Source organism: Lacerta agilis, chromosome 1 (genome assembly GCF_009819535.1).
Source record: "Lacerta agilis isolate rLacAgi1 chromosome 1, rLacAgi1.pri, whole genome shotgun sequence".
Taxonomy (NCBI): domain Eukaryota; kingdom Metazoa; phylum Chordata; class Lepidosauria; order Squamata; family Lacertidae; genus Lacerta; species Lacerta agilis.
The window spans coordinates 13,486,308-13,611,048 of record NC_046312.1 but is presented as its reverse complement, the minus strand read 5'-3'; the positions used below and the strand labels follow the sequence as shown (position 1 = coordinate 13,611,048).

Here is a 124,741-nt window from a genome sequence, read left to right as displayed (position 1 = left end):
CAAACACTCTGTGAGGTGAGTGGGGCTGAGAGACTTCAAAGAAGTGTGACTAGCCCAAGGTCACCCAGCAGCCGCATGTGGAGGAGCGGAGACGCGAACCCGGTTCACCAGATTACGAGTCCACCGCTCTTAACCACTACACCACATTGGCTCAATAAAACATTAAATATTTTTTTAAAAAACTTCCCTGTACAGGGCTGCCTTCAAATGTATTCCAAAGACTGTACAGTTACTTATCTCCTTGGCTCAGGGGTTGCACAACTCCATACCCTCCAATATTTCTCTGATGAAAATAGAGATGTCCTAAGGAAAAGCAGGACACCCCGGGATCAAATCAGAAATCAAGATATCTTCTGTAAATCTGGGACCGTCCCTGGAAATTAGAGACACTTGGGGGGGGGAGCAATGGTTGCCAAAAGCAGCACCCAAGGGCTCAAGTATGCCAGCCAGTACCTTCTATGGCACCCATGAAAGTTCTCAATAAATATCCCCTCTAAAATCCTCAAGCCATGAGAATCTGTTTGCTCTTCCTGCTCAGATCCTGTTTGCACTGACTCTGCCTTTCCTGCACTGAGAACCCACCTCCTTTAATAATAGTAGCAGTAGTAATAGGATTTTTATTAGGAGTGCATTTGCTCCTCCTTTCCAACCTCCTGTACCTGCAAGGGCAATTTTTGTTTTTATTAATACAGCTGTTTTGTGCAAGAGCAGATCTGCTCAAAAGAGCTTTAAAAAAAAACCCCTTCAGAAATAACCAGTGGGAAAAGGGCAGCCTGAGTCCTTTCCTTTGGGCTGATGTTGGAAACAAAATGGAAGAAGGGTGTGTGTGACAATAGATGCCATCCAGTGACGTGTCACCACAGATATCAAAGAAAAAGCCACCCACACAGTGCATTTCAGAGCATCCAGGACTGGGTAACATGCAATTTTATATTGGGTTTTCTTCCATTGTCAGATCAGTAAAAACTGGATTTAGTTGCAGTGGGCGGTGGGGTGGGGGTGGGGGAGAGAGAGAGAATGCGTAGATTGCCATTTGGATAAGGATATGTGGGCACCCTGAAAACAAACAAATACAATACACACCAGCAGCATCAAACCCACATTATGCTCCAGTGCAGACAAGCCCTGAGGGTTTGAGGTCTCTCTACCCACATGTGAGATTTAGCCTCTGGGCAGCCAGTTGCCTAACTGTTTATAAGCTAAATCCCATCTTAAGTAGTAAAAGCCAAGTGACACATTTAGATAGGAGTGCTGTGCCTGGGGGTGCAAGGCTTCAGTTCAAAGCTTGCTCTGAAACTTTGGCCAGGATGCTTTCTGGGAAACAACCGTGTGAGGAGAAAAAATGTATGTTGCAACATGTCCTCCAGTCCCTGGGATTATTATTTTCTTGGTCTTCTTCAAATGGACTCGTTCTCAGCCTGAGTCAGTAGCCTCAAGAATTCCATTGGTATAATGGAATGATTGTGAAATGGGAAATGAGATCCCTTCCCCATAGAGTGTGAGTGATTAAGCCATGGGTAGGCAAACTAAGGCCCGGGGGCCGGATCCGGCCCAATCGCCTTCTAAATCCAGCCTGTGGATGGTCCGGGAATCAGCGTGTTTTTACATGAGTAGAATGTGTTCTTTTATTTAAAATGCATCTCTGGGTTATTTGTGGGGCATAGGAATTTGTTCATTTTTTATTTTATTTTTTTCATAATATAGTCCAGCCCCCCACAAGGGCTGAGGGACAGTGGACCGGCACAATGCTGAAAAAGTTTGCTGACCCCTGGATTAAGCAAAGGGGAAGAAGAGTCAACCCGCATATTTCACTGCAGGCAGTGTGGCATAGTGGTTAGACTTAGGACCAGTTTACCTACAAGATCGCTTTATCCTACTTTGATCGGCCGAATTGACAATACCACAGGTGCCACATAACACCCGTTCCACATTTGTAAGAACTTGATTTGTGACAGCTTTGGAAGTTCCTACATATTGATGATGATTATAAACCCATCTGGCTGGGCTGCCCTGGCCACTCTGGGCTTCTTCTAACACACATAAAAACATAATAAAAGACCAAACATTTAAACTTCCCTATAAAGGGCTGCCTTCAGATGTCTTCCAAAAGTCTTGTAGTTCTTGATCTTCTTGATATCTGACGCAAGGGATTTCCACGGGTGGGCACCACCACCAAGAGGTTCCTCTGCCTGGTTCCCTGATTTCACTTCTCACCTTGAGGGAACTGCCAGAAAACACTCAGCGGAGGACCTCAAGCAGGGGCCTTCACTACCCTCTTTTCAGCACCTGCTGAAAACATTCTTGCTTAGACAAACCTACCCAGGTGCTTAGAAAGTGGAGGAAATTCTAATTTGTTTTAGTATTGTAACATGTGTATGCAGGGCCGGATTTAGGTTTGTTGAGGCCCTAAGCTACTGAAGGTAATGGGGCCCTTTATATGCCCAGCTGCCCTTTGTCAACAACAAATTGTTGCTGTTTTTTGTGTTGAATATATATGATAATTTATGGTTATATAAAGCCATTTGCACATAACAAAATATGTATTTTATCAAAGTAATTTTTGAAACGAAATACAGTTAAGAAGTACTGGTATATTAATACAGTAGTGAAATACAATTAAGAAGTATATTAATAGTGAAATAATTATTAAGCTCTAACTTAATTGAAATTAATTAATCTAAATTAATTGGAAGACAGCAAAATTGCAGCTGACGTTCAGGGTTGGAGGTTGTACAACAGCACATAGAGTGTAAGGACTAGGGGAGGGGGGCTCGTTTATTCTCACTGTAAACATGTGGTACAGTGTCAATAAATATTTCTATTTCTATAACTTAAAATGGTTTTTTTTATTCATAACAAATATTTTGGAAATGTACACCCGGCTTTTTTCCCTTTAATTTTTTTTTTGCGCCCCCCCCCCCGAGAGTGGGGCCCTAAGCTATAGCTTGTTTAAACCCGGCACTGTGTGTATGCTATAAAGCCTTGCACGCGCGCCTTCGCTTCGTCTCATTCTGCTTCAAACAAACTGCAATGGAAATTTTAAAAAAAACAATAATGCTGAGGAGCAAGCGAAGCCGCTCGCTGCATTCAAACCGGGGACTTAGGCAAGCTTTTCCCTGGCAGGGTGCCATCGAGGGCGGGGAAAGCTGAGGAGCGTCAGCAGCCTGCGACAGCCCGAGAGAAGGGAGAAGAAAGCGGAAAGAGCGACAATGAAAGAAAGGAGGGGGAGGGGAAAAACAACAACCCACGTGCGCGAATGAGTGAGGTTGTTTATCTGCTCTGATCCTATGCACCCTCCCCGCTTCCTTCTTCCTGTGCGCCCACGTGGGAAGCCGGCAAAGGTAAGGATCTATAAATACTCCTGCTGCTGAGATCCTAAATGGAGCTGGTCGCTGGAGCAAAGGAAAAGCGCTTCCCACCCTCCCGCGAAGTCGAACTGCGGAACTCGCTTCCGCAGGAGAAGGCGATGGCCGTCCACTTCTTAGATGGCACATGGCGATGGCCGTCCACTTCAAAGGGGACCGGGCACATTTTCATGGAGGATGAGGCTTGCTTGCTTCGTGGCATGATGGCCATTCTGCCCTGCGCCTCTGCAGTTGGAGGAAGCAATACTTCAGAATACCAGTCGCTGGAAACCAGAGGGTTGCTCCTGTCACTGGGGTCCTGCTCGGTGGGGTTTTCCCTCCTGGTCGGCCTTTTGAGAACAGGGTGCTGAGCCAGATGGGCTAGTACAAGCCTGTTTTCTTGTGGTGTTAGTGGAGGGGAAACAAACAAAAGTTCTGAGTTAAGGGATTGCAAGCTCTTTGCACCCTTAGCCTGGGAGGTGATCCCCATTTGAAGGAAATCTGTGGTGGGGGGAGGCTTCCTCCTGTGCTCTGGGTTGGCTATTTGCACCGTTCATTTAAAGTGTGATGATAGCGCTCTAGACAGGCCTGACTGCCCCAAAGAATTATGGGAGCTGTAGTTTGCATACCCTCCCACCATTTGTCCGATGAAAACAGGGACGTCCTATTCCATCATCAGCATCAGCATCATCATCGTAACTTTACTATTTATACCCCGCCCATCTGACTGGGACTCTCCACTAAAGCATTACTCCATACCCTCCAACATTTCTCCATTGAAATTAGGGACGTCCTAAGGAAAAACGGGACATTCCAGGATCAAATTAGAAACTGGGATGGCTTCTGTAAATCCAGGACTGTCCCTGGAAAATAGGGATACTTGGAGGGTCTGAGTTTGTTGTAGGCCCATGAGGAGGAGGGAACAGCCTGGTACAATTGCCCTGGGCCTCAAGAGGCCTAAGCTAGTCAGGGACCCTGCCAGAATTCGGCACCTTAAAGATTTTTGCTTTTCCACCCTCTTTAATGCAGTGCAGAGCTGTTACCTTTGGAAGAAAACAAATGAAAAAACCCCCAGCCCTGCACCCATTTCTTTTACAGCAGCCCCCAAAATCTAGTAGGCAAAGTGTTTTCTGCCACCTGTTTCCATGCATGGAAAAGCTTCACCTATATCTCTGTGATTGTGCTTCTCTTAATCATACAGGAGCAAAGCTGTTTTTAAAAAATGTATTAATGCAATTAGCAATTCCAGCCCAAAGGTTTCTTCTTGCCACCTGCTCGTCATCTTGTCATCTCTTTTTTTTGCATTTTTCTTTCCCTCTCTTTAAAATCCCATCAGCTTGTAAATGGAAGTTAATCAAATCAGAAGGCAGGATCGCAGCACTTAATTAGCGTTTCGGAATTAACTGCACTTGCCTCTCAATTGCTTTCTAATAGCACAGTGTGTTGGGAGCACAGGATGGAAAAAAAAGGATGCCGTCTCCCTCATTATGATGCAAAGACCGAATTTGCATTGAGCGTAATCTTATTATTAGGCTGGGAACTGGATGCAGAGTGATATTTTGAGTGTTAAGTTTTCAGAATGCTTTTCTGAGCCTGTTCTTCAGAGCTTAATGTGGCCTTGAGAATATCCTGTCTACTAATAATAAGCACATTATCTAAACACCTATCCTTTGGTTTGCTAAAACTATACCATCCATGCATGAGAGGGAGGAATCAGCAGAGTTGGGGGAACTCCAGTGTTTTCAGGTCATGGAACAGGGGTTTGGGGGAGGCAGAAAACCAAGGAGGGAGGGGGAAATGGAATGGAAAAGGGCATGGCCGGCCGGCTGGCTGCAACCTTGGAACAGCATTCCACATCGCAACAACCTGTTGCAGGTTCCACCTGTACAAGATCTAATGATGATGATACCGAGAGTGCGAAGGGATTTTCCTGAACACTTAATTGACAGCAGCTCTCATTGCATCTTGGAGTAGGTGTCATGTTTTTCTGGGTCATGCAAGCAAGAACCGAGTTGTGGCTTTCCAGACTTGGGTCTCCAGCTGCTTTTTTTGGACTACAACTCCCATCATCCCTAGCTAGCAGGGCCAGAGGTCAGGGATGATGGGAACTGTAGCCCCAAAACAGCTGGAGACCCAAGTTTGAAAAAGCCCTGAACTAAGTGATGCGTATTGGGGCAAAAATAAATCTTAACTTTACAGTTGATTACTGTGAGAACAGGTTGCTGGGCTCAACAAGCTTATGGCCTGATCCAACAGCGCTCCTCTTATATCCTAGGGTAGGCAGGTTCAATATACATTGTTGTTGTTGTTATCGGGAGGTGGTACTCTCATTCCTTGGAGGTTTTTAAGCAGACTCGGATGGCCATCTGTCATGGATGCTTTAGCTGAGATTCCTAGATGACCCTTCCAACTGTAAGATTCTGTGATTATTGTTTTTCTATCCCATCCTTCACCTGGTGATCACAACGTGGCTTACAGTATAAATCTAAAAGAATATGTAAAAGTAAGTTATTTTTGAATTTTAAGCACTGTCATTTGGATCAAGACACGCTGCAGGCCTGAATGCTTGCAATATGCTTTGCAGTGAGGTATTTTGTTAAGCCTGTGTTAGAAATCCCTTAGTACTTGGAATGCTTACCTGTCCAGTCTGTGTGTGTGTTGAGAAGGAGCTTCTCAGCCCTTCTAATCCACGAGGGATGTGCATTGTGGTTTATTTATATTCTGCCCCTTTAGAACTCGTATCCCCGTCGGATGAGAGTTGAGTTGCTATGGTCCCTGTCCTTTCGATATCTCTGCTCCTCTGGGATACATTTGAAGTTGCCCACTTAACTGTGAGCCTAGGAATCTGTTAACTCCTATTTCCTAGAGTGATAAACGGGGGGACGACGACACTGTGTTTTGAGCAGAACTGGTTGCCCAAGATTGCTGCTTGTGAGAACCATGCCCATTCCTCATATTTGGAAGCACAACTGCGATGAAGGGAGACTGGGGTTTATTTAGGGCTACAACCTGAAATAGCTTTTGGACTATCTCAGATTATCTATGCCTATCACCAGTAGACAGTCTCCTAAACCAACCTGGTGCATTGTTATGTCTGCCATATTTAGACTCAAAATCTATCGCTATTATTTCTGTTGCTATTATTTCATTTATGAATCACTTCCCATTAAGTATACCAAAGTGATCTACAATACAACAAAAGCTACATCTAGACCGGTGGTATATGTGAATGCAACTTAAAAAACAACAACAACGCAATTATACTGCAATAGCATGTATAAAATTCAATTCAGACCCAAAGCAGATAATAACTGGTGTGAAAAGAAAATAAACTTCACTTAGAAGGCTGGTTATTGTTATTCATTAGATTTATATACTGCTCTTCAATACAAGTTCTTAGGGCAGTTCACAGGATAAAATAAAAGGTAAAAACACAAGACCACCACAGCCAACCACAAATGAACAATCAAACCCTACGCCAATCGCAACCTCTCAACGCCAAAGAAACACAAGCAAACAACAGAGAACCAACACAAGCGACGCTGATACCAAATCCTACATATTTTAAGGAAAATGAAAACATCATCTCCCCATCCCACCCACTTCCTTCCCCCCCTCTCTCCCTAATGTCTCAACAACTAAAATTGATCTGTAAAAATGCTTTATGGAAAAATACGAGAGACATTACAGACACTTTGTAAACCAAGAAAATCTTTAATAATAATATAAAAAGGGCCAAAAAAAAGAGGAGTGTTTTCCTGAAGCCTAAAGATAATACAGTAGTACCTCGGTTTAAGAACAGTCCTGTTTAAGAAAGATTCAGTTTACAAACTCCACAAAACCGGAAATAGTGTCCCGGTTTGCGAACTATACCTTGGCTTAAGAACGGAATCCGAACAGTAGAAGGGCACCGGTGGCGGGAGGCCTCAGGGAAAGCGTGCTTCGGTTTAAGAACAGTTTCGGTTTAAGAACGGACTTCCGGAACGGATTAAGTTCGTAAACCAAGGTACCACTGTATAATGAAGGCACCAGGCGGGCCTCACTGGGGACAGCATTCCACAAATGGTCGAAAGAAGGAAATCTTCAACAGGCACCCAAAAGACAATAGGGAAGGCACCTGTCTGATTTATGGTGGGAGGGGGTTCCAAAGGGATGCCACACTAGAGGCCCGAAAGATTGCAAGGGGTTAGATTAGACGATCCCCGTGGTCCCCTTCCAAGTCTACGATTCTTTGATTCCATGGGGAATTAACCTCATGTTAGGACGGTATTTATAGGTTGGTACTTCATCCAGGGAAGCAAGAGGCATTAATCTGATTTCAGGGACACATTCCAGCCAGGCAGAAACCGATCAAAGCAGGACCAGAGTGTAGGTGTGGCAAGGAGAGAGTTTTGAGGGCCGGATTCCCAGTCCTGGAAGGACGCATTTGGTCCCTGTGCCTGAACCTTGCCACCCCCAAAGTGTAGATATTGGAGGCAGGAATGGGCACAGAGGGGGTGAAATAAGCAATCTGTGTGTTCCCTTCTTCCTTAGCTCCAGCTAACCTGCCAGCCACAAGACTATCGCGATGAGTTTTATTGACTACAGAGAGACGATAAAGGATGGGGACACGGCGATCGTCTTCTTGGGCCACGAGTCCATGTTTCCGGTGAAGGTGCAGCATGGCGGTAAAACCCAGACGAAGTATGGCGTCATCAGGCATTCCACCGACCTCATAGGCAAGCAGTATGGCTCCAAGGTGACCTGCAGCAAAGGAGGCTGGGTGTATATTCTTCACCCGACTCCCGAGCTGTGGACTGTGAACCTCCCCCACCGGACGCAGATCCTGTATTCGACGGACATCTCTCTCATCACCATGATGCTCGAGCTGAAGCCGGGGTCCGTTGTTTGTGAATCAGGTAATGGTTCTTGTTGCATGGCATTTAATAATGGCAATTGGGAATACTTTCTCGGGGGGTATTTCCATTGCATGTTATTACTATTTCCATTGGGAAGACTGAACTAGCCGAGGAAAATAGCTGTCCTCCATTCCAGGACAGCCAGATGTGTCAAGCCAGTTGCTTTTGTCAGCCATATCAATGTGCAAAAGGGTCCAATGAGCTGAGGTATCTCTGTATGTGTGAATTGTGGCGATCAGATGCCCTTTGCTGAAATGACGTCATAATAGGCGCCATGGTAGGGAATGAATAAATATCTGTGCTTAAGTTGATGTGGGTATGTCTGTTCTTCAAAACTCAGGGCAATGGATTCTAAGACTAAGCACTGGAATAGCATTCAAATCAAATTTGTTGAAATTTTGCTGTTCTTTTGCAACTTGGCTCTTCAGCCCCCGAAGGCTTACAAGTGGGTCTTGCAGGTGCTCAGGGTTGGTCTTTGGCAGGCCCTCTGTGGGAGAGAGTTCCACCCAGGGGAGGGCGGCCCCTGAGGACACCCCTCCCCACACTCTCGCTGCCCGGTGTGCTCATGTCCCATGCACCATGATGTCAGAAAACAAGAGAAAGCCCGTTACTCTCGAGCGAAAGCAATATTGTTATGATTGCGCAAGCTTTTGGCAGGCGCCTGGGCATGACAGTATCTTTCTTGGACGGCCGAAATGCCATCTGTCATCCTGTTTCCTTATTCAGCAGGATGTTTCTCCCCGCTTCCATGTGGGAAACTTGCACTGCCGGTAAACAGCTCCAAGGACTGAGTTGATGCTTTGAACTTTGCGCTAGAAATTGCTAGGAGTCTTTCGGTCATTCTTCAATCTTATTAGCCTCTCCAGGCAAGGCCCCGCCTACAACCTGCATTTAAAGCAGCATCGTGGCACTTTAAATAGTCATGGCGTCCCCCCCCCCCCAAGAATCTTGGCTACTTTAGTTTAAGGGTGCTGGGAGTTGTTGGGAGGCTACTGTTCCCCTCACAGAGCTGCGGTTCCCAGCATTCCCTGGGAAGAGGGAATGACTGCTCAACCATTTTGAGAATTCTAGCTCTGTGAGGGGAATAGGGGTGCCCTAGCAACTCTAAGCACCCCTAACAAACTGCAGCCCCCAGAATTCTCTGGGGGGAAACTGTGGAAGAAACCTAAGATGGCAGTGTATACTGCAGATGGAGCTTAAGTTTAGGGTTGGGAAATCCAAGATGGCAGCTTCAGTAGCACAGAGAGGCAGGCTAGACTGTACCGGATTGTAAATAGACGCTCTATTGGTAGGCCTGTGGTGATCATCAAGAATCCTCTTGCACAATACATTTAAAGCAGAATTATACCACGTTAAACAGTCATTAGCTTTATTAGAACAACAAAAATGATGTTGGTAGGGCTTGGTGATATCTAGTTTTCAACACCGTGAAATATCACCAGGTAAACATTGTTATGTACCCTTATATCACAATGCTTGAAATAAGGATGCAACTCTGTAGAGGGGAACATGTGTTGGCTTTCCTCAGCTCTCCAAAACATGGCACTTGCAGGGGGTATCTCAAATTTGTTACTCCAGCTGTTAGTGCCTTCAGCTCTTTCAACAGCTACTGGATTTCTGCCCGATCCCCTACACTAGCTTTAAAGAGAGGATAGCCAGATCCCATGGGTACTCATTAGTTCCTGCAGGAAGCAAGATAGAGCCACGGGCGGTCCGAGGAGGCGGTGAATTTTGGCAACCAATTCTTGTTGTATCCTTGCTTTGAAGATAGGGAAGCTGCCTCATACTGACCTAAACAGCCTCAGTCCAGTATAGCCGAAGGAGTGTCTCCACCCCCATCGTTCTGCCAGGACACTGAGGTCCAGTGCCGAGGGCCTTCTGGCAGTTCCCTTGCTGTGAGAAGCCAAGTTACAGGGAATCAGGCAGAGGGCCTTCTCGGTAGTGGCGCCTGCCTTCTGGAACACCTTCCCACCAGATGTCAAAGAGAAAAACAACTACCAGACTTTTAGAAGACATCTGAAAGCAGCCCTATTTAGGGAAGCTTTTCATATTTAATAGATTATTGTATTTTAACATTCCATTGGAAACCCAGCCAGATGGGTGGGGTATAAATAAATAAATTATTATTATTATTATTATTATTATTATTATTATTATTATTATTAAATCATTTGTCCCATCTGTCTCAGTGTTGTCTACTCTGATTGGCAGCAGTTCTCCAGGGTTTCTGGCAGGGGACATTACCAGCCCTGGCTAGAGATGCCTGGGAGTTGAATCTGAGGCCTTCTGCCTTCAAAGCAGTGATCTCTTCCACTGGGATTGTGGTTATGGCAGATGGCACATGGGAGAAACTTTGCTGTGTTTGCTCCTGACTACTGCGGGGCTAGAGGGCAAGCGGCCCTCGTTTCGACCCCTGCTAATGAATTATGCCATAAAGAAACAATGAAAAAGGTCAGCCATCACTTACAAAGCGCCATCCTTGGTTTCATGGAATGCTAACTGGCATGCATGTGCATTCTAGGGGAAGGGGCTGCAGCTTCTGCTTTGCGTGCATAAAGTCTTGAGTTCGATTCCTAGCATCTCCAGTTAAGGCTGGGAGAAGACACTTGTCCGAGCCCTAGAGAGCCACTGCCAGTCAGTGTACCACATACGGAGCTGGATGGACCAATGGTCTGACCTGTAACTTCCAGTGTTGGAATATAAGGAACATATTACCTTATAAGGTAGGGGACTCTCCTCTAGTAGAGGTTTTTAAGCAGATTCTGAATGGCCGCTTACTTGGGGCAGTGAGAGCAGAGAATTTCCTGCATCAAAGCAGCATTGACTTTTCCAACTCCTTTGAGATTCTGTGATACGGCCCCGTTTGCAAGAAAGCAGTGCACTTGCCATTGGAGAGCGACATGCCTGTGGAGAGATTTTCATGCTCACACCTGTTTCCATATCATTCAGTAGAACTTTGCATGTGAGTCAGGGCTCTACCCTTGCTGGGGGGCACCAGTTGCGTGTGGGAAAACCTCATGTCTTCGGTTCATATGGCAATTCTTACTGAATGAGGAAACTCATCATGTGTGTGGCAATTCTCACCGTCTTAATTAACTTTGACCTTGTTTTCCGGATTCTTTAAGTTGCTTTGTAGGCTGGTGTTTCGTAAATAGGTCTATCCTTTTGGGCAAAGGGTTAATCTATGTTATCTTTCACCAGTCTGGTGTCCTCCAGATCTTCTGGACTTCAGCTCCCATCAGCCCCAGCTAGCATGGCCAGTGGTAGGAGATGATGGGAGTTATAGTCTCAACAACATCTGAAGGCTGGTCCAGAGTGCCTCTTGGTTGCTTCAACTCAGTGTTTCTGTAATACATCACAAAACATTAGACTGGGGATTGGCACCTGGAAGCCAGCACGGAGTCATCCTGGCCCCTCTGCTTTGGAAACCTGGAGGCAAAATAGTGATGGCCCAGAAGGTAGCTCAGTGCATAGAGCATGAGACTCTTAACCTCAGAGTTGTGGGTTTGAGTCCTACATTGGGTGAGATTCTTGCATTGCAGGAATCTCAGCTAAAGCATCTATGACAGACGGCCATCCAACTTCTGCTTTAAAACCTTCAAGGAAGGAGAGTCCACAACCTCCCAGGGGAGACCGTTCCACTGTTGTTTTTTTTTTTTATAAGATTTTATTATTTTCCAATAAAAGAAAAAGAGAACAAAATACAACATCAACACATAACATAAACATCAATAAAAACACAATAAACATTAAACATAATCAACAATAAACATAATCAACATTCAAAACAATAACAACAATAAAAACATAAAAAATACAAACCTTAACCAATATCTTTCTTTGAATATTTCTTGTTTCTAACTTCTCTATTTGGGGACTTCCCCCGTTCCCTCCACTGTCTTCAAAAAACATATACTTCTTCAAGGTAGCTTTATATATTGTTCAATTCACTTTTACCCAAATTTTAATATACTTAGCTTTTACTTAGTCAAATATCTCAATAACTATGTATCTTGTCTTAACAACCTATCTTAACATATTTTGACACATACATCTTTCACATAACAACAATTCCTCTTACCATTCATATCTAACACATATCTACCAAAGCCGATATTCTGTTTAATTCTGCTCAAATATTCAGTTTAACTGATTTAACTAAATAGTCTTTAAATTTTTTCCACTCCTGCGACGCCTTCCCCTCCCTCTGGTCCCGGACTCTGACGGTCAGTTCTGCGAGTTCCATGTATTCCATCATCTTCATCTGCCATTCCTCCACCGTTGGTATCTCTTCACCTTTCCATGTTCTCGCCAATAAAATTCTAGCTGCTGTTGTGGCATACATGAAAAACACTCTATCCTGACTGGGTATCTCTTCATTGGTTATGCTCAGGAGAAATGCCTCTGGTTTCTTACAAAAGGTAACTTTCATTACCTTCATAAGCTCATTATAAATCTTATCCCAGAAAGCACTTACCGCTGGGCACAACCACCACATATGGAAAAAGGTACCTTTCGCATGTTTACATTTCCAACATACATCTGACATTTTGGTATTCATCTTAGCAATCTTAACTGGTGTCAAGTACCATCTATAAACCATTTTCATTATGTTTTCTCTTAAACCATGACAAGCAGTAAATTTGATACCTTTTTGCCACAATCTCTCCCAGTCATCCATCATAATATTATGTCCTACATCTTTTGCCCAATCTATCATTGAGGATTTAACCAGTTCATCTTTTGTATGCCACTCTAGCAGAAGATTATACATTTTGGAAAGGTTTTTGAAGTTCGATTCTATCAGTTCTGTTTCCAGTTTTGATTTTTCTACTTGAAAACCAACTTTTTTGTCCATTTTAAATGTTTCATAAACCTGATAATAGTGCAGCCAGTCGGGGACCTGACTTTTTACTTGATCATAGCTTTTTAGCTTAAAGGAGTCCCCTTCCTGCTGCAATATGTCCATATATCTTAACCAGTTTGCAGACATATTCGGTCTCTTATATGCCTTGGCCTCCACTGGAGAGATCCATCTAGGAGTCTTTCTCTCTAACAAGTCTTTGTATCTAATCCAAACCTGATATAGGGATTTTCTCACAATATGAGACTTAAAAGTTCTGTGGATTTTAACCTTGTCATACCAAAGGTATGCATGCCAACCAAACATATTATCATGTCCCTCCAAGTCCAACACATCAACGTTCTCTAGTTTAAACCAATCCTTTAACCAGCAAAAGGCCGCAGCTTCAAAATAAAGCCTTAAGTCCGGCAGGGCAAAGCCTCCTCTGTCTTTAGAGTCTGTTAAAATCTTGAATTTTATTCTTGGCTTTTTGCCCTGCCATATAAATTTCGATAGGTCCTTTTGCCATTTTTTAAAACAGTCTAGTTTGTCCAAAATTGGTATGGCTTGGAATAAGAACAGCATCCTTGGTAGGACATTCATTTTAACCACTGCTATTCTTCCCATTAACGACAGTTTAAGTCTTGTCCAGATCTCCATATCTTTTTTTATCTCCATCCACAATTTTTCATAATTATCCTTATACAGGTTCAAATTCTTGTTTGTGAGATTGATACCTAGGTATTTTACAGATTTGACAAAATTGAGGCCTGTGGCTTCTTGAATTCTTTGGATCTGTTCTGCACTCAGATTTTTACCTAAAACTTTGGTTTTCTGCTTATTTAATTTAAAGCCAGCAACAAGTCCGAATTGTTCAATTAATTCCAAGGCTCTGGGGACACTGCCTTCTGGTTCTTGCAGGGATAGCATCAAATCGTCCGCGAAGGCACGTAATTTGTATTCCTTCTCTCCCACTTTAATTCCTTTTGTCTGTTTATCTTTCCGAATCATATTCAGAAGGACTTCCAGGACCGTAATAAAAAGTAAAGGGGAGATAGGGCACCCTTGTCTTGTTCCTTTCTCTACTTCAATCTCCTCCGATATCACACTGTTTACAATAACTTTTGCTCTTTGTTCTGTGTAAATGGCCTTAATGCCATTTAAGAATTTTTCTCCAACTCCCATCTTTTCCAAATTCTTTTTCATAAATGTCCAGGATACTTTGTCAAAAGCTTTCTCTGCATCAACAAACAATAGTGCTGCATCTGTGTTTATGTCTCTTTCCAATTTTTCTAAAATGTCCACAATAATTCTCGTATTATTACTTATTTGCCTTCCTGGCAAGAAACCTGCTTGGTCTCTATGTATATGATCTTTCAACACTCTTTTCAACCTTGTAGCCAAAACATTTGCAAAGATTTTATAATCCACATTCAAAAGGGATATTGGACGGTAGTTTTTCATTAGAGTCTTATCAGTATCTGGTTTTAAGATCAGTGTGATAAAGGCTTCTTTCCACGTCTCTGGTGCCCTATCTCCTTCTAGTATTCTATTGCAAATTTCTCTTAACGGCTGTGATAGCCAGTCTTTCAATATCTTGTAATATTTTGCTGTTAATCCATCCGGTCCTGGAGCCTTCCCCAGTTGCATATTGTTTATTGCATCTTCTATTTCTTGTGTCGTTATTGGGTGGTTGAGAATTGTTAGTTTTTCCTCTGGGACCTTTTGCAATCCGTTCTTCTCCAGAAATCGGTCTATCTCTACTTCATCTATCTTCTCCTCCTTGTACAGTTGTTTATAGAATCTCTGAAAGCACCATCTGATTTCCTCCGGTTTCTCTACATTTTTTCCATTTACTACCAATTTACTGATGACATTTGCCTTTTGTCTTTTCTTTAATTGCCAAGCTAGTAGTTTTCCACATTTATTTGCAGATTCAAATGTTCTTTGTTTCATCATTTTCACTTTCCATTCGATGTCTTGATTCATGATATTCGCGTATTGGGATTGCAAGTATTTGATTTCTTTTTGGATTTTAACACATCTGGGATGTCCTCTTAGTTCTTTTTCCTTTTCTTTGATTAGTTTCAACAGTCTCTCCATCTCTGCACTTTGTTGTTTCTTCTTTTTTGCCTTTTCACTAATGAGGAATCCTCTCATTACCGCCTTACTTGCATCCCAGGCAATCCTTTTCTCCACATCTGAATTCCAATTAATTTGAAAATATTCTTTCATCTTTTTCGCCGCTCTTTCTACTAGCTTGGTATCTCTCATCAATGCATCATCCATTCTCCACCTGAAAGAATCCTTGGAAATCATTTTTAGGTTTACCTGTACCGGATTATGGTCTGAAAGCGTTTTAGGACCGATTTCTGCTTTTTGTAATTTTGGAGCCAATTCATTCGAGATCCAGATATAATCTATCCTCGACCATGACTGCTGAGATTCACTGAAATACGTTGCCTCTGTTTCTGTGGGATTTTTTAATCTCCAAGAGTCTACCAAATTCAAATTGTCCACCATTTCAAAAAAAGTCTTTGGGAGTTTCCCATCATTTGTTAATTTTGTTCTTTGAGATCTGTCCATTAATGTGGAAACTGCCCCATTAAAATCTCCAAGGCAAACTACCTTATAGTCCAAATAATCCAACAGCAAATCATGGATTTTTTTGTAAAAAATCGACTTTCCATCATTTGGTGCATAAAGTCCCAGAATCAAAAATTTTTCGCCTTGTACATTAATTTCAATTGCGATGTATCTCCCTTCTTCATCTTTAAATAGCTGTCTTGGGCTATATTTCTCCTTTGCATAAATCACTACTCCTCTCTTCTTGACCTTATCCGATGATATGAACTCTTGGCCTAATTTTTTGTTCTGTAGCAATCTTCTGTGACGCCGAACTATGTGGGTTTCCTGTAGACATATTATATCCAAATTCTTCTTTTCTATGCTGTAAAACACTCTGCGTCTCTTTGGTCTCTGATTTAATCCCCGAACGTTCCAAGTCATTAACTTGAGCGCCATTTCTTTGTTTATTCCTCTCCTCCAGTTGCCTGTCCTTTCTTATCTTGTTCTGGATCTTGGCTTGGTCCTGGTGGTCCCGGCGGTGGTGGAAATACTTCTGGAAACTTGTAAAGCTGTGCTGGATCCAATGGAGTTCCTTTGAAATGTTCCAGATGCTTGTCCAAAAACTTTTGCTTATCCGCCAAGGACCTTATTCTTATCTTTTTCCCTTCAAACGTGAATGCCAGGCCTTCTGGAAATTCCCAACTGAAGGAGATCTTTCTTCTTCTTAGCTCCGTCACCAGGTCGTTATAGGGAGCTCTTTTATCTAAAAAGAATCTGGGGATATCCTTGTAAAAAATTACTTTATTCTGCTGTACCACCAGGTTATTTCTGTAGTGTAAATCCAGAAAGTAGTCTCTGTCGTGTCTATCATGTAGCACAATCAAACAGTCACTGACTGTTTTAGTGCTTTTCTTTCCTCTGGAACCTCTTGGTCCAAATCTGAAGGCCTTCACTATGCGTGCTGAGACGTTTACCTCTTCTAACTCCCAAAAAGTCGAGAATAGTTTCACAATATAGGCTTTCAGGTCTTCCCCCTCCAATTCTGGAAGACCCCTTATTCTTAGGTTTCCTTCTCTCTGATGTAGTTGCAGAAAAGCAAGAGACTCTTCCACAGTCCTCTGTCGTGTTCCAATATTTTCGATCTGCTCCAAATCCAAATTGTCCAATTTTTCCTCCACCTTTTTTATTTTTTCTCTGACCACTTTAATTTCCTCCGAGTCCTTTTTTAACGTGGTCACCTCCTGCCCAATTTTATTAATTTCGTCTCTGTTCTTTCTTACGTTTTCCTCGATTTGGCCAATCGATTTTTCTAGCGTTTGGGTGGAGGCTTTAATATCGGCCTTAATATCCACTTGGAGCTTTTCTATTGCAGAGTTAACTGTTGTATTCACTGATGCACCAATAGCATTCACCGATTCTTGTGTTTGCTTCAACCCTTCGGTGACACTTTTCAAGCCTTCTGCAATTTCTGCCACACTTGCAGCCAATTTCTCCATTTGTTCCTGAAGGGTTAAGGAAACAGAGCCTTTCCTTTTTTCAGAGCCAGTTCCTTTAGATCTAAGTTCCATTCCTTGTGGGCTCTGTAACTGTAATCTCAAGGTCACTCCAGTTGCTATAGTAACAATCTCAGACATTCACAGCAGAAGACCAACAGTCCCAAAAGTAAACACCAGGTGGCCTGCAGCTAGCTTTCTGAGAACAAAGAGGCTGCTGAGCCAGGAGTCCACAATAGTCCATTAATCCAACTTTTAGGCAAAGAGTTCAGATTTTTCAGAATTGTAAATTCCTTAAAGCCAAGAAGAGTCTATTTTAGATAGCCCAAGCCAGTAGCTGTTTTCTCACTTGCAGTGTAACCACCAAGTCTTTAAAATAGCTTGTATCTGGCTGTAAGAGAGTCAAAGTATCTCCACTGGTAAACAGTCACTGTAACATTTGAACACCAACAAAGAAAAAATGGCAACAATATATCCCAGCCCGCTACTGACCCGGAATCCTAATCCAGAGGGTGAGGGGCTTCTTCTTTTGCCATATCAACTGTTTTGGAATCTTTAAACAAACTTTAAACAACTTTTAAATCACTTTTAAAAAGTTTGGCAGAGTTCGCAAAACTTTCCCGTTAGCCGCGGCTTTGATCCTTTAGCGCTACCAAGCTCGCGCAAACAGTTCAAAGGGAACAGGCTTCCTTTTGGAGTTTCCTCTGCAAGCAGTGCTCTTTAAACTTGTAAAATAATCCAAATTTTTGACTTACAGAGTTTCTTTGGAAGTTTCTATGTAGGAAGTGCCGGGTGCTCAGGTCTGGCGGGATCGCTGCTTTGATCCTCCGCAGGCAGCCGCTTCTTCAGTCCCGTGCTGGGGCTCCGCTCGCCCGATTCTCCCCCTTACGAGGGTAAATCAGGAGCGGAGACAGCACGTCTGGGACCCACGAAGCCGTCGGTCCACGGGACGCTCTTCCCGTGGCTTTAAGGGACCCGTGGCGCAGGCACGGAGCTCCCTATCGCCTAACGGAGGACGGAGCCGTCGGACTCCCGTCCGCCATTGACTCGGCACCTAACCGGAAGCGACCGTTCCACTGTTGAACAGCTCTTACTGTCAGAAAATTCTTCCTGATGTTTAGTCGGAATCTCCTTTCTTGTAACTTGAACCCATTGCTTCGTGTCCTACTCTCAAGAGCAGGAGAAAAAAGCTTGCTCCATCTTCCATGTGACAGCCCTGAAGGTGTCATTTGAAGATGGCCATCATATCTCTTATCAGTCTCCTCTTCTCCAAGCACTCCCTATAAGGCTTGGTTTCCAGACCCTTGATCATCTTGGTTGCCCTCCTCTGCACACCTTCCAGCTTGTCAACATCCTTCTTAAAAAGAGGTGCCCAGAACTGGACACAGTACTCCAGGTGTGGTCTGACCAAGGCAGAATAGAGCGGTACTATTACTTCCCTTGATCTGGTTGCTATATTTCTGTTGATGCAGCCTAGAATAGCACTAGCTTTTTTAAACTCTACGCTTCTATGATTCTATGTATAAGTCTACAGTAGCACTGTGAATTGCTGGTGGCTTGCCATTTTGGGAATGAGGATGAGGCTTTGGTCAGCTACCTCCATAGCCTTCTTGCAAAATTATTTACTGGCCAGGTGCTTGCTTGTTGTGAAATCTGTGGCTGTTCAGATGTTGCTGGACTTCCAGCTCCCATCAGCCCTAGCCAGCACAGCCAATACTCTGGGGTGTGTGTGCTGGGCCACATTTCCCCCATCTTTCTGCTAGGCCAAAGGTGAAGGAGAGATGTTCCGCGTTTGTGCTGCCGTTGAATGAAGCGATACTGCAAACGAGTTCCTGTGTGGTTGTGCAAGGAACTTGGGGCGTTGGAGTTGGCTTAATGCTGAAATTAATTGCCAACTTGATGGGCAGGATTTTTAATCTTATGCCGTCGAGTCTTGCATGCATCGTGTTGGGTTTTTTCTTTTTTAAGTGGGTTACTGGCAGATGAGGTGAACGTATTGCTGCGACTTGTTTTGCATGCCTGCTTTTATGTTTCAAATCGTTTGACAGTACATATTGTCAAGCAGAGGTAGGCAGTTTGCTGGGTGAACAGGACCACATTGAAATACAGACACAAACACACACACACACACACACACACACGAGAGCCCTGTGGGAAATAACTCATTTACACATTTTCAGTAGGATGTAATATAATCCTCATAACATTTTGCATATGTGGAGGATGCCAAGTTACAACTGAAGGACGTGTTGCTGTCATCTTGTGCTGGCAAATTATCGGGCTGGTATTTTGTGCCGGCCAGGCTTTGAAGTTAAGCCCTTTGCAAATCTTGAGAGGGTGATAAATGCCATGGGAAAGATCCAGAAATGAGTGTGTAGGGAGAGGAACTTCTGGCGGTGGCACTGTTCCTGATGAGCTGTTGTACAAGGGCTAGTGGAAGATGGGTGTGACATTGTACAAGAGTTTGTGCAAAACCTCACTCTGGCTTCCATCTTGAGATCTTGCACAAGAGGTTGTGTGTCACCTTGTACAGGGGGGGTCAGATCCTGATGGGAGCAGCTCAGAAAGTTGGAGCTGTGCAACCCTGGGGAGGTTCATAGTGGGATGGGAGAAAGAGCTGCAGGACCCCAACAGATGTCTGAGCCTGGAGAGAGGACCAGAGGTTTGTGGGATGGAGAACTGGGTCCAGGGGAGGGATGAAGCGGGTGGACAAAGAGTGTTCTGCCCCCATGACACCAGACTTCTCATGTCAGACACCTCCTGATGAGGAACTGCCTGCAGCACCACCTACTATCGGTGTAGAGCCTCCTACAAAGGAACATAACTTGGAATGATCCTCGACTCGAGTCTTGACTTGAGTCTACTGCAAGCATCCTGGATGATGAGTCTTGACACCAACGTTGGCATGAAGAAACTTCACAGGCTCAGCCCACTTGAAGGAATGCTTGTTTACTCACCCCTTCCTAGGACTCCAGCTGCCATTAAGCGCTGTGCATGCCTCACTCTCCAAAGGGAAGGTGCATAGCCAATGATCAGAGATGATGGGAGTTGGAACATCGGGAGGGCCAGAGGTTCCCCACACCTGAATTGTAGGCTAAATCATGGTGTTTGAGCTACTTGTGGCTCCCAAGCAATTGACGTGTAGATCTTAAGCAGCTGAAAAATTGTCTCAGTAGTACATCTGTTAAAATTTTATTAAAATGGACAGTAGATTGGAGAATGTGCGCTTTGTCTGTTAATTGCAGCATGAATAACCTTTGCAAATTGCTGGAAGTGGTAGACAGAACCATTGAAAGCAGTTAGTTGTTTAAGATATGAGATACGATTTAGTTAAATTCCCTGAGATTAAAATTTCTTATAATAAGGCACTGTTTAATAAGAGAAACATGGCATTAGTTGTTAGGTATTCTGCAGTGGAACATCCAGTGGAATGCAAAATGGTGTTTTTTTTATTAAAAAAAATGCATTGTGCTTCTTTGAATACAGGGCAGGTATTTATGCTCTTTTTTGTTGTTTTTTGCTATCCCACTACCGTATTTCTTTTTAAAGCGTCAGTATGAATTTATAGGGACGCGGGTGGCGCTGTGGGTTAAACCACAGAGCCTAGGGCTTGGCGATCAGAAGGTTGGCGGTTCGAATCCCTGCGATGGGGTGAGTTCCCGTTGCTCGGTCCCTGCTCCTGCCAACCTAGCAGTTCGAAAACACGTCAAAGTGCAAGTAGATAAATAGGTACTGCTCCAGCAGGAAGGTAAATGGCGTTTCTGTGCGTTGCTCTGGTTCGCTAGAAGCGGCTTAGTCATGCTGGCCACATGACCCGTAAGCTGTACGCTGGCTCCCTCAGCCAATAAAGCGAGATGAGCTCTGCAACCCCAGAGTCGGACATGACTGGACCTAATGGTCAGGGGTCCCTTTACCTTTATGAATGTATAAGTATATGTACACCCAGAATACTGAAATCTCCTTACCTGCTGCCTGTACAAGTAATATTTGCAACCAAACAGGAATACTGTATGAGAAGAGCCCTGCAGGATCAGGCCCGCATCCTGTCCTTACACAGGCCAACCAGACGCCTATGGTGAAGCCCACGAGCAGATCATGAGTGCGGCAGCCGCCTCCCTGCTTGAGTGTCATGGACTTGTTGGAGGAATGGTGGGAGGAACCAGCTGGGGAACCCCAAAGGGAAGAAAACTCAGAGCCCGGGGATTGGTGGTGGGATGACAATGAGTGGTCAGGGGGAGAAGATGGGGAGGAGGAGCCATTGGTAGCCCTCTCCTCTGTGAAAACAGTTGCACCATGGCATGCTTCTGCTCCAGAGTTTAAGCCATGCCTACTCCTCCAGCAGCAGCAGCTACGGTTCTCAGAGTGGCTTAACAACCAACCCCTCTTCAAAGAGAACCCTGGAAATTGTAACTCTGAGAGGGGAAGGGGGGGGGGGTCTTTAGTTAGCCAGGTGTCCTGGCTGAAGCTTTCTTTGCTTTTTAGGCAAAGGGTTGGAGGCAAGTAGCCAAACCCTGCAGCTTGCATGCAATGTTTTACTGCAGAGGTTATTTGCAGCCGTCTCCTGTTGCAGGTTCTGCTTTCCGACTGGATTCTCCTAGCTGCTTTTGCCTGTGGGTGGACCCTGGCCGATCTCCTTCCTTGCTTTTTTCCTGCAACTGGCCTTCCCTCTGAATTTGCCCTGATCCATGTTTCCTGAGGCCTGCTAACGGGCGCATTCTGTTTGGATCCACAAGGTCACAAAGGGTGATGCTTGATTCCCCCCCTCCACCCGCAGAATCTGCAAAAATAAGAACACCGCTTCCACCCTTTTCTATCCTCTCTGCTCCCTGTCTGCTCTCCTGAAAATCAAGTTAGTAGATACCTGGAATGCTTGGTGTGCATGTGTGCGCTTGTGAGTGTGTTTCTTGCTGAGCAGGTGGACATGGTAGGTGATGAGTCACCCTCTGCAGTTCCTGGAAACAAGCGACCAAGCCACAGCTCTGGAATTCGGGCCTCGAGAGTGCATAAGGCATTTATTTGCGAGCAGGTAGAATCCCTCGAGCTCCCGGTAAGGAAGTCGAACCACGAAGCCGAGGTACGGTAATGCAGTTTTGCTTGTGCGCGAGGACGTGGAATTAAGATCAAATATTTGATCTGCCTTGCTGCAGCAAGAGCCCTGGCGGTGGGTCTAGGCGGCCTGCGGACGCCATTGGTATGCATGGCTGATTCCCGAAGCAGCAACTGAGGCAGCTGAGGGCAGCTCTGAATTGCGGCGGTGTGAACTCTCATTTGTACACCGAGCACATGCATGATTAATGCGCTCCAGTTGAGTGCAAGAGCAAGCGACCTTTTTTAAAAAAAAGAGACTTTAAACAGGGTAGCCTAGCATGGGGGCTGGGTGTTCTTCCTGTCTCTTAGGAGCTTGGCATGCCAACGGCAGAGTGGAAGGGAGTTGGCTATGGGATTTGGGGACACACTTTTCACCGCACCATCCCGTAGCTTTTGGGAGTTGGCAGGGTGTGGGGCAGAGAGTCGATGAATAACTGGCGTGCGCATAGAATAATGGCCTGGGTATAATTGGGAGCAGCAAGCAGTGGCAGAGCTCGAGGAAGGGAATTCTTTGCACGGAAGCCCAGCAGTAAATTATTGCACTGAAAACAGCACAGTTGAAATTCACGGTGCCGTCGCAAAAGACGGTTGGTGGACTAGAGCTAAAAATCTCATTCAGGAAACGCTTGGATAAATAAAACGGTCTTAAGCACATCTCTGAAATAGGAGGGGGACAGACAGTGCCTGGCCCAGGGACCTTTGTCGATGAAGTTCACCTTTGGCACCTTTCTACTCACCCAGGCCTTTTAAACAATTTGCCTTTTGTAGCCTGGGCCTCTCAGAATTCTAATTGTGTTTTCGTTTTTTAAAATAATGATAATAATAATTTGTTGTTTTGTGGCTGGATAGCTCAGTTGGTTAGAGCCTGGTGCTGATACAGCCAAGATTGAGGGTTCGATTCCTGTAAGGGTCAGCTGCATATTCCTGCTTTGCAGGGTTAGGGTATTCCCAAACTTGGGCCTGCAGTTGTTTTGGGACTATGATTCCCATCATCCCTGACCACTGGTCCTACTAGCTAGGGATGATGGGAGTTGTAGTCCAAAAACAGCTAAAGCCCCGAGTTTGAGAAACCCTGGGCTAGATGACCCTCAAGGTCCCTTCCAACTCTGTTCTTTTTCAAGCGGGTTGCTGTTTTGCCTTGTGAGCTTGCTACAGAACTTTCCCCGCGGAGCTGCAACGTAAATGCAGGACATTAAATAATGAATAAGGCGTTTGAGTATCATTACCTCTTCGTTGCAGAGAGGGCAGACCTGAGAGTGACTTGACTCTTCTCGGGCCCTCAAATGAGTTCATGGGAGTGGTGAGCTTTGAACCGAGGAGTTTCTGTTTCACCTTATATTCTTCCTGTGTCTCTACCAGGCAGGATGTTGCACAAGGAGGATTGGCTCATGGTGACCTCTGTCCGGTCTAACTGGCTCAGAGTAGACCCATTAAACTCATTAATCGTGCCTGATTTCGGTTCACTGATAGAAATAGAAATACTTTATTGTCACTGTACCACATATTTACAGTGAGATTAAATCACAGTGATTTCAATATGTCTGCTCTGAGTGAGACTAAGTTGGATTAAGACCTGTGGCTCTCAAGACTGTTGAGGTTAGTTTGACACCTCGGACCAAATGAAAGTCCCACAAGCACCTCCCTGGTGATGATGATGATGATAAATAATGTTTAAAGTTAGCCATTTGCTGTCTTTTCCGTGACACTCAAAATCACCCGTCTGAGGTAGACACCCCACTGCCTAATGGTAGACCTAGCCCTGGTCTGTCCCAGCAATCTCGTAACTGCTGCTCATGAGCTTGTAAGAATGTGGATCTTAAAATCACAGAATTGTAGAGTTGGAAGGGACCACAGGGTCATCTAATCCAACCCTGTGCAATGTTCAAATATTTTGCCGAACGTGGGGATTGAACCCACAACCCTGAGATTAAGAGTCTCATACTCTACCAAGTATGTTCCATCTCTTAAGGAGACAACAACCTAAGGCACCTGGTATTCCCAGGCGGTCTCCCATCCAAGTGCTAGCCAGACCTGACCCTGCTTAGCTTCCAAGATCAGGCAGGTTCAGGGTAGGTCTCTCTCTTTAGAGCTGGAAGCAGGTTGCAACTGTGAGGCCTAGCCCGATGGCACATTCAGGACAGTATTATTCTGGTGGGTGCCGTGTGTGAGACTGACTGGCTTTGTGTAGCCCTCACGCCAAGCCTCGTTATCTCTGGTGCCTTTCAGGAATACTAATTCATACACGGTTGTGCACTTCAGATATTTTGTTCTCATAACAACGGGAACATTGGCAGGAACAATGGCAGATCTTGGGAGGCAGAGCTGTCTGAGAACGCCTGCCAGAAAAGAGCATTAGAGTGGCCTAAGTAGAGGAACTATGGGGTTGCATTCTGCATTCTCCGCATAGCAATTAGCAGCTAAGAACAATGTGGGCGTGAAGCCCACACATGGCCTCAAGTGCTTTCATGTGGCTTCCAGACTTTTCCCATGCTCTCCATGAGACTTGAGAATTTTGCTCCATTGCTGCTGCTGCTGCTGCTCTTTATCTCTTCGGGGCAAGTTCCTAGTCCTCATGAGGACAAAGAACCGGAAGGAGCAGCGAAATTCAAATGTGTTATGCTTGAAGATCCCACAATAACAAAGGCCATCTCATGCGTTCTCTCTCTCTCTGTCTCTCTCTCTTTCTTGCGATTAACTGTGCAAGGGGATATTTTCACTCCGGCAGGTATATCTGGACCAAGGAGATGAGAAACCATTTCTGCAGCATGCCTTTTCTAGGCTGGTTTTAACATGTCATGGATTGTGTTATTTTTATTATGTATTTTGTGTTCTTATATTGTGTTTTTATGTTGTAACTGCCCTCAGAACTTCAGGTATAGGGTGGTACACAAATTGAATGAATGAATGAATTATGGTAATTTGTTAATGGGCAGTTTTGTTGTTGGTTGTACCTGGTTGCTGTGTTTTTGTTGCTGTTGTCCGTTGCCCCAAACCTGCAGTTTTACTTCAGGACTTCTTATTTTTCTCTTAAGGCCATTGTTTCCCCCGCAAATAAGGCGGGCTACCTGATTCGTCTCTCTGCCTTCCCTAACAGATAATTTTAAAAAATGGAAGTTGACTTTGCAAATACATGCAAGGCTTGGTTAACCCACCTGCCCTGAGGCAGCTGGGCTGTTCAGACTGACATGTGCCCCCCATCATCATCACCTGCCACCCCCACCCCCATGTTGAGGGGATGAGGAGGCATTCACCTGACAGCTTTGTGCACACAAACACACACACGGCCTTGCATTTGGCTGAAGTGTGAGGGGTCTCCTCTAGGTGCCTTCCACCCCCCAAAAAATATGGGAGAGTGTCCATTTCAGCATCCTTAATACTCGGTGCCATAAACTTCCCTAGCAGGTATCCACTCACCTTGTCTAAAGAACCTCCACAGATTGAGGAGGCCAGAAAGGTTCATATCCCTCTTAACTGGCTTATAGCAGCCATCCAATGGTTTATTGCAGTGGGCCTGTGGAACTGTGTTGAACTGCTTGCCTAGCCATTGCCTTCTTGAAGCGCCACTAGGTTGTTGTTTTTCTTATTTCGGATCAAAACTAGTTTGGGAGGTAAAAAAAACAACATCAAATTATGCCTCAATAAATGGCAAGATAGAAACAGGGCAGATACTGTGTGGACTGTGGCTAATGTCACATGTACGCAGCTTCTGAAACCAGCGGTGGGAGTGCATAGAATGTGGAGTAAATGCAGAGTGTGTACGTAGAAAATTTACCTCACAGATTGCCTTACCTTGTATGTCCCAACCAATATCATCTGGGGGAAGCACTGTTAGTGGTCCTCCTTGGACCAGAAGCACAACTCGGGCCAGCAAGGAGCTGTGCCTCAAGTGCAGTGGGCCTGTGGAACTCCCTCCCACAAGAAATCAGTCAGGCACTGTCCCTGCTAAGTATCAGACACCAGGTTAAAACCGTTTTATTCCAGGAGGCTTTTTGCGCCGTTTCTGCTACCCTGATGCTTTAACCTTTGATGTTTAAATTGTGTTCTGAATTTTACACATTTTGTGTGTGTGTGTGTGTGGTTTTTTAATTGTAACTTGCTTCGGGGCCCTGATGGTGACTTGTGGGGTATACATTTTAAAAATATGTGATCTGTAATAAGCAAAAATCTGCCCTTATTCCCTTATGGGGTACACAAGAGCCCTTGTAAAGTCCTTTGCAGGTTCTCCATCGGTAGGAGTAAAAAACAGAGGCCAACCAGAGAAGAATTAGAAGCAAAGCAGCTAGTAAGCTTGATCTTTATTGTTCTGTTGCAACAGGGTACCTTCCTCACACACAGGTGAGTAGGGAAGGACCCAGAGCAAAGGAGCGCCTGGCCTTATATAGAAATTTGAAATTGCCCACACTGGAGTTCAAGACCACCCCCCAGATACATCACACCTACATCACACAAAAAAAGTGGTCTCAAACAGATTTCAAGAGAAATCTGAGTGCCCTTGTTTACCTTCTGTCTGCCAGTTTGTGATAATGCCTTATCTGATTGCTTTTTCTTAGTGGCCTGGCCATTCCTTTGAGATGGTAATCTCTTTTAATTCCTGGGCAATTGGGAAGCTCCCTCCCCCACTCCCTCCTTGCAGAGAAACATTTGGTCAGCTGGGAGTCAAAAAATGGTGTCAGGCCTGCTGCTTCAGACATGTGGCCTTGTTTGCTTGGTACAGTAATAAAAATTACTATATATAAATAAAAGACCTTAATATTCTTACAACATATGAATAAATGACGCTTCGCAGAGGCGCTACGTCTATCAATGGTTATTAGCTTTCGTAGGTAAATTGAGCATCCATAGTCTTCTGAAGCAGTTTATCTCTGAGTGCAAGATACTGGGGACAGGCAGTAGGGCAGGGTTGTTGTGAGCTTCCCAGATGCTTCCAGCTGGTTGCAGAACTAGCCGGACCCCTGAGTCGAATCAGTAGGGCTCCTACAACATTCTCAGCTGCAGTCCTTTCCTCCCCAAGCGAAATATATTTTCAAGTACCTTTGGGCGTTGATTTAGCAAATTTACCCCCTCTCTACCGCAGGGGGTGTTGCCTTGTTGGTAAGATCCACCGTTCTTCCTGCCATTAAACAGCAACCACCACCAAATAGCGTCAGATTCCAGGCTTGGCATAAACAGGGCTTGTGATGAATCCCAAGAGCCCAGGTGCTGAGCTAAAGCCAGCTTTAATGGGGGGGGGGTGTTCCTAGAAAGGGAAGGAGAACAGTTCTTCCCTGGTGGCTCAGGAGCAGGTTTTTAAAAGCCAGATAATTAAAAATGTAGAAGCAGAGTGGGAAAGGAGAGAGGTTTGCCAAGCTCCCTCCTTTGCTTCTCCCCACCCCTGCTGTGTTGACATCCCTTCTGTTTGCTTCTGGAGATGAATGGGGAGGGGCCTGGGGCGAGGGCCAACGTTGTCATGCAAAGCGATCGATGCGCAGGCTTGTTTGTCTGCGAAATTTAGCATGGGGCTTGCGGTTCCCCCAGAAGTAAATAAAGATGGGTGGGGCATTGTGCTGTGGAGCACAGCAAGGCTCTCTTAAGAGCTCTTGGCAAGAGAGGAAGAGGGCTTTCGAGATAGGGTCATGGAAAAGGGAGAGTTGGACGGGACCTCAAGGGTCATCGTGTCCAACCCTACAATTCAAGAACCTCAGCAGATGGCCATCCAACCTGTTTAAAAACCTCCAAGGAAAGAGAGTCCACAACCTCCCGAGGGAGACTGTTCTTACTGTCAGAAAGTTGTTCCTGGTGTTCAGTTGGAACCTCCTTTCTTGTAACTTGAAGCCATGGTTCAGGTAGGCAGCCGTGTTTTGTCTGGCGCAGACGAAATAAATAAAAAAAATTGTCCAGTAGCACCTTAGAGACCAACTATGTTAGTTCTGGGTATGAGCTGGGTATGAGCTTTCGTGTGCATGCACACTTCTTCAGAAGTCACCAGACCCTTATATATAGTGGGAGGGTGGGGTGGGGTGGAGTTTTTCTCAGGAGGGTAGTAGGAGATGGGTGATTGACTCAATGGGTATGGTAAACCTGTTGACGACTGCACACGAAAGCTTATACCCAGAACTAACTTAGTTGGTCTCTAAGGTGCTACTGGACATTTTTATTTATTTATTTGAAGCCATGGGTTTGAGTCCTAGCCTCCGGAGCGGGGGGGACGGGGACGGGGACAAGCATGCTATAGTTCCAAGAGACTCGCAGCCAACTAGAAACCCGTGTTTGGAATACAAAAATTAAGTACGGAAGAAGCTGCATAATGACTCTGCATTTGCACGTTGCATTTCAAGCACTACGATACCACTTTGAACAGCCGTGGCTTCCCTCAAAGAATCATGGGAAGATAGTTTGTAGAGGGTGCTGAGAATTGTTAAGCGGCCCCCTTTTCCCCCTCCCAGAGCTACAGTTCCCAAGTTTCCCCAGGAAGAGGGACTTATTGTTAAGCCACTCTGGGAACCGTAGCTGCTGCGGAAAGGAAGCATGGCTGCCATTCGGACCAAGAGCATGCCCTGCTGCAACATTTTCACAGAGGGGAGTGCTATCAATGGCTTCTAGCCATCATGACATTTGTGGCTATGTTCCTGTCTCCTCTGTCGCAGGCAGTATGCCTCTGAATGCAAGTATCTATTGCACTCACGTTTGTGGGCTTCCCATTGGCATCTGGTTGGCCTCCGTGAGAACAGGATGCTGGGCTGATCCTGCAGATCACTTCTTACATTCCTATTTTGTTGCAGGTTTTCCTTGTATATGCTGCAAGTAAGAAGATTTCAGTATTCACGGCGTACAGTGAGTTATGCATATACATAAACGTATAAATTCACACTGACGCATAAAAAAATAATAATAATGGGAAAGTGAAAAAGAGAGCATAAATATTTTGTCCTGCATTCAAACAGCATGGTTTTGTTTTTATAAAACTTCATTTTGCATTCAGCTAGCTGTTCCGCTGCAGGATACCTAACAACTAATGCGATGTTTCTTTTTATTAACAGTGCCTAATTATAAGAAATTTTAATCTCAGGGAATTAAACTAAATTGTATCCCATATCTTAAACAACTATCCGCTTTCAATAGTTCTGTCTGCCACTTCCAGCGATTTGCAAAGATTATTCATGCTGCAATTAACAGACAAAGCGCACATTCTCTAATCTACCGTCCGTACAATTTTTTCATTTACTTAAGATCTAAAACATCTGTTGCTTGGGAGCCACAAGTAGCTCAAACGTCATGATTTAGCCTACAATCCAGGTGTAGTGAACCTCTGGCCCTCCAGATGTTACCACTCCCACCTTCCCTAACCGTTGGCTATGCACCTTCCTTTGACAAGTGGGGTGGGCACAGCTAATTACAGCAATGTGCAGGGAACAAGAGTCTCTGAACAAATCTCAACTCTTTGAACAAACTGCAGCACCCAGGATTCCTAGGGGAAAGCCCCATGGCTAGGATAGCTCAGTTGGTAGAGCACAAGAATCTTAATCTCAGGGTTGTTGGTTCAAGCCCCACATTGGGCAAAAGATTTCTGCAGTGCAGGCGGTTGGATCAGATGAGCTTCGTGGTCCCTTCCAAATTGAATGGATCAAGTGGGCCACTAACTCTTCTGCCAAAGCCTTTTCAGATTGCTTCCTTTTGCTACGTCTGACCTTGCTGCGAAGGTTGTTTGTGGAACTGTTGATTCCCATGGCTGTTGCATCTATTAGAAGCGAGAGCCAGGGTGGTGTAGTGGTTAAGAGCGGTAGACTTGCAATCTGGTGAAGCGGGTTCGCGTCCCCGCTCCTCCACATGGAGCTGCTGGGTGACCTTGGGCTACTCACACTTCTTTGAAGTCTCTCAGCCCCACTCACCTCACAGAGTGTTTGTTGTGGGGGAGGAAGGGAAAGGAGAATGTCAGCCGCTTTGAGACTCCTTCGGGTAGTGAAAAGCGGGATATCAAATCAAATCCAAACCTGGGTATTGCCCAGTAGATACTGGTAAATAGATATTGGTCATAATATAGACGTGCATGCAAAGTGATTGCGGAATATGGATATAAAATTTATAGCATGTTATGGTCTAAGAGACAATTATATGAAAATGATATATTGATGGTATCTAACACTGAGTAAATTGGCAAAAATGTATAAATCTAAATCAAGTGTTGGAAATGTAAAGAGAAAGAAGGTTCTTTTTATCACATGTGGTGGTCTTGTAGTAAGGTTAAAGCTTACTGGGAAATGATTCATAATGAAATGAAAAGGATGTTTAAAATAACCTTCGTAAAAAAACAACAACCCAGAAGCCTTTCTTTTGGGAATTACCGGTATAGGGACAGAGCTACCTAAGATGTATAGAAATTTATTCATGTATGCTACTACAGCAGCAAGAATGCTACTTGCCCCAAAGTGGAAAGAAGCCGAAGTCCCAGCAAAGGAAGAATGGATACAAAAACTTATGGAATATGCAGAAATGGCGATACTTACCAGAAGAATAAGAAATCAAGATAAACTTTTTTTTATAAAAGAATGGAAATGGTTTATTGAATATTTACAGATAAATTGTAAACAGATAAGAACATTGGTGGGATTATTGTAATAACCTGCAGTTTCATAATTGTATATATTTAAAGAAGATGAATAAATGAGTATATTAAGTTAATTTGGATGTGCAGAAGAAATTAAAAATAAATTTAAAGAACCGCAGAAAGAGAGGTGAAGGAAGTCAAGTTTTGAAATGTCAAAATGATTGCAAAATTACAGTGGTACCTCTGGTTATGAATTTAACTCATTCCGGAGGTCCGTTCTTAAGATGAAACCGTACTTATCCTGAGGCGCACTCTCGCTAATGGGGTTTCCTGCTGTGCGCGCGTCTACGGCACATGATTTCTGTTCGCATCCTGGGGCAAAGTTCGCAACCAGGAGCAGCGACTTCCGGGTTAGCAGAGTTCATCACCAGAAGCGTTCGTAACCAGAGGTACCACAGTAGTGAAATTAGTGAAGAAGCGAGCCTGGATATGGTGCACAGTACACGACTAGGTGGCTTCTTCAAGATCTTGTTGCAACTTCTTCTTCCATCTCTGTTCGCTTGTTATCTTCCAAACATACAAATTCCCTGCAAGCAAAAGTCTTGTTAGCTGCTGTGTAACAGAAGGCAACCTCCCACTAGGCAGATGGGGCAGAGACAGCCTCTCAGCTCTGCGCTTTCCTCCCCATTAGCAAAGTAGGTGATCAGAATCCTCTACTGTGGATGGTATTAAATTGGTCAGATCCCTAGTCGTGGGGCAGTGTGGAATAGTGGTTAGAGGGTGGGATCAGGAGCAGGGAGACCCGGTTTCGAATGCCTGTTTGACCATGAACCCTTGCTAGATCCTCTTAACACAAGGGCACAAAGAAGGAATCCTTCTCTCCAAAGAAATGCTTTCTCAAAAGGCTGCAATTCCTTCCCCTTCCTTCTAGGTACTGGAAGTGGCTCCCTGTCTCACGCAATCATCAGGACAATTGCCCCAACGGGGCATCTGTATACAGTGGAGTTCCACCAGCAGAGAGCTGAGAAAGCCATCGAGGAGTTTGAAGAGCACAAGGTGGGCCATTTGGTGACGGTGAAGAACCAAGATGTCTGCAAAAACGGCTTTGGCATCACTCACCTTGCAGACGCGGTCTTCCTGGACATTCCGTCGCCGTGGGAAGCCATAGGGCATGCCAAATCCGCGCTAAAGCGTGAAGGTATGTTACCTCTTCTGTGGTTTATCCATCTGGGGTCTGAGATGGGCATGGGAAGTAGGGAGCGTGTACCAACAGAGGCCTCCAAATTCCTCACTTGAAGAGAATCCTCAAATGATATTACTGGAATATAAGATGTTAGCATGTGAAATACAGATTTTATTATGCGGTCGTGGACCAGCTATGCACTGTGAACAGGCTCGCTTTTTAAATTAAAAAAAAAAAGCCCTATCTTGAAACGTGATGCAAATGCAAAATCTTTGGGAAGTTTTGGAACTCTGGGGGGAATGCGGTTGACTGAGAGTAGGCAGCAGCTAGGGAAGGGCCTGGGATTGTGGCCACCGCCTCTGTTTGGTCAAGGAAAGTAAAGGTTGTGACTAGGGCTGGGTGATATCTGGTTTTCAGTGTTGTGATATAGCATCCGAACATCTCAATATAACAATATATGATGTCTGAAATAAAAATGGAACTATGTAGAGGCAAACAGTAGGGCTGGGCAATGCAGTGGTACCTTGGTTTAAGAACAGTTTAGTATATGAACAACTTGGCTTAAGAACACTGCAAACCCGGAAGTAGGCGTTTTGGTGTATGAACTTTGCCTTGGAAGCAGAACATGTTCACTTCCTGTTGAGTGTGTTCCATTTGTAAATTGAGTACCCCGCTGCTATGGGAAAGCACGCCTTGGTTTAAGAACGCTTTGGTTTCAGAACGGACTTCCGGAACGGATTAAGTTCGTAAACCAAGGTACCACTGTATCTGGTTTTCAACACTAACTAAACTTTCCAATATTTTGATATATCACAATGCCTGAAATATGGATGGAGCAATGTAGAGGCATCAGCTTAACGGTTTTTCCTGCGTTGTGATTTTTGCATCGCACACACACACACCATGATCCTCCATATATTGCCAGGTCAAAAATTATGAATCTGATTTCACAATATTGACTTCAAATTGGTTTTGGATGATATATCGATATGTACTGACGTCCAGCGCCGAGGGCCTTCTGGTGGTTCCCTCACTGCGAGAAGCGAAGTTACAGGGAACCAGGCAGAGGGCCTTCTCGGTAGTGGCGCCCGCCATGTGGAACGCCCTCCCACCAGATGTCAAAGGAAAAAACAACTACAGTACCAGACTTTTAGGAGACATCTGAAGGCAGCCCCTGTGATGTATGTGTCTTTAAGTGTGGAATCTCATTGTGTACACCTGAATCCTATTAGCTTGAATACAGGTATATTAGTTGTAATCTGTTCCCCTCCCATTCATTCATTTAGTGTTTTCCTCCTTCCTTGCGGGGGTTATCGTCGCTGTGTATGATCTTTTAATAAACAATGGCTGCAGCTTAGTAAGGACTGCTTTGGTAGCGTTGTTTCCTCATTGCCGAAGTCCAGGGTCTTCTCAGAGACATTACAGCCCCGTTTAGGCAAGCTTTTAATATCTGAAGGACTATTGTATTTTAATATTTTGTTGGACACTGCCCAGAGTGGCTGGGGAAACCCAACCAGATGGGCGGGGTATGTAGTTTAGTTTAGTTTAGTTTAGTTTAGTTTAGTTTAGTTTAGTTTAGTTTAGTTTAGTTTAGTTTATCACCCAGCCCTATTAGTGACCTGTGAGTTGTAGCATTTTTGTCCTTTCGTTCCTGCCAAGGAATTGCAGATGTGTTCCTTTTCCTGCCACAATAACTGAGGTAGGTGAAAGTGAGAGAGAGAGAGAGAGCGACAGGCAGTGTTCGAAACTCCCATTGTTCTAGGCGCATTGGGAATTTCATTAGCGCGAGCCGTTTTTGAGCTCTGGGTGCAAATTTCAGATGGGCGGGGGATAGACAGGGGAAAGATAATGCACACAAAGCTCTGTGAACACTTGAAAGTGATATATACCTGCTCAGTTTTTATTTTATGTTATGTTATTGCCAGGCTGTGCATGGAGCAAAAATGGCAGAATAATAATAATAATTATTATTTCCTGCTTCTGTCTGTATTTCTGCAAGGAATAAAGTTGCTGTGTGGACAGGGCTCCTGACCTTTTAGCTCTGCAGCCCTTGCCTTGAAACGCTCGGCTTGTTGCTAAGATCCATTTACATCTTTTTACTTAAAAGCAATTAAAAATAAGAGCTTCAGGTTTTGCAGCAAGAGGCAGAGATCTGAAAGGAGAAAAACAACTTTTCTCTCACTGCTCCCCCCCTTTGATTGCACAGTAATTGGCATGTGAATAATATAAAAAGCTCTTGAACTTCTAGCTGAGCTGCGAGTGAGTGAGTGGGAAGGCATAGTAACATAGCTTGATGAAAGTAAACGCTCTGCAACATTTTGATGGGTGTGCGTGTGTGTAATATAGATTTATTTATTTTTAAATCCTGCTAATGACCATGGTGGTTGAATGAAAGATTGGGAAAGGCATCTCTTAGGGCTTTGAGTCAAGAACAGTACACATTTCGTATACTTGGGGGCTGGGTCACTCATGTGCAGTTATCCCTTGATGACAGCAGCATCAAGTGATGGAGGGGGGTGGCTTTCTTGGACTTGAGAAAGCTTAGGGCCTCGGGATGTCTTTATCCAGCCCTGCTTCAAATGTAAAAGGATGGAACCAAGAGTTGTGAGCAGAAGGGGAAATATCTGCAAATGAGGAACCTGTAGCCCTCTAAAAATAGTTGAATTCCAACTCTCTTCAGCCCCAGCCAGCATGAACAATGGTTGGGGAAGTGTTAGAAACTCAGGTATGTAAGCTAATGGCCCAATGGCTCCTTAAACTAGGGTTATAGTCACCGTAACGAAATGTCTAGGTGTTGTTTTGGAGCCAGGCAGCTCAAAAGTCCTGTTTTTCAGTACGACTTTTTTTTTGGTTCCTGCAATTCATTCTGATTGGGCAGATAAAATATAACGGATAGAATTCTACAGGATGTGTTGTTCGTGTGTGTGAAAACAAAGCCAAGTATACCCAGGCAAGCAGCCCTGATGCTGGAGACGTCAAGGGCTATCCTGGTCCCGGGCATCTTCACTTGGTCACCAGTGGTCGATAGCTACTGGCGAATTTTGAACGCTGAGTTCGAGAAAGGGTGGGAGATGTTGCTCAAAAGCGTTTCAAGGGGGACCCGGAGCTCCCATCCCTGCCGTAAGAAGGGGGTCCTATAGAAATGGTCAAAGGCCTGGAAACGATGCCTGATGAGGAATGGCTTAGGGAGCTGGGTATGTTTAGCCTGGAGAAGAGAAGGTTAAGGGGTGATATGATAGCCATGTTCAAATATATAAAAGGATGTCGTATAGAGGAGGGTGAAAGGTTGTTTTCAGCTGCTCCAGAGAAGCGGACACGGAGCAATGGATTCAAGCTACAAGAAAGAAGATTCCACCTAAACATTAGGAAGAACTTCCTGACAGTGAGAGCTGTTCGACAGTGGAATTTGCTGCCAAGGAGTGTGGTGGAGTCTCCTTCTTTGGAGATCTTTAAGCAGAGGCTTGACAGCCATCTGTCAGGAATGCTTTGATGGTGTTTCCTGCTTGGCAGGGGGTTGGACTGGATGGCCCTTGTGGTCTCTTCCAACTCTATGATTCTATGAATTATTCTGCTTATGTTTCTGCATATTTTTTTCTCATGCCACCTAGCACAAAGTCTAACACCGCCCTGCAGTTTGCCAAAGATTCCTTTTGTATGCTGAAGGGCAGAGCATGTTTGGATCCAAACCGGGACTTCTTAGTGTGGTTGGATTCCAACTTCAGCTACCTTGATCAAGTGCAGAGGCAACGGGTTATGCACATGGGTGGTGAACTGGGGCTTCCTTTCCCAGAGGAGAATTTATTGCTCCGTGCCAAATTGGAAATGGGGATTTAGTGCTATCCGCTATCAAAGGCTTCAGATTCAATCCACATCATACATGATGAAAGCATTGCTTCAAGCTTATCAGGCTCCTAAGCTGCAGTCCTGTACTTGCTTTCCTAGGAGCAAGCCCCACTGAACTCAGGAAGACTTACTTTTGAGTAGACACGCACAGGACTGCACTTCCGGAGTCTATCGTTGGGCATTCTCGACTTGCAATCACTTCTGTTCCCACGGCACAGCATCGCCTCTGCTCGTAAACTGGAGACTTGTAAATTGCATTGACCTTATATCTGGAATAAATTTAGGCAAAAAAGGCAATGTGACAAGATGCCAGAAGAACATTCCCATAGTCCCATGGGTGTTGCTGTTAAAGCTCAGTCAGGGTTCCAGTTCAAGTCAAATGCCAGCATTTTCAGTTATGCGTGCACAAAATGCTTGCAGAGTCATGGCTGTTGAACTCCACTGTATAAACAACTCAAACCACCCAACAGTTTGGGGTGATGCTATTTCCTCCTCCACCTTTGCCCTCGAAAAGATGATGGTGTCAGGATATGTGTCTGTCGCCATCAAGACCCAAAAATTCCATTGGAAGACTTTCAAGCACTTACAAGAGTGCAGGAAGCTAACTTGCATTGGGCCAGACCATTTGCCTACCTATCTCAATATTGTCTTGTCTCAATCACCTATCTCAGTATTAGAAATTAATCATAGAATTGTAGAGTTGGAAAGGACCCCCAAGGACCATCTAGTCCAAGGGTCAGCAAACTTTTTCAGCAGGGGGCCGGTCCACTGTCCCTCAGACCTTGTGGGGGGCCAGACTATATTTTGAAAAACAAAAACAAACGAATTCCTATGCCCCACAAATAACCCAGAGATGCATTTTAAATAAAAGCACACATTCTACTCATGTAAAAACACCAGGCGGGCCCCACAAATAACCCAGAGATGCATTTTAAATAAAAGCACACATTCTACTCGTGTAAAAACACCAGGCGGGCCCCACAAATAACCTAGAGATGCATTTTAAATAAAAGGGCACATTCTACTCATGTAAAAACACGCTGATTCCCAGACCGTCCGCAGGCCGGATTTAGAAGGCAATTGGGCCGGATCCGGCCGCGGCGCCTTAGTTTGCCTACCCATGATCTAGTCCAACCCCCTGCAATCTCAGCTAAAGCATCCATGACAGATGGCCATCCAACCTCTGCTTAAAAACCTCCAAGGAAGGAGAGTCCGTGACCACCACCCCCCCAGGGGAGGGGTCCACTCTCGAAAAGCTCTTACTCTCCGAAAGTTCTTGCTGATATTTAGTTGGAATAAAGGCACACACACAGAGAGACATAATTTCCTCCTCTTCTTTTTTTTACGAACTTTATTTTAAACATCCTTTTCAGTTCATTATATATCTTTTCCCAGGGTTTTTTTCATTCCTGTCGCCAGCTACAAAAATGTCTCGAAGCAACCTCCAATTATGAAAGCATGCAGAATACAAAATTTTTAACTGGCATCAAAAATAAATTTAAAAAGCATAAATAGCCAAAAGTGCTCATCTTGCAATAACATAAAAAGGACAAATCCTACCCCACCCTCTTGAAGATGGACACCAGTACAGGCTTTGGGCATAGTCATACCCTATGATCCAGTTAAGACCTAAATGCTTGGGTGAACAGAAGCGTCTTTATCTGGCACCTGAAGGTTGGCAGTAACGGGGCCTGACGTATCTCTCTGGGGAGAGCATTCTGCAGTCAGGGAGCCACCACTGGAAAGGCCCGTTCTCGTGTTGCCACCTTCCACATCTCCCTTGGATGGGGGGCACACAACGAAGGGCCTCAGGTGATGAATGCAAGGTCTTGGTAGGTTCATGTGTCCCTGGATGCACCTGGCCTCCAAGTCATGCAGGGCTTAATATTAGCATCTTGAGTTGGGCTCAGTAATATTTGAAGCTGAGCATGTTGTTCCTTTCCTGTTGCCAAGTGGGCAAACAATTAATTCACGCACCCTTGCCTTAGCCTGACGTTCCACTCTACCGGCCATAAAACTTATCTGGTTTCTCAGATGAGCAAACCGCACTGTACTTAATTATTTTAGGGTGAATAATTCAGTAGCATTTCCAAGGCTAGCTGCTTTCTGCTGGTTCTCTGGGAATTCCCTGCTGTGTGTCTGGGAACTTGAGCTTCCCAGCATAGGAGCTAGCAATGTGTTCAGCAGCGATGACTGGAGTGAAAATAATACATCATGGGCGAAAACGAAGGCTGCCTTTCACATCTGCATGTAATCTGCATAACTCTTATTTTTAAATTGACGTGAAAAATGCCAAAGTGGGGTTGATGGGCATTTTGTGCGTATTTCACAATGTCCCCGAGACCAAATTGGATGAGGCACTGTCACTTTTAACATCATTGCCAGGTATAATAGGGCCCCTGATGGCAGGAATCAAATAGGATATGTTTACATTTTAGTATTCATTTTACACTTTTTTGTGCTTGCCCCCCTTTTTTGAAGGGGTTACCATACTAAAATTGGGAAGTAAGGGGTTGTGGATTTCATAAAGGTAAAGGTACCCCTGACCGTTATGTCCAGTTGCGGATGACTCTGGGATTGCGGCGCTCGTCTCGCTCTATAGGCCGAGGGAGCCGGCGTTTGTCTGCAGACAGCTTCCGGGTCATGTTGTGAGCATGACTAAGCCACTTCTGGCGAACCAGAGCAGTGCACGGAAACACCCTTTACCTTCCCGCCGGAGTGGTACCTATTTATCTACTTGCACTTTGACGTGCTTTCGAACTGCTAGGTTGGCAGGAGCAGGGACCGAGCAATGGGAGCTCACTCCATCTCGGGGATTCGAACCGCCGACCTTCCAATCAGCAAGCCCTCAGCTGAGTGCTTTAGACCACAGATTTCATAGATGGCCCCAACACACACACACACACCCCTCTTTGCCTATTATCCAAGCCTAGGGTACCTTCCCATCTATTTAAACCATCACATGCAGGCAAGGAGTGTGCAGTCTTGCTTACCAACTCTAATATAACAGGCAGCATGTCACCCTCCTTTTAGCCTGTCTTCCTCCTCCCCCCTCCCCCAGATCACATAACATTTTATTTGAAAAGTGGGTGTTAATTTTTAATGTTAAACATTCCATAAATTCCATTAACAAGAGGAGAGGGAGCCTTTTCTGCCCTTGCTTGACTCAGTCCCTGATCTCTGAATAGTTGCAGTTCATTATTTTAATAGCCTTGAGGGTTAATGGTCTGTTAAGCATCCATCCATAGCTGCTGCTCCTTCCCCAGATTGCACTGACCTGCCTCTTTAATGATCTGGGAGATTCCCCCCCCAAAGAAAGATGCTTTGGGTTTGTGCCTTTCGAAGGTCCTTATTCGTTGCTCGGTGAGATGTAGCATGCTGGGACCAACCTCCTGGCTGTGTACCTTTTGGCTAGGGCTTCCTGCTATTGCCACTGTGGGCTTCCTGACAGCAGCGGTTCTTGCTTTTGAAAGCTGCTGCACTGCAGATCTCCCTTCATCTTCTAAACCTGTGCTGCCTCTCACCTCTCCCCACCCAAACCTTGCCTTTGCAGCATCTGCTGACAAAACGATTTTCATTGTGATAGTTGCTGTGCCCGATGCCTCTGTCCTTGAATGCCTTTGAAATTCCTGCATTATTATTAATCACACTTCCTCAGAAGGAGCAGGTATGCATTTCAGGAGCATCCTTTGATCCACTGCTGTCACCTGAAGATGGTTCAGTAACTTCGGCGGCCAGGTTGCTCACTGGGGCAAGACGGTTTGAGCATATGACACCAACCTTGGCCTGACTGTACTGGCTGCCAATTAGTTTCTGGCTTGGTTTTGACCTATAAAGCCTTAAGGACTGCAATACCTCAAGGACCGCCTCTCTCCATATGAACCAACCCAGACCCTGTGGTCATCACCCTAGGCCGTTCCTTGTGTGCCTCCTCCACGTGAGGTCCGGAGGTTGGTAACACAAGAACAGGACTTATCTGTGGTGGCTCCCCGTTTGTGGAATGCTCTCCCCAGGGAGACTCACCTGGCATCTTCGTTAAATAGCTTTAGGCACCCAGCAAAAACCTTCCCCTCCTCTCTCAGGCCTTTGGCGAATTAAACAATCTTTGGCTTTTTAAACTTGGGGGCGGGGGTTATTGTTTTTGTTTGTTGCTATTTTCTCTTGTGTTTTTATATTGTCAACAGCCCTGTGATCCTCGGATGTATAGACATTTAATAAATAAAAAATAGAGAGGAGGCTCACTCCAGTTCAGCTGTGTCGATCAAGATGCACAAACATATTTTTTTCATTAATTGTGATGCGCTTCGCTGTAGGACATGTTTGGATGCTCAATCAGTGACAGCTCCTGATTTCTAATGCACTCATACTCCCACAAACGATATGGGATATTGAATTGGAAGACTGTTGGTGATCCCAGGGCAGGGGCTCTTTCATCCCCAGGAAGACAATACTGTAATGGGATTGTCTAGTGAATGATGTTTCCAATTCCATACTGTGTTTACATTAAGCGCAGGATCGATCTGAAGTTCCTGGGTGGTGGGAATTTGGCCGTTCCCCCTCCCGGAACTGACAGTTTCATTAATAATACCGGTACTTAGGGTTTTGTTGTTGAAAAGTTGTTGTTGTTGTTCAGTCGTTCAGTCGTGTCTGACTCTTCGTGACCCCATGGACCAGAGCACGCCAGGCACGCCTATCCTTCACTGCCTCTCGCAGTTTGGCCGAACTCATGTTAGTAGCTTCGAGAACACTGTCCAACCATCTCATCCTCTGTCGTCCCCTTCTCCTTGTGCCCTCCATCTTTCCCAACATCAGGGTCTTTTCTAGGGAGTCTTCTCTTCTCATGAGGTGGCCAAAGTATTGGAGCCTCAACTTCAAGATCTGTCCTTCTAGTGAGCACTCAGGGCTGATTTCTTTAAGAATGGATAGGTTTGATCTTCTTGCAGTTCATGGGACTCTCAAGAGTCTCCTCCAGCACCAACCATAATTCAAAAGCATCAATTCTTCAGCGATCAGCCTTCTTTATGGTCCAGCTCTCACTTCCGTACATTACTACTGGGAAAACCATAGCTTTAACTATACGGACCTTTGTCGGCAAGGTGATGTCTTTGCTTTTTAAGATGCTGTCTAGGTTTGTCATTGCTTTTCTCCCAAGAAGCAGGCGTCTTCTAATTTCGTGACTGCTGTCACCATCTGCAGTGATCATGGAACCCAAGAAAGTGAAATCTCTCACTGCCTCCATTTCTTCCCCTTCTATTTGCCAGGAGGTGATGGGACCAGTGGCCATGATCTTAGTTTTTTTGATGTTGAGCTTCAGACCATATTTTGCGCTCTCCTCTTTCACCCTCATTAAAAGGTTCTTTAATTCCTCCTCACTTTCTGTTGAAAAGTATTTCCCATTATCTCAATAAGCCTTGCAAGATACCCTGTTGGGTAGGTCAGCACTATCGCCCCTTCTTTGCATACTGTTTGTTTGTTAAGGAGTTTTAAAAGTTTTTAGCGCATCTTCTAAATTCTTTCTAACGTAAAATATATATATTAGCTTGTCCCAAGGAAGGAAAACTTTCCCCTGCAAAACAAATTGAGCTTTTTCCAAAACACATTGTTGGACATTTACTACAGTAACCCTTTTCCAAGTCCGTGACTCACTGGTAGAACATCTGCTTTGCATGCAGAAGGTCACATGTTGACTCCCCAGCATATCCAGGTAGTACTGGAAGAGACTGCAGTCTGAAACCTGGGGAGCTGCTGCCCATCAATGTAGGCCATGCTCAGAGGTGAATTTTGTGACTGGTTCTGCTGCACTGGATGCTTAGCCCTGGGGGTGCTGCAGGATGCTGCAACTATGACATAGTGAATTGGGCAGAACGCAAGGCGAGAGGTTGGAGGCACTGAATTTTAACCTCGCACAGGGGGCCGCTGCAATTGGAAAGACCAAAGTCTATCCCTGCCAAACTGACAACGGTCTGACTCCAGCTTCCTGTGTTCCACTTGGAGATCATAGAATTGTAGAATCAGAAGGAACCCCCCCCCAAGGGCCATCTAGTCCAACCCCATGCAATGCAGGAATCCTGCCTGCAGCCGTACCTGGGTGGGCTCGAACCACCAACTTTCTGGTTAACAGCCAAATGCACTGACCCATTGGGCCACTCTATTTTGTTTTCTTTTATCTTGTGCCTCCTGTTGTTGTTAAGGCTGATGTAAAACCATCTAGAAAGCTGTATGGCCTGATCCAGAAACTCTCTTACGTTTCTATCTTTCTCCCATGCTAGACTTGGAGGCAAGCTGCAGTGACCGCAATATGTCTGTGCCTCACCTGTAGGGCTTCCTCCAGCCACTGCTGCAGATGACTGTTACTTCTATTTCCCTTTCTCTGTCTCTTCATAAATAATCTTCCTCCCCACCCTAAAATGTTTGGGGAACTTTTTCTTTTTTAAAAGAAGAGGCACAGAACACCAGGCTTCCAACAGAAACCCCTCCTTAATCCTGTGCTGGAGAAGCCCAGATGATGTGCTTAGAATAAGCTGTGTGGCGTTACATTTGCATAACGTTCTGACTGCAGCATTTAAACTCCCGAATAATTAGGAAGAGCTTGGCACGGATAAGGAAGCGGAGGGAGGGGGATAAATAAATATATGGCCAAGGATGGAGAGCTCTAGACAGTGAGGGACCAGTGTGCAGCACTTCTGTAGCTTTGCCGCAGATTTAATCCGAATCTAATTTTCATATCCCCATTGGAAGCAGTCATTCTGTAAGGATGAGAGGGCTATAGATCTCCAATAAAGAATTATCAGTGCTGGATTCTTTTTCTTTTTGGGGGAGCAGACATGGCTTTTAAACTGACATAGAACATGCATGAGTTTGTAATGTAGATAATACATCCTTTGGAACCCCTCCCTGCCTTCACCCATATGCTGCCCCCATAGGAATCTGCCCTTACATGGAGCCAGACAATTGGTCATACAAACATAGAATCTTAGAAGGGACTCGAGGGTCATCTAGTCCAACCCCCTGGAATGCAGGAATCTCAACTAAAGCATCCACGACAGATGGTCATCCAATCTCTGCTTAAAAACCTCCTAGGAAGGAGAGTCTACCACAGGGGTTCCCAAACTAAGGCTCGGGGGCTGGATGCGGCCCAATCGCCTTCTAAATGCGGCCCGCGGACGGTCCGGAAATCAGCGTGTTTTTACATGAGTAGAATGTGTGCTTTTATTTAAAATGCATCTCTAGGTTATTTATGGGGCATAGGAATTCGTTCATATTTTTTTTCAAAATATAGTCCGGCCCCCCACAAGGTCTGAGGGACAGTGGACCGGCCCCCTGCTGAAAATGTTTGCTGACCCCTGGTCTACCACCTCTCGTGGGAGTCTGTTCAAGTGCCGAGCAGCTCTTACTGTCAGAAAGTTTTTCTGAATGTTTAGTCGGAATCTCTTTGTTATAATCTGAATCCATTGGTTCGTGTCCTACCCTCCAGAGCAGGAGAAAACAAGCTTTCTCCATCTTCCATGTGATAGCCCTTCAGATATTTGAAGATAGATATCATATATCCCCTTAGTCTCCTCTTTTCCAGGCTATACATACCCAGCTCCTTCGACCATTCCTCATAAGGCTTGTTTTCCAGACCCTTGATCATCTTGGTTGCCCTCCTCTGCACATGTTCCAGCTTGTCAACATCCTTCTTAAATTGTGGTGCCTAGAATTGGACACAGGACTCCAGACGTGGTCTGACCAAAGCAGAATAGAGTGGTACTATGATTTACACTGACATGCAACAGCTTCCCAGTATTTCAGACAGGGTTCTCTCCAAGACTTACCTGGAGATGAAAGGGATTGAGCCTGGGGGAACCATCTGCATGATCATAAGAACATCAGAAGATCTCTGCTGGATCGGGCCAGGGGCCCATCTAGTCCAGCATCCTTTTCTTGCAGTGGTCTGCCTACAAACCAGATGCTCTGTCACTGAGCTCTGGCCCTTCCATAGATATTCCACATCCCACCCAAGAAACTGTCAACGAGGACTAGAAGTTTTATTATTATTATTTTACTTCATTAAAGTTGAGATGAGCAAATGTGGTGCTAATTAGGTTTGAGACCTGATATTAACAGAATCTTGCATGCTTTCCTCCAGCCAAACCTTGCTTCATGGGTGATGCTGTGATTTGTCAGTCGTCGTCCCCCCCGGTAATGGATTCAGTGCATACTCCCATCTTTCCTTGGAGAGCTGAACCCTCCCGATTTCCCTTGTCAGCGAAACATCCATGCCTGCTCTCTTGAAGGACGTTCTGTCCCCCTGTTTGCAAAGGCAATGTTTTTAGTGCGCTAGTAAGCATTGAGCAAATGCCAAAAAAAAGGATGCTGCTGTCTGATGTTGCTGCGCACCCCCTCAAACCATCAGTGCCTCCCACCACCATCTACTGCCACCAAGATAATGGCAATTTTCTGCTGTTGTTGTGATGCAGCCGTGGCATCGCAGCACACTGTGAATGCGTTTCTAAAAATACATAAGTTTAAATGGCGTTGCATTGCTTCTACGGTTTCTCCTTGGTCCCTTAAAACGTTAGGAAGACTTTATTTCCCAGGAAGGGTGGAGAGGACCGTTTCTGATGTTCAAGAAAGCTAGATTGTTTGTACCTGTCTTTCTCGAGAGGCAATGAAGTGCTCTTCCAAGGGCGAAGTCAAAACTGCTGAATTAGCAGCACCAAAGTGACCTCCTTGGGGCCCCGCAAACCCGGGCAGTGTGTATGGAGGTCCTGGGCTGCCCAGACGACAAGACCTCTATCTCGGCCTTGCTGGTGTGGTCCAAAGGAAAGAAGATCAGCATGTTTGGCACCAGCTTGGCTGCAGGAGTTGCCAGAAGGAGGTGTACAAGACGCTATCCAACTGTCTTAGGGACTCCACTCCAGATTTGTGTCGGGTTTACTCCTTAACCTTTTCTTCTCCTGAAGATGTCCTGTAAGGAATCATAGGTTTAGGTGTTAAGAAATAAAGCACCGGAATGTGGATGTTACCTTAGGGCAATTCAGAACAAATCAGTGTCCTCCAGATGTTTTTGAAACACCCATTATACCTGATGATGGTCCATGCTGGATGGGACTGGTGGCTACCCCTGGTCTACACCTAACTGGCAATGTCTCTCCAGAGCTTCAGACACGAGTCATTCCTGGCCCTAGCTGGAGGTGCCCAGGGGCCTTCTGCCTGGAAAGCAAAAGCTCTGTCCCTGAGCTATGGCCCTTCTTGGGACATCTACTTAGCGATGGGAGGTTACACCTGCCCACACAAGGGCAACACTCAGTTAGGCATCTGCTGGGATACTGCCACTTTTCAACATGAAGTCCTTAGCAGTAGGTCTTGCCCTTCTCCGGAGCCCTTTCACGCTGTTGGAAGCTGGGGATCCCCCACTTAACCCCATGTGACATCGGTAGAAGAAGCAGCCCCACCCTTAGGAGCTTCTTAGCTGTCCTTGTCGTGGTAGCACTGGGTGCTGGTTGGAAACTACAGAGCAGGGCTGTTGCATCAGGTCCTGCCTCTGTGTTTGCCAAGGTGACGGCCAGCCGCTTTTGGAGACAGGGTGGTGGGTTAAAGATGGACTGTGATTTGGTGCAACATGGTGCATCTTGTGGCACTTGAGTTCTTGATGCAGGGGTCTCATCGCAAGGACATTGATCCTGGACTGGTTCTAGGTGCTATTTCACTGTTCCACTTTGACGGCTTGGTACAGCTTCTGGAAACAGGACCGACACACCTTGATTGCACGTGCTCCTTTTTCTTTTGTTCCTCCTATCTCTCGTGATCCACTCATAGGTCTGGATTTGTCGGGAAGCCAAAGAGGGCCAGAAATCAAAGTGCAAGTAGCAAATGGCTAAACTATTGGCTTCTTTTAGTCTAGTGACTCCTATGTCTGCAGTGACAAGGATGTTCAAAGGGTGGTTGATATGGACCCTTTTGATGAGATTGTGCAGGTGTCGAATAAAGATCTAGGGTTCAAAAATGGGTTGAAAATACATTTGCAGGTTATAGTGCAAAATAATAATAATAAAGAAGTGTGCATGCACACAAAAGCTCATACCAAGAACAAACTCAGTTGGTCTCTAAGGTGCTACTGGAAAGAATTTCCTATTTTGTTTTAATAATAATAAGAAGAAGAACTACGAACCTCGGAAATAAAGGGCATGTGTCATGTACAGAATGCAGCTCCCTTGCGAGAGAGGAAACTGCATTAAATAAGGTGATTCCACAATATAACACCATTTATTTACCTTCACGTTTTATGGCTATTGTCAGCAATACAAAACTGCTAGAACATTTGTAAAGCTAAGCAGGGCCCGGTATGGTTTCAAATTGGATGGGGGACCACATGTTGAGATTCCTGCATTGCACCAAATGACCCTTGGGGTGCCACCCAACCCTACAATTCTGTGACTAATAAATGTTGATTATCTATTGATATATCTTGACATTATTTTCAGAGGATTTGGTTTGGGGGTCAATGACCATTTTATAAGCTCATCAAGGGGTCACGGGACTCAGAGGTTTGGGCAACCCCGACTTACATAGTTGTGGGCTGCAGTTCTGGCACGAGACTGTTTATAGTACAGCAAGGCCCAGCGCTTCTGCGCCGGCTGCAAAACAGTATTCTTTGTGTTTTGTGAAGGCAGTTATTCAGATTATGGGAATGCATGAATTATCCATGGCCCTTTTGTCTCCCGAGGGATTGCTGACATAGCCTCTGTTGTAAAGCAGGTGACTCAAGGCGCATACTTCAACATTGAGAAAGTGGATGGGAAGATCCTGTACTGTGTGCACCCCTCATTTCCAGTCTCTCCACCCCGAGCTGTGCTTTGACCTGTGCAAACTCCGAATCCCCTGCTACTTAATCGCGTCTGCCGGCCTTCCGCCTAAGCTCTTTCCCCCAACCTATGAGAAACAGGGAGGCTTGACCTCTCCGCAAAAGTGGCTCCGCAGAGCTCTTTTGCCCCCTGCGTCAAATGGATGTGGTCTGGAAGGGTTTCGACAGGCCCCCTCATTGTTCCCCCACCTCCATGCCGGCAGTTTCAGATGCATTATACATGAATGCATTCATTTTTTAAGACAGCTCCCCGGATCAAAAGGCTCACGCAGCTTCCCAATGTGAGCGAGACTAATCTGGGATAATTACTGTATCAACTCGGGCTAACACACAGATCTCATTAAACAAATTGAGTTGGGGGTAGCTGTTTCGAAAGTTGGGGGCAGGGGTAGGGGAGTTCTTGAAGGAGCCACCTTGGGGATGGTTGCATTGGGGAGCATTCACACAACGCATCTTTCTCGTTAGGGGTTTGTTCCTGTGCTGGAATTCCCTTGGGAAGCTATGCTGTGGAAACTGCAGCTGTAGAAGAACTGCACAGCGATATTCACCAGGGGCCAAAATATATATAAACCCTGTGTTAGTTTTGTTGGAAGCTGCCCAGAGTGGCTGGGGCAACCCAGTCAGATGGGCAGGGTATAAGAAATATATTATTATTATTATTATTATTATTATTATTATTATTATTATTATTATTTAGCAGCATTATCATCATCATTGGTCTCTATTCTCTCTCTCTCTCTCTCTCTCTCTCTCTCGCTCTCTCTCTCTCTCTCTCTCTCTCTCTCACACACACACACACACCCAACCAGGAACCCTGGGAACTAATTCTAACATACAGGGTTAGAGAGCTCCCAAGATCCTTTGAGGGAAGTCATGATGGCAAAGTGACATAAGACGTCTTGTAATGCAGATGCGCCCAAGAGTTAACACATACATGTCCACACATCCCATGGATTTAAGAATGTGTTGCTTCTGCAGCCTGGCTTAGAATGCATGTCTAAAAAACCCAACTGTGGGTCTTCCCTGGTTTTGTTTTGTTGGAAATGTTTCCAATTGGGCCATCTTTTGGGGGGGGGGGCTGCTTTTCATTTCTCTGGGGCTCTGCTGATGTAACTGTCAATCATAACACTTCCATAACATTCCAGGGCGAACCACTACGGAGAAACACTCGAGAAGCCTGATGGGAACAATAGTAAGCTGCTCCCATGTCGTCGCGTATCTCCCCCCCCCCCCCCGGCGCCTTCTCTTGAGCACAAAGCATTTATTGTGAGGTGACATTTCACGGAGATCTGATGCTTCCCCCACCCCTTGCGGCCATTTCCCTAAACGCTGAGAATACCCAGCACCCTGGTTAACATCCTCTGGTTTTTGTTTTTGTTTTTAATGCTTAAGCTCGGTGGCAAAAAGCCAGAATATATTGTCTGTTAGAGCTGTGATTTATTAATTAGACTCCCCTCTGGGTTTTCCCTTCTGTGCTGTTTTCTTAAAATGAACTTGGCACTGCAGAAATGCAAACAAGTTTGAGCTGGGAAGGAACTTCTGCTCCAGATGTTCAGCGATTTGGAGGGTGATGCTGAGTGACACACGCATATGCACGCGCACACACAGTCGCCTCTTGCGTTCCGGATGCTCCTACCTAAACGAATGGGCCGTATTTGGAGCAAACGGGGGCAGGTCGTGGGGGATTTTTCACCTGCTCCATCATGCTTGGCACAGGGAGCAGAGAAGCACCTTTGCCTTCCAAGGTGCATGGTAAACTTGCCCGTTCTCAGCAAGGCCTTTGCGAGTTGTGTGGGTGTGTTTCCCCCCTTTTAATTCTCGGGCTGAGCTAGCGGGTCCATCCTGCAGAACCGTTTGTGGCAGGATTAGCAGCCATGGGATTAGTTATTCAGTGACGATTTACTTTTGAGTGCATCTGTGCAGGGCTGAACTCAGAATCTCCCTGTGATGTTCCTCCCCTGTGCTACAAACAGAACTTGTTTCTCAGGGACCACCAACAGTACTTACTGGCTTCCTGTTGTTTCTCCTGGTCAAAATCACTGGGCTTCTTTGGTCTTTTGAGGGCGACATATTAAAAATCATGTGAGACCTCCTAGTTGCAAACCCTTTAGGTTTTAGACCCCTCCTCTAGAACTTTGAAGCAGGAGTTTGGGCTCTGTTGCATGTGCATGGACATTAAGGTGCAATGCATTGTCTGATTGCTGCAACTGGTGATTTTAAACTGTTAATGCATTACAAGAAGATTATTCTTTTCCTAATGCATTTTTAAAAATGCTTTTAGATACAATGCAGTTAAGTGGTTAGGCTAGGACCTTGGAGGCATGCATACACACCAGACATTTAAAGCACACTGAAAGCACATCTTCCCAAAGGACTGCAGTTTCCCCTTACAGAACTACAGTTCACAGCAGCCCTATGGGGTAGGTTAGCCTGAGATACACTGCTTGGCCCAAGGTCAGCCAGTGAACTTCATGGCCAAGTGAGAATTTGAACCCAGGTCCCCCAGGTCGTTGTCCAACACGCTGACCACTCCACCACACTTAGGGTTGTCACCTTTGTTCTGGCAAAATACAGGATAGAGTGGGGTGGTGCAGTTGGGGGGGAGAATTATTATTTTTTTGGTCTGATGCAGAAGTGGCTCCAAAGCAATCCATTACAATCCAATCTCTAACAGGATCGCCCCTCTGGAATTTGTGTGACACACACACACACACACACACACACGTAAATCTGTCTGTGCTTGGTTACCCAGAGCTTAAATATATGACTTTTCACACACCCTTTCTCAAACTACATTTGGAGAGGGTCCCTAACTTGGGGGGCGGGGGAGAGGGAGGGAGGGAGAAGTCCTGAAATGCAGGACAAAACTATCAATACAGGACATAGCATTTTACATTGAAATGTGGGGCAATCCTGTATTATTCAGGACAGGTGGTAACCCTAACTCCACACTGGCAACATAAATCCTGGTTGGTTGTCTTCATATGGAAGATCCTTTGCAAATGTTCTCACCCGCCAAGTAGTGTGGTCCCAAATTGGACCACCTTTTTCTGCTTAACTTGTGGCTTTCCTCTTTTAGGTGAGCGTTGGATAAAAATAGGGTGCTCTGGTGTCCCCATTACCCTCTATTTTTATCAGACAGGTTGCCTTGTTATCATTTGCATAGATTGCATAACGGGCTTCTTCTTCTCTTTCTCCTCCTCCTCCTCTTCCTCCTCCTCCTCCTTCTCGAGGGGCGGCTGCAAAGGAGGGTGCCTTCCTTAGAGGACCCAGCAGCCGGCTGGGGAGATGGGAAAGAATGCAGAGCAGCCGAACAACAATTAGCGCCACCCCAGCCATTCTTTTTTCTCTCCCCCTTCCCCCACTCATTAAAACCTACTTTGTGCCAGGAAGCCTGCCTTATGAGGACATTACATCATGAGCGAGACCACATGATCCCTGGATTTCTGGCAGACCACGTCCTTTTTTAATTCCTTGAGCTGATTTGGCTGGGTGGCTTTTCAGAGCAAAGCCCGAAGAAGCCTTCTATTCCCAGCTGCAGAGGTGACATTGTGACGGACGGGGAGACGCAGTCTCTCCCCGTAAAGAGAGGAAGGAAAGGTGCGTCTTAAAAGCTCTGGACTGGAGGTGGCTTCGGGTACTATCTAGGAACAAAGCCTCTCTACAAACATGACCGGCTGAAAGATGTTGGTTTCTGTCTACCCTTCCGCAATGTTCCGTTTGACAGATCAGTTAGCCTTGGGGGGATTTTCCTTTGCCCTTTGTCTCTTGTCGGTTGCGTTGATGCATTCAGGAGATGCGAAGCCTCTTGGATGGAAAGCTAACAGTCTCCAGAGCACTCCATCTAAGGACTGGGGATTATTCTGTTTACACATACCATCCCCCTTAAATAAACACAACCCTGTTCCATTCTATCTGCATGTGATATCGCAGGCAGTGTGGCGTAGGCCCCAAAGCACATCTCAAGAAAAAATCCTGGTGGGCAAATTGGACTAAAACATGTGAATATTGTTTCCTCGAAGAATCCTAGGAACTCTTAATTTGCTGAGAAATCTCTTCTGGAGATTCCTAGTTCACTGTTCGGAGAGATACAACATTCCTCCAGGAAAAGGGCAAATAGAGACTGGCCCGTGAAACAGCATTTAAAAAGGGAGGGGGGGTCTAGGGAAATCTGGAAAATTAGAAATCAGCTTAACATCTGTTCTCGGCAAACTGGTGGAAAGTGCTATTAAAGAATTACTAAGCATATAAAAGAACAAGTCTTGCAGAAGCAGAACCAACATGGCGAGGTTCTAGGACTTGTTGACAAATTAAAAGCAGACAAATCATCAGATCCAGATGGTGTCTTTCCAAACTCAAATGTGAAAATGCTGGTTTTTCTAACAAAAATATGCAGCTTGTCCCTAAGACCAGCCTCCATAAGTTGGGATTGGAAAGTGACCAATGCAATACCAATTTTTAAACGGGAATCTAGGAAATTACAGGCCGCTTAGCTTAACTGGAAAACTGGTGGGAAACGTGATTAACAATAGAATAATCTTAACAAAATAAAATAAAAAATTCCTTCCAGTAGCACCTTAGACACCAACTAAGTTTTTTAGTTGGTCTCTAAGGTGCTACTGGAAGCAATTTTTTATTTTATTTTGTTTTGACAATGGCAGACCAACACGGCTACCTACCTGTAACTAGAATAATCTTACATATAGAAGAACAAGTCTTTTTGAGACAGAACCAGCATGGCTTCCTGGAGAGCAACTCCTGTCTCACTAATTCTTCAGAATTCTTTAAGAGCATCAACGAGCATATGGATATAAGTGATCAAGTTGATATTGTTTACTTGGACTTTCAAAAAGCTTTCAATAAAATCCCTCCCCAAAGCCTCCAGAGGAACCTTAGCAGTGAAGGGATAAGAGGAGATCTCCTTTTACGGTTCAGTAGCTGGTTAAAAAATAGGAAGCAGAGAGTAGAAATAATGGACAATTTCCACAACTGAGGGATATAAGAACGGGGCCATACGCAAGAATAAACATTAGGACTTGCGACTTTTTAACTTGTTCTTAAATAAACTGGAGTTAGGGGCAAGCAGTGAGGTGGCCAGTTTTATAGATTACACTAAATTGTCCAGGGTGGGGAAAACAAGACGGGATTGCAAGGAGCTTCAAAGGGATATCTCCAAACTGGATGAATGGGCATTAGGCAAGTGCAAAATAATGCACATGGGAGTAAAACACCCTAACTGCACACATGTGCACTCATGAGGTCTAAACTGGTCGTGACTGACCAGGGCCAAAGTGGATAGCTCAGTGACGATATCAGCCCAGCATGTGAGAGCTTTGAAAAAGGCTAAATCCATGCTAGGAAAGGGGTTGAAAGTAAAACTGCCAATATCATAATGCCATTATGCAATCGATGATGCAATTGTACTTGGAATACTGTCTGCAGATTTGGTCACCGTGCATCAAAAAGGATGTTGTGGAGCTGAGGAAGGTTCAGGAAATGGCAGCCATAATTATCAGAGGGCTGAAGCAACAGCCCTGTGCAGAAAGGCGTCAGCATTTGGGGCTTTTTAGCTCAGGAGGAGAAATGTGAATATGAAAGAGGTATATATAATTATTCATGGGGTGGAGAAAGTCAATAGAGATAATGAATGGTTTTAACTATAAGCCTTCTTTCCAGGGAATTTGGGAATTGTAGTTCTGTGGGGGAGATAGAGGTCTCCTAAAAAACTCTCAGCACCCGTACCAGTCTACAGTTCCCAGGATTCTTTGGGGGAAGCCATGACTGTTACAGCGGCGTCCTAATGATTTGAATCAGGTTTTCCCAAACTTGGTTCTCCAGCTGTTTTTGGACTACAACTCCTATCTGTGGGAATGTTGAAGGATGTGGGAGAGGATATATTGTTTTAGATATCCTATCCCAACTTGCGTTTACAAGCTCGATAATATCAGCAGAGCTAACATTCCCTTTTTACTTCATATGCGCAGCAGATAATTTGCATAGACTCGCTAGAGTCATTAAAAATATTGTCCTGGTGTCTTCCCCTTTTTATCCCTCTTTCAATAAGACACTTCACAGTGTTTGGTAAAGTGTATAACGTTTACTTACAAGTAATCATCTAGTCACACAAGGATCCTAGAGGCAGGCTTAAAAGTTACTAAATAATATACATATGGTGACTTTCTCCTTTTGAGAGAAAGTCCCTCTTTTTACTTTTGGCCTAGTGCCAACGGTGCATTTTAATAATGCTGCTTTTAAACTGTCTTAGAGATCAACACGACAACTGACCAGCGACATGGAGACTCGGCATATACTACAGTTGGAAGCTCCCAACTGTAGAGTTCATTCCCAACTGTAGAGTTCCATATAAGGAAGTTGGGTTTGACTGCCCCTGTCCTTTTACATCCCACACTATCCTCCCGAGATAGCAAGACCAGTGGTCAAGGATGATGGGAATTGTAGTCCAAAAATGGCTAGAGACCCAAGTTTGGGAAACCCTGCTTTAAATATATATGGTTGATGTGGCCTATTTCTACTTTACTAGAGAACTGTCATCATCGCTTTCCTTTAAAAAAAAAAAATCCTCCCCTTTTTAGTCCAAAGCAGCAAACAGCTATTCCACGCAGTCTGAACCCGAGAAGTGTCCTGGCTAAACAGGGCCTCCTGAAAATAATTTGGCAAAAAAAAATCTGAGCTTGTAAAGGAAGAGGCTGCTGCTAGCAAACTCATCAACGCTCCTTTGCTGACAGTTTCCAGAAGGGGTAGCTGTGTGAGCCTGTCACAACAAGAGCCTTGTGGCACCTTAAAGACTAACACATTTCATTCTGGCATAAACATTTGTGGACGAGGCTTGGTTGCAGCAAATCCCAGTCCGCACAAGCTTATTCCATAACAAACGTGCTAGTCTTTAAGGTGCAACAAAAATATTCCGCTGTCCTTTTTCTGATGGCGCTCACTTGCAAGTGTATAGCGCTAAGGTATAGCGCTCATAGCACCAATATTTTTTAAAAAGCAAGCTAAGGGAAACCAAATTCTGAGGACGGGAATAGATTATCCTTTCAACCATTTCCTATAAATTTGCTTCCATCTGCATCTGTTCCATCTACAGGTGAAACTCGAAAAATTAGAATATCGTGGAAAAGTCCATTTATGTAAGCAATTGTTTTCATTAGCTACTGGAGTTTAATATATGAGATAGACTCATGACAGGCAAAGTGAGATATGTCAAGACTGTGTTATAATTGTGATGATTATGGCGTTCAGCTGATGAAAACCCCAAAGTTGAAATTGTTAATTTGGGGTTCTCATCAGCTGTACTCCATAATCATCACAATTATAACAAATAAAGGGTTGACATATCTCGCTTTGCATGTCATGAGTCCATTTCATATATTAGTTTCACCTTTTAAGTTGAATTACTGAAAGAAATGAACCTTTCCACGATATTCTAATTTTTCGAGTTTCACCTGTATATTGTATTTTAGCCTCTTTTCCAGCAGTTCTTTTTCCCCCAAGTAGTTTGGCTGTTACAGTGGTACCTCGGATTACAAACACCTCGGGTTACCAACGCTTCGGGTTATAGACTCCACTAACCCAGAAGTAGTACGTCGGGTTAAGAACTTTACCTCAGGATGAGAACAGAAATTGCGTGGTGGTAGTGGGAGGCCCCATTAGCTAAAGTGGTACCTCAGATTAAGAATAGTTTCAGGTTAAGAACGGACCTCCGGAACGAATTAAGTTCGTAACCAGAGGTACCACTGTATAGCTGGGGGTGTGGATATGGGTTTAGTGGAGGGCAAATTAAGGGTAAGAGGAAAACGCCATAGAGAAAAGGAGTATGGGATGGGGGAGCAAGGTTGCTCCACCAACAACCTCCATCTTGAAGATTTAGCAAGTTTCCTCACTCCTATTGGAGGCTGGGTGGATGAAGATCCTGGGATGAAGATTCCAGAAAGATTTACTAGCTTAAATAACCTGCCAAGGCAATGCTGTGGCAGGACCAAAGTGTGGTTTGCAAAGACTGCTTCAGGACAAGCACCAAGAAGGATTGCATTGACTTACATGGGAAGCTAAGGAAGTCGAACCATATTTGTTTTCCTTTCCCCCCAAGAGAACTGTGTCATGTTCCTTTTGAACGGATTATAATGGAACAAGAAGGCCCGGTGCGTGTCTTTTCCCTGAGTAACTGGTTGAGAAAAGATTGAGCTTCTCGTCAACAATTCCCAGTGGAATGGGAATGGAGGGCTGAAAAAATGTGGGATTGGGATTGCCTTGTAGTTAACCTTTGACTATATTAGTGGGTGCAAGTGGTTCTTCCAAAAATTAAAACTGAGATCATTGCTAGTCCATTCAACTCAAGCTGATCCTAACAAGTTTGAGGTGCGGGGGTGGCAGGGGCAGGGTGCAATTCATCCTAGATTTTATTTCCATTCCTGTCGTAGTCAAAGGGACAGCCCTCGCTTTGAATGGGTTATTCAGATAGTAAATCAGAGCAGTATCTCAGAGCAGGGCTTTTTTGGTGGCTGTGGAATAACATTCCCATCGAGGTACAACACAGGCACCCAATATCTGCACTTTCCGGAAACAATTGAAGACATTTTTGTTTCTGCAGGCTTTTAAATAGGTCTTTACCATGACTGCTCACTTGTTAGGGTTTCAGTCTTGTTTTAAATGTGTTTGGTTTTTAACTGTTTTTCATGTATCAGTCGCCTTCAGACTGTAGTTTAGAAGGTAATTAATGAATCAATGATAATAACACCCATACATAAGAAGGAGTCCTTGTTTCTCAATTTGACCCTTTGTATGTTTGGGGGTATTTTATGCATTGTGTTTTGCTGCTGTTGTTTTTGTGTACTACAGATTAGTAATTCTTTGTTGTAAATGATACGTGTAAATTATTGTTTAATTGTTTCTTGCTTACCATTGGATTCTAGTGGATTATTGAATATTGCTTTATTTGATATAAGTTGTTTATTCTGAAGTTATTGTGACTTTTTATAGTGGGTCAGGTTGTTACTATTAATGTTTTATGTTTTATTAGTTCTATATGTGTTGGAAGCTGCCCAGAGTTGCTGGGGCAACACAGCCAGGTGGGTAGGGTATAAATAAAAATTATTATTATTATTATTATTATTATTATTATCATCATCATTTATTAGAGCTGCTTCCACCCTCCTCCCACAGCTGGAGAGGAGCCGAGCTGGCCACAAGAACATCTGCCAGAGGGGAAAAGCCACCTGTGTGCCAGCACCTGCTCACCAGCTGGCCAACTTCCACCCACCTGGTCATTTGCTCACCTGGTCACTAACTCACTTGCCCAGCTGACTGTTCACTCACCCTGGGGAGTCTCAAGGCTCCCCCCCCCCATTATACACACACACACGCCACATGTTGCTGCTTAGAACCTCTTGTTTCTTAGAATCTTTGGTGGTTGTGCAATTGGTTTTGGGTTCTTGCAACAGTATATTGTTCAGTCGTAAGATACGGAAAGTCTGCTGACATTTTTTTGGTCGACCTCTGTTCTTCGTGAGAGGGAAGCTACTTTGTGAACTTGTAGAATTTTTTAAAAAAAATTAATTTAGGGTCCTTGCGACAATTATTACTTGAGGATTATAATTTGGCAGTGTGTTCTTAACCTTGGCTGATCTCAATGTGAAAATGTGTTACTGATTTGTGTGTTCAGAGGACGTTGTGTAAATAATTTTGGGATTTTAGCAATAACTCTGCGTAATCGTTCATGTTTATTCCAGGAAGTAGGAAAAAGGCACTTGTTTTATCTGTCTGCTTTGAGAACGCTGTGTAGGATTTATTTTGGGTTTTCTGCAATATTTCATGACTGAGCGCATGCTAGGAAATAGACAATTAAAATATCATAATTGTGGGTATTGTGTATTTATTAAGGCTTTGCAAACAATTCATTGCCGGTATTTAAGGGGGGAATTTCAATTCCTGGGTGGTGATTATCATATCCTTAGGCTGCAATCCTGCACCCACTTAACCTGGGAGTAAGTCCTATCAAACTCTATAGTGCTGACTTCTGAGTAGTTGTGTATAGGATTGCACTGTTAAGGGTCAATTGAATAGAACTTGGTGCAATCCACAAAAGGATAAAATCTAAGTAAAGTTGATATGTGAAACCATTTTTAAAATTACAGTATGTTATTATTAAGATTTTCCATAAGCAACAAGAGTTCATTCAGTGTCTCTATTTTCAAATCATAGAGGTCATTACAGTCAATTTGAGGCATTTTTGTGGTCATCAGTGTGGGGTTGAGGAGGAAAGAGAAGTGGAAAAAGGGGTGAGAGAGACAGTAAATATGAGGAAAGCAGAATGTTCCTTAGAGAAGGATCTGAAATACTGATCCCTTGAATTTCTTCTACTCTAGACCAGTGGTTCCTAACCTTTTTTTTTTTTTTTGGCCATGCCCCACCTAAGCATCTCTAAAATCCTGATGTGTCCCACGTCCCCCTGTGGCATATAATTCTTATTATTCAAAAAGTGAACTCCTATTCACGTAGAGGACGCCTAAAAGGCCATTCACTGTTAATAACTCATTCTCAAATTGCCCCCCTTAAAAATCAAATTGCCCCCCTTTGGGGCATGTGCCCCATTTTGGGAACCACGGCTCTAGGCTGTTTTGTTTGATATTTTAATGTGCTGTAAACTGCTTTGAGATTTTTTTCTTTAAAATATAAAGTGGTATAGAAATGAATAATAATCATCATAATAAATTTCACTGGGGAGAAAAAAAGGCACCTAGACAATTGGTTGTAGCAACTGTAACCTAGGCCAGTGTTTTTCAACCTTTTTTGGGCAAAGGCACACTTGTTTCATGAAAAAAATCACAAGGCACACCACCATTAGAAAATGTTAAAAAAAATTAACTCTGTGCCTATATTGACTATATATAAAGTAATTTTTCAATTTTTCCCACGGCACACCAGGCAACATCTCGCGGCACACTAGTGTGCCGCGGAACAGTGGTTGAAAAACACTGACCTAGGCTTAAGGTGCCATTTGGCAATTAGCTGATATATCTCAGTTTCAGACATTGGCTCCCAGATATAACCTTCCAAGATTTGGGTGTTTCTCTCACTCAGGAGTTAAAGTGAACTTTCTGGTGGGTGGCAGGTGCAATGTGTGTGTGTGTTGGAGGCTTTCTGTGGTTTCCTTCTGGTGACCTCCGATTGACCTCTATTTTGGAGATAGTAAGAAGCGAGCATCTTGCATCTCCTGCCCATTTGACCTGGGTTCCTCTCTTGTGGTCAACCTTTTGACCTCTTCCCTCAAGCGATTGTGGCGCAGACACCCCGCTGCAGATGGGCAAACAAGCATCTGCTTTGCTAGAGGATTAACATTTTAGAAGAAGATGGGGCAGAAACTGCAAAAAAAAAGTCCTGCTTGTGGGTACCACAGTCTCAGAGAATTACTGTAATAAAAACTGAACTTCTGGGTGAAAACTAAGCTCTAGCCAAAAACCCATGGAAGGAAGTCGACGACATCTAGCTAGAACCACGCTCAGTTGTGCAGATGTTCTTATTTCAATTTTACAGCCCACTTCAGCAAATGCACAGAAGGTCTGTGTAGTAGTGTCGGGATAACCAGCTTCTGGGATAACCAGTCGTCTGAGAGCCTGCTCCGGCTGATTGCCGTTGCACGGAAGGATTTGTAAAGTGGCTATCGCGCGGGAAAACCCTAAAACTTATTCCCACATAGTAGTACGTAGACCAGGGATTGCCAACCTTTAGTGGGTCAGGGAAGAGCAATGGAGCGCACATCTGGGCATGAAGCCAAACCGCTGCATTTGCAGCGCCAAAGTGACCGACGCGAACCCGGTTCCCCATATAACGAGTCTACCGCTCTTAACCACTACACCACACTGGCTCTGTGTTGTTGTGACAGATTTTATATACAGTGGAACCTCGGTTTTTTAACGCAATCCGTTCCGGAAGTCCGTTCGACTTCCGAAACGTTCGAAAACCGAGGATCAAAGGGCTTTTAGCAAGTTCCATTGAGAAAAATGGAGAAACGCGCCTCGGAACCCGTTCGACTTCTGAGGCGAGTTCGAAAACAAGCATTCACTTCTGGGTTTTCGGCGTTAGGCTTCCGAAATGTTCGGCAGCCGAGGTGTTCGAAAACCGAGGTTTAACCGTACAGTAGTAACTCGGGTTACGAAGCGGACATAACCCGAGGTATGACTGTATAGAATTGTAGAATCGTAAAGTTGGAAGGGACCCCAAGGGTCATCTAGTCTTGCATTGCAGGAATCTCAGCTAAAGCATCCATGATGGTCATCCAACCTCTGCTTAAACACCTCAAAGGAAGGAGAGTCCACAACCACCTGAGGCGACTGTTCCACTGTCAAACAGCTCGTACTATGTACATTTATATAGTTTTACTTTTAACAATGTTTTTTCTACGTTTTTAGCAGTTCTCATTTTTATATGTAAGCTGCCTTGAGTCACATGATGATGATGTTTGTGTGTGAGAGTGCAAGTGTGTCTTAAATTTAAATTCCCCTTTTTTAAAAAGTAGAACATCAGGGAGTCATGTAGTAGCTCAGCCCTCTTCCTCCTGTCACCGTTTTCTGCTTGCAGGGATATATTTTTTTTTAAATAAAAAGAAACACTTAAGGAAGAAGGGGGCGGGGAACAGCCCTTCACCAGCATCTGAAGTGGCACAACCCATTCTATCAGCTCAGAACTTATTCTGCACAATTTGTTTGTCTCAGTCTATCCTCCTCCTCAAAAGCCACTTTTCAAACAATTATATTTTATGTATTAAATTTACATCCTGCCCTTCTTACCGGAGAAGCTCAGGCCAACAAACACAAAAAAGTTGCAGTTAATATATATATTAACAAAAACTACTTTACACATTTAAAAGCACCTAAAAGCAATCACATTACCCTCACCGCTAAGAAGTTCGAGGTTGCCATGGCCAGTATCTTTGAGCCAACAAACGGCTGGGTGAGCAGGAATGCTTTTAAATGAGGGAGGCTGAGACGTCTCACCAGGGAGGACATTCCACAAGCAGGGATTATTTTTCCACCTACTGTAAAATCCCAGGCTTTTTAAATACCTTCACCCCACCCCAGCTTAATGTTTAGTGACAGCCGTTTGTTTAGAATTATTGTTTTTTAAAAAAAAAAAATTGAATTTTAATTTGCCATGACCTGACCTGAAACCTTCTGGCAAATGGGCAAGTAAGAAATCAAAATGATGATGATGATGATGTAAGACATCACCTCCTGGCAAATAGAAGGAGAAGAAATGGAGGCAGTGAGAGATTTCACTTTCTTGGGTTCCAGGATCACTGCAGATGGTGACAGCAGTCACGAAATTAGAAGACGCCTGCTTCTTGGGAGAAAAGCAATGACAAACCTAGACAGCATCTTAAAAAGCAAAGACATCACCTTGTCGACAATGGTTCGTATAGTTAAAGCTATGGTTTTCCCAGTAGTAATGTACGGAAGTGAGAGCTGGACCATCAAGAAGGCTGATCGCCGAAGAATTGATGCTTTTGAATTATGGTGCTGGAGGAGACTCTTGAGAGTCCCATGGACTGCAAGAAGATCAAACCTATCCATTCTCAAAGAAATCAGCCCTGAGTGCTCACTAGAAGGACAGATCCTGAAGTTGAGGCTCCAGTACTTTGGCCATCTCATGAGAAGAGAAGACTCCCTGGAAAAGACCCTGATGTTGGGAAAGATGGAGGGCACAAGGAGAAAGGGACGACAGAGGATGAGATGGTTGGACAGTGTTCTCGAAGCGACTAGCCTGAGTTTGGCCAAACTGCGAGAGGCAGTGAAGGATAGGCGTGCCTGGCGTGCTCTGGTCCATGGGGTCACGAAGAGTCGGACACGACTGAACGACTGAACAACAACAACAACAATGGTGTACAGGACATCTTTCAGAGCAGGACCAGTGATGCCATCCGGCAGAATGGCAGGGTAAAGGGAGGTGATAAGGAGGCTTTCAAGTTTTACTACTGTTTGTGATAGGTTAGCCTATAGGGAGGCAGAGAGAGAGAAAGAAAAATAAAGAAAGTCAGTGTTTGTTGGTACTTTTTTCTTTGTCCTTGATTCACCCTAGCAGTTTAAAAGGTGACATTTCTTTGCAGGAGCGTTTGCATTTCTAATTAAACGCCAAGTTTAAATTTCAGCTGACTGGAGGTATTTTGTAAAAGCTCAACGTCGTGGTGTTGGTGGTTGTTTAACAAGCTGGAATTTATTCTGTAAACAGGGAGGATGTATTCAACTAAGTTTTACTCAGAGTAGATGCATTGAAATGAATGGGCATGGCTATGTTAGGTCCATTAATTCCAGGGGGTTTACTCTGAGTAAAACGTAGCTGAATGACCCATATATCTTGTCAGCTGATAAAAAAGAGTATTAATATTGTTAGTTGGAATAGATGGATATGGGCAGCTGGCTGGATTTTCTTAAGAGGTGTGGTTTTGGAACCCATCACGAAGATCTCTTGCACTTCAAAGTTTACAATGTCTGCTGATTGCCTGTTGATGTTTTGCATAGGGTTTAAAGCCCCATTCCTTCTTAAACAGGTAGATAAGTAGTCATAATAGGAAAAGAAATGATAAGACATTCAGTTTAAGCCTAGCTATGTAAGGCCTGTGGATTCACAGTCCTTATGTGATCGAATGCTGGCATTCATATGAATGCAAAAAATAATATAAAAGTTAACTGAAGCAATTATATCTCTCTAAACCATGTGGATTGTGTGCTCCTTGTAACCCCAGAAATTATATTTGTGTGTTTCCTGTGCAAGTGTGCTTCCTTCTGCTGGGATTGTGGGCTGCTGTTTGAGTCTGTTTAACTTCTGTTTTCAAACGCTGGATATCTGGGACACAAGGAAGGGCTGTAGCTCAGCAGCAGAACATCTGCTCTGCTTGCAGTAGGTCCCAGGTTCAATCCCCGGCATCTCCAGGTAGAGCTGGGAGAGGCCTCAAGGTGGGCACGTATTCAGCTAAGTCAGGGTTTCAGCTAAACTTGGGTCCCCAGCTGTTTTTGGACTACAACTCCCATCCTCCCTGACCTCTGGTCCCGCTAGCTAGGGATGATGGGAGTTGTAGTCCAACAACAGCTGGAGACCCAAGTTTGAGACAACCTGAGCTAGATGCATCTAGGTCAGGCTCTGTATAAAAGACTGCCGTGTTCTTCACTGTACTGGCAAGCAGAAAAGGCAATTCGTGAGATATCCCTGAGATATATCCCTAAGGCATAGTGAAGTAGCCAGCATTGTGTAAGTCTGGAAGAGGTTGTGCAATGCCTTCCTTCCTGCAAAGGGTGGCAAAAAAACAAGATTACCAGTTAGATTTGCATACGTCTACTGTGTATAATGTTGGGTGGTGTCCAACTAGACAGTTCCACTAGTCCAGGGGTGGCCAACTCCCAAGAGACTGCGATCTACTCACAGAGTTAGAAAACGGGCAGTGATCTACTCCCTTTTGGGGGGGTTAGGTCAGAGTTGTTGAGCTTCTTTTAGGAAGGAGGAAGGCCCATTTTGGGGCGGGTTCGGGTCAAAGTTGTTGAGTTTTTTTCAGGGAGGAGGTAAAATGTTGAGCTTTTTTTTAGGCGAGCCACAGTTGTTCAGCTTCTTTGTGGGGAGCCAGTGATCAACCAGTGATCTAATCTACCACAGACATCCAGTGATCTACCGGTAGATCACAATCTACCTGTTGGACATGCCTGCACTAGTCCATCCAAGGACTCATCACGCTGTGCAACCCCTAAACATGTTCTTCCCACAACAGAGACGAAGGCAAGGAAGTTCCACAGTTTTAAGTCCTTGTGCCGGTGGAACTGTTTAATTGGATGCCACCCTTTTGGGGAGAGTGCGAGTCGAGGAGATGCCAGGGGAGATTAGCTGGCATGCCTTTGCCGCCCGCCTGTCCTGATCGCAAACCTTAAAATCTTTTCTCTGGCCCCAGACAACTTGTACAGCAGCGGAGGAAAAGAGAGACCATCACTGTTTACACAACTCCGTGTGAAAGTCAGTATCTCTTTACTGAGGTGCTATAGCATCTGTGTGAAGGATCTAGGAAGTGACATGCTAACAACCCAGAGACCAGGCACAAGGATAAGGCACAGACTGTTCCTGTTGCCTGTCTGCATGCACGGCGATGAAATACAGGAAAAACAGAAACGGTGCAGAAATAACTCTCTGTGATGAAAGCCCTGCCCCTTCTAAACCCTTTACAGGATTTTGCTTGCACTGAATTGCAGGAGGCAAACCCTCGCTCCTGCACCCACCCACCTCTCTCTCAATCTCCAGCGTGTAGGAGTCAGCGGCCTTCCCCCACTTTGTATAAAACCAGGAAATCGAAAAACTGCGCCTGTCATAGAATTTACATCAGGGGGGCGGCCCCAACCACTTCAGCAAAGCTGCTATGGAAATAAGTGATTCACAGAATCGGAGCTCGGGTAGCACTGCTCGGGAACGGGGGTTTGGAGGAGATTAGCCAGGCTGCCGGTTCTCATTCATTCATTCATTCATTCACCCTCTTTTCTCCCTCCCTCTTTTTCTGTAGGTGGACGCATCTGTTCCTTTTCCCCCTGCATCGAACAAGTGCAAAGGACCTGCCTGGCTCTGGAGGAGCACGGCTTTGCCGAATTTAATACCCTGGAGATCCTGCTGAGAGTCTACAACGTTCGGACAATCAGCTTGCCGGTCCCTGACCTTGGAAAAGGAGCCGGGGGTAATGCCAGAGCAGCATCTGACAAAGGCAGCCCATCAGATCAGGGTGCCTCTTCTGCTGGTCTCCAGCAGGGAAACGCACAGTTTAAAAGCGGTGTGCCGCCTAGGGAGATGGTGGGTCACACTGGGTATTTGACCTTCGCTACCAAAAGCCTATTTTAGTTACGGGCGAAGCTAGCGGCCTCCTTGCTGCTCTCCCTCGCTCCCTCACTCCCAATCAAGCATCCCAAGCTTTTTTTTTTTTGCTCGTCGGGCAATTCCATATATAGTCAGACCGAGTAAGATTATGCTTTTGTTTAAATAGCACGCAGGAGCGCTAACCAGATCAGCCTTGCAGTACACTGTCCTTCTGGAACAGTGCTTGGCTGCCTGTCAGGTAGGAAGATGGATTAGCAGCTAATAGCTGTGGGTTGGACTTTGCAAAGCAAAAGCCACTTACTGAGGTTGTTGGGGTGGGGGGTGGGGATGTCAACAAGGTTTCCTTTTGCTTTCTGGAACCCCTGCATTGATTCTTCCCTCTAAGAGGGTGTGCAATGGGGAGAATTATTTGCTGTTAGGAATTTGTTTAATATTTGGATTTTTTAAAAAAAAAAAACATAAAAAAATTTGCCATAGGCCCAGAATTGGCTAGCAGCACCTGCAAAGAGAGTCTAAAAATGCAGGTGGGTGTGTGGATCCATATATATATGCATGCATACATAGGTGAACCACCCTGGAAAGAGCATCATACCCAATTTATTGCGGTTTCATGATGTGAGTGAGTCTCCCTTGTCACAAAGATTCAAAGCGCAGGGCTAGCTTTTGAGGGGAGAAAGTTAGGCTGCAAGTCTTCGCCCTGACATCTGATGCTGAATGGAGCTGGAGGTTTCCAATAGGAAGTATCATTTAGCCTCATCCCTGCTTGCATCCCGAAATAATTCTGTTCAGGAACAGCTCTTCTACCTCTTCTGTGTGAGCAAGATCCTCAGCACAATCGCACATTCTCTTGGTCCTGAATAAATGGCTATATTTGCATCCTGCTTCCTCCCTGCCAAACAACAAGCAACAAAAAAAACAACCCTCCCTTATTCAATCTGTCCTGTATTGTAAGACGGTGCTTGTATTTACAGATGTCCATTGCTGTAAACAGAACGAACCCTTCCCTGGTGTTCTGAACCAGCGTATATGCACGTCACAATCTTATCTTCCTGGGGCCTGGGCGAAATGCGAGCCACGAGGCAAATCTTTTTATCCATTCCATGCGCTGGCTGATTAATAGATGTGCCTGAAAGTGCGAATCCGGTTTTGCCCTTTTCTTGACCAAAAATAAACATGGCTGAGCTTTCGACGGGTTACAGCCCCGGTGCTAATCTGTAACACTTTAACAAAAGTTCCGCCAACCGCGGAGAGCAAAGATAGAACAGCTGAGCAGATTAAAAACCAGGAAAGCAAATCATTTGAGCTCGAGAGGCTGTTACGTAAGTGTTCCAGGGCTGCAGCTTTCCACCTCCTCCTCCTCTTCGGAAGGATGTTAAAAAATTCTTCTGTTATGCAGTGCACGAAAGTACTTTTGAGGGAAAGCAGGGTAGAAGTTGCTCCTGCAGCATCATTAATAGGGTAGCTACAAACGCCTGCCTGCAAGCAAAGAGAGAACAGCAGGCATATGTAAACATCAGATCAACTGGGAAGGAGGAGGGGGAGCTGCTTAAACCTACAAAAGGAGAGGAAACAGCACCAAGTAAATGACTCTGTCCTTAAGATGCTTGCACTCAAATCCACACTGTATGTCCTTGGTACAATACGCTTCTAGTGCAAAGGTGGAAAGGGGGGAGGGGGCTTTTTCCAGACTCCCATTTGAACAACCTTATAGGGGGTCACATGCAGGTGATGGGCGTGACTAGGGGCAAAGTGGGCGGGGCAACGAATGTAAATTCTACCTTTCTGCAGTAGGCTAGATGGGATGTTTTCCGAGGCTGACGAGCCGAGGGCTGGGCAAATTCTGGTTTTCAATATTGCAATATATCACTTAGCTAAACATCCCAAAATCCTGATCTATCACAATGTCTGATATAAGGATAGAGCTATATAGGGGCACTGGCTGGATTCACTGTTTTCCCCGCATTGTGATTTTTACATGGCACACGCACGCACATATGCACACACACACACACAAACACACACCATGATTCGCAATATTTTTGCCAGGTCAAAAATTATGAAACCAATAACACAATAGGGGCTTCAAACAAGTCGCTTCCCTCTACAGCACACACAGAAAACCCCTCCTTGACCATTGGGCCCACTATTGGTCTCGTCTGCTCAATCTGCTGGAGCCTGTCTTCACATGCAGGGGGAAGTCCCTAACTCACCAAGGGCTTGAGACCCATCGGCTGCCCTCACCTGGTATAGCCAGCCGGTTAAAACTGTTTGCCAGGGTGTAGCTGCTGTCGCATGCTGGCAGCTTCTAGGAGCCGCAGGGGGGAGCTGCGAATGGGGACCAAAGATTGATGAACTACCCCAGAAGGAGTAGAACATGTCCCCACCAGAGGTGCCACCCCTCCCCTAACACCCCATATTCTTGATTCTAAGCCTCTGCTGCCTTGCAGGGTCTCTTCAGGAGAAGAAAAGGCTCAGGAGTAAAAACCCTACACAGATCCAGAATGGAGTCCCTAAGATGGGTGGAAAAGACCCTGATGTAGGGAAAGATGGAGGGCACAAGGAGAAGGGGACGACAGAGGATGAGATGGTTGGACAGTGTTCTCGAAGCGACTGGCATGAGTTTGGCCAAACTGTGGGAGGCAGTGGAGGATAGGGGTGCCTGGCGTGCTCTGGTCCATGGGGTCACAAAGAGTCGGACACGACTGAACAACAACAAGATGGGTGGATGGCGTCTTGAACGCCTCCTTCCAGCAACTCCTGCAGCCAAGCTGGTGACAAACGTCATGCTCTGCTTTCCTTTGGACCACATCAGCCAGGCCAAAAGGGGTGGGGGTTCTCGTCATCTGGACAGCCCAGGACCTCCAGACACACTAACGCAATAGTTTGACTTCACCCCCAGAGGCACATTCCATTGTCTCTCAATACAGATGGATGCCAACAGGAGTAGGCTAAATTCTACACAGAGTCGGACCCTGCTCTCAACTCTCCATCTAGGCAAGCAAGAGGGATTATGTGAGTACAAGGACTCATTCCAGTACGGCAAAAACGCTCAAAGGAAGGTGCAGATCTAGGGCTGGGGAGGGGATGTGGCCATTGGAGAATCCCAAGGGCTGAACAGAGAGACCCGGGGGCTGCATCAGGCTCCCAGGCAAATCAGGGTTGCAATCAGCGGTGCGGATGTGATTTAATTTTGGCTTATTTCATGCGGCGTCAGCCTGTTTATTCAGAAGTGAGTGGCGTTCAGTGGGGCTTGTCCTGAGAAAATGTGCACAGCGTTCGCAGCTTTAGCCAGTCTCATGAAGCCTCCCCCTGTTGCTCCAGCATTCGCTGCATTGCAGGGAGTTGGAAAGTGCTGTAACAGAGGGCTGTATTTTCTTCCCCTTTTGCCGCAGGACAGAACATCAAACGTACAATGCTATAAAAATGCCAAGCACTTTTCTTCTCTGGTATTAAAAAGGAAGAGGAAGCAATAAAGGGGACAGAGCAGGGATGGGTTTCTGAAAGTTGGAACCCCTGAATGCACAGCACTTTTTGCAGCTAGGTGGGTTAAGTTGCCTGTGCATAGCTGGCGGCAGCCTTTGGCAACCTGGTGCCCCTCAAGAGGTTTTGGATTACAGCTGCCCCTGTTGGAAATTGTGGTCCAAAGTATCTGTGGGGACCAGGTTGGTAAAGACAGGCTGATAGTGTCAATGCCTCTTAAGTTGTCCCTCGCTCCTGGTTAATATGTTGCAGTCAAACTAAGGATTCACACCTCTGCCGTTATTCATTGCTGGTGCCCCACTCCTGGATTTCACAGGAGAGCGATGGAGGGTGCAGCCTGTTCTCTTTGCTAGCTGCCTTCTTCCTTGACTCGCTCGCCTAGGCAGGTGTGGAAGGGATGTCATTCCCTGCAGACAAGTCTCCGCGTGCCTGATTGAATTGCAAAGTGTCCTCCGGCATCCCTGGCGGAAAGGAAGGAGCTCCTGCTGACACTGGCAGTCTTAATGAAGACAATCTCTGCAGCTTGGGTCAAGCAAGACATGCAGACGGAGAGATGGGAGATAGAGAGGGCTGCCTGCATAAATTTTAAGAATCATAGAATCATAGAGTTGGAAGAGACCACAAGGGCCATCCAGTCCAACCCCCTGCAAAGCAGGAAACACCATCAAAGCATTCCTGACAGATGGCTGTCAAGCCTCCGCTTAAAGACCTCCAAAGAAGGAGACTCCATCACACTCCTTGGCAGCAAATTCCACTGTCGGACAGCTCTTAACTGTCAGGAAGTTCTTCCTAATGTTTAGGTGGAATCTTCTTTCTTGTAGTTTGAATCCATTGCCCCGTGTCCGCTTCTCTGGAGCAGCAGAAAACAACCTTTCATCCTCCTCTATATGACATCCTTTTATATATTTGAACATGGCTATCATATCACCCCTTAACCTTCTCTTTTCCAGGCTAAACATACCCAGCTCCCTAAGCCGTTCCTCATAAGGCATCGTTTCCAGACCTTTGACCATTTTGGTTGCCCTCCTCTGGACACGTTCCAGCTTGTCAGTATCCTTCTTGAACTGTGGTGCCCAGAACTGGACACAGTATTCCAGGTGAGGTCTGACCAGAGCGGAGTACAGTGGTACTATTACTTCCCTTGATCTAGATGCTATACTCCTATTGATGCAGCCCAGAATTGCATTGGCTTTTTTAGCTGCTGCATCACACTGTTGACTCATGTCAAGTTTATGGTCTACCAAGACTCCTAGATCCTTTTCACAGAAGCGCCCTGTGGATCAGACCAAAGGCTTCGCTAGTCCAGCACCCTCTTCCCACAGATGCTTGTGAGAAGCCCACAAACAGATCCTGAAGTACAACACCACATGTGAATCTCCATGTTGGGAGATTCAGGACCAATAAAAGTAAGAAGAAGAGGAGTTTGGATTGGATATCCCGCTTTATCACTACCCGAAGGAGTCTCAAAGCGGCTCACAATCTCCTTTCCCTTCCTCCCCCACAACAAACACTCTGTGAGGTGAGTGAGGCTGAGAGGCTTCAAAGAAGTGTGACTAGCCCAAGGTCACCCAGCAGCTGCATGTGGAGGAGTGGGGAAGTGAACCCGGTTCACCAGATTACGAGTCCACCACTCTTAACCACTACACCACACTTGTTCAGCCAGTGCATAGCTAAAAGCTATGAAACTCACTCCCATATGTGGCAGTAATGGAAACCGAGTTGGGTGGTTTTAAAAGGGGATTGGACAACTGCATGGAGGGCTATCGATGGCTGCTAGCCACGAGGACTGTGCTCGGCCTCCATAGTTTGAGGCAGCGATGCTTCTGGATACCACTTGCTGGAAACCGCACGGGTGGGGCATCCTCTTGCACTCAAGTCCTGTTTGCAGGTTTCCCACAGGTATCAGTTTTGACCACTGAGAACAGGGGGCTGGACTAGATGAGCCATTGGCCTCATCCAGCAGGCTCTTGCGCTCTTAAGATACTGTACATACTTTTCATCCATTCAAGCCCAGCACATGTTTTCTACACCAAGGCATTCTGGCGTGTCCTTTAGATCTTCAAAGCTGGCAGATATGCCCAGCTCTTCTGACGTGATTTGGGGACGTGGAGCAGCACACCCACCTCTGCAGCTGCTCCAACAGACTGGCTTCAAAGATGTCATTGTGTGGGAAGCACTGACCTCACTCTTGTTTATGTAGTTCTTTTGCACGCACAAAGGTCTTGCACTTCTTACCTTATAAGAACATGTGATTTTAAGAACTGGCTTGCAGGATCTCTGACCAAGGGGACCATCAGGTACTACATTTTGGTTCCATTAATAGTCAGTCAGGTGCTCCTTATCTCCATAGAGAGCCCTCTTCTCTCTGCAAAATAAAGTTCAGGAAAAGCTATCCTACGGTCTATTAATGAGGCTGGTTAATAATGTAAGAATCTGCACACATTTACATAGCATTGCTTTTGAGGGAGGGCCCCCAGAGCTCTCTCTCTTAGAATCATAGAGTTGGAAGAGACCACAAGGGCCATCCAGTCCAACCCCCTGCCAAGCAGGAAACACCATCAAAGCATTCCCGACAGACGGCTGTCAAGCCTCCGCTTAAAGACCTCCAAAGAAGGAGACTCCACCACACTCCTTGGCAGCAAATTCCACTGTCAAACAGCTCTCACTGTCAGGAAGTTCTTCCTAATGTTTAGGTGGAATCTTCTTTCTTGCAGTTTGAATCCATTGCCCTGTGTCCGCTTCTCTGGAGCAGCAGAAAACAACCTTTCACCCTCCTCTATATGACATCCTTTTATATATTTGAACATGGCTATCATATCACCCCTTAACCTTCTCTTCTCCAGGCTAAACATACCCAGCTCCCTAAGCCGTTCCTCATAAGGCATCGTTTCCAGGCCTTTGACCATTTTGGTTGCCCTCTTCTGGACACCTTCCAGCTTGTCTTGACTGCTGGAAAAGCCACATGGAGATTTCAGCACATGTTACTTACATACTTTCAAGCCTATCTTTAAGGACCAGAAACTTGTGTTTCTAAACCGGGGTGTGTGGGGAGAACATTTAACGGCACTTACAGAAGCCTCATGTATTTCTGAAACACAGATAAGAAAATATTTAAAAACTTTTCAAAGACTAAGTCTATGGACTGCAGCCCATATACAATTGCAGGCAGTGTCTATCTCTTCAGTATATTCTGAAATATCTCAACAACGGTGCACAGAAAAATGTATTCTGAAATACCTAGCTGTGCCGACTCAAATTCCCACTGTGTGTGTCTTCATTTCAGTGTTGTGAAGCACATAGGATTGCTTGGTTGTTTTGGTCAGGGGCCATAGGACTTACTTTTTGTAACATTGCTGAAACATTTCCATATCTGTTACAGAAATGCATGCAGTTTATTTGGTACCTTGACTCTGTTTGTCCTTTTGCATCTATTTATTGGTCATGGACTATATTATTTAGGTTTGATTTTGTTGTCTAAACCTCGAGGTTCCCATCTTAGTGGAGGACACACCACTTGGTGGTAGAAAACATGCTTTGCTTGCAGAAAGTCTCAGGTTCCGTGCTTGTCAGCTCCAGTTAAAAGAAATTGAGGTAGCAAATGATGGGGAAAGGCCTTCGTCTGCCTGAGGTTTTTAAGATCTGCTGCCTTTCAGAGTATACAATAACAGATTTGATGGACAGATAGCCTGAATGGATAAGGCAGCTTCCTGCAATTATATCTAAAAGCCATGACTAGCATTGTCCTTTATTCATTTATCTTCCTATTTTTTAAAAAAGCCATCAGCTAGTGGCTGGCACAACCTCTGTAGAGGTGTCCACTTCCATGTCTAAGCTTCTGCTGTGGCATCAGTTTCAGATGATGTGAGTCCTGATGCAGACTCGATAAGTCTGCCCTGGGCCCAGTTGTTGGCATTTATCTCTCTTGGGAGACAATGGAGGAGTGCTCCTTTTGGGGTGAAGTCAAACTGTTGGATGGCTGCAGGGCCTGCCGTGACCGCAGAGACCGATACGGGAGAGAAATGTTTTGCTGCAGCTGGGGCAGATGAAGGCATCTGGTTGAGCTGCTGCAGATGCACCGTGGCGTTTCTTCTCTCTGTGCTCCTCCCAGCAGTCATTCCTCCTCGGGTCACTGCTGGAGATACATGGACTGAATGTCTCCAGGCACTGTGGTTGTCTGCAAGGGATTCCCACACAGCAGGGTTGATGTTGCCAGATTTCATGTCATGTTTGGAGACATCTCTAGGGCAGAGTTGGTCTGCCAGTGGGCCTGGATATAACCAAGCCAGTGTAGATGTGGCTGAGACAGGAGTGCAAACATGCTGGGAACATACTGAATCAGGCCATTGGTCCATCAACCACAATATTGTCTACACTGACTGGCAGTAGCTCTCCAGAGTTTTAGGCAGGGGAGGAGGAGCTGGGGATTGAACATGGAACATTATGCATCCAAAGCACCCACTGAGCTACAGCACTTCTGCAGCTTTCGATGCCACTGGCCGTGGTAATCTGGAGCAGTTCTGTGATATGAGTATTGGAAACACCATGATAATTCTGATCATATCTACATTGAGTGGGTGTTCATCAGCCCCTTGATGTCTACCCTATGGTGTACCATAGGGCACCATTTTATCACCAGTACTTTTTATCTTCTTATCTGGGAGTGATCATTAGGAGTCTGGGGGTGGGATGCCATCAACATGACATCAGTGTTTATTGATACATAAATTGTTCAGATTCTGGTGGGAGTCCCACCCATGGGAAAATGTGGCACAATCTAGAGTGATCAAATGAAACTTTTAGGACATAGCATGACAAAAAAATCTGTAATTTTATTAGGACAGGGTATTTTTTTTTGTTTACTGTTGCAACAATTATGTTCTCAAAACATATCATCTGTACCATCAAAAATAAATAAAAAACATTATGCTGGTGACACTCGGCTCTTCCTTTCTGTTGCATCTGAATCAGGATCAATTCGGGACTTCTCTTCCTCTCTGTTGCATCTGAATCAGGATCAATCTGGGACATCACATGCCCAAACTGGAGAGGCAGATGAGTGGAAAGATATGCCTTCCTAGCACCGATTCCCTCCCCGTTTTCATTTTAAAGCAATACTTCCACTTATAAATTTATTCCATATATATATTGATTGTATTCCAGGCCTGCCATGGCCTACCTAGGACGAAAAGAGTAGTCTTTTAATTTTGCAAGCTGATGAACAGAAAGAGCTGACAACCTGTGATTAATCACCTCTAGGACCTGGATGTGAAGCAATTTGTTGTATGCTGTGAATGATTTATACAAGGAGACAAGCAATTCCTCCCAGCTGCCTGAATAGCACCCTGCAGCACCCCAGAGAGATGATTCTGTAACATCCCCAGGCGTGTTTGTCTGGGACCTGTGAAGCTCTTTATAATTTGGCAGTGCCAGTCTTCCTCTGCAGATGGGAGGAATTGCTTGTCTCCTTGTATAAATCTTTACTTATTTACTTATTAAAAATATTTATATGACACTGCATCATTAAAAATCTATCACAGCAGTTTGCAGCAATATAAAAAAACATGAAACTGAACGAAATCATTAAAAGCTAAAAACAAGTTTTACTACAATCAAGCAGTATATTAACGCCGAGGCTGCAGGTTCGATCCCCGTAAGGGACAGCTGCATAGTCCTGCATTGCAGGGAGTTGGGCCAGATCAGAGCTTCCCAAACTTGGGTTTCTTAGCTGTTGTTGGACTACAACTCCCATCATCCCTAGCTAGCAGGACCAGCGGTCAGGGATGATGGGAATTGTAGTCCCAAAACAGCTGGAGACCCAAGTTTGGGAAAGCCTGGACTAGATGAACCTCAGGGTCTCCCTTCCAACTCTATGATTCTATGAAATAAATGTAAGAAGCGTTCTGCTGGATCAGGCCAATGGTCCATCTTAATCTAGCATCCTGTTCTCACTGTGACCAGCCAGATGCTCCAATGGGAAAAGCAGGACCTGATGAGCACAAAAGCACTCGTAGCTACTTGTGGTTCCCGAAAACTGTTGCTCAGGGGCACACAACAGTGTGGGTGGAACAGCAGAGGCAGAACTTTCTGCACCTTTATTTATTTAATTTAAGCAATTTATATACCGCTTAATTAAAGGAGCTCATAACCCACCTACTCTCAGCAGCCAGGAGCATCATAGCCAGACACTGGAGAGACCTGTCAGGAGTAAGCATGGACCAATTGTACCAAGTGGTATGGGAAACAGCCTAATTAGGAAAAAACTAACCAATAAACTGAAACTGAAAACACATCTAACAAATAATCCCCATACACTCTCCCCAAAGCATTCCATGCATATGCAAAGCAAATGATACAGTTGAACATTAAGCAAGTTTGTACAATAGTTAGAGTTGATTATAGGAACTAAGGGTCTTCTGTTCTCCATCTTGTCCCAGAGTGTGCCATGGTAGCTAGTGCTATACTGAATAGACACGTGCCATAAAGTTTCCAAATCATCTTTGGCTTTGTGTTCCTATGCTCCCTAAGATGCTTCATTGGTTCTGCATATTCTATTCCACCATGCCTCTAGTGTTAAGTTAGTGGCTGTTTTCCAATATTGTACAATTATATTTCTAGCCGCAATCATTAAAAAGGATTAGTGGGTCCTTAAGCAATAAATTATTTTGATCATCTCTACACAGATTTAATAAAGTTAGCCTCAGATCAGGTTATATCACCTGTTCTTTAATGGAATGAACTTCTTCAAAGACTAATTTTCAAAATAATTGGTACTGGTTTGCATTTTCACCACATTTGGATTGTTGTTCAGTCATTCAGTCGTGTCCAACTCTTCGTGACCCCATGGACCAGAGCACACCACGCACGCCTATATTTCACTGCCTCCCACAGTTTGGCCAAACTCATGCTAGTCGCTTCGAGAACACTGTCCAACCATCTCATCCTCTGTCGTCCCCTTCTCCTTTTTCCCTCCATCTTTCCCAACATCAGGGTCTTTTCCAGGGAGTCTTCTCTTCTCATGAGGTGGCCAAAGTACTGGAGCCTCAGCTTCAGGATCTGTCCTTCCAGTGAGCATTCAGGGCTGATTTCTTTAAGGATGGATAAGTTTGATCTTTTTGCAGTCCATGGGACTCACAAGAGCCTCCTCCAGCACCATAATTCATAATTCACATTTGGATATATGAACCTAACTGCTGACAAAGGACTTGAATGGGAGCTTAACCTGTGGCATTTCACCTGTGAATTGTGTTAAACCTATTTTCTCTCATTTTATTTAGCAGAAACCGACTTAAAAGGTTTTCCCCCTCCCAAAGATTTTGCCAGAATGCATTATCAATTTCACTGTTCTGGGTGGGGAACAACAACAACAACAACAACAACAACAACAACAACAACAACATTTAGACCATCCCTGTTTTCATCAGAGAAATGTTGGATTGTATGTCATAAGAAAGCAATCCCTCCTTGTGTGCATATATCTGAGTAAAAATGATGTGAAGGAATACTAGGTAGCCTATTTGTAGCCATTTTGTGTTTGTCTGTAAAACTTGAGTTGTAAAATGGTTTTGGCTCTCCTGCAAAGAAGGGTCAAAAGTGCACAAGGACGTTAAAAGTTCAAAAGGACCTTTTACTCAGGAAATTGTGCATAAGAGGGTCAAAGGTTCATCCTAGGAACTTGGCAATTAAGGGGAAATAGAAACACCCAGATGTGTGCTTATCGTGAGACTGGTGCTCCTCATGCGGACAAGCTTTTTGCAGCATCAACACAACACTGTTGGCAGCAAAATGCCCCCCTCCCAGTTTAATACAGATTTACCTTTTCTGGAGAAAATCAGATACGTAAAGAAAAGAAATGTTGCCAATGTCTTCTTTGCAAATATCTCAGTGAATCATCACTCTACTCCTGATTAGAGTGAGCACAGCAACTCTTCCTGGTAGACCTTGCCCCAGTGAGGCAGTTGTGAGGACTGAAGCTCCCTGCCTTCCTCCCACAGTTCCCTAAACTGCTTCTTCCTTGGGTCCTTCCCAAGCAATCTGAGACTTTGTGACTGTCTTTGCTCCACCCTCTTCATACTTCTTCTGGCTCTGAGGCCATGGTAGAGGGGAGCTGGTTGCAGCAGGAGGGGGGACTCCCTGGCTTCTTCAGCAGCCTGCCTCATCTCTGTCTTTTTGTCTCCCTCCTCTCCAGTCTCTGCTTCTGCCTCTGATTCTGGACTGCTCTCTTCCACAGCCTCTTCCTGCTCACTAAACCTTGTTACCTCTCCAGCTTCCAACACCACTTTTGTCCTAGCCTTCTCCCTCTTCTCTGACCACTTCTCGTCGTCTCACCATCAATCCCCTGGTTCTCATCCTTCTTCCCTTGGGGGTTCCCCAGCTGGCACCTTCCACCTCTCCTCTAAAGCTAATACTTTTGGCCGAGTAAACCCAGTGCAAAAAAAAAAGTAGGTCATGTCTATATACTCCAAAAATTCAGTAGCTGACCAAGAACGTCAATAAGACCTCAGGAATAAACATTTGAAGGTTACAAATTCAAGGGTGTTGTAGAGCTAGGCAAGGGTAAGAAAGGAAGGACATTTGCTTAGCCTTTGGTTGGAAACACCCATATTCAAAAGAAGTCTGAACGTCAGTCATTTGCTTTAGAGTGTACAAAGGGACTGTATGCAGATAATATACCAGGTGTGTGTTGCTAAGGAGGCAAAGGTCACTTTCACTGCAGGCAACAGATTGGTAGAGATATTATGGACGCTGCAACTTTATGACATCGTACGACGGTTGCATATCGCGTGTGGGCCGTGTGCAAAGGGAAAGCAGAAATGTTTTACACAAACAAAGGCCCCATCTGCATTATACATTTAAAGCAGTATCACCACCCTTCAAACAGTCATGGCTTCACACAAAGAATTCTGGGGACTGTAGTTTGCATAACTTGGTGACAGTTGTCAGGAGACCCTTGATTCCCCTCACAGAGCTAAAATTCTCAGACCGATTTAATAATCAATTCATCTTCCCTGGGAACTCTGGGAATTGCACTTCTGTGAGGAGAAACAGGGGTCTCCAGCTTGGTCTTCGAGATGCTTTGGATGACCATTTCCATCTGAAGCTGATGGGGATTGTTGACCAAAGCACGAGGAGGGCACCAGGTTAGCAATTCTTGAGTTAAAACATCCAGAGTCGTGCCTCCAATGTCTCATTCTGGCTCAGAAACAAGGGAGCAATAAATGAAGTCTCGGCATTTTTGATAGTCTAAACTGTGCTCTTTTCCGTTGTCTTGGGTTGGGTTGGGGGGCAGGGTGTGAGAAGGGATTTGTCACAGTTCCTGATATACTAATTGTCACACTTGTCAGTCACATTAATAAGCATGCTGACCAGTTCTGCGGGGGCCCCTGTAGCTCAAGATAAATTTCCACTGTGGTTCTGAAAATACCCTTTTTGGCAGCAATGGAAATTTAAAGAAAGCAAGGCCACATTCAAATCTCAGTAGAGAAGCCTTGTAAATCTCAGAACTAATGGCCACAATAAATCAGCTATGTTTGGCAAGGCAAACTGTGATAGAGTCATGTTCTTTCAGAGCTTATAAAATGGTGCAGAGAAATAAAAGTTCTGGAATACCTTGGTGCTTCTGTCTAGGAATATTCTGTCCCTACAAGCAAGCAACAGCCTGTTCTAGTCCCTTCTCCATCCTCATGGCAGATATAAGCAGAAGTCAGTGCACCATCAACCGAACTGTCCAAACAACACATGTTTGGATCCATCTTGGTGTGAGTTTCTCCACACAGCAAATCATGGCTTAAAGGTAAAGGTAAAGGGACCCCTGACCATTAGGTCCAGTTGCGGACAACTCTGGGGTTGCGGTGCTCATCTCGCTTTACTGGCTGAGGGAGCTGGTGTACAGCTTCCAGGTCATGTGGCCAGCATGACTAAGCCGCTTCTGGCAAACCAGAGCAGCGCACAGAAATGCCGTTTACCTTCCCGCTGGAGCTGTACCTATTTATCTACTTGCACTTCGTGCTTTTGAACTGCTAGGTTGGCAGGAGCAGGGACTGAACAATGGGAGCTCACCCCATTGCGGGGATTCAAACCACCAACCTTCTGATCGGCAAGCCCTAGGCTCTGTGGTTTAACCCACAGCACCACCCGCATCCCCATGGCTTAGCTGCCTCTTAACCTGTGACTGTACTGGGTAAAAGGTAAAGAACTACACTACTTATAGACGACATCTGAAGGCAGCCCTGTATCAGGAAGTTTTTATGCTTAATATTTTACTATGTTTTTATATATGCTGTAAACGGCCCAGAGTGTCTAGGGAAACCCAGCCAGATGGGAATAATAATAATAATAATAATAATAATAATAATAATAATAATAATTCCAGTATTAAGTTCTGTCCCCTACATTTCCACATCAGTTTATTTGTTTTATTTGGGGGGGGGGGGGTGTATACACACACACATACACAAGTCCTTGTGAAAATTCATCAGCCTTTTAGTGCAAAATTCTACTAATGACCACATTCTTGTATGCAATTTCTCTTACTCTAATACATTTCTTGATGACATTTTCACTAATAACGTGCATTCTTATGCACAGTTTACCTAGTGTGTGCATTTTTTCAAACGTTTGAGGTCCAGAGGACTGCATCGCGCAATTCAGAAAAGTGCAAGTTTCGAAGGATTCACTGTGTTTCCAAAATTGTGGATTAAGCTGTTTTGCCTTTAATTTAGAGGAAACTTCTGTTTTCCCCCATTCAGTGCAAAGCATTGCAGTCTGTGCAAAATTCATTGAGATGAAAGCAAAGCAGCTCACAGGCCAACACATTTTTAAAAAAAATATGATATGAAGCCTTTGAATGTTGCCTCCTAACTGGGAGGAAATGCTTCTTGCACGCGCGCCAAGGAAAAGACTGTGCGTCATACCCATGTGCAGGTGACATTTGTGTGCCCCTGGAGGGCTTGTTTCGGCATAATGGTGGCAGCAATGAGCAATGCTAAGAGTCAGGCAATATGCTGGTTTATCAATCAGGTGCTTGTGCATTAAGGCAAGCTAAGGAAGCTGCAATCATGTGAGAGTCCTCAGCAAGAGATGATTAACAATCACAGCAATGCTCCTGTTTCAGCTTTGTGGGTGGAGGGAGTGTACTTGCACACACTGATCTCAACTTAATCTCTCCCCCTTCATTTATTGATAAGAAAAAAGGACACGTAATCCACAAGGCAATGTGCAAACACTAGTCAAGTGCCCCCTCGATGCCAGGTCCCATATGGGCTGCACCTGCTGTCTCCAACTCCCAATTCCCATTAGTGCTAATCTGGCCATCCCTTGTGGCTGTTATTCTCTTTGCCTTTATGAAGTAGCTGTAAATATTCCTTATCTCCATTTTGAGCCACCTGTCTCACATTTAGGGGAACTCTAAATGCAGTTATACAATGAGCTTCTTCCAAATTCTTACAAACAATGGGGCTACCAACAGTCATTATCAAAACAAAAAAACCCTCCAGCAACCAAAATCAGAATTAAGGGGGAATGTGTGTGTGTGTACACACACACACACACACACACACACACAAACACACAATCTGCAATATTATTTATTACAATGAAATGACTATCATAACACTCCAGTAATGCAATCATAATAGGTTGAATCCTCAGCAGTGTATTTCAATATATGGCAGAAGCATTTCAACACAAAAGCTTCCATTGGTAGCCTGATATTACGTTGAAGAAATGGAACAGGACAAATCTGAAATAAATGAAATGAAAATATTAACTGGTCAGCAGTTCTAGACGAAAAACCGCAGTTACCATATATGAAAGGAACGAGCCAATGGGCTTTGCCTCTGGAGTATAAAACCTCAGAAGAGGAGGGCAAAACAATTCACTGCAAACCTCTGTTGTAAACAGCAAGTAGATTTTGAAAACTTTCGTCCCCTGAATGTTCAGATACTGTGGGTGGATAGTAATGGGCCAGAAAAATGCATCAACAACAATCATACTTAATGGACTATAAGTCCACAAAGATGGGTTGTTAGTTTTTGCTTTCAGTCGCCTAAACAGAGAATTGAATTCAGAAAAAATGAGAGGTCAGTGATAGAGAAGTTTGTTCCCTTTGTCCTTGCACCAGACCAGTTGAGACTAATCTATCTATTGCATCTACAAATTCATGTGATAAGACGGTTGCAAAGCTAGTTAAATGTTTTATTGCCTGTGTTTTGTACATAAGTTAACGTTGTTATGATCCATAGTTAAGACAGTAAATAGTAGATCTGCTGACCATGTCAATTCCAGGCTTGGGGGGCAGGGACAGGGGCTGGCACTGGGCCCCCTCCTTTGCCCGTGCCACCCTCATTTGGATTTACTCGGTGATCGTGTTGCTCCTGCAAGCAGTGCCAGCAAGCTGCCATTTTAATGTCCTGGACATAGTGACACTTTAGGGCACCATTGGGAAATAAAATAGCATGCTCCATTGGAGGTTCACAACCAAAGCAAGAGTATATGTTTGCTTTGTATATATAAATACAAAGGAGCCAAGGTGACCTGTGAATGGGATACAAATTTATTTGATGCATAAAGCATACAAGTTAAAAGGTTCAACTTAAAATGAACGCCATAGTCAATAATAGCTGCCTGTAACAATGCACATTGGTAAACTCAATGCATGTCAATATATTCATCAGTTAGGATGTGGCGGTGGCATATACACTATGCATGAACCAGCTGTAGAGGACAGTAGGGTGGCAACGGCTCACCTGACTTCCCATTGCTGCGGCTTACCAGGAGGCCAAGGGGTAGGAGCAAAGCACGGGCAAGGTCGACACAGTGCAAGCACCAGATACGCTCTGCCAGTGCATTTGCACCACACCAACTTAATGGCCATTGCACACTCCTCTTCTGCTTCCTGGCAAGCAATGGAAACATGACTGACAGGTGAACATAATCATCGCATTACACCATCCGCTACTGTGAACCAGATATCTTCCATAGCCAATAGTCAATGCATTTTGACTGAAATGTCTTCTTCAGTGACAAACTGAAGAAGAACAATTGAATTCTGAACGCTATCTTGAGCATGAATCCAGACGGTCTAATCAGACAGTCCTGGTGAACTATTGTAGCTATAGTTGAAACAAAATAGAAAATTCTTTCCAGTAGCACCTTAGAGACCAACTGAGTTTGTTCTTGTTTTGTTTCGACTATGGCAGACCAACACGGCTACCCACCTGTATTGTAGCTATGTAGCTATTGTATGCTATTGTGCTCCCTTTTTTGGCGTGAAAATCAGGGTGCATGTCAGATTCGACGGCGCATTAGATTCGCGTAATACGGTACTGCAATAAAGCTCTCTTTCTAAGTTGGACATGTTTTGCATCTCATTCACAGGCTACCTTTCCCTCACTGGGAGAACCGCTTCCCACCATGCCTCAGAGTAATGCTAGCTTGGGGACAATGTCGGGAGATCAAAATGGCAGCCGCCTGGTCATGTGATGCCAAATGCTGAGGGTGGGTGGGGAAATTAAAGGGAGGACTGGCAACAGAGGGTTATATATTTGAAGTTAACGTCTTCAAAGCCAATGGTGGCTGGTGCCCAACAGCAGGCCGATCCAGAGGCAGGTGGACCCAGATCTAGTTTTTGCCACCATCCTGCTCCCGGCTCATTGGCAACATTGAGAGTAAGAAGGAGGAGGAGGAGGTTGGCAGGCTAATGCCACCCCCTGGATTGGTTGTATGTTAGACAGGAGACAGGTGGGGACTGACTTGGGGGTTTAGATGCCCTAAATGGTTTGCTCACCCTGAAATCCGTGCTAGCAGGAGCAGTTCCCTCCTCGCACAATGTCAATAGTGCATAGTTATTTTCATAGAGTCAAGCATATCTCTTTCCAGAAAAACATGCCTGGGGTTCCCCACCCCCCCGCCGCAGCCGCCAACCGCCCTGTCACGAGAAAATGTCATATCCCACCATCATCTCTGCAGGGAATGCAAGGTAAGCAATCAAATCGCTTGAGGTGTAAATGCAGAAAACATTGGTACTGCCATCCTTCCACCAAGCAAGTCCCCAGAGACGAGCGTTCCTGTGGAACAAGCACAGCAACCTCCACTCTCTGCTATTATCCTCTGATCTGTAGGCAACCCTCACACTTGCTTTGCCTCAGGGGCCCATCCCACTTACAAATTAGGAGCTGAATCCTGGGGCAACAGGGTTACTATGGCAACCAGGTTCTTAAAGTAACTAGAGGCAGCCATTTTACAAACACACACACACACACTATAGCAGTGCTAAGATTCTCTCATACCTATGCTATTAAGAAATAAGAGTTTTTTTCTAGAGCAAGGTCTCTGCACCACAAATTCTGGATTTCCGGTCTTTCTGCCAAGTTGCAATTTCTCCTACTCATGGGTGGAGAAGCCACAGTCATGCGTGACTGTTCTTGCTAACAGCATCAGACCGCACAAATAGTGTAGTTATGGGAACAGAAGAATCAGTTGAGAGGGTTGCAGTTAGTACGTCTGTATCAACTCTCTTGTGTTATTTGCAGCAGGAATGAGGAACTACAGCTCCTATCCATTGCCATGCTGCCTGATGGGAACTGGAGTCCTTGTGGAAGGTCAGACGTTCCCGTTTGCAACGGCCCTGGTCAGGGCTGTTATTCACACAGCAAAGAGGCAGAGCAATGGAACAAAAGGTGAAGGCTTTGGTTCAAGGCTTTGCTCAGCCATGAAATGCTTCAGTTGTGCTGCTAAGTCGAGTTCAGTGATGGGGAGCCTTTTCCAATCCAATGGCCACCTTTTCCGAGCAATCTTCCAGGCAGGGCTTGCCCTACCTTGAGGCAGACTGAGGTAGCTGCCTCAGGCAGCAAATTCTGAAAGGCGGGAAGTGTCTAGAAAGGTGTGCCATGAGTCCTGCTCTGCAGCTGCTTAGCTAACTTGCTGCCCTAGCACGGCAGGTGCACCAATGAAATAACCTGAGGCAACCCAACTCAGGTAGCATGCTTAGGGAAGTTTTTAATCTGTGATATTCTAATGTATTTTAATATTTGTTGGAAGACGCCCAGAGTGGCCGGGGAGACCCAGCCAGATGGGCGGGGTACAAATAAATTGTTGTTGTTGTTGTTGTTGTTGTTATGCTCCTCCCAACCCACCAGGGCGTGGGCCCAGATTTGGGGTGGGGGGAAGTGTCAATGGCACCTCTTGCCCCAAGCACCAAAAGGTCTAATTTTGTATGGCAATAGGTCTTGCATTTTCCTTTTTTAAAAAAATTATTAAAAGTTTTTACTAAAAACATACAAAAGAAAAACACAACTACATTTACAACAAACACAACAAACACAACAAAAATAATAACTCATACAATTATTAAAACAAATATTCCTTCCTCACATCATGTTAGGACTTCCTCCTGTCTCTTCCTCCTGCGTCCCTTGTAAATTCCTGGTCTTGCATTTTCCTTACAGATACTGGTAGGTGTGCAGGGTCCCCTCACACAGTTGCCAAACATGGAGCTGCTAGGGAGCAAACCAGAGTGAAAGTGTGGCTTCAGTTCCTGACTTGCTCACTAAGCAAATTACAGTTCCTTGACTTCAGGCATCACAGGGAACTGTGGTTAGTTAGTTCATAATTAAAAGGGTAAAATTCCAATCTTCCTCTGCCATGAGAAAGACTGGAGGAAGAACCTCCTTCCTGTGAGATCTGGACCAACTGGACCAAGCCCCTGACTATGGGCATTGGATCTTGTGTTGTAAAATGTGGACAACCCCACTATTGCCTGACTTCCAGTGGGTAATTTCAGTGGAGGCAAGGATTTATCACCTTATGGTTAGATGAACTGCCATACAGAGGCAGAGTAAACAAATACTCCTACTCAGCTACATTTGTCCAAAAAAACAAACAAACAGCAATTCAAATGTGTTATAAATATGCAACACCAGATGGCACTGTAGAGCACAACACTTTTCTATGTGATTTTACATAGGGCTTTTTCTTCTTTAGTTATAATGATTTAATTCATGACTTATTTATAGTGTGTGTGTGTTTTTTCTTGTGTGTAGATCCACCCCTAGATTGCTAGATATCACCGTGATGATCACTAAACAACTGAACATATAGTAAGACACTGGTAGTGAGACATTGATTGATGGGATTGATTTCTCTTTGTCTCTTCCATTTATTACCTTGCATGAAAAATGGATCTTAATGAAAGAAGACTCAAGTGTTGGCGGTGGAGGAAGAAGGGAACGTGCTGACTGCATGACGTTTCAGGACATAAAAAAAATTATTTGGCAGTTCTGCTTCATTAAATTTTAACTTTAGGAAATTAAGTTGGAGGCACACACTCAATAAACATAAATCAAAGTGCTAGCATCTGCGATTCATATCATTACACTGGAATGACAGAGAACAATGTCTTAATTTGGAATCAAGTGGAACAGCTCCGTTGACTTGCTATGTCGTCTACCAGCTCCTGCAGAATATTATTCTTGATGCAACAGTGGAAAGAGCTCGTATCAGGGGCTCTTGAGACTTGAACTGGATCCTTGGAGTTTAAAGCAACCGAACTAGCCACCAAGCCCTGGGCAAAGTCCGGTCTCTCTTTATGCAGGCTGCCTGCTCACACCCCATGGCACTTCAGGAATCAGGGAGAGGGGTGTGTGGCCAGAGGAAAGTCCACAGGGCGAGATGGAGAACCCTAGAGGGCCACAATTGATCCTTAGGCTTGAGGTTCCTCATCCCTGTGGTAATGTTTAGATATAGAAGCTGGGGTGTGGGCAGAGGAAGACAACAGGTCCAGATCCATGGGCGTACCCAAGGGGGGGCAGGAGGGGGCACCTGCCCCCCCAGAAGCAAAAAATAATAATAATTAAATGGTTATCGGCAGCCTAAAAGGAAAAAAAAGCTCTCCTAAAAAGCTGAACTACCGGTCTTTCTCCCCCTCCCAAAATCTAAATAACAATTGAGCTCTGCCGGCTGATCGTTGCAAAGGAGCTTTGTGTTGCGCCGGCTGATCGTTGCAAAGGAGCTTTGGAAACAGTTCCCTTGCATGGTGAGTTGCGATGGCTGAGGATCCTAGGAAACTGAGTTTTTCAGCCATATGGGGGCTTTCTGTTGGGGGGGGAAGTTTTTCTGTTTTTTGAAGCTGTTTTTGTTTGCTGTTTACATAATATGGTCATTAATCTAAAAACGAACTGAACCCCTAAAAAACGGGGCATTCCTCATCCCCCAAAAAAGGTCAACAACTTTGAGCTGAACCCCCAAAAACGGGGGTAGACCACTGCTGAAAGTAGGTCACAGTCTCTTGGGAGTTGGCCACCCCCGGTATAAGACATGTAACTAGAATAAAAATGTAAAAAAAAATTCAAGCAAATAATTGTAATAACTACTATAATAAAGCACTGCTATAATTATATATAATTTTCCTAAAAAATTTGGTTTCATTCGCCTTTCCGTGCTGAAATGTCACAACCTGAACGACCATGGCTTGCCCCCCCCCCTAGTTTTGATCCTGGGTACGCCCCTGTCCAGATCCATGTTTACAATCCTGATGGCAGAGCCAGTGGTGTAGTTACAGCCCCGTATGTTTGCTTGGCATCCCTGCTGAGCAATCTTTGGCCGAAAAGCAACTTGCTGTTGATCTCAGCCATGTGGTTCCTCCATCTAAACGTTTCTCAAGCCAGGATGAGAAGAAGCAAACAGACAAATGCCCTCTCCCACCCCACAACTGTAAGATACCTCCACCACCCTAGGCCTGCACCATCTCTCCCCCCCCCCCACTCCCTGCTGCCTTTGCCTTGCTGCAATCTGTTTTGTCTCTTTTTGGCAGGAAGTGACTCTGACAGCTGGCATATCCTGGTGGATTGGTTCAGGCCCAGGAACTAGGTGATGCTAAGAAGGAAACATAAGAAATAAATGAACGGCGCACATTTTTTTTTGCCCAGCTTCAACCTGCTCGCTCCCATTAGCCGCAGCTGACCCAAGTTTATCTGAATATGAAACCAGCTACAGATGGCATCCTCAGCTGCAACCTGAGATCTGTGCAATTGTCACTTTTTTTAGTGGATCAATGGCCCATCTAACTGCCAGGGTATCATCTAACCAGCAGATGCTCTGGAGGAAGCCATGTGTAATTGTGTTACGCTATGTCTCTGGGAGGTGGGCTTGGTTTCCTGGCTCCAGCTGGCAAGAGACATCTATTCCCTTGAGGGTGAAGGATCAATAACCATTGTCTTTTCTGAACTGACTAATATGATGCAAATGCTGTTTTTGTCTAATCCTTTAAAACCCCATCTCGGTTCTTTCTTCATTGTCTCTGAGGAAGCATAAGACTTTCATCCCCCCCCCCCAGTCCTATTCGTGGATGGTGCTTTTAAAGGAATATCCTCTAAGAGCGATGTAAAAGACAAGAATGGCTACAAACCTGTTGTTGTTGTTGTTTTCTTCTTCTTACCTATTGAATTGTAGAATTTTAGAGTTGGAAGGGTCCCTGAGGGTCATCTAGTCCAACCCCCTGCAATGTAGGTAATTCAACTAAATCATACATGACAGATGGCCACCCAAGGAAGGAGAGTCCACCACCTCTTGTGGGACTCTGTCTGGTATGGATTGGCTGAATGCAGAAGAGTGGTGGGAGGAGCCAGCTGGGGAACTCCCAAGGGAAGAAGGCTCAGAACCAGGGAACTGGTGGTAGGAGGACGATGAGTGGTCAGAGGGAGCAGACGAGGAGGATGAGATGTCAGAAGCTGAAGAGGCAACAGGGCTTGGTGAGCAGGAAGAAGCTGGGGCAGAGAGCAGTCCTGATTCAGAGGCTGGAGAGGAAGGGAGCCAGGAGACACAGAAGAGCCCAGGGAGTCTCCCCCTCCTGCTGCAACCTGCTCTCCTACCCACTGTGATCTCCTAGAACATGAAGAGAAATGAAAAGGGCAGAGGAGAGACTGGTTGTGCACAGACGCAGTCTCTGATTGCTTGGAGAGAGAGAAACCCTGCAGAGGAGGGGATTATGGGAAGGTAGGGACATTCCATCCTTGCAACTGCCTCATTGGGGCAAGACCTGCCAGGAAGAGTTGCTGGGATCACCAGCCTGTGCTGTTTCGGTTTCTTTGAATAAAGAGTTAACTTCACTGAAGCTGTGTCTTTTTTTATCACTGACCTACACCTGGATCCATCCCCTGTCACTGCCCCACTGCCAAACAGCTTTTTAGAGTTTTCTCATTAGTATAGCACCTTAGTTTCCGCCCTCTCTCAATCTGCGCCCCGTTCCCTTTTTCATTAGGGTGTTTTCACTTCTGGTGTTCAGCCATTTGGCATTGTATCTGATGTTCTCAAGTTCACTTGCTCAAATAAGGGTTAGGAGAAATTAATTCCGATGCTGTGCTGGGCCCCAGATTAACAAACATTACGTTGGAGATGTTTCAGTCCCTGTGTTGTGCCTCCTGCTCAGGGTATCACTCGGCAAAGAGTTCCCAAAATGAGCTCCAAGTCTCTTGGAAGCTTGCCTTTTTAACATAGATTATGAATTCCCCCCGCTAGTTGAAGGAGATCTGGTGTCCATTTTCCTGCATTTCGTGGAGTCTAGGCTTCCCAAAGTTGGAGGATTGTTCATTTTATTTTTTAAAGGACAAGATTGTCTCCTCTGGAAATGAGAGTTTCATGCCTTGCTGTCAATCTTCAGAGTTCAGTGGAGAGAAGTCCCATGACTTTATGGAAGCCTGCAGATAAATTATCATTAACGTAAGTGGCAATAGAGCTCAAGGACACAGCTGGGAGCAAGAGAGAGGTGGGGGAAGGGAATAAAGTGGCTCAGAATGAAGATTTGATGATTGGAAGAAGAGGTGGAGGAAGAGGAGCCCTCAAAGCAGATGTCAAAGGGAAATGAGAACATAAGAGGCTGCTGGTTCAGGCCAATGGCCCAGCTAGTTCAGCACCCTGTTCTCACAGTGGCCAAACAGTTGCAGGTAAGTAGAATACAGGCACAAGGGCACACTCCCCTCCTGTGGTTTCCAGCAATTCAGAAGCATCGCTGCTCTAAACGTGGAGACAGAGCATAGTCATCATGGCTGGTAGCCATAGATAGCCCTCTCCCCATGAATTTGTATAACCCTCTTTTGAAGAAGTGAAGGCGGTGAAGGTCCTGTGTGAGTGTCTGGAGGCGGTTGGAGGATGGATGGCGGCTAACAGATTGAGGTTGAATCCTGACAAGACAGAAGTAACTGTTTTTGGGGGACAGGAGGCGGGCAGGTGTAGAGGACTCCCTGGTCCTGAATGGGGTAACTGTGCCCCTGAAGGACCAGGTGTGCAGCCTGGGAGTCATTTTGGACCCACAGCTGTCCATGGAGGCGCAGGTTAATTCTTTGTCCAGGGCAGCTCTATACCAGCTCCATCTGGTACGCAGGCTGAGACCCTACCTGCCCGCGGACTGTCTCACAAGAGTGGTGCATGCTCTAGTTATCTCTCACTTGGATTACTGCAATGCGCTCTATGTTGGGCTACCTTTGAAGGTGACCCGGAAACTACAACTAATCCAGAATGCGGCAGCTAGACTGGTGACTGGGAGCGGCCACTGGGACCACATAACACCGGTCTTGGCTCCCAGTACATTTCCGAGCACAATTCAAAGTTTTGGTGCTGACCTTTAAAGCCCTAAACAGCCTTGGTCCAGTATACCTGAAGGAGCGTCTCCACCCCCATCGTTCTGCCTGGACACTGAGATCCAGTGCCGAGGGCCTTCTGGTGGTTCCCTCGCTGTGAGAAGCCAAGTTACAGCGAACCAGGCGGAGGGCCTTCTCGGTAGTGGCACCCGCCCTGTGGAACACCCTCCCACTAGAAGTCAAAGAGAAAAACAACTACCAGACTTTTAGAAGACATCTGAAAGCAGCCCTGTTTAGGGAAGCTTTTGATGTTTAATAGATTATTGTATTTTAACATTCTGTTGGAAGCTGCCCAGAGTGGCTGGGGAAACCCAGCCAAATGGGCAGGGTATAAATAATAAATTAGTAGTAGTAGTAGTAGGAAAACAGGATTGCATCACCACCATCACCCCCTGCATTCCATGTACATTTCATGGACAGCCAGTGTGCTATGGTGGTTAGAGGGCTGGACTAGGACTTGGGAGACCAGTGTTCAAATGCCCACTTGGCCATGAAGCTCAATGTCATTTTACTTAGTTTTTATATGTGCAGGAAGCTGCCCAGAGGGGCTGGGGAAACCCAGCCAGGTGGGTGGGGTATTATTGTTGTTGTTGTTGTTGTTGTTGTTGTTGTTGTTGTTGTTGTTATTATTTTATGTGACCTTGGGCCTCACCATCTCTCAGCCTAGCTTACCTGGATAAAATGGGGAGAGGGAGAATTGTTTACACCAACTTGAGCTCCTTGGAGGAAAGGTGGACTCTAAATGTAACAAGAGCATTTCTACATTTTTTTGTGGCAGCTCCATTGGTAGCAGTGTCTGGGGTGACTAGATGCAAATAGGGCAGGATGCCGTACGTACCATTGATACTTGTGCAGAAGAGGGGATTTAGCTTGCATGGCAATAATGTCCAGCTGAAATGTGTTCTTTTTATGTAGGAGAGTGTTGTTCTTTTCAAAAAACATTGGACCCCACCTGCCTACAGTCTGAAGTAGCACGGTCCAAAACTCCACCAGTTTGCCACCAAATTCTGCACAATGTGTAGACCAGCTCTTAGCAACAGATTCCACTGAGCAATTTAGAGGGGTGAAATAATGCCTCCTGTCAACCACGTTATCAGATGACAATAAATATCGCCGGAATCTTAAAGGCATCAACTGGAGAACACTATTAATGTCAGAGAAAATAATGAAAGATTTAAGACACATGGAAAAGCACGCCACAGGATACAGCCACCCATTAATTACCGCAGTCACTGAAACCATGATGGATTTAAGGAGCAAGGATGAGAAAAGACAGAGAGGCAGGTGAGATGCATCCCCACAGCAGGTTCCTTAAAGATAGTTATTACAGTACTCACTGTAGAAAAAGAGGCCCCAGGAATCCTGTGTTGGTTGGTATATTTTGTACAGCAAATGATGTGATACAACAGAACGCCAGAGAGCATAAAAATAAAAATAATTTATTATTTGTACCCCACCCATCTGACTGGGTTGTCCCAGCCACTCTGGGCAGCTTCCAACAAATATAAAGCTATATATAATATGACATCAAACATTACAAACTTCCCGACACAGGGCTGCCTTCAGATGTCTTCTAAAAGTCAGATAGTTGTTTAGTTCCTTGACATCTAACGGGAGGGTGTTCCACAGGGCGGGTGCCACTACTGAGAAGGCCCTCTGCCTGGCTCCCTGTAATTTCACTTCTTGCAATGAGGGAACCGCCAGAAGGCCCACGGAGCAGGACTTCAGTGTCCGGGCTGAATGATGGAGGTGGAAATGCGGGGATTACTGCTATTGTGAAGTCAGCAGTTGCCAGTACTCAGTCCAATGGTCTGACTCGGTATAAAGCAAATTTCCTATGTTCCTATGGTAAATGCGACCTGGCCACTTGAGCCTCAGAAGGCAAAGGGACATGGAACAAGATTGTAAAGGGTGGGCAGTTTCATGAGAGGGGAAGATGGTCCCGGACTCAAGCCAATTCAAGATTTTTAGGTAATAACAAATGCTTTGAACTGTGCCTGGAAATGGAAGCTGATGCAATTCAAAGGATCGGAAAGTTAAAGAGAGTAAGGCAGGAGGAGTAAGGTTTTGGCTCTTGAAAGTAATGAGGAAAGAGGTCACATTGCAGAGCATGCAACGAAGGAGCTACAAGCAGGAAATATAGGTGGAACTTCAATAGCACTTGGAAAGGGTGGTGCAGGAAAAATACGCTGCAAACCAATTCTTTAAAAAGACAGAAGCACAATGGAAAAGATTCATATGTAGCCGTTTGGCAGGGATGTCATCCGGACTCTCTGCAATCTTCTTGGTTCTCTGGAAAATACAAAAGATGTTGATTTCAGAGAAAGTGCCCTATGTGTGGAAGCTGCCTGGCAAAAAATCTGCTGCTTGAGACCTGGCAGGGACTGGATCCGTAATCTTATGCTTACAAAACATGTACTCTAGCACCCAGCTTTAGCCTCTTCCACAATCTAATGAGAGATTGTAGATTAAAAGGACATTCCCCTTCCTGGACTTCAAGTGCACGAGCAATTGTGCATCCTATAGATGCAAAAATCTATGCATGTGTTGGCTTCATCTCTAGGTTGAACATTTGGTGCAGAGCAGTTCTTTTCTTGGCCCTACTTTTTCCTGGGCAGCTGACTCGAGATGCTTTACAGGAGCTCTCAGCTCATCTTCACTGGATAATGAAGAGGAGTCTATTCACATCATGATTCAGATCTCCCCTCCTGAGCAAGGCTGCTTGAGATTTCAATTCAGTACCTCCTGACATGAGTGGGAAGAGTTGATTCACAACCTGATTCATGCTGTTTTGATATAGAGGCAGAAGAATGAAACACGTTTGTGTTTGTGGATAAAAGCTGAGGTCCATGAGGAATAACAAAGGGACTCAATACAGCATGTTAGCCGCAGCCAAAGCAAACACATATTTGCGAAGTTATCAAGTGCACTAAATTGCCTTTGAGTTTCTGAGTGCTTTATGCTAGTGGCTGATCATATGGAGCTGTGTTATAGGAAGTTAGATCCATATCTACCTCAGTCCAGTCTAGTCTGGGTGGATCTACACACAGGAAAAAAAACGCTATAAACAAGTCATAAATTAAATCATTATAAAAAGGGGGGAACCTCTGTAAAATCACATAGAAAAGTTCTGTGCTCTACAGCACCATCTGGTGTTGCATGTTTATAACGCATTTAAAACACTGTTTTTGACTAATGTAGCTGAGTCCCCTGTCTTGCAGCAACTTTCTAGCTCCACAACCCAGGAGATAGAGATTGGCTGGAGATGGCAGGAATTGAAGCTTAGCCTTTCTACATGTGCTCTGTGGAGCTTACCCAGCCTGGCTAATATGAACCAGAATGTAGAGAAAAGGCATTTGGGCTGGTGCAGGTTTTTCATTCATATTACAAAACGGCCAAAGTAAGATCCACTTGAGTCCCTCTTCCTTGGAGAAGCAACGAGAGATCGAGCAATGTGTGGGCAGCAGCCATTGTTCACTGTCTCAGGTGCTTATATCTGTTTTGGATCTGCATGCATAGAAGCACACTATGGTTTTCCTCCCCTTAAATTCATTCACATACATGAATACACATTCATACCCTGTCCCACTCTGCGGGCCTCAGCAATTTTTATGGAACGAAGCATGTCCAAACTTCAGTTGGGGTTCTCCCATTGTACACATGGGGCCGGATTCAGCGAGCAAACCTAATCAGTGGGAGCCTTTCACAAGATGTGTGTTTTTCAGACACGCCTTCTCCTAATATAAGCATTTTCTGTGCACGTTACATGGCTGGAAAGCTGCATTGCAGAATTCAGAGAAATGCAAATTTCAAAGGACGGACGTGTTTCAGAAAGTGTGTATTATGGAGGTTCACCTTTAAATATTATCTGAATTGAAGTTCAAAGAACGCCTGGTGAATTGAATTTCTCCCCCATCCCTAGTAAGCATCAGGGGGCCCTGCCAGAGCAACCCAACAGTGCCAGGCTCTGACACCAAGCCTGCTCAGCATAAGCTATGCAACTGGGTGCAAAACAGGTCAGAATGATTGACTCCTACATTCTATAGGTCTTTCAAAGCATCTCACAGAAGAATGGGAATTTACAAATTCTATAAATAAATAAATACAAAACTAAACTAAACAAAACAAAACTTACTAGGGCAGCGGTGGCTAACCTGTGGCATTCCAGATGTTGCAGGATCACAACTCCCATCACCCCTGGCAATTGGCCATACAGGCTGGGTTGATCGGAATTGGAGTACATCTGGAGGGCCACAAGTTATCCAGTCCTTCACTGATGGATGCACTTGAGGGTTTCCTACATATCTTTCATCTATTGTCCCCAAACTCTTTGGTTGGCTGGCTGGCTTTCAACAGTGGCAATCCAACCCAAATTTGTCACACGGAAGTTACATTTATTTCAATGGAAGAGAGTTAAACACGTCTTCAAAGCTGCCATTGTATCCATACAATATCCATACCTGGGAATAAGTCCCATTCAGCGCAAGATTGCACTGTGGACAAGATTCCGCTGTCACTCTCTCGCTTGAAGTAACTGGACTTAAATGTGCGTCACAATTTTTACACCAGCAATTCAGCCATCATTCCTTTCTGCTCCCAAGCTATGCCCATGCTCGCAGTAAATGCTGTTTCAGAAAAGGACAAAGTATGTCAGACATGCAGGAACAGACTGTCCCGAGTATAAAAATCTAATCCTCATGGGAAAAGGCAGCCCATGTTATTGGTGGGTATTATGGACCTGCTTTTGTTTTCATTAGTCCCCTCCTCCAACCAGCAAAGAGACTTGCCTCTGCATCTTAATCCTAGGAAAAGGTGGCATTTTCCACTCTGCAAGCCAAATTAAAGGCCCGCAGTATCATTGCCAGAGATCTACATGTGCATTTCCGCAGCGCAGGAGGAGTCAGAATTTTAAAAGGCCATTCCCAAATCCAGCCGGCTTGTAGATGGGGCTCTCGGCTGCACCTCCGAAGGAACACCAGCTGCTCAGCAACCCCATCTGCTCAGAGACCTTTGGTCAAAGAGTGGTATTTAAGTTTTAATTAATTAAAAATAGGCTGACTAATGCAGCTCCCTCCATGTGCAGGCTTAAGCCAGGGAATGGATGGAGGGAAATACGCGGACATCTTCTTGTTGCCCTCAGCCGCCCCTGCCCTCCCCATTCAGATCTCAAGGGCTTTGCAGAAGGAATGTACTGTAACCCCGTAGCCATAGTTAAGTCCCTGCCTGTGCTTGAAATGTTTCAAATAAATAAATGGGATGTCCAAATCTCTTGGGCTGCTCTTTTCATTTATATATTTATAGGGATGGTAGAATCAAATTAAGCATCACATGGGCCACTAATTCAGTCGTGGGTTTTAGCCAATGAACTGATTAATCAGTTGATTAAACTTACAAATTGCTAAAAGCAATAGTGCTAATGCCTTCATTTTTAGATAATGCATACATTGGCTGCACCAATCTTTTTCTCAGAAGTATTCTGTTAGAAATCTCCCAATTCATGTATGAGAAAATAAGATGGTGAGTCCCACCTGCAGATTTCATCAATGCTAGTATTAAAAGTTATTGTTTTCATTCTAGTGCTCAATGCATTATGGGCACCATTTTCCTTTATAGGCTTTTAAAACCAATCTGGTTAATCAATTATACATTGTCCCAGATATTAGGGACAAAGCCACTGAGCACTATAATTAAGTGACTATGACAAAGATAAAACAGAGTCAAGCTGTGCCTGCGGACATAGAACATAAACAAAAAAGATAGCGAAGGGAATGGAATGAATTCTCAGCTTAAGTCTGTCAATTGTTTTCCATTTTCATATGCAGTTTAGCCTACTACACCCTATGAGCTCCTACGGACTAAACAAAATAAAATTGCTGTATCCAGAAATACAGCATCTTCTAAGCAGAATAAAAACAAAATATCTGGTTTTTTTAGTCAAAGCGGGGTGGATTAGAGCAATAAATGAGTCCTCCTTCAATGTGGCCTATGACTTGCTTCCCCCACAGAAGTCTATTTACAGTCTCACGACTCTACTTTTCTTCTGAATTGCCATAAGATCTACTGTTTCACTTCCCATATTTCCTTCCTCGTGGCAAAAAGTAATATGAGTCAGCTATACTGCCACGTCCACTGCAGTGAAACACGCTGGCTATACGTTTAAAGCAGGGGTCAGCAAACTTTTTCAGCAGGGGGCCGGTCCACTGTCCCTCAGACCTTGTGAGGGGCCGGACTATATTTGGAGGGGGGGGGATGAACGAATTCCTATGCCCCACAAATAACCCAGAGATGCATTTTAAATAAAAGCACACATTCTACTCATATAAAAACACACTGATCCGCGGGCCAGATCTAGAAGGCGATTGGGATGGATCTGACCCCCGGGCCTTAAGTTTGCCTACCCATGGTTTAAAGCATATTTCCTTGCCCTCAAAGAATCCTGGGAACTGCAGTTAGCTAAGGGTGTTGAGAACTGTAGCTCTGACAGGAGTAAACTACAGTTCCCAGAATTATTGGTGGTGGGGGGGAGTGCTTTGAAATGTGCTTTCCTCCAACCAGGATTGCCAACTTGAATAAATATTGGGGGGGGGGGCAGGTAAGCTCCGCCCCGCATAATCAATCATACAATATTGGAGGCATGGACACCATTTGAATGGTGATGTTCATCAACTGGGGGGGGGCAGCCCCCTTAAAATTTTATTGGGGGAACCAAAGACCCCCTCGGCCCCTAGGAGTTGGTTCCCATGCCTCCAACACCCATCAGCCAATCATCCATTCCCACCACCCTTCTGAGTAATACCCCTCCCCACTCTCTCACTATATATAAGGGTCTGTTGACTTCTGTTTCAGTGTATCTGAAGAAGTGTGCATGCACACGAAAGCTCATACCAAGAACAAACTTAGCTGGTCTCTAAGGTGCTACTGGAAGGATTTATTTTTTATTTTTTATTTTGTTTTGACTATGGCAGACCAACACGGCTACCTACCTGTAATCAGAAAATGGAGACATTCTGTTCTGCATCAGTTTAGGATTAAAGGTACGGTGCATACTCAGTTTCTATCGTTGTAACAGACCGGCTGCGAAGCCCAACAAGAAGGCAGTAAGAAATGTAGTCTGTGTGGCACAGAAGGTGTAGCGAGGTGACTGCAAGACTTCTGAAAGTCACGTTCCAGCCAGTTGCTTTTTTAGACACTACCTCAGCATTCCAGGCAATGCCCTTCATTTATCAGAACAGCATGTTTGCCAGGTGTAGTAGCTCTGTGTACTGTAAGCGCACAGTACTGTAAGCCCATGGTACTTAGTGAGGGCTTTGCGATTCATTGTTCTACTTTTTGTATAATACACTTCCTGTTATCCTCATTCTCTCTCTCTCTCTCTTTCACACACACACACACACACAAACACACCCACACTGCCCCAAGCTTCGGTACTGCTTGATCTGGGAGGATCAAGACAAAGAACCTGAGCAAAGTGAGACAAACCTGATCCTGTAATTCAGCTTTAAGTGCCAAAGCACAAACTTCCTTGCTATTTAAAAGCTATCGACAGGAGCACAATGGCACAAAGGCCTTTCCAAACACTTGTTTTATTGGGCTTCTTTGGGAGGAAGGGTGGGATACAAATTTAGCAAATAAGTGTAAATCTATTTTCTTATACATCTATCTTTCCTTTCCTTGGATAGGGAAACCAAGATGGCAGAGATGTGGTTCGGGGGGGGGGGGGTTCATCCATCCAGGCACTGACCAGACCCAGGCAGGTTTAGCTACAGCAAGGTGGCGACTTTTAGCATCTTTGAACCATACTCTCTGGGGACAGGTACCAAACAGGCTTACAAACAGAGATCCTTAGCTAGAGGGGAGGGCAATAGCTTGGTGATAATGACTGGTAGCCATGGGCGTCATATTGGCAACCTCTGCATCCAGGATTCCTCCCCACCCCCCACCCCCAATCTGCTCAATGCTCTTGAGTTTCAAGAACTCTTTCCCCCAAGGACAGGCTGAGGAGATGTCCTGTTCAAGAGATTTTTGTGTACTCCAAAAGCTGCAGCCCTCGTTCAAGGAGTACCAGCAATATTATGTGATGCAGCGGAGATGCCCCATTGTAGGATAAACTGTCATTTATTTTAATTTATTTTCCAGCTTTTGTTCTGCATTCTTGGCTCGAGCCAGTGCGCAAGGCAGCTTGTCCCAATCATAAAACAATTTAAATCAATTTAAAACACAACCAATATAAAACAAGATAATAAAACGCTAATAAAACACTAATACCACAACAACAGGGATGACAGCAGCATATTGGATTCATCAGCCGTATCTGTTCATTATCCCAAGGGCGATCTTAGTGTGCGTGTTTTTTCTTTTCTTTCCTGCAAGGACAAAACAGAACAAGCCTTGCTTTGGTAAGATCACTTTTGGGTAGGGGTGGAAGAAGGCAGCATGGTTTTCTATTACGTCTTGTATTCATCGCTCGCAGCAGCACCTCCGTTCCGCTGCAAATTCTCTTCCTCCAAAAACTGCATTATTTGTTTCACTCTCTGCTATGGCAAGAGCGCATCACTTACATAACTTACATAATTAATGCAATTAATAATGAGAATTGCATAAATGATCTAATTACATTGTAATTACGTTATTCCACTCCATTCATTTCAAAGCACAGGAAACACAATTCAAAGGGTGTGTGTGTGTGTGTGTAATCAATTCCGTATTGTTTGCACACTCGAAGCAACAACAACCACAAATACCAATTATATTTGCTGGACTGATTTCTGTTCTGGAAATGTGGCAAATCAATGAACACCGGCAATTTCTGCTCCTGTTTTTCGTTTCGGTCACAACTCTCTGACATCCCTACTGTTGAGTATTAGATCGCACTCCTCCTCAGGGCCGTCTTAAGCATATGCGGTGCTGGGGTGCAAAGATCTGCTCTGCTCCCCCCCCCAGGTTGCCCAAAATAAGGGACCCAACCACAACAAACCAGCCCGAGGCGTCGGCAACTGACTGAAGCCAGGCACCTCGTGGTGCAAGCTGCATGTGCTGGGCAGGTCTCTCCATGGCCCTATGCCAATCCTGGGCACGCAGGAGGGTGGAGCCGCCTGCCCGCCTCAGCGCCTCACTGGCTCGCTTGCCCCCAAACCTGCGGCCGGGAACCACCCACACCAGAAGGGCCCACTGCAGCGCTCCGACCGACGGGTGGGCTCTTCCCCGGACTCCAACTCTCAGGCCCCGGACTCTCAGCCTGGCGCCTGTGGGAGCCTCGCGCCCCTGGTGCCTATGGTTAAGACGGCCCTGCTCCTCCTGAATCTGGACATCGCATATCATAAACACACACACACACAAACACCAGCTCCTCCTCCTGCCGCCGCCACCAGCCTCCACGGAAGAAGGAGGAGGAGGAGTAGAAGGAGCCGCCCGCTGGAGCCGCGTCTTTCTTGGCACCGTGATTGGCCTCCTCCACCCCTTTTGAACATTGGGGGTCCCTGACCCCCTCCCCCAAAATATTGGGGGGGGGCAAAATGTCTTGGCCCCTAGGAGATGGAGCCCCTGGCCAGTCCTGTGCAAAGGATTTTGGCTTCACCATACATGTAAGAACATAAGATCCCTTCTGAATCAGGCCAATGGCTCTTCTTACTTTCTTACAATGCCCCCCACCTTTGGTGCAAGTCCTGGCTGGGCATGGAGGTTAAATGCTTCCACCCTTCCAAACCTGAGGATTCTTAAGAGCTGCCTGATATAAATCTAGGTTGCAAAGGGTTTGTGTGCAGAATGAAGCTTTTCTTCTTTTTCTGCTGCTGCTGCTGCTGTACTGGAGAGTTGTGCCAGGTTGACCCCCGTTCAACTTCTCCAGCGTTGTACGTGTTGGAGCAGCTCTGTGTGAAACAGAAAATCAATTTTCATTTCAAGCCCAATTCCAGTCTCTGCCTGGCTTTGAAATGTCCTAATCAAAAGGAAACTTTTTATTTCAGAGCCTTCTTTGTTTCAGTTGCTCTTCTGCTGTGTTGTGGGGAAACAAAGGGACGAAGAATAAAAAGCGAATGGAAGCAGGTTTTGGAAAAGAAACTCCGACTAGGTCTGTGAGTTTGATCTTGTAGCTTGAGGGTACTTCTGAATCCTTTGCTGTCGCTTGAGGCTCATGTGGCCTCAGTGGCATGGAGTGCTTTCCATCAGCTTTGGCTGGTGGCCCAGCTATGCCCCTATCTGGACAGGGATAGCCTAACTACTGTTGTCTATGCTCTGGTAACCTCTAGGTTAGATTACTGCAATGTGCTATACATGGGGCTGCCTCTTAAGTCAGTTCAGAAACTTCAGCTGGTGCAGAATTTGGCGGCCAGGTTGCTCACCGGTACAAGGTGGTTTGAGTACAGTGGTGCCTCGGGTTACATAGGCTTCATGTTACAGACTCCGCTAACCCAGAAATAGCGCTTCAGGTTAAGAACTTTGCTTCAGGATAAGAACAGAAATTGTGCTCTGGTGGCGTAGCGGCAGGTCCCATTAGCTAAAGTAGTGCTTCAGGTTAAGAACAGTTTCAGGTTAAGAACGGACCTCCGGAATGAATTAAGTACATAACCATAGGTACCACTATATATTACACCGATTCTGGCCTTACTGCATTGGCTGCCAATTAGTTTCCAGGCCCAGTTCAAAGCGCTGGTTTTGACCTATAAAGCCTTAAATAGATCAGGAACACAATACCTCTCTCCATATGAACCAACCCAGGCCCTGTGACCATCATTGGAGGCCCTTCTTCGTGTGTGCCTCTTCCATGAGAGGTCTGGTGGATGACAACATGAGAAGAGGCCTTTTCTGCAGTGGCTCCCCGTTTCTGGAATGTTCTCCCCAGGGAGGCTCGCCTGGCACCTTCATTATACATCTTTAGAAGGTGAAAACGTTCCTCTATAACCAGGGCTTTGACTGATTAAGCAATCTATGGCCTTTTAAATGTGTTTATCCTGCAAGCTCCAAAGATTTCACAGCAGGGCTGTGTGTGTGGCTGCCCCAGTTCTGTGGAATAGTGAGATACAACAGGCTCCCATCATCTGCACTTTCTGGGAGCAGTTGAAAGACATTTTTGTTCTGATAGGCTTTCTCAGTTCTATATCAAGAGTGTCTACTTGTTAAGGTTATAGTCTTATTTTAAATGTATTTGTTGCATTTGCATCTCTAACTGATTTTAATTATCTTATGTGTAAATGGCTTTGATATTGTGTTAATAATAATAATAATAATAATAATAATAATAATAATAATAATAATAATAATGTCTGTCCAAAGTCTCTGCTTGGAATGAAAGCCTCGCACCAGTCATATTTTTTATCAGCAATTATTATCCAGTAGGGCGGAAAGTTACACACAGTTTCCCTTCAGAATAACTAGCAATGTTCTCTCAAGTCCCTCTGGCAATTGTCCCATTTCAAGAAAGATGACTTAGCTGTGAGGAATAATTTTTCCTGCAGTATCTTTTTTCTGAGTGTGATCTTCACGTTTCCATTTTTGGTGTTTCATTCTCCTTCCCTGCTATCTTTATATGTGGTCTGTAAAGTCATCCTGGTTAATAATTTCGGGTTCAGCCCTGGAACATTTTACTTTGCTTCCTGTGCAAGTAAATCGTTTCAGGGTGATTTGTCTGAGATTTCCCTTTGGATTTTCAAAGAGTTTGTGGGAATGCCACGATTGATATATACCAGCGGACATGTAAGAGGTGGAAATATAAAAAGCTTGACAGTCTAACAAATGATCCAGCCCAGTTTCTGGACTCTGACTCCCATAATCTCTGATCATTGACCATGCCGAGGCTGATGGGAGCTGGAGGACAATGAGATTTTGGAGACCACAAGTCCCCCATTCTGGTCGAAAGGGTTTAACCAGGTAGTGTAAACAGGAACAAGAATCCAGGCTATAAAAAGAAAAAGATGCAACTCAGATTTATTTGACTACTAGAAGTACTCACAAAGGCCCAGCCCAGTAAAATATATTTCTTGACAAGGATAATCAAGATGCCTGAGGTGTCCCAAGTATGTCAGCTCAGAAAGCTCCACCCAAAAACATGGGATAATTATTGATTTGTTACTGCATACACTTAATATATACAAATGTCTATGGAAGGAGAAATGCACTAAAATTCTGAAGGATTTTCATGTGGATTTTTTTTTATTGCAAATTGATGGGGAAATGTGGAGAGCTGAATTGAAAATTGAAAAATGAGAAACCGAGAGAGAGCAAAATTCACCCCTCTGCTAGCTGTTTCTTTTGTGCTATTTTCAGAAAAGCCGGTATACTACAGAGATGCAAGGCGCTCCCTACGCCAGGCAGGGCAACCTTTTCTCAACCCATGGGCTGGATCCAGCAATGGCTTATCTCCTGTAGTGGAAGATACAAACCATCTCCCAAATGTACACCTTCAAAGGGCTCGCTGTCAGTGCTGATGACCTGATTGGCACTGAAAGCACACCTCGACATGGACTCGCTGTCATCCCCGATCAGCTGATTGGTGTTGTCCGTGAGCCCCACTCACCAAGCAAGTATTGGGAGTGCCTTTTAGGCTCCCATTTGTCTTCTGTGGCCAACACCTGATGGCACATGTGATGTCAGATGTTAGACAGGTGGGTGTGGTTTAGGGAAAAGAGCCTTGTGGGTCAATGCAGGACCCCAGCCAGGCCTACTTAGACCCACAGCCTGGAGCTTCCCCACTGCTCCCTGTGCTATCCTGAAATCATCAAAAGAATGTAGTGATGCCAGCAAGCCAATCCAGGCCCTAGAGCAGGCTTCCTCAACCTCGGCCCTCCAGATGTTTTTGGCCTATAACTCCCATGATCCCTAGCTAGCAAGACCAGTGGTCAGGGATGGTGGGAATTGTAGTCTCAAAACACCTGGAGGGCTGAGGTTGAGGAAGCCTGCCCTAGAGGAAGTTCAGCAGAACGTGCTAAGAATTCCAGTCAGCAAGTTCTCAAAACTTCAGCAACACGTCCTTTGGCTACAGCTATATTTACATCTTAAGCAACGTCTCAAGCCACTTCTACCCCCGTAGTAGTGTCTTGTTTCATTTCCTCCTCGACTGTGTTCTTCAGGACCTCTCTTCATGCTCATGGTGTCCTGCTAATGTCACCGACATCTAAGCAGGTGCCCCTTAGAGGCAGTTGGACTACAACTCTCATCAGCCAGTATGGTCAATCATCAAGAGATTATGGGTGTTGTAGCCCAACAACCTCAAGAGGGCGCCATATTGGCGAGCCCTAGTTCAGTGTTTCTCACCCTTGGGTACCCAGCTGTTGTTGGACTACAACTCCCATAATCCCTGAACATTGGTCCTACTAGCTAGGGGTGATGGGAGTTGTAGTCAAACAACAGCCAGAGACCCAAGTTTGAGAAACGCTGCCCTAGGTTAAGCTAGTTATATTTCCCACACGTCACATCAGTAGATGTTCATCCTCTTGGAAGCCCCGATTCACCAACAAAGGCTTTCTGCCCTGCTGTCAGCACAAAGAGAACACTCCCATTGCAGCTAGACCTTTGTCAACCAACACCCCAGCTTCTGTGGCAGCCTAGGCCTTCGCCCTATAAAAGTTTCCTGGTCAGGATTGCTTATTGGTCTGAGCAAATAGGAGAACTGCTTCAGCTGAAGACAGTCTGTCTTTGCATGCACTCAGCCCATATCACCAATGCTTTTTCTTTTTTACTTCAGCCCAATATTGGCATCTTACTAACCACTTAGTTGTCTGCATTAATAACTTTTGGGGAGGGGAAAATCGACAAGTCTACTTGGTAAAGATAAGCAGAATTTTATTCCAGTAGCACCTAGAGACCAACTAAGTTTGTTCTTGGTATGAGCAGAAAAAATTTTCAGTGTAAAAAATTTTCAGTGAAAAATATGAATTTTTGAATTTTTGAATTTTTTATTTTGTTTTGACTATGGCAGACCAACATGGCTACCTACCTGTAACCAGAATTTTATTATCAGACACATGCCCACATGCCTTCTTAAACCATCCTTGATCTAAAATCGCGGCATTTTTTTTTTTTTAAAGAAGAGGAACAGTACTGCTGATGACGAACAAGTACTTACTGAGCATTGTTGTTTTGGAAGCAGTAGGGGGGAAAGGAGTGTGAATTGAACTTCCTTAGGTTTCTGTGCTTGGCTTTGTGGTTTATACACATTTCTTGCAATCAAAATGTCTGAAATACTATTAATCCACTTACCATATAGCACTGCCCCCTGCTGTGAGCAGAAGTGCTTCACACTCTTGGATCACAAGAGGTTTTTCATCTCACCATCAAGTCAGGGAGCATTTATTTGAAGGAATATGTGGCTCACAAGACATTATCAGCTGGGGCGGGTTTTTAAATGCTTCCCACTTCCAAAGGCTCGATGTAGCTACAGTCACTTTAAGTAAGGGGAAGAAATAAAGTACAGTCGTACCTCGGAGGTCAAACAGATCCGTTGTGGAAGTCCGTTTTTCTTCTGAAACGTTCGGAAACCAAAGCATGGCTTCTGATTGGCTGCAGGAGTTTCCTGCAGCCAATCGGAAGCTGCGGTAGCCCCATCGGACTTTGACTTCTGAAAGAACGTTCAAAAACCAGAACACTCACTTTTGGTTTTTGATCGTCCGGGAGCCAGAACATTCGAGTGCATTCGGGAGCCAAGATACAACTGTAAATAGTAATCACATTAGTAAAGGTAAAGGACCCCTGGGTGGTTTAGTTCAGTCAAAGGTGACTATCGGGTGCGGCACTCATCTTGCTTTCAGGCCAAGGGAGCCAGTGTTTGTCCACAGACAGCTTCCCGGGTCATGTGGCCAGCATGACTAAACCGCTTCTGGTGCAATGGGATACTGTGATGGAAACCAGAGCACACGGAAACGCCATTTACCTTCCCGCCGCAGTGGTACCTATTTATCTACTTGCACTGGCATGCTTTTGAACTGCTTGGTTGGCAGGAGCTGGGACAGAGCAACGGGAGCTCACCCCTTTGCAGGGATTTGAACTGCCAATCTTCTCATCAGCAAGCTCAGAGAGCCTCAGTGGTTTACATTCCTAAGTCTAGGAAAGTGATGCTAATGTCCAGTACCAAGATGAAGGTCTACCAGCTTTGCTGAGCACACGGATTTATGATAGTGGGCAACTTATACCCACCAGGAGCAACTTCTCAGCACCTTCCACATGTGCTGCGTCACACCAAGTTTACACATTTGTCACAGCCACATCTACGTTGGCTTGGTCACGTCCCCAGAATGGAAGATCCCCAAAGACATACTCTACAGGGAGCTGGCTTCAGGCACCAGGCTATTGGCAGACCAACTGCATTACAAAAATGTTTGTAAATGTGACATGAAGGCTGGCAGTATCAACCCTGCCATGTGGGAATCTCTTGCAGACTACCACAGTGCCTGGAGACAGACAGTCAAGTTGTGTATCCATAGCAGTGACCAGAGGAGGAATGACTACTGGGAGGAGCACAGAGAGAAGAAACGCCCTGTTGCATCTGCAGCAGCCCAACAAGACGCCTTCATCTGCCCCGGCTGCAACAAAACATGCCTCTCCCACATCAGTCTCTACAGCCACAGCAGGTGCTGCAACCTTCCAACCATTTACTTCACTCCTCCATTGTCTCTCAAGATAGACGGATGCCAACCAACCCTAGCACTTAGCAATAAGTAATAGCAACCAATTACATTCCTAAATCTATTGATCACTTCAGGAAATAAATATGGGAGTAAGCCCTTGTAGATGTAATTCCTTGTAAATTCAGTATGAATTGTTTCCAAGTAAGCATGCATTGGATTGGGGTACACAGGTTTCTCTATTTGGGTGTGTGTGTTTTTAATGAGAAAGTTTTCATTAAGAATAAAATATCCCAGTGCTTAACTGACTCCTTCTTCTTCTCTGTTTTGCTGCAGGATGAATTATAATCCTGCTCAGCAGATGGAAGACTGGCTGCATTTACCATCACAGTTTAACCCTCATGGGAGCTTCTTCAGTCCCTGTTTGGGTTGAAAACAGGACAATCTTTTTGTAATCATGAAATGAGCCCGTATAAACTATTTACAGAATGTGGAGCCATCAATAATGCACTCGGCTCTTCTGCAGCCAAAAGGTCTGCATTTCTGTGTAAACAGAAGACACTGTGAAAGAAAGGAAGTTTATGAGATCCTGTGCATTGCCTCTTAAATCCAACTCGAATGAAAACATCGGGTAAACAGAGTAAGTGCTTCAGCAAACATATTTTCAGTTGTGGATTTCCATCAGAAATTATCCAGTTGCAAGTCAAATAGATACATTCTTCATTGGCTCGGATTCCCATCAAGGAAGTGAGAATTTCAGAGTGACGGAGATTATGGGAAGTCTTGAACCTGGGACTTGAGAGCGGCAGAAGACCACGGGTTGCCATCACCATCTGGCCACTGGGCACACTGGAATGCTCAACTGCACAACCAAGATTTTTATTAGGGACCCTTCCAGATGTCTTTTTATGTGTGTTTATTTGTGCTCATGATGGCATCAGGGCAGTTTTAGGAATATAAGAGCTTGCTGGATCAGGCCAATGACCCCTCTAGTCCATCATCCTAACCAGGTGCCTGTGGGAAACCCGCAAACAAGACCCAAATCCAAGAGCACTCTAACCTCCTGAAGTTTCCAGTCACTAGTTACTGCCTCTGACCTTGAAGGCAGAGCATAGCCATCATGCAGAGTAGCCACTGACAGCTGTTTTTCTTCATGAATTTATCTGATCCTCTTTTAAAGTCATCCAAATGGTTGGCCATCACCGCCTCCTGGGGGAGCGAGTTGTGCTGTGTGAAGAAGCACTTTCTTTCATTTGTCCCGAATTTCCCAACACTCACAGGTTTGAGTTCAGCTCAGTTCTTCTCAGTCCTCAGTTCGACAGCCAACCCAAGCCGTCAGCTTCAGCTCGCAAAGCAAGCACCTTGTTGCCTTCTTCACAAACAAGTATAAGGACGGCCAAATCATAAAGCGGGTTGTGTGTTGTGTGTTGGAAGAGCAGCAGAAGGGAATGGACTTGCTTGGCAATGCCTAGTGATGCTCTGTGAAGCAGAGGCCCATCCTTCTCCCCAATGGGAAGGGTGGGATTGTTTACTTGTTATTGTTCGAGCTGCGGAGGGTATAATTAAGATGGGCCACAGGACTGCTTGCTTTGGCTGAGTCAGTAACAGCCTGAATAACTCCCTTGCTTTGTTCCCCCCTCTGCCCTTATTCAACTCATTCTGTGGGTTGACATACAGGGCCAGGAGCACATAATGGGTGAATAGCCCCGTTGCTAAGGATACCTTGGAGCAGTTTAACAGATTGCAGCTCATTAAACATTCTTCCAGAGGGACGAGAGCAGCTGGGGGGTGACTTAGTCAGATGCCTCCTCTCTGCTTTTGTAGCCTTCAACTGACACCTGTCTGATCCCGTCAATCCTTTTGTGAGGCAAGAATCGTTCTCAGCGCTGTAGGCGCACTGGATGTGATCCCCTCCCTCTTTCCCCATCCCCATCATTATTTTTGGAAGATCAAACGACCATTTTGGAAGACACTTTGGAGGACTAATGTATAAAATGTGCCTGGGTCACAAAACCAGAAAATATCCTGGTTAATAATCCATCATAGGCTCTTTTGCAACATGGGAGTCAATTGTGAGCATTTTATTTTGTGGGATAATGGAAATAGCTTTCTCCTCCCTCTCGTTCCCTAAGGAAATTGCCTTGATTGTAGCAACAGATGGTAGCAAAGCCAACCAGAGGCATATATTTCAGACAGTCCTCATTCCAGGGATCAGGAATATAAGTGGAACCAACAAGAGAATGTTGCAGTGTGAAGTGGTTCTGTTCAGGATGCCAGCCAGCCAGGCATGGCTTCTTCCAGAATACTTCATTCCACCACCACCCCGACCTCCTATTTTTAAAATTATTCCCTCCCTACAACACAGCCTTCTGTGCCAAAGAGCATACTCGGTCTATTTTTTGTGGGTTGCCCAAATAAGAGGTGAATAGGGTCTCCTAACAACTCTCAGCACCCTTAACAAACTACAGTACCCAATATTCTATGGGAGAAGCCACAACTGTTTAAAGTAGTCTGATACTGCTTTAAATGCACAGTGCAGACAAGGCCTTAGCCAGCACCATGTTAAGGGTGTAACTGCTGACTAGCTAGTTGTTCCTGGGATGGACTGTGATATCAAGAGAAGCCAGAAAAAAAACAGATTTGTCTACTAAGATCAACACAGGAAACCCTATTGACACCACCTTCCTCCTGAGAATAGCAGTGTAGGGATCTGGGGCAGAGCTTTCTCAGTGGTGGCCCCACAACTTTGGAATAGTCTCCCCTCTGAGGTGTGTCATGCCCCAACATTGTTTTTATTTTGGCAAAGGCTCATCTCGCCTCCTGTATTCACAAATCGATCACTGAGCTCCACAGATACCATCTTATCAGAACTGGGCCTTTAGTGTGGTGGCGCCTGCCCTTTGGAATCCTCTCCCCATGGATTTTAGACTGGTGCCATCTCTGTTGTCTTTATGGTGCCTACTTGACAACCATCCTCTTCCAAGAAAACTTTTCAGCTGAGCTCCTTCCCAGTCTGCATCTGTGCGGGAATTGTTCTAAATAGTTTTTTCTTTCTTTTACTGTTTTATCACATGCGGTTCACCACCCTGGGTTCCTTTGGGGGGATGGGCCGGACATACATTTAATAAAGAAGGATAAAGAGCATGGCGAACTGAGGGTGCTTTCAACTTGGGTTGGGATTCAATCACCCCAGCACATGCTTGCTGTGCAGTCATAGCTGATGGGGAGGTATTCCACAACAATCCTCCACAAAGATCAGACATTATCCCAGTGTGGTGTAGTGGTTAAGAGTGGTAGACTCGTAATCTGGGGAACTGGGTTCGTGTCTCCACTCCTCCACATGCAGCTGCTGGGTGACCTTGGGCTAGTCACACTTCTTTGAAGTCTCTCAGCCCCACTCACCTCACAGAGTGTTTGATGTGGGGGAGGAAGGGAAAGGAGAATGTTAGCCGCTTTGAGACTCCTTCGGGTAGTGAAAAGCGGGATATCAAATCCAAACTCTTCTTCTTCTTCTTCTTCTTCCATAAGGAAAGTGAGGAGGAAAAGCACTGGGAAGGTTGGGTTAACCCTTGCTTTGAGGCAATGTCACCTAACCCGCCTGCTCGCAAATCAGAATGAATGCTCATTAACCAGCCAGCATCATCTGATCTCCCTGCAAACAAATTTGGATGAATACTCAATTAACAGGTCATCTGGAAACACTCTAAAGAATGCTTCTATTTTGTTTTCTGCTGTCTGAGAACTTTTATTTGTGACTGTGGCCGAATATTATGGATGTTGAATTGCTTTTTTTAAATTTTTGTTTACTGTTAACGATGGCTTGTCGTGTTTACTGTGTGCCAGCTTGGGACCTTTGGGTGAAGGGCAAATTGCAAACATCTAAAATGAATGAATGAATGAATGAATAGCTTCCAAATCAGGTCTGCCTCTTTGGGCCAGAGCCACGGAAGGAATCAAATTGCTGCTGCTCCCTGCCTCACACTTACTCCCACCCCAAATCTCTCTTGGCCTTAGTCGCCACCTTTAGCAAAGGATGGGCAGTCATCAAAGCATTTTCTGTATCAATGGGCAAACTAAAGAGGCCATCAAATTACTAGGCTACTACAGTAAATTAATGAGAATCTGGTCGCATCGTATAATTATTTTACTGGCTGAACACAGAGTGGGGGAAACAGGGCACTGGTGGCTAATAGTCATTTCAGACAAACTCTTAAGGGGAAAATTCCTCTTCCTAGTACAGTTTGGATTAAGAAGGCTTCCAGGTGTTACCTACATACCGATAGTTTCTTGTAACCAGGCACCTGGGAAGGAGAAATTCAGATGGGCCACATTTGCACTATACATTTAAAGTTCTATAATACCACTTTAAACAGACATGGCTTCCCCCAAGAATGCTAGGAATTGTAGTTTATTAAAGGCAAATAGAGTTCCCACCATCCCTAGCCAGCAGAAACAGTGGTCAGGAATGATGGAAATTGTAGTCCCAAAACAGCTGGAGACCCAAGTTTGGGGGGGAACCCTGGTGTGAAACATACTTGAATTTTGTTCTTTCTGAAAAATAGCTCCGGTGAAAAAGTGGCCAAGCCCACTATATGTGTGTGTGTGTGTGTGTGTGTGTGTGTGTGTGTTAAATGTGCTTATATCCCACTTCTACATGCATTGCCCACAGGTCTTCCACTCAAGTTTCCATGCAGACCTACTCCTATTGAGTTTCAGCAGTGCTGCAGCTTTTAAGTGCTCCAGACATTTCCCTAGGTTAGGGGTGGAGAACCACTTTTGTTCAGTGGAATAGATCTGAAAGTGGACAACCCCTCTGTGTGCCCATCTGCCAATCCCCCGACATCATAGGACATCAGGCAGAGGAAAGGTAAAGTCACAGCTGCAAAGGAAATATCAGGAATGCTCTCCTGGTTGCACCTTTGCATCCTTGACTTTACCTTGTTTCGAGTGCCGCACTTTCCCCTGTGCTCCTGCTTTTGGCTAGGATCAGAAGTCTAGGTCCACAAGTTTCACAGCAGAGCGAGCTCCCAAGATTTAAGTACCCCATACGAATTATCAACAGGTCCATGCATATCACTTGCTTATGATTTATTGCATTTTTTTAAATCTTGCCCTGCCTCTGAGGAGCTCAGGGCAGCATACAAGGTGGGCTCTCCTACTTCATCCTTGCAGCAACCACGAGAGACAGCTAATGGCTCGAGATCACCAAGCAAACTATGGCTGAGCTCCTCTGACACTTGCTGTATGATATTGGCTAAGATACAATGTCCAGCCACAGAGGAGGGCATGTGCTGCATTTCTTTATATGTTAATGGAAAAGCTACTGTGCTGGCTGGGTTTTCAGAACATTGATGAATTACTGGCGGGTTAATGAGTTGGCTCTGCAGGAACTGCAAAAAAAAAAAAAACCTAATGAAATTGACTCCCTGACTCCCCATGTCTGATAACTGATGAGCAATTGGCAATATCTTGTTAATATGGATGTTTTTCACACTTATGTTTTCACTGCTGTTTGGTTTGCATTTTTCATTGTTTAGATGCTATTGTTAGGGACGCGGGCGGCGCTGTGGTCTAAACCACAGAGCCTAGGGCTTGCTGATCAGAAGGTCGGCGGTTCGAATCCCTGCAACGGGGTGAGCACCCGTTGCTCGGTCCCAGCTCCTGCCCACCTAGCAGTTCAAAAGCATGTCAAAGTGCAAGTAGATAAATAGGTACCGCTCCGTCGGGAAGGTAAACGGCGTTTCCATGCACTGCTCTGGTTCTCCAGAAGCGGCCTAGCCATGCTGGCCACATGACCCGGAAGCTGTACGCTGGCTCCCTCGGCCTATAGAGCGAGATGAGCACCGCGACCGCAGAGTTGTCCGCGAATGGACCAAATGGTCAGGGGTCCCTTTACCTTTACCTATTGTTATTTATATTCTTACCTGGGAGCTGACTGGAGACCATTTGGCAGCCCGAGATCTCCTGTACCTCAACTTTACTCAGAGGGAGGAGGCAAGTATTAGCCATGTGCTCAGGATCAGGGGCTGCTTTGCTCCAGGAAAGGCAGGGCAGCTGAATCCACTTCAAGACTCCATTGTCTCTGCCTGTTTGTTGCTGCTGCAACAGCACTGTGTGGACAGCTCACATGCCTGCCCTGAAAACTCAGGTCCTGCTGGACAGCTCCCTAGCTGATCCAGGCCTCTTATAAAAGGATGTATTTTTCTGGCTTATATTATACTGGACAGCTTCCCAGCTGAAGGATGTCAGGGAATAAAATGGGGATATATATATAAAAGGAGCCATGATGGCCAAATTGCCTTCCCCACTGACTTGACCACAGAGCAACTGTCATTACTGCAATGGTGGCACTGTGGTCTTCTAACCCACCAAGCCTCTTGGGCTGGCTGATCGCAACATCAGCAGTTCAAATCCATGTAACGTGGTGAGCTCCCATTGCTCTGTCCCAGCTTCTGCCAACCTAGCAGTTCAAAAGCATACCAGCTCAAGTAGATAAACGCCCTCAGTCCAATATACCTGAAGGAGCGCCTCCACCCCCATCGTTCTGCCCGGACACTGAGGTCCAGTGCCGAGGGCCTTCTGGCAGTTCCCTCGCTGCGAGAAGCCAAGTTATGGGGAACCAGGCAGAGGGCCTTCTCAGTAGTGGCACCCGCCCTGTGGAATACCCTCCCACCAGATGTCAAAGAGAAAAACAACTACCAGACTTTTAGAAGACATCTGAAAGCAGCCCTGTTTAGGGAAGCTTTGAATGCCTAATAAATTGTTGTATTTTAACATTCTGTTGGAAGCTGCCCAGAGTGGCTGGGGAAACCCAGCCAGATGGGCGGTGTATAAATTATTATTATTATTATTATTATTATTATTATTATTATTATTATTAGGTACCACTGTGGCGGGAAGGTAAACAGCGTTTCTGTGCGTGTGCTCTGGCGCTTGTCATGGTGTCCCATTGCACCAAAAGGGTTTAGTCGTGCTGGCCACATGACCCAGAAAAGCTGTCTGTGGCACTTGCAGAGGAAGAGAAGTGCGGGGGGAGCACACTGCCCCATCAGCGTGATCCTGGTAGAAGAAGAAGAAGAAGAAGAGTTTGGATTTGATATCCCGCTTTATCACTACCCGAAGGAGTCTCAAAGCGGCTAACATTCTCCTTTCCCTTCCTCTCCCCCACAACAAACACTCTGTGAGGTGAGTGGAGCTGAGAGACTTCCAAGAAGTGTGACTAGCCCAAGGTCACCCAGCAGCTGCACGTGGAGGAGCGGAGACGCGAACCCGGTTCCCCAGATTACGCTGGGCGCCATGCCCCTATAGGCAGTGTGCCCTACCCCCCAGGATGTGTGCCATCCCCGGGTGCATGCCAGCCCCACCCCTGCCTGCTCTCCGCCCCACAGTGCCAGAGCATGAAGCTCCGCCACTGGTCTGCAGACAAATGCAGGCACCCTAGGCCTGAAAGTGGGGATGAGTGCTGCACCCCAAAGTCGAATTCACCCCAAAGTCGAATTCAACTGGATTTAATTGTCCAGAGGTCCTTTACCTTTTTACCTGACTTTACCTTCCCCTCCGGCCAATTTCACTCTATGCTAATGAATGTTACTAAAAGCAATGCTAAAATGGTAAAAGCAATACTAAAAGCATTGTGTTGGATCCAGACTGAATTTAATTGTGCTTGCTTCCCATTGAACTCCAAGGGACTTTAAAGTCATGACTCCATTGATTTCAGCACGGATTTAACAGGTTGGTCTAGGTCCAACCCACTGATTTAATTAAATCTAGGACTTGGACTTCCCCTGCATGCAAAGACAGGCTCTCATAGATTGCGTTGTTGTTGTTTAGTCATTTAGTCGTGTCCGACTTTTCGTGACCCCATGGACCAGAGCACGCCCGGCTCTCCTGTCTTTCACTACCTCCCACAGTTTGGTCAGACTCATGTTGGTAGCCTCAAGAACACTGTCCAACCATCTCATCCTCTGTCGTCCCCTTCCCCTTGTGCCCTCCATCTTTCCCAACATCAGGGTCTTTTCTAGGGAGTCTTCTCTTCTCATGAGGTGGCCAAAGTACTGGAGCCTCAACTTCAGGATCTGTCCTTCTAGTGAGCACTCAGGGCTGATTTCTTTGAGAATGGATAGGTTTGATCTTTTTGCAATCCATGGGGCTCTCAAGAGTCTCCTCCAGCACCATAATTCAAAAGCATCAATTCTTCGGCGATCAGCCTTCTTTATGGTCCAGCTCTCACTTCCGTACATTACTACTGGGAAAACCATAGCTTTAACTATACGGACCTTTGTCGGCAAGGTGATGTCTTTGCTTTTTAAGATGCTGTCTAGGTTTGTCATTGCTTTTCTCCCAAGAAGCAGGCGTCTTTTAATTTCGTGACTGCTGTCACCATCTGCAGTGATCATGGAACCCAAGAAAGTAAAATCTCTCACTGCCTCCATTTCTTCCCCTTCTCTTTGCCAGGAGGTGATGGGACCAGTGGCCGTGATCTTAGTTTTTTTATGTTGAGCTTCAGACCATATTTTGCGCTCTCCTCCTTCACCCTCATTAAAAGGTTCTTTAATTTCTCCTCACTTTCTGCCATCCATATCTGAGGTTGTTGATATTTCTTCCGGCAATCTTAATTCCAGATTGAGGAGATGTCACCAATAATGGGTCCAACGGTCAAGAAGGCTGTTTCTGTCCATGCTGTAAAGGGAGATGAGGCTCGTCAACCTGGGAAGGTAGCCCATCCAGGAGAAGGAAAACTCTGGTCCTAAACCTCCATTGCCTCACAGGATGTCCTCAGGAGAAAAAAAGTCTAAGGAGTAAACCCTACAGAAATCCAGAGTGGAGTCCTTAAGGTGGTTTGGATGGCGCTTTCCTTTGGACCATATCATATATCACTCAGCTTGCCCTCCGGAGAAGGTTACCTTATAGAGCTAATGTGAATAACCTTAAGCAACAAGGTCTATTCAAACTTGCTAGATGGACTGTAAATACAGGGAATTTAGCAAATAGATTAGTGAGAAACAGACGAAATACGTGTGGCTTGTATCACTGTAGCTTTGTTCCATTGTCGTTTGCATGAATGCCATTTTTTAATATTGTTGTTCAGTCGTTCAGTCGTGTCCGACTCTTCGTGACCCCATGGACCAGAGCACGCCTATCCACCATTGCCTCCCGCAGTTTGGCCAAACTCATACCAGTCGCTTCGAGAACACTGTCCAACCATCTCATCCTCTGTCGTCCCCTTCTCCTTGTGCCCTCCATCTTTCCCAACATTTTTTAATATAAAAAGTTCTTTATTAATTTCAAATCAGTAGTACAAACAAGCAAACAAAGAAAACATAATCAATGGTACAAAGCATAGGAGCAGTTCAGAGGTTGTACTTGTCAAATCAAGTCGAAAAATAAATGTTTTGCTGCATAAATGCCACTTTTTAAGGGATCTGTGATGTTACACACGTGAATTACTTTATAATGCCGGTGTGTTCTTTATTGACAAGAATAGCGATAAGTCAAGACTGGATCTGCCCCAGTGATTTCAAAAGCTCTTTGAGGTTGGAAGGACATTTTTATCTAGGAGAAAGCAGTAGATAAGGAAACTGAAAGGTTAAGCAAAAGAGATGGAGGGCATTCAAACGTAAGTGGTTCCTCTGAGGAAAAACAAGGTACCTATCATCTCTAAGGCATAAACACATTTCTGTTTCACTCGAGCTCTTTTTGGCCTCTGACATGCCCCATTAATCACACCGGGAAATGTGCCTTTCCCAATTGCCTTTGCTTGAATGTTCTGCCGCTTAACGTTCTCAAAAGGACAGAAATGAAAGAATGAGTTTTCTAAGCGAAAGCAGCTTGCTCTCCAAAGTTAAATTAGGGGCACTTCCAAATTGTCACCATTTTGGGGCGGGGTTCAGTCATATACCAGAAAATTCAGGTTGCGCGGTTTGGAGCTCTTGCACCACAACCCTGCTCCCCTGCAAAAACCAGACTTTATGCAACATGGAAAATGAGGTGTCTCCCCATAACCCCCAATGCCTCTAGCAAACTGTAGCTCTGAGAATTCTTTGGCAAAATCTGACAAAAGGATCACCTATCGAAGTGGGCATTCTTGGCCAATCTTAAATACTGCAACGGAACACCAGTGAATGCATTTAAAGGACCCGAGCTGAAAGGCAGACAAATCAACAGCATTAACAGCAGCAAATCCCTCTGCCTCAAGAGCCCCAAACACCACCTGTCTCCTCAATGGCTGTGTCTCCTGCTCCTTCGGGCATTTAAAAATTATTCCCTGACGTCATGTCACTTGAGTGGCAAAGTTGGGAGCCTTTTATATACCTTAGAAAGGCTCTTGGTAGGAGCCGGCATGATTTATGTTTCAGAATGGTTCCTCAGCTCCTGGAAAGCAGAGCCACGCCAAGTCTCAGGCTTCTTCTGTGGGGCTTGCCCATTGTGTCCTGCCTCTGAGGTTACATCTCCCATCTTTGTCAACAAAAAGGCCGCTGTACGCTTGGCCAGCTCTAGATGCAGCTCTTTGTCTGCCATTGGTACCCTGCTCACATCATTCGTGGCACTTGAATAAAAATGACCCCTTGCAGGAGAAAACCAAGTGGCGGGGGGGGGGGTTGGAGAGAGAGGAGGAGGAGGAAGGGAAAAAGGCTTCTTTATATTCCCCGGCCTTTGAATGGGGCAACTTAACAATGAAACTGGCCCTTAGCAAAGCCAGAAGTAGTCCAAAGTAAATAAACAAACTGCCCTGCTTTTTGCTACAAATAAGCAACGTCCGAAGTGTGGAAGATGTAGGGCTCTGTTGATGGAGGGAAACCTCGGGGTTTTAGGCAAGGGAAAGTTGGAAGCTGCGAGTCAGAGATGCAAAGAAAAAGAAAACGAGTGGCTCTCTCAAGTGCCGGCTCTCTCTCCCTCACAGGCTCCTGTTTGCCAAGCTATGCACGTAGGACTGAAAAACTGCTTTGTCACAGGAAGTTATGGTGTGGAAGGAAACAGAATTAAAGGGATTTTCTTTTTTTCTTCTTCTCCCTGCTGAAAGTGAATGAGGGCTTCTTGCCTCATCTTTAAATTGGGGTGCCTCCAAGTCACACTGAATTCCCACCAAGGCAAATTGTGTGGGTGGGTGCTTGCTGGTGGTGATAAGCAAAATGTTCACACACACACACACACACACACACACACACACACCAGTTCAGTCTGTTTCAATAGAGGGGCGGGGGAGAATGTGGGAATCTCAGAAACTGCTGCAGGCGCAAGATACCAATTTCTCAGACGAGAACACAGTGATGCAAAAAAAATACCCCCCCCCCAAAAAAACAAAGGTAGAAACAAAACAGCAGGAAACACCCTCCCCCCAAAACAGAAAAACAGCCTGCCAGTAACTCAGTGGGGGGATTAAAAATTGGTAGAGGCAGCGGATCTTGACTAGTACCAAGAGGGATGTCTGGGGGCATAGAGGTGCCCAGAGGCAACACATTGGGGGGTCCATATATAAATGCAAAGGCATGTATGTGTTATGAAGGCTTATCTCTTGCAACATTAAAAGCCTCTTCCCTGTTATGAGTGAAATGAAAGGAAGGCACATGGAAGGTTGTATGTCAACAACTATTCTGACACTGCTGGGGACTTTAGGATTCTGGTGACTCTCTTAATCCTCTTCACTGATATAAAACTGTCTTCTTAGACGAGGAAAGTCCAAGGGTCTATGCAAACACAGGCCCAAATTAAGGGCCCGTGGGTGTTAGGGTGGTCAAATGTAGGGCTTTGTAGAGGACTGTCTTCTCTGTTAGAATTATTACTTGTAAAATGTGTATACTGCCCTTCATCTGAAGATCCCAGGGCAGTTCACAACATAAAAACACAAAATACAAAATGAAGGTGTCAGGTGAGCTTCCCTGGGGAGAGCGTTCCACAAACAGGGAGCCACTGCAAGGCCTATTCTCGTGTTGCCACCCTCCAGACTTCTTGTGGAGGAGACTCACGAAGAAGGGCCTCAGATGAGGATTACAGGGACCAGATTGGTTCATATGGGGAGAGGCGGTCTCCTCTTTTTTGGGGTGATGTGGCTACTACTACCAGGGATGGCCGGCACTGTTTCGCTGCCTGAGGCGAAACAGGAAGGTGGCACTATCACCCTGCTGCTGCTGCCGCCACCCCACCAAAGCCTTGCTTATTGGAGTCGTGTGGCAGTAGCTTCTGGTGAAATCTCGCTAGAAATCTCACGAGATCTCGCTGGAAGAAGGTGCCACCTCAGCTGTGCAACCCTGAGCCAGGCAGCAGGGGTGGGTGATTCCGCCGCCTGAGGCAGTTGCTTCAACCCACTTCATGGGCAGGCAGGCCTTAACTATCTGGGCAGGTCCCCCTCAGATTCTATGAGCCAACCACCTCACTTTCTTCTGGTTTTAGTCTTCTGGTAGAAAGCCATGTGCTGTGAATGCACTTTAAATGTGTGGCATGGATCTGGCTGGTGACTGGCTCAAGATTGCCCAGTGAGCTTCATGGCTCGGTTGAGATTTGAACGCTGGTCTCCCCGGTCCTAGTCCAATGCTCTAACTACTACACCACACCATGTCAGGCATTTCCTTAGCCTCCTACATTGTGGGCTATAGATTATGGCTCTCATTCAGGTTACTAGAGGGTTACCGAAATGAATTCTCCACAACGCATATAATAATAATAATAATAATAATATTTATTATTTATACCCCGCCCATCTGGCTGGATTTCCCCAGCCACTCTGGGCGGCTTCCAACAGAAATCAAATACAAAAATATCAAACATTAAAAACTTCCCTAAAAAGGGCTGCCTTCAGGTTTTTTCTGAATGTCAGGTAGTTGTTTATTTCCCTGACCTGTGATGGGAGGGTGTTCCACAGGGCGGGCGCCACTACCGAGAAGGCCCTCTGCCTGGTTCCCTGTAGTTTTGCTTCTCGCAGTGAGGGAACCGACAGAAGGCCCTCGGCGCTGGATCTCAGTGTCCGGGCTGAATGATGGGGGTGGAGACGCTCCTTCAGGTATACAGGACCGAGGCCGTTTAGGGCTTTAAAGGTCAGCACCAACACTTTGAATTGTGCTCGGAAACGTACTGGGAGCCAATGCAGATCTCTCAGGACCGGTGTTATGTGGTCCCGGCGGCCACTCCCAGTCACCAGTCTAGCTGCCGCATTTTGGATTAATTGCAGTTTCCGGGTCACCTTCAAAGGTAGCCCCACATAGAGCGCATTGCAGTAGTCCAAGCGGGAGATAACCAGAGCATGCACCACCCTGGTGAGACAGTCCGCGGGCAGGTAGGGTCTCAGCCTGCGTACCAGGTGGAGCTGGTAGACAGCTGCCCTGGATACAGAATTAACCTGCGCTTCCATGGACAGCTGTGAGTCCAAAATGACTCCCAGGCTGCGCACCTGGTCCTTCAGGGGCACAGTTACCCCATTCAGGACCAGGGAATCCTCCACACCTGCCCTCCTCCTGTCCCCCAAAAACAGTACTTCTGTCTTGTCAGGATTCAACCTCAATCTGTTAGCCGCCATCCATCCTCCAACCGCCTCCAGGCACTCACACAGGACCTTCACGGCCTTCACTGGTTCTGATTTGAAAGAGAGGTAGAGCTGGGTATCATCTGCATACTGATGAACACCCAGCCCAAACCCCCTGATGATCTCTCCCAGCGGCTTCATATAGATATTAAAAAGCATGGGGGAGAGGACAGAACCCTGAGGCACCCCACAAGTGAGAGCCCAGGGGTCTGAACACTCATCCCCCACCACCACTTTCTGAACACGGCCCAGGAGGAAGGAGCGGAACCACTGTATAACAGTGCCTCCAGCTCCCAACCCCTCTAGCCGGTCTAGAAGGATGTTATGGTCGATGGTGTCAAAGGCCGCTGAGAGATCCAGCAGAACTAGGAAACAGCTCTCACCTTTGTCCCTAGCCCGCCGGAGATCATCGACCAGCGCGACCAAGGCGGTTTCAGTCCCATGGTGAGGCCTGAATCCCGATTGGAAGGGATCCAAATGGTCCGCTTCTTCCAGGCGTGCCTGGAGTTGTTCAGCAACCACTCGCTCAATCACCTTGCCCAACAATGGTAGATTTGAGACTGGGCGATAGTTGGCCATATTGGCCGGGTCTAAAGATGTTTTTTTAAGAAGCGGTTTAATGACCGCCTCTTTCAGCGGGGCTGGGAAGGCTCCCTCACAGAGGGAAGCATTCACCACCCCGCGCAGCCCATCGCCCAGCCCCTCCCGGCTAGCTTTTATAAGCCAGGATGGGCAGGGATCAAGGAGACAGGTGGTTGGTTTCACTCGTCCAAGCAGCCTGTCCACATCCTCGGAGGTAACAGACTGAAATTGATCCCACGCAACTGGACTAGACAGGACTCTGGCACTCTCCCGCCCTGGCCCTGCTCCCACGGTGGAGTCTATCTCTTTCCGAATCTGAGCGATTTTATCCGCAAAAAACTTTGCAAACGCATTGCAGGAGATCTTGGGGTCCCTACCAGGCCCCGATGACGAAGGTGGCTCCGATAGATTCCGAACCACCTGAAAGAGTCTCCTGCTGCTATTTTCCGCAGATGCAATAGAGGCGGTGAAGAAAGTCTTCTTTGCCGTCGCTATTGCCACTTGGTAGGCTCGACGTTGAGCTCTAACCTGTGTTCAGTCGGATTCAGAATGGGTTTTCTGCCACCGGCGCTCTAGCCGTCTCAACGATTGTTTCATCGCCCTCAGCTCCGGGGAAAACCACGGGGCTGTCCGGGCTCCATGCAACCGGAGAGGGCACTTCGGAGCCAAACAGTCAATAGCCCTGGTTAGCTCCACATTCCAGCGGGCCACCAGGGAATCGGCTGAAAGGCCATCAACATGGGATAAAGTATCCCCTACCACTCTCTGGAAACCATTTGGATCCATTAAGTGGCGGGGGCGGACCATCCGAATTGGTCCCACCTCCCTGCAGAGGGGAAGGGTTGCGGAGAAGTCCAGTTGCACTAGGAAGTGATCTGACCATGGCACTTCTTTAGTTTCACTTTTTTTTAATGTCAGATCACCAACATCCATAGAGGTGAATACCAGGTCTAAGGCATGTCCTCGGCTATGAGTTGGACCAGACTTATTCAGGGTCAGCCCCATGGAGGCCATGCTTTCCACGAAGTCCCGAGCGGCCCCTTGTAAGGTCGTGTCGGCATGGATGTTAAAATCCCCTAGGACGACCAAACTAGGTGACTCCAGGAGAACATCCGCCACGACCTGAAGCAGCTCGGGCAGGGAATCCTTGGTGCAGCGGGGAGGTCGGTACACCAAAAGGAATCCTGTACTGCCCCTATTGCCCAACTTCCAGAACATGCACTCAGAGAACTGGGTCTTCCCAATAGGACGCCTGGTGCAAACTAATGACTTCCTAAAAATCACTGCAACCCCCCCTCCCCGCCCACAAGGCCTGGGTTGCTGTGCGTAAGAGAAACCTGGTGGACAAGCAGCGGCAAGGACAGGCCCATCTGCCTCGTCCAACCAAGTCTCTGTTACACATGCCAGGTCAAGTCCACCATCCACAATCAAGTCATGGATGGCCGTGGTTTTATTTAACATTGACCTCGCATTGCACAGCAGCATCTTCAGGTCATGTGGGTATCCCTTGCTGAATCCAGTATCCGTCCGGTCAGGACCAGACCCGGAGGCAGGAATAGTCCTCAGACAACGACTAAACCTGCCTCCTCGGCAATGACATGGTCTGGTCTTAGCGTAACTCCTCCTCCTGCCCATGATCACTGAGATCGGTTGTCCCAGTGCATCCCACCCTGTGGAACCTGCCCCAGCCATTTTGTTGGCCGGGACCCCCTCCCAGGCAGCCCTGACCCCACCCCTTAAGAACAAAATTAAACCTATATAAAAACAGAAAACAAAACACAATAATACAAAGCAAAAACTATAAAAATTACAAGTAACCCAAATTAAACAAATTAAACAAAAGGAAAGGCCTTAAAGGGTCTGACACTGCAAACCAAAGGCCCCTAAGTGAAACCGCGGCTTGTAGGCCTACTTCCACCCAAGAGTCTAAAAATTAACACTGTTCTATTTTAGAGCGCTGGGTCTCAAAGAGGCAGGGAGTGTCGCCTGATGTAAAATCAGCAGAAAGGGGGGAAATTTCCTTTTAAGGATATTAACACCAGCCTTACAACTGCACCCGCAGAACTGCTAATTATTATCCACCGAAAGTGAGAGCGGAAGAAGCCACAGAGTTCTTTCTAGACACGTATTTTTGTGCTATCCTCTTCTTTCACCGAAATGCGGAAAATACTCGTATCAGAGTTTGGTTACGTGCAAAATACACAATACTATTTGCATGTTTCCCCCTCTCATTCGTTTTGCTTTGGATCATTGAAAGATATTATAATCCAGGCTCTGCTTGAAGCTCTTTCGGGACACTCCAATCCGCTTTTCATCAACATCACCATTGTTAAAATTTGTATACCACCCTTCATCCATAAATTTCAGGGTGGTTCATACTTCCCATTTTCCATTCATCACTATGGTTGCCGGACTCCAGGCCTGGCCTGAAGTCTACAGGTTTTCCTGGCTTCTTCCAGGTGGCAGGTGGAGGGCTTGAATCTCCAGATGGGCCTTTAACAAGAACAAAGGTGTGGTGGAACACCTGTATTGCATGCAGAAGATTCAAGGCTCAGCAAAGTGACAAAAAGGCCTGCAAATCACCCAGTAAGCTGAGCAGGAATTTTAGCTTGGCTCTCCCCAGTCCTAGCCTGCACAATGCTATTTGCCAGCCTAACCTACCACACAGGGTTGCTGTGAAGCCGAAAGGGGGGGAGGGACCATGCAAATTGTCTTGTGCTCCCTGGAGGAAAGGCAGGATAGATATATAATGAACAAAAAAGTATGATCTGGTAAGACAGCATCATATGTTTCTAAAAGTAGCCTTCTGAGAATAGTGCAAATGGTGCAATTTTTCATAATTCGTTCTAATTTTTAAACTGTTTTGCAGAATTTATTACTGTTTTGCTAATCTCCAGCAAAGCTTTGCAGAGCTTTGAACTGCCAGCCCCCTGAAAACTGATTTAGTCACCTCTTGTACTTTTCAGCAAGCACAGCCAAACACTTTCAATCACATTTTCATTACCCAAAGGACTAGAAACTGGCTTTTTTAAAAAAAGAGAGAGTAATAGCTGAGATTTAGGAAACCAAATCCCATTGCATCCTATGTTTTTCGGTGCATCGGTCTAGATTATGTTGGCAGAATCCAACCTGGCTTCTTCTGTTTTTTGGTCATCACTGAGAATTTGCCCTACGACTGGAAGAGAGGGGTGCTGTGTTAAAAACCTCTTACACTCCCTTCTCAAGCATGAATGAAAGAAATCAGTCAAGCCCTGATTATAAGCATTTGTTTCTCTCTCCCCCCCCCCTTTTTTTTCTTTTTTTGTAAAGCCAGCTCCACATGCAAAGATTCGGTTCAAGGAGCATTCGAATCACAGCTGTCAGCTCAGAAACAAGAGTCTGGGGTGGGTTTTTTTGGGGGGGGAGAGCAGGACACTGGCATTGTGTGAGGGTTGCTATGGCAATTCCAACAGAGGGGTTGCTTAATGGCCTGTATTCCCAGGAAACCTCGCAGAGAGAGGAACTGGAGCTATCACTTAGGGAAAGGGGGGGGAGCACTCCACCCCCTCATATTTTCATGAATGGCATCTCCGTGGAGAATTCTTCTGAGCTGCTTTCCTTTAGAAAGAAGTGGGGGAACCAAGGTGTTTGAAGAGCACCTAGTACTCTTATACAAGGAAGAGGCGATATGGCCCATCCAGATAAGCAAAAGAGGCTTCCAGGTGGCTTGAAGATCATAATAAAAAATTGACCAGAGGACATGTTAGCTGGATAGCATAGGTTTATAAAATACTTGTAATGTTAAATAGAGAGGTAGAGATAGATATATAGATTTGAAAAACAAGTAATTTTTTTGCCATGCTTGGACTTTCTTGACGCCACAGATCGTGTTCCAAGTGTGAGATCCTGAGATGTGGCCATTTTTCACAACCCATGCAATATGCACCACCAAGTGCTATGGGTGTCATTCAACTAAATACTTAGAATCATAGAGTTGGAAGGGACCCTGGTTCCCCCCTGCAATGTAGGGATTTGCAGCTGTCCCTTTCGAGGATCGAACCTGTAACCTTGGCATTATCAGCACCATGCTCTAACCAACGGAGCTATCCCACAGCTACTTGTGCCAGCAGAACAGAATTCCCACCTCTCCTCCTGTCTGTGGGTCCCCTGTGGTATCCCATCTGCTCCAGACCAGAGGGTTGCGGTGGAGAAACCCCAGAAAAGGTTTCGGGGGGGCATGCCAGAGAAGGAGAGAGGAAGGCCATCTCATTGCACATGAAGAATTCCTTGCACTGACTGGTGGTGCTTTCAAGTAACCCAGTGTTATTTTACTCACCCAGAAGTGAAAAATGAGTTGATTTTTTTTTTTTAGTAGTGGATTGTAAAGAGAGCAAGGCTTTCGAAAACCAACAGTCATGTTTTGTTATGCCCGAGTTGGGGAGACACTATTGATGAGATGCTGGCATTTAGCAATATCTGGCTAGCCAGGAGGGTAAGCAGAAGAGCACAAAATTGTTTTGTTCACAAGGTGGGGGACATTTCATTTTCCTATGTGCTGGACCACAAAGGTAGACAGCGTTCTAGGTACGCTATCACGACGCGTAGCAATTTTTCTCTAGAGAGTGACAGAAGGGACACTATGTTGTTTTGTTCCCCGCTCTTCTGTTCTCCGCTGAAGTGGAAAATGAGATGAAGTACAGATAGCTGATCTTGAAAAGTGGGGCTGCTTCAGAATGAACCATTGTATTTTTGCTACTCCTAGTGGGGAAGAGAATCATTTCCCAGGAATAAGATCCCGACATATAGCCATTTCACAAATGCTCCCTGCATTGATTTGCTTTGATGCAGCACCACCTATCTTCCACACGAACAAATCATAATGGATGCTCATTAAATAGCCGACATAATCTAATCTCCTTGCAGACAAATCCAGATGATCAATAAACAGGTTGTCTGAAGGCACCCTGAATGTGAGATTATGGACACATAGTAGCTAATGGTGAAGAGCGAGGCATTCTGAAAGCCAGCTATTATATTTTCCTGTTCTGAGACTATAGCGGTATTTTCTACTCCAAGTATGAGCTCCTAAGGGCCACCAACCTTTCTGGGCCACTGGGCACATTTACAAACTGGAGAAACTGTAATGGGCATCATCCCACAGCCAAGTGCACCTGCAAGCACCTTGTTGGCAACCCCTAAATTGTAGCAATTTCCAGCTACCAATACAAATAGCATTAATGCACCAGCTTTGTTCCCCATAGAGTGAGACAATATATGGGTAATAGAGTTAGTTTTGGGGGGTTTGGGGTCTTCTTCTTTTTTGCAAACCATCACAGTCTGCTATGCCTGGCCCTGAGAGGCAGAATATTTGCAAGGAATGAAGTAAAGGGATGCAGCCATTTCTGGCTACCATGAAGAGTGAGTGCACACAAAATATTTGTTGCGACGCTTGAGAGCAGGATTATTAGGGGTAAAGAGGTAAAGGTACCCCTGACCATTAGGTCCAGTCGCAGACGACTCTGGGGTTGTGACGCTCATCTTGCTCTATAGGCCGAGGGAGCGGGTGTTTGTCGGCAGACAGCTTCCGGGTCATGTGGCCAGCATGACTAAGCCGCTTCTGGCGAACCAGAGCAGCGCACGGAAACGCCATTTACCTTCCTGCCACAGCGGTACCTATTTATCTACTTGCACTTTGACGTGCTTTCGAACTGCTAGGTTGGCAGGAGCTGGGACCAAACAATGGGAGCTCACCCCATTGCAGGGATTCGAACCGCCGACCTTTGATTGCCAAGCCCTAGGCTCTGTGGTTTAGACCACAGCGCCACCCGCGTCCCTTTATTAGGGGTAGCATATCCCATTTCTATAGGCACTCGTGTATCCCTCTCTATCCTTCATCCAAGAAGCATTATTGGAGTGTAAGGACTCATTCCAGCCAGGTAAGAATGAAAATGAAACCCTCTCAAAGAGGGTGCGAAGCAGGGCTGGTAAGGGTCTGGCTTTCGAGGGAGAGAGTTCTAAGAGCCAAGGAGAGCCTATTCCACCCGAGTCTGTTTCATTCAGAATTTATTCACACTCTTTGAAGACCTTAGCCATTACCTCAGTGCAACCACAGGCAGAGATTGCCATCTGCTGGCAGACTTGCGAGGCGTTTCCATACTGAAGTTGCAAGGGCTGTGCTTGATCCCTGACATAACATCACTTTTCTCGTTCTCTTGGGGAAAAGAAAAAGCTTTAATTTAGGCAGATACAGGAGGGCATGAAACACCACCCTCGGTGGAATATCCTGCTGTCACGCACATTGAGCTGCGTGATTATAAAGATTTTGGAAATAAAGTCGGGCTAGGAAAGGCTTGCCACCTGACTGCAGAGCCGGTCCACCCATGAGGCAGGGTGAAGTGGCCGCCTCAGGCAGCACCCCCCAAGGGGCATAACCCCCATTCCACCGCCCAGCTTCTAGGGGCAGAGAGGGACTGGTGGCAAAGCTCTGCGGAAAACCTCCCCTCCTGCCAAGTTGGGAAGAGGTGAGGTGTTCTGCCACCCAGCTTTGCCTCTGGGTGGGGACAGATCTCCCCTCCCCCCCCAGTGGTGAAGAGCCAGTGCAAAGCCCCACTGCAGGATGGGAGGGTGGGATCTGGAAATTCTATGATCCTGTGATTCCCCATCATGGGAGTGGCTATGGGAGCAGCTGCCGGGACCCTATAACACTGGTCCTGAAAGAACTACATTGGCTCCCAGTACATTTCCGAGCACAATTCAAAGTGTTGGTGCTGACCTTTAAAGCCCTAAATGGCCTCGGCCCTGTATACCTGAAGGAGCATGTCCACCTCCATCATCCAGCCCAGACACTGAGGAAGAAGGCCTTCTCGGTAGTGGCACCGACCCAGTGTAATGCCCTTGCAATGGATCTCAAGGAGATACCGTAAGTAACTATACAACCTTTAGAAGACACCCGAAAGCAGCGTTGTATAGGGAAGTTTTTAATGTTTAATACTTTATTATGTTTTTGTGTATGCTGGAAGCTGCCCAGAGTGCTGGGGCAACCAGTATGTAGTTTTATTTTATTTGTTTTTTATCTTATATTTTGGAAATGTACATCCAGTTTTTTTTCCTTTAAATTTTTGTTGGGCCCCGAAGAGAGTGGGGCCCTAAGCTATAGCTTGTTTAGTTTATACGTAAATCCGGCATTGTGGCTAGGGCCTTTAATTTTATTCATTTATTAAATTTGTATACCGCACATCATCCATAGATCTCGTGGTGGTTCACTTTAACAGTAATCTGAGAACAGTAGCTGCAATTTTTCATATGGAAAATTGGTCCATGTATCTTGGTATTACAGAAACTAACTGGCAGTGGCTTGTTTCATTTTCAGATGGGCAACATTTCCCACCATACCTGGAGATGAGCCAGGGACCTTCTGCATCAAAATCATGAGCTGTATCAATGCATGTGGGGAATAGCTTCTTCCTTGAGTGCCGGAAAACTTCCCCTTCCTCTCGTAACAACATGGGCTGTGCTAGCTCAGGCCAAAGAT

The 124,741-nt window shown here is 45.4% G+C and overlaps 1 protein-coding gene across 1 annotated transcript; it reads left to right on the top strand.

The window, feature by feature from the left end:
* The first annotated feature begins 3,207 nt into the window (after nt 1-3,207).
* Nucleotides 3,208-63,908, top strand: TRMT61A (tRNA methyltransferase 61A). The gene is made up of 4 exons (XM_033139045.1): nt 3,208-3,341; nt 7,878-8,242; nt 31,687-31,953; nt 63,174-63,908. Exons 2-4 carry the CDS (start codon nt 7,912-7,914, stop codon nt 63,500-63,502), a joined length of 927 nt encoding a protein of 308 aa, XP_032994936.1. The 5' UTR covers nt 3,208-3,341; nt 7,878-7,911; the 3' UTR covers nt 63,503-63,908.
* Nucleotides 63,909-124,741: the final 60,833 nt, after the last annotated feature.

Bases quoted from the DNA above. Each gene is read 5' to 3' on its own strand.
- TRMT61A (XM_033139045.1), top strand. From the start codon at position 7,912: ATGAGTTTTATTGACTACAGAGAGACGATAAAGGATGGGGACACGGCG. The intron at 8,243-31,686 runs GTAATGGTTCTT...CCTTCCTTCTAG, and splicing joins GTCCGTTGTTTGTGAATCAG to GTACTGGAAGTGGCTCCCTG. The intron at 31,954-63,173 runs GTATGTTACCTC...CTTTTTCTGTAG, and splicing joins ATCCGCGCTAAAGCGTGAAG to GTGGACGCATCTGTTCCTTT.